This window comes from Stenella coeruleoalba (genome assembly GCF_951394435.1).
Source record: "Stenella coeruleoalba genome assembly, chromosome: 3".
Lineage (NCBI taxonomy): Eukaryota > Metazoa > Chordata > Mammalia > Artiodactyla > Delphinidae > Stenella > Stenella coeruleoalba.
In genome coordinates, this window is record NC_137148.1 from 36,555,117 (window position 1) to 36,699,295 (window position 144,179).

The following is a 144,179-nucleotide window of genomic DNA, read 5'->3' on the forward strand; positions in this document are numbered from 1 at the left end:
CTATTGACTCGGTCACTTGTTTTCTACATCTGCATCCCAAGGTTGCTGAAGACAAATGTGCACATCTCATCAAAGATTATTTTTGTGAAAGTGAGAAAAGAGGGACATTGTATACTTTTATATTTTAAGATTTATTAGCAAACTCAGAATTTAAAATAAAGCCTGTGTATAGCATGTTGTATTTTAGCCACCCAATTATATCTTAGATATAACAAAGAACAAGATCTTCAAAAAAATTCAAGGGTGTATATTAGAACTTAAAACACTTCCAAAATTTTTACCCTATCCTATGTTAAACTCATTAAGTAATATAAAAATATAGTAGTTCGTATAATATTTTAGAGCCTCCATAAAAGAAACATTGCACATATAAGGTGATTTAAATATGTACTAAGTTTTCTTGGATCAAACTGTTAGTTGTACCCCATGACTACGTGTAAGATTTGTTTTAATCTAAGTTTATTTTTACATCAAAAGTCTTGTAATCCCTGTATCTATTTCTGACTTTTGGTTATTGAAATATTTCCTCTAATCCATTAAATGATTAAATCCATTAAAATAATATTTACCCTTGTCTCATGGAGGGTTGAGTGTTTCCACTGGGCTTGAGGAGTGTTTCTATTTTTCACCTTTGGTTTCACTACTGGCCACTGTAACTTTACCTCTGTGTTAAAACTGGCTAAAGGAATTTCTGTCCTGAAGCAAATCATTTGCTTCCTGAAATTGGCAATTTGTTGTTGAGGAACCAATCCAAGGAACTCCAAGGTCTGGGTCATAAATAGTATCTAAGGTGAAGGGGAATGGTGGTCTTGTTCTTTGTCAGCTCTAATTTTGCTTCTTCATCTCTGAGCAGAAGATCTGTCTCATATGTCCCCTTATTCCTCCTTTTGCCTCTTTTCATGCCTCACAGATGATAGAGTACTTAATGGCAGGGCGTTGGGGCAGGTATGATGGCAATGAGGTTTTTAGTAGAATACTTAAGGACCTTTTCCCTTCTACTTCATATTTCAGTGAGAATTGGGTTATATTGCTGATACTATGAGTGATCCTATTTGAGACCTATTTGAATAATTTATTTAAACATGTCTTTCATAGAAATACCATACTTTGCATTTTATTCTGTATTTCTTCAGAGGCATTCAGGGTGTGCTCATCAGAATATAAACTGACAAATACCAACATGCTAAATAACAGTGTGGAGTGCCCTTTGACTTGTGAGAAGCGCTGTACCTCGTTTCTTTGACTGGCTTTTGCTGTGTGGTAATTGTCAGGGAAACATCTGGTTACTGTCACATATTTTAGTATCCGATCTCATTGCATGACATTTTGTTCTGTGACATTTAGTTCCCACTTGGGACTTGGAACTGGAAACCTAAAATTAAGTTTCATTTCCAACATAATAATAGGGAATTGTCCTGGTTAATGATGTTTGAGGTTCCCAGTAATGGAATTTCAACATAGCACATTGGAAAAAATAATAGTAAATTTTTATCCGTGATTTTCTTTACAAAAATACAAATACTTAGACAGGTCCCAGAAACTGTTTGGAGGGGCTACTCTGGAACTTTTCTTAGTCTTGAGAATATTATCCTTTGCTTTTTAGACTCATGATAAATAGAAACAAACTCTCTTAATGTGAAGTTCATATACCTATGTATCTCTCATTTACCCTTTACATGGACATTTTTTATTCCTGTAAGGAAACATTTAGGAATATTCAATTTGAAATGTTTGAGTATACTTTTCTAACTTAGGTTTTCCACAACAGAATTGTGTCTATCAGGCATTCTCTCTGCTGGTTCTTTCATAAAATGGAAAGGAAAGATGTTAGACAAATTTCCATTTTGCCTCTGCTTGATTTTGGCCATTAGCTTAGTGCCCATGTGCCTCTAGTTCATATCCTGGACTAGATAGGAAACCCATTCTTTCCTATGCTGTTGGGTCAAGATAGTCCTAACAACTGCTGCTTCTCTCATCAATTTTTTCCTAGGAAGTGTTGTGTGTCCTTAGGTTTCTCCGTTGGACTTATTAAACTCACATGTTATTTAAGTTAAAACTGATGCAACCATCATTCAGAAGAAGGGGTAGCTGGTTTGCTACAGTATTGTTGAATAGTCTCCACCTTAAAAACAAACAAGCTGCACTTATAGGATGTTTTAGATCTAGTTCCAGAGGAAACAGACTCTGTGGTGGAGATTTGCATGTAGGAAGTTTATTGCAGAGTGCTCTTGGGACATCTTTGAGGGGTGAAGGAAGCAGGGTTAGGCAGAGTAAAAAAAGTTGATCTGGGATGAAGTCTCAACAAATGTTTCAGCTGGTCCCACAGGGCTGACCCCCATTGAATTATTGGTAATTGAGCAAGAGGACAAGGGTTTTATACGTGACAGTGAGCTGTCATTGGATGTGGCTGTCATAGAGGAGGGGCATGCAACTTACTTTCAGCATCTGGGGAATGAGTGCCCAGGTCCTGAGAAGGGTATATGGGCAGTGCACCACCTGATAACTAGGCAGGATTCTAAAAGCTGAATTGTTGTCTTGGAAACAAAGATGATAGGCATATTTCCCCTCATTTCCCAATTTATTTACAAACATATTAAGAATTTAGCAGGAGGTAGGTGGCTGCACAGTGCAGAATACGCAAGATATTTTTATCTGGTTTTTTTTGTGTGTGTGTGCGCTCCCTGTTCCCTGTGTGTTTAATAGCTATCACTTTCACTTTCTATGAAAATGAGGCTTTGTTGGGGGGAAGAAAGCTGAAATATTGCTAAACCATTGCTATATTAAGACATATATAACTTTTCTAGAAACTATCATGCTTATAGTGCGTACCCTTAGTTTCAAGTGAATATTTTAAAACATCAGTCCCTCTTGGTTCTTAAACCAAACTTCCCACAGACAGTGTCATCTCCATAACTGAAGTAAGAAAGCTATGTCCGTTTGTAAGTTATCTTGGCCTCCTTTGTTCTGATGCCTCAGAAAGCCCATCTCTCCAGGGGAGAAAATTGAGGTTCAAAATCAAAGTACCTCCTCATGAGCTTGCCTAGGACCCAGTAATCCACAGTGCTGAGAGAAGCATGATTTTAACATACATTGATGGTGTAGTCAATGGTCAGAAAAATGTTTCCTGGGAAGAAAGAAATAATACACAAACTGAGCCTGAAACCTGTGTAATGAAGTAATCTCTTGAGTGAATGTGGAGATTTTCAAAGTCACTTAGACATGATTTTAACACATTAGGAAATGTTTTATAAATATTTACCATCGACCAGCAAGAGGGCAGAAAATCAACATGTACTGAGTACTTACTGCTTGCCGGTCATTATACAAGACTGTTAGCTAATATAGTAACATTCAATCCTTACTACTGTCCCAAGTGTTATGAATTATTATCCAAGCTTTTTGTTCATTCATTGTTATCTTAAAAGAGGTAACTTTTCTATGTTTACACTGCTAGAAAGTGGCAGAGCCAGGTTTAAAAAATAGTCTCTCTGATTGAAAAGTACATGCCATTCCTCCCAAAAGAGTATCTTATAAAGAGAAATGTGTCATTTAAAATAAAACACCTTCATTATCCTTAGAATTACATTTCTGAAAAGAATTGAAAAAAAATTGGGTTGTAAATGGTGTGGATCTGATTTTAAAAATTAATGTTTATTTTTTATTTTGGTAGAGTGCCCATATAATAGAGAGAAGAGTAATTTTGGAATCAGGAGATCTGCATTCATTTCCTGGCAGTGAGCTCTGGGAAAGAAAATGAACTTCAACTTTATCACTTACAAAATTAGGGTGTAAAAGTAGGATGTAAAAGTAGAATTTCAACTAATTTACTGCATTTCGTACTGGAGACAAATCTGAACAAATCAGAACTATGTTGTGTCCCAGAACCAATCTGTGATATTTTGAATGTCAGGTACTCCTGTGGTTACATGAAACATTGGTTTAGCATTGGGTTATCCCAGAGTGATTTTATCTCTGTAGCAGACATCTATTTTGTTGAAGGCCTGTTAGCTTTTTGCTTGTTTATTGTACAAAAGAAGATGGAAGTTCAGATGGTAAAGAAAGGATGATAAAACACTGAACACCGTAGAAATCCTGCATATTATTGGCTTCTCCAGGAAATGATCAGAGAAGGAGAAATAAATGAGGAAAGAAGGGTTGGCAAATGTGACTATAGTTACAAAATGTCCTTGTAGTTTTTTGGTACATAACACAAGCATTCCATTGTTTTATACAGCATTGGTTCTGGATGGATTTACTAAAATTTTTGGAGAGGGCACCCGTTTTACCCACCCATCTTGTAGTTGCACACAGTAGGATGACAGGAACCTATTCAATCATGTATTTGGATTCAAAAGTTGACTGTGCAGTTCTCCTGGGAAGATTAAGATTTAAAAAATGGAAGCTAGGGTTATAAATTAGTGTGTGTCCAGGTAACTACCTCTGGTGTAAACAGCTATATATGGGATGAAATGGAAAGTCACTTGGATCAAAACATGCTTGGAAGGAGGTAGGATCTGGGTAAGAGAACAGCTGATTTCTAAGGTAAAGAATATTATTAATAAAAATATAGTCTCCTAATGTTCTACTCTGAAGTGAGCAATATTTATTTTTATATATAAATTTTGATATATTAGCCAATTCTATTTAATAGTCATGTCTCCTTTATAGTCTAATTCCAAATATTTTTGAAATAAATATAATTATTTAGATGTTAACTCATAAAATTGTTATAAATTACCAGGAATTAATGGAGGCTACCATAAATAGGTTTATATTTGTATGTACTAGTTTGATTTTGTTTTTTGTTGTTTCTCTAGTTAACAGAGAAGGTCAACATTTAAAATTATAAGAACTCCCAATAGAATATCTATTCATCACTAAATTTTCTGGCCCACACAGAACTCATCTAAATTGCATATTGAGACTTAAGTCAGATGTATTTATTTGATTTCTGTCATATTTGGGGTCATTGAGAAAACTATAAAATAAATTTTTGTAGAAAAGTGTGACATGATTCTGGGTATATTACAAAAATCTATGGGTTTATTAAGTAAAGATTTATTAAGCAAAACTGTATATTGGATTTTTGTGGTGACATGGCTTAGGAGTTTGTTGAGATTGATTGATATGAAGGTTAGTGTCAAACAATTCTGTTGTATTGACAAGAAAGCCTTATGCTTCCAGATGTGCCAGAGCACCTCCTAAACTTGAGTTCTAAGGGTCTTAAGTTACAGACTTTGTATTAGTTTTCTCGGGCTACCGTAACAAAGTACCACCATCTGGTTGTATTAAGCAACAGAATTTCATTGTCTCACTGTGCTGAACGCTAGAAGTCTGAAATCAAGATACTGGCAGAGTTGATTCGTTCTGAGCACTATGAGGGAGAATAGCTTCTAGTGACTTGCTGGCAATCATTGGTGTTTCTTGGCTTGTGGACTCATCACCCCAATCTCTGCTTTCATGTTCATATGGTGTTCTCCCTGTGTGCATGACTGTGTTCAAGTTTCCTGTTTTTATTAGGACATTGGTTATATTGGGTTAGATGTTCACCCTAGTCTAGTTTGACCTCATCTCAACTAATCACATCTGCAAGGACCCTATTTCCTAATAAGGCCACATTCTAAGATACTGGGACGTCAAACCTTACTAGGGCCTATGTTTAAATTTTGTTTTAATTTTTTCCCAGTAGTAGGAATGAATAACTTAAATGATTTGGAACCATTAATTTTATCACTAGGGAATATTCATAAGCATGGAGAAAATATAACTTAAAAAAACCCATAGGAGTGTGCAACAATAATTTCAGGTACTCAATATTGTCTCCAACAATCTCTACTAATATTACTGTGGAGTCTATACTCATTTGATACAGCTGAAGTAGGTATTAGTTTAAATAAAGCCTATATTTTTCTTGTGACTCTAATAAGGAAATAGATTTGACATAGCTATTTAATGTCACCTGGAGTCAAAAATTAGAAAGAAAGATAAATTCTTGCAGTTGAAATATGGTGATTTGACTATTTCTTAGGAGATCTTGGAGGATGGAATGCAGAACTTTCCTAGGGTAAGATGAGGAGGAAGGATTGCAGATACTGACTTTAAAATACCAGTATTTTTTAAAAAATTTATTTAGTTTATTTATTATTTTTGGCTGCGTTGGGTCTTCGTTGCTTTCTCTGGTTGTGGCGAGCGAGGGCTACTCCTTGCTGCAGTGCACGGGCCTCTCATTGCGGTGGCCTCTCTTGCTGCAGAACACGGGCTCCAGGTGCGTGGGCTTCAGTAGTTGTGGCTCGCGGGCTCTGGAGCCCAGGCTCAGTAGCTGTGGCACACGGGCCTGGTTGCTCCGCGGCATGTGGGATCTTCCCGGACCAGGGCTCGAACCCATGTCCCCTGCACTGGCAGGCAGATTCCTAACCACTGCGCCACCACGGAAGTCCCCAAAATACTAGTATTTAAAAAAAAAAATACTACTTAGTTTCATTTGTTTCCTACATGAGGGTAAGCTTGCATTGTAAAATGAATTTTACATCCAATTTTCAATTTATCAGGAAAACAAGTAAGATGTTGTTTGTATCTTTACTTATTTGCAATACCATGTCAGTGTTTCTCTTTCATTTTTCTCAGTTGGAAAGCTCCCTAATAAACAGATATTTTCAATATCATTTTTGTAGATATTGGCTTAAATATTATTGTTTAGCATATTGATAGTGTCATGGAAAAAATGGCAATTGAAAAGTCTGGTGTTTAAATACCAGACGTTAAAATATTTTTAATGTTGAATTGATAACCCTTAACCCAAATGCCTCCTGTAACCATAAGAAGTAGTCTTTTTTTGATTTATAATACCTCACGAAACACTGATTTTAATTTACTGCTCCTTGAAAGACCTGAGAATATTTGTATTGTCAGCAGCTTAAATTGACCACAGAAATTATCACTAAATAATTTCAAAAATCATGAGATTATTTAGGCATTTAAGATGTGTATAAAGTAATTAAAACCAAACTTTAGGAGGGTTAAGGCCTTACCATAGTTGGTTATTCTGCAACTGGGGTCACTGCCTAAGTTGTACGAAGGCCTATGCTCAATTTACAGTTGTAATGAGGAACATGGGATGTCTTGATTCTTCATTTGCTGTTCTCATCTTTAGAGGATGCAATTGCCTATATTAAAACATGAACATAGGCTCTTTTGTGGAGGATAATAAAAACATGTAAGGTAATACATGCCACATGCATAGATGGTTGGCATATGGCTTTTCTCTTTGAGTATGGAATTGTTGCCCTTAGCTGCTATCATGGAACAGCCACATGGAAATGTTCATTATTAGTCACTTAGGAATGAGACCAGTTCCTTTGATCTCATTAGTTTGATCATGATTATTCCATTTAAACATGGTGTTTTGTAAAGGTGTTTTCAGTAGATTATTCACTTGCAAGGGCATTTTGTGTTTTATTATTTTCTAATCATCCGAAGAAAAGAGATATTGATGTTATAAAGCTTTTTGTCTCTCATATTGAATATATACAAGACATAGTGAGAGACATAGAGCACATTTTCACTTTTTTATTTTACGATTAAAAAAGAAACAAATGGCATTTGAGTTTCAGATTTTTCTCTTCACGTTGATATATTTGAAACGACTAGTACATACTCTTGGGATAAATGTAAAGAAATACTTATAATGTCATGTTGTGATATAGACTGATATTTAGTATGAGAACCACCTTTTGATTCAGTGCAAACTTGCATTCATCTCAATGACCAGTTTGCAGAATTATAGTGAGCGTGCCTATATTCAGGACCCTATTCTTGGCTTTAATACAAAACAAAATGAATACCATCTCTCCCTTTTAAAAAATGCCTTTAAAAATCTTGATCTCCCTGATTTGAAGAAAAAGATGACGCTTAATTAGAATTAGCAAAAAATGCAAGATTGTCGGTAGTCTCATTTATATAGATGTCGCTAAGAACTGTTGTTGTTTTTACACCTGCCCCGCACCGCCCTTTCCTTGGTACACTGTTATTCACCAGTTCCAGTGGTGTGGGCTGCCAAAATCCCCACGGTGTAGCTCTGGATCATGTAACTGAAGCTTGGCCAACCATAGTGCCCATATGCCTTGTCCTGCTGTTTCCTCTGAAAGTTGGTATCTTATCCAAACTTGGCCAATAAGAGGCATACCTTGGATATTTCCGTTTTGGAATCTTGAGAAAAGGAGGTATGGGGTTTTGGGCTTTGGAGTTGGAAGAAATGAATTGGAGGCAAGCGGTAGCCAAGCAGATAAAGCCAATCAGAGGTAAGAGTACCGGAGAGGAAGAGGATTTTAGTAGCTTCATGTCTCAGTTCTGGTGGAATTCAGAATTGCCCTTTTCCTTCCAAGATCTTTCCAAAATATGCCTCTTTTTTTCTTACAGCTTAATTTAAGTTTAAAAAGTCCTGTCTGGTGAAATAGACAAGAATCCTTAATCAGCAGGATACTTGTTTGCAGGTGAATGTGTTACTTCTAATGCTCTAGATATCTTCTCTTAAATATTTCATGGCTTCCTACAAATATCTTTATTTAAAGAAAGTTTGGAACAGCTAAAACATTCCCTGATAAGGCAAAGGTAATTTTTATTTTTGCTGAATAATCATAAAACCTGAATTAAGAAACATCCAAATTATTAGAACTGTGCATATTAATAATGATCTATTTAAATAGTGTCCACAACCTTGCTTGGACCCTGGACCCAACTTGCATTATTATGTATTTTTTTCTCTCTACTTTTCAAATCAAACTCATTGGCTTACTCTATCCCCTTGAAATCAGATTTTGCAGCCTCCTGGCTCTCCTCCAAAAGTCTTTCATTGTTTCACAAGCCATCCTTGTTTTTAATTCATCCTTCTTTATCCACTGTGCAAACTAGGTGGACCTGAATACTTAGGAAAAATTGAAAGCATTTGGTTGTTATTAGAGTAGGGATAGCTGACTCACACATGTAAAACATTAAAGAAACCTTACAAATGTTTGAGTGATTTTTTTTTCTGTTGTTGTTGTTTGGGCCTGTGGGGCATTTAACCACATCCTGCCAAGCACACAACACATGAGCTTCTCTCTTTATTACCAGGTATAGTTTTAGGTTAATAAAACAAACAAGGCCAATATTTTCATTTTCTTTTCCCAGCATTTTTATTGATTCATTTAAATGTAACATACTATACACTGTTCAGCCTTTTGGGAGGTAGGAGGAGGGAGGGAATCTATATCTTTATGAGGAATCTCCTCGAAATCAACACTCAGATGGACAAACATTTGTGGCTGACGCACCTTGACATTGTAGCCAGGGGTCACACTTCCTACAGAGACAGAACTCCCAAAATCATGATTTTCTTTTTAAACATATGACATTTAGGACTGGAGCTGCTTTTCCTTCAGTAGCACAATCCAGCTGCAAAGAGGACCAGAATTCTATCCCAATACCAAGCAAAGATGCCATTTTTGAAAGTGGAGAATCTCATTACTCCTTACCAAATGGTTTCTGTCTTTCTCTCTGTCAATGTGTGTGTTTTGGGGGTGAGTCAGGGGAGAGGTGAAGGAAATGTTTTCTATTTTTGGCTTCTGCAAGCTTTGATACATTTTGCTAGAAGCTGTTTTACTGTTGTGAGTACTATAATGATGACTGTTTACACATAGTCTCTTGGTAATCTAAATGGCTATGTGAAATACGAATCCAGTTTGTGCCCTATTTGCTGTTACCATGGTCATCTAATACTGTATTTGTCTCACCAAACATTTAATTTTGGTTGTGGGTGGTCAATGTTCATGTGTCAGGTGCAATTATTATTTTAAAATAAAACATTAAAGATAATCTAGTTCTCATAGGAATGCATTACATTATAGCTCTCAGACTCAGTTACCAATTAAATTTTAACAGATTCCAACCACAAAATTAAACATTTTTAGAATCCCATTTGTCAGAAAGCAAGTTGAAAGCCAAGTACCATAAAATGCAACTTTAGCCATAAGGCAAAACACTCTGCCTCAAATGCATTTCCTTGGAAATCCCAACTTTTTAAGGAATGAGAAAAATATGACCTTTTATGGGATTACTTTATGGGAAAGTTTCTTAATAAAGCTAATTCTTAAATAACAGATTAACTGGAAGTGCTGGTTAAGCATTGACACAATTAAGTTATTAGAGAGGATCACAAAACACCAGCCTTTCTAGAGGTTAAATTTTAGTAAAAAGACACATTTAGTGAGTCTTTCCTTTGTACCAAAATACTGTGTCCAAACAATAAAAATAAACAGACCTTTTCAAAACAAGAAATATGAAGGTAAAACTGCAGCATCAATATAATCTTATAGTTATCACTTAAAGTATTTAGAGCAAATAGTATTTTTCTACACTTTTAAAAATCACTACAGACACTGCAAATAAGGCTTATGTATTTATTTAGTGGAATACTATGTGATGATGACTGGTACGCTCTTATGTACTGTTTTCTATACCTGCTCTAACAAAATTAATTTCAATAAGGTTACGTTATGGAACCTTCCAAAGCTCTTTAAGTTTACAGAAAATAAGTTTTATTGGGTTTTGTAAAGACTAGATCATACAGCTTGAACAGCCTGAACAGGTTGCAGTATATGGTTACACATATACCAGAATATATTTGCTCAGTTTAAGCCCCTTGGCGGGTTGCACTTCATACCAAATTCTTTGATAGTTCCTTTGGGGGAGATTCACTATGTGAGACTTATAGAGTGTTCTTATATATGCAGACAGCCTCTTCATCACTTACCACTGTGATATATGGCCCAAAAATCATTAGTAAATAATGAGGCTAGGCTACTAAAATGTATGTAACAATTAATTTTCCTTCTTTTAATATCTTGGAGACACACTGATGTATTGAAAGAGAAGAATTTGGCCTTCTGGTCTATTTCTTAGGAAAGGAAGCTTTAGGAGTGATGTATGGTTTTAAATGATGGCAAACATCTCTCACTCGAGCCATGCCATAGCACTGTCATATTTATTGTTGATGGTTCTTATGGCAGAAGTGCAGATTAAGTCAACTGATAGCACATGGGGCACTCACACTCTTTCCCCGATTTTATCTCCTACTCTTGAAGTGTTTGCCAAGTTTTAAAAACACTTTGTCATGAACACGCATGTGGTGTGCTAAAGAAAAAGAACAGGTAAATCAGAGGGCAGCTGATGAGGATACTCTTTAAAACCCCAAAAGATATTTAACATCCTATTAAATAAATAACTTAGAAAGAAATAGAAAGGGGTGAAGGCAGAATGCACAAGCATACCATACTATTTGTTTTGTTAGAACAGTTTTACACTACTGTGTTTATATTTTTTAATCCTATCCAATTCTTCCATGATGCCACACCCAAAGCTCCTTTGGTTGTGCATATGATATGACCCAAGTGCTTTCCAGTAAATGCTTGCGTGTCTTACTGCTCATTGAATCATTAAGCTTGAATGAGCAATGAAAGTCTTTGATATGAGTTCGTATTCCATAAATAACTTTCCCGAAGATCATTCAACAGACTGTTCCTTGTCCTTTAAGTTCTATCTCAGAGGTTAAAAACAAAAACATAAACAAAAACTTAACCCAAAAACTCAGCCACAATATTGTTCACTTAGGAATAACTTCCATCCCATCTGATCTGCTTATATCTCAATTACAAAGCAGGACACAGAACTAATTAAGAGAACATCATATGTCAGCAGAGAGTACAAAAACCTTCAAAGGCTTCCTTTCTTTCAACCAAGCAGATACTTGCAATGTGTCTTTTCCTTTTGAGCTACTATCTTCACGAAGAACACCAACTTTTACCAACTGGTAAAAGAGCCTTTGGATCCACAAACATTGCCTTCCTCTATGAGTGTACCACCATTGGAAGAAAATGAGCTGAGGTGTTTTTCCTTCGTGTTTTCTGTCCTCTCCTGGGAGCTCCTTTTCCATTCAATGCCACATACATTTGCCTCCCATTGTGCTGCCAGTTAAAGGATGCATAGGTATTGTATCCGTTTTCCTCAATCCTCTCCTTCAGCTTACAGTCATTGTTAAATTCTTTCTGCAAGGGAAGAACAAAATCTTTTATTCCTACAGTGATGAGACTTGATTCTATTTCACACAAACCATCCAGAGAACTCCAGTTCCTGGGTTTTATTTACTGTTGCCATTTGTACATAAGTTGTGCACTTAATACAAAACATCAACAACAGAAGAGTAAAACTCATAGAGACAAAACAGATTCTACATTAGAAGGCATGTGATTTATTTTAATCTATCATCATAACCACATATTGGGCCCCTTTTAAAAAGCTGATGTGCTTTGAACATGACATGTTTAAGTGCCTAGAATGATTGTTAAGAAGCAAGCATTCCAGTAACAATATTCGTGATGAGCCAATGATAAAGAATGTTGTTATAATCCTATTTTTCAGAGTAATAACTGGGGTTCCACGGGAAAAACAGAATTACAGGAAAAAAGTGGGCTTATCAAGTTTGCAAATGTTATCTACCTATAAATCCACAATAAATACACACACAATGATAAGAAAGCAGATTTTAAAGCAAAACCATAATAGTTCTAGATAACCAAGAGGCCCTGGGAGTGAGGGATGTCCCTCTCTTCCAAATACCAGATTTCTCAATTTTGTAAATTATTTACAATTTTCCGTAACTTGGAATTTTGACCAGTTTTACTCTGAGGTTTAGGAATAGTTGAACAGTAGGACATGAGACAACCTTGCTTTGTGAATTTCCATGTCAAAGAAACTATAAATCTGGTGACTAGCACTGCTTATATTGTATAAGCCTGAAGACTTGGGTCCTGGGAAATTCCACTTTACAGACACAGTCCTTTGGCTTTGTTTCAAGTGGCCAAGTTTTTTAAGGGGATCTTTTGTGACAAAGATTGATCACTCATTCATCTTAGAAATCCAGATTCTCACTCTGGAGTTAATAACAAAGAGGAGATACCTCACTAATCTCAAAACTCTGACTTCAGAAATATCCCTTTCCCCTTATAACCAAACTAAAGCAGTTAAAAAGCTAAGGAATTGGGGCTTTTGCTCCTCTGGGTCTATCTTCTCTATGCAAATCAAGGGCATTGTAGGCATCTTTCAGCTGAAACTTCTACTAGGCAGTTCAGTTTTTCTCACCTCTGCACTTTTGGAAATTTTGACTAAATTCCCAGTTCCTGAATGTGTGTATATTTAAATATCCAGGTTTCTGCAGGCTAGATCCTAATTTTGAACATTATCACAACTGTAATGAGCAGGTATATTTTACGTTAATGTTACCAGTTTAAGCTTTGTTTTCTGGAATTTATTTATCCTCTGTGCTTCTCTTCTATAAAGAATATTTAAATGTAGTGTTCAAGTAACGACTTATTTGGTTGAAAGTAAGAAGAAAAGGTAAATTATTTAAGGTAATGATTTTAAAATAAAAATTATGCATTAGAGAAGATTTGAATCCTTAATTTGAGTTTTTTTTGTCTATTTATTCATCCTAGTCTGTCTAAAACTATGGTTTTAAAGGAGAGAGTGTTTTTTTACATGAATAATTGTATTTTTTCAATAAAGAAGGCATATTTTAGAGACTACAGAAGGATTGAGGTTATTTTAGCTGATTTTATATTTGAAATGGAGCTATGTATAAAAAAGTAGGAATGGATGCTAAATTATTTTTCCTCCCAAAAATTAATTTATAGAACAATGTCTCTGAAAGTGAATTACACCTGTATCAGACTCCTCATCTCAGGTATTTTGAATACTTAGACCATTGGTCAAATTTTTGTATCAGAATCTCTGGAGGAGACCTAGGAATCTATTGTTGACAGCATTTAGGTGAATCATAAATATTAAAGTCTAAAAAAAATCTAGGCTAGAGCAAGATCTCAAAAGTAGGGTTTTGGTAGTTTAGAAAAAGGTTTTGGATTTCCTCAGAATACCAGGGAAATTTCTTTGGTTTTTAAACCATGCCCTACAAGGGCTTGTCCTCTATACTTCAGTTTTATAATCTATTTACTTAATTCCATCTGTCAGGAGAAAACTCAGTATACAATAGTATACAATAGACACATTGCTCAGAGGGTGAATAATGAAAATCTAAGAGAGATAAGTTTCCCAAAAGGGAATCGAGGAAAATATTCAAGAGACTAGAATATATAGTGTTAGTTTAATCAACCCCTCTGGGTTTTTGCCTAATTGCTATTTTCAAGAAGGCTATGGAATCAATGGAAATTGTCTGAAAAAAAAAAAGATAGGAATTACAAGAGTATGTCACCTGATATACAGAATATATAGGATGTGTACTCATGAATTTTTTTTTTTTTGGTATACCCTTTAAATGCAAAGTTCCTAGTCCTATTCTGCCCTGAATAGGGTACTGAATTTGAGTAGATTTTTAATTTAATTTTGAACAAGCCATACTTCTTTACTCTTCCTGGTGGTAATGCAAAATTACAATAACAGTACACTATGGTTAAAGAATGAGCTTCTTTCTGAGACAGGCTGAAAGTGGAATGCATCGGCTATGATGGGCTGAGCTACTTGGAAAGGTAGTTAGGTTAATGCATTGCGCTATTCCATGCTGAAGAAATCATGTGGGACAAGGCAAACCCTGTCCTCTTGAAGTCCACAATCTACTGGGAGAAGACAGTCAACAACAGACACATTATTGAGAGAAATATCTGATAAATGCCACTGTAGATCATTAAAATGGTATGATATGATAGAAAGCAAATGAGCATCTACATAAGCAATAGAGAATGAAATAATCCATAGGCCTTAGAGCTCAAGAAGAAGCATAGGCACAGTGTGTGAGCTGTGTTGGGATAGAAGAAAAAAGTGGGGGAATGGAAGGAAAAGTATTAAATATTTTTATGACAGCTCATTTGAGAGCTATCCATTTTTCTTTGATGTCACCTTTTTAAAGAAATATACTTTATCAATTAAAAATTATTTCAATCTTTTATTGCAATTAAAACTTTTATATTTTCTCTCTCAATCTAAATTTTTATTAGGTTTTACTTTAAAGCATTGGTTTTGACTATGCATCAGTATCTCTTCAAAGAATATGTGCCCGGACCTCTTACTCAGTAATTCTTATATAAGAATTAGGGAGGGAAGGGACCTCGGCATGTTGATTGAAAAGAAAAACAAAAAATGTCTCCAGAGTGGTTATGCTGTGAACTCCCAAATGGAACCACTTTTTTAAATGGTCCATTACTCTTCTAGGCTCATTAGTAGAGCTACCTATAATGGAAAAATTTAACTAAAAATTTTCTGACCCCTTCACCCAAAAAGCATTTATCCTAGTCAAAGAGGATCACCCAAGGTAGGCCTGACTCCCCAGTTATAAGTGGATCTGATATGAATGAAATACAAGGCTATTGTATGTCCAGACCAATGACGGAATCAATTTCCAGTGACTCTCACATTGTGGGTACCATACCAGGAGCATTAGGGAAACCTGGGACCTTGTTAGAAATGCAAAGTCTTACAGATTTAACTGAATCAGAAAATCTGGGAGTGTGTTTTAACAAATCCACTGAGTGATTCTGACACTTACTTAAGTTTGAAAGCTGCTGGCCCGAGGCAGGCACTGCAATCATCCTTATACTAATCAACACAATAAGTTTATTTACACATTTTTAAAGTGATATTCCCTGATACTTGCTATGGAACACAGGGATGTATGTACTCAAAGCGCTGGCTGGGTACCAGCTCCGTAACTGAATTAATCATTATTGTTTAGGTAAATAAAATTCTGGAGTTGATTGAACAGCACAGAAAATGTTGAATTTCCTGATGTGTCTCCCCATTTCAGATTTTAACGGAATACAAAACACCCATGCCCTCGTTTTATCTTCAGCTATAACACATACACACAGAGTATGTGGTTTTCTACTCAATCCAAGATCTTTGTTTTCAATGATTCTTCTCCAAGTTGTCTGCAGTAACCATGACAATCTGACCAGATGCTTCCGTGAGAGTCTGACTGGTTAGCTCAGAGCATTCAGAATATTAGCATTCAGAGCACTGACTGATGAATGCCAGCAACAGTCTGCACGGTAGACTAATGGGTGAACAACAGAGGAGATTACAGAGTTGGAAGAGCTGCCTTGCCAGCCCTTGAAACGCTGGTGACCAGCCCTTTGTGGTTCTATTTACTGGCAATAGAATGATAACAAAACTATTTAATGTCTAGGGGAAACATTGCAAAACTGTGGTAATAATTTACTGAAGTGGATTTTTCAAATAAAAGTAGAATACTTACTGAGCCATAGAGTTTTCCCTTCTTGTTCATGGCTAAATAATAGTTGCTGTTAATGGCTTTGACGGCAACAACTCCAATTTCCACTGAAGTTATCTCCAAGATACCTAAAATATACAATTCAAAAAGGCTAAACTTAAAGAGTCACATAAATTTAGTTGAAAGAAAGAAAAATCAGAAGAAATTATGGTTTATTTTTTGATGCCTCCAAAATCAAAAATTAAAATAATTGTGGGAAAAAAACCCCAACCTTTTCCACTGTGCCTAAAAACATAGCAACAATATGGAAAAAAATAGTAAGTCTTTAAATGAATTCCCTTGCATTTTACTCTGCGCATATAGGGGAAAATATTGTTTTAATTAAAATGCTTCCTTTGCTAACTCTGCATTTTCAACTCCATAAATATTGAAACAGCTCTGCTCATCTTAGCCTAGGTTTCACAAAAACTTATCAGAGCACACATCTGTACTATGGTATTAAATTAAACCTATAGCATATGTCAATAATATGTCAGATTTACTTCAACCTGTAAAAACAGTGGTAAACTGTTTCTTCTTTGTAGGACTTTTAGATAAACTAAATCTCTTGGCTACATTTAACTGATAAATTTATTTTTGGCAAATGTGTTGACATTCTGAAATACTGAGAGACTAATCCCAATATACACATTGTCTTTAAAATAGCAGAATCACTACTCTGGGTTGGGAGAAAATCCATTAGTATTTTTTGAAGTTTTAGTTTCTTGTTTCCTAGAAAGAATGAAAAACTAAGGGAATTAGGAACTGATAGACAAGAGATCTTTTCCCCTAATAGACAAGTTTTGGTTGGTGCATCTAAAGATAATTTTCTCTGAAAAGTTGGTAGGTGAACTATCTACTTAAAATGCCCACCTAGTTTAGGTTAAGGAGACCTCAGGTCCTAAACCTACTTCTTAGTTTTAAACCCTTGGGAAAGCTTTCTCAGGGCAGAGAAGCAGCACTGTGATTAGCAAAGTTCTGAATCCAGACTGAATTTGAATCCTGGCTTTGCATTTAGTAGTGAATGAACACAGGAGAAGTCACTGAACTGCTTATGTCTCAATTTCATTTGCAAAATGAGCAGCATATTAGTATCCCCCTTCTAGTTTTGTGATGATTAAATGAGATAGTACATATAAAATAATTAGAAATTGCCTAGAGCTTACTGCCTCCTTAATTATTATGAGAGGAAAGTTTTCCTCCAACAGTTATAGAGTTTGAAGCTTCTTCTTCAACAAGCTGTGTAAATCCTGAACAGAACATACAAATTCCCACTGGCTTAGCCTATAAAATCTGAAAGCCAATATATGTTATCATTTATCCTGTACTTACTATCATAAAAAACACCATCCTAAATGTGGTCCACAAATTATGTTTATACTCTTCCTAGAGGGAAAGAGTGTCTTGTTCTTAAGAAATGGACACCTTCTTTCCTTTCTTCACAGGTTAACAAGCCATGTCATGGTCAATAGAAATGCTTTCATGCCCCCAAAGCAAAGCTGACATCACTAGAGAGACTTGTGCCAGAACTACATGCCATAGAACATTCTGTTCTTATATTCTACAGGAAGCCTGTGACCTTACACAGCATACCTCCTCATTAATAGATTGAAAGAGATTTCATTTAGCAAGCTTAAACAAGGAAAGATTGTGAAGAGTGAGGGAGACAGTAGCTGTATTTTTTTGTTTCATTGGAGTATAGTTGGTTTACAATGTTGTGTTAGTTTCAGGTATACAGCAAAGTGATTCAGTTATGTGTATGTCTGTGTGTCTGTGTCTGTGTATATGTTCTTTTTCAGATTCTTTTCAGTTATAGGTTATTACAAGATATTGAATCAGTATCTGTATTTTAAACATCCCTTTTCCTTATACTGGTAGTTGCCCTCAAGGTACAAACACATACACACATTTATTTGCTCATTTTAAAAAGTACTTTCTTGTACTTTATTTCTTTAATTCTCCTAACAGTCATCTAAGGAGGTATGATTATTCTCAATTACAGATGACAAAATGGATGATACTGAGGTTTTGTAACTCACAAGGTGATAAAGTGACATAGGTCTATAATGAGGGACCCAACACCTAAGCCTCTCACTTTCAGACTATTTTGCGCTCCATCTCTGACTATTTTGCCTCTCCATCATATCTCCCGCTTCTTTCCCATTTACACAAGGGAATTCTGCTAGAAAACCAACTGACGTAATGACTCATCGAGATAATAGTCTTTAACGAACTAATATGCTTTTCCTCCCAAGGATCTGGCAGGCCACAGAGGATGATGCCTGAGTCTCAGAGAAGGAAATCTAATATACTTTATTTATGTCACAAGCAGAAGATATAGAACAAGGTAGTGATAAAAATCTGGGGCAAAATATTTAGACTGCTATTTGCTTTGCCTGCCAAAAAGGCAAGTAAGTACTATCAGTAAATTATAAGGTGTTCCCTATGTATGCTTTTGTAACTGGAAATTGTTAGAATGAAAAAGGTTGATTTCAGCAAAGAATTAAAGATTTTTGAATGTGAACAAGAAGTAGTGGGATTAAGCTATAGTAACAGACTGACTTGGCAGAAGCAAAAATGTTCTGGTGTAATAAATACTACCAAATCTTTGATTATTTCTGAGAGTGCACTGGACATGGTAGATCATATTTATGCTCAGAAGCCCTTGGGTTTCTTTCTGCTTTGCACAAAATAGGAACACAATATTCAAAGAATTCATCAATCAATTAACCATTTTTCTTACTCTGCAATCAGTTAAAGCTAGCTTGAAAAGGTTCAGTATGCTTCAAAATAGAAAGAGGAAGACCTGGATGATTTAAGTCCTTTTGAGTCCTGAAGATGAACTTTTGGATACACCATATGTCATTAAGTCATAATTGATAATCTCGTGGGTAATGGACAATGACATGTCTTTATTGTAAATATCTGTGAATGTGTGACTTTCTAAGGAACTCAAGTCTAAAGGACTTGCCTATTTTTTCATGAAGAATCTCTCCCATATTCTCTGTTCTTTGGTGAGGATGATCAAGTTTGCCTATAAAAGCATTTTTGGAAAGTATGTTTGTTGTTGGATTAATAACTTATAGTTCTATGGGTGTATAATTTGATGCAAAATTGAATGCCAACTGAAGGAAAGCCTGCCAGGGGAAAGTGAGGAACAAGGCAGGAAGTTGTTAGAAGGCTGGGGAGTTGTCAGTCTCAAGTTATCAGCCATCTTCTACAGACTCTAAGGATTTTGGCAAATATGAAATATTTTATCTAAAAATATATAACTTTTAAAAGAACATATTAGAAAAAGCCAATTTTTAAAGCAAATTCCTTTAATAATAGCAATATATTAACTTTATTTTGAACTGTATTTGAAATCTTAAATAATAAAGTTTGATAATCAATAAAACAAAAGTGATTGTGACAAAAATCAGCTCCTGTTAATTGGCAAATTCTACCGAATGAGGCAGCATCACCATAGTAATGGGGAGGATTTTGCAAACTGATGAACTCCAAATGGAAATAATGTAGACATCACAATTTTCATGTAAATCAGTTATTCTTTTAACTTTAGGGCAAGAGTTATGTTTTGATGAACCACTGAGTTGTCAGTCTGAGGACGTAGCCATTCAAAAGCATTTTTCTCAGTTTATGCCTCTCATCCTTCTCCAGAAGAGAAGCATCTGAACTGTTTTCTCTCCAGCAATTACATTTGACCAAGACTACTCTTTTTGGGCTATGATAATAAACAAGCTATTGGCCTAGACAGTTACTTTCTCCTTAAATACCTTTTCATGGATATAACAGGAGAAAGAAAGTAAAAGTCATTTAAGAAAATGGATATATACAGGGGGGAAGTTAGATGTAAAAAATAAATGCAAAATCCCATTCTGCTCTCCTAGATAAGCAGAACATGAATATATAAATAAATCCTGGAGATTATTTGAGTAAATTAATTCTGCTAGCATGTACCTAGCACCAATGTGCAGGGCTTGTGTTAGCTCTCACGATGGAGGATGAAAAAACAAACGAGACACCATCTTTACCTTCAAGGAGTTTTAAAACTGGGTAGGATAAAGACAGGAATAATTTAAGTAATTACAGCACAGAAAAATATATTAAGTGCTCTATTAGAAATAAAATATGTTGCCATGGCTTTAAGTAGTAAAGAAGTCATCCTGAAGAAGGTGGTTGGTATTTGAGGTGAACCTTTCAGGGGGTAGGATTTTAATAGGTGGGAATTGAAAAGTCGAGGGGAACATTTTAGGTAGAGAAAAGTGAAAGAGTAATGAAAGGCATGGAGGAGGGGAAAGAGCTCAGTGTGTGCCTGAGCCACCGTTGGCTCTCCCCACCGATTGCACTTCGTGGGGGACACTCAGTAAAAGTAAGGGTTCTACTTCATTGAGTAGCAGTGATGCTCTCCCGGGTGAGGAATGTACTTTTTTTTTTTTTAATTTTTAAATTTTTTTTATTTGGCTGCATTGGGTCTTCGTTGCTGTGCACGGGCTTTCTCTAGTTGTGGTGAGCGGGGGCTACTCTTCGTTGCGGTGCGCGGGCTTCTCGTTGTGGTGGCTTCTCTTGTTGCGGAGCGTGGGGTCCAGGCATACGGGCTTCAGTAGTTGTGGCTCGTGGGCTCTAGAGCTCAGGCTCAATAGTTGTGGCGCACGGGCTTAGTTGATCCGTGGCATGTGGGATCTTCCTGGAGCAGGGCTGGAACCCGTGTCCCCTGCATTGACAGGCAGATCCTTAACCACTGTGCCACGAGGAAAGTCCTGAGGAATATACTTTTCAAAAAATTTATTGTGAAACTTGGAAGCAGCTCAATAAATGTCAGAGCCTTATGAATTCAGAATCAGTCACATCTTACTTTTGTCTAAACATTTTAACTCAAAATAGATATTAATGCTATATATAGTTTGTTAGTTTTAGTCAATGTGCTGAAACATATCATGACTAGTATAAGATGATACACAAATCCTATCCTCTCTAAGTCTCTTTCTTCCCCATGAATTGTTCAGTGGCCCGAATAGTTCTATTATATACTAATATAGAAAGACCTGTGGAGTGCCTTGGCTTGTCATATTTACACTGTATACCTCCGAGATTATGTGACCATACCCAATAGTGAGGGGCTAAATGGCTCCAAATACGGTATTCAGTTTAGAATCACTGTGGGTCTATCTCATTAATTGTGTATCTTTCTCAAAGAACTGTAGTAATCATAGTGGTCTTTTTAAGAAAATTATTAGAACAGTGCATAGTTCATAATATGTGCTCAATATGTATTTATTGAATGAACAAATGAATCATAAGTGGTCAGTCCAATGACTGGCTGAGGAAAGAAAAACTGGGTGTTCATTAAATAATTTTTTTTTCTTTTGACAGTAATCATCTTTGTAAAATCTTGAGATTAATTAGTAATTCCACATCCAAATTAAAGTTAGAGGAAATGCCAAAATGTGTGCTTCAAACGAAAGTTGATGAATTATAAAATATAAATGCTTATTATTCCTTTTAGGTAAATTATAACAAAGGCAATGATAAGGATTGTTTTACCTATTTAAATACTTTTCTCCAAAGTACTATTCTATTCTCAAAGTACTATACTATTCTAGCAAACACTTGATTTTAAGATTTCAAAAGTATTTTAGAGAAGCATACTTTTTAGTCCACACAAAGGGATTCACTTCCATATAGACTAATTTTCTAGGTAGCTAAAGTTTTTCAGCTCTCAGACTTTATTTATTAAAAAAAATAATAACTTGGCTCCTAAATCTTCAAGTTCACTCATTTCCTTGTTCATATATGGAGATTACTAGTTACAAGTTTGTTTTTCTTGATGACATTAGCACTGATGGCTTTCTCTGCTGTGAAAGTACATTGCTCTCATGAGCTTCTACATTAAACTGCCAAATTAATATGTGATCTTGTTAAAATTGAGTGAAAAATATGAGCAAGGTTTGGAGATTTTCTTTTCTGAGTACAGGACATGAGGCTTTATGCAGAAACCTTAGTATTTCTTTTTGATAGGCTCTCAGTTATATTCTGGAGAGTGGATATCTACACAAGTGTAATGTTAAAATTCTGGGGTAAGCATAAAATATATAGCTTTAAGTCTAGAACAAACTGCATTTGTTTCATTATAGACATAAAATTAGATATTTTTATGTCTATGATGAAACACATGTAATTTTTCTTATGTAGTAAAAATTATAACAGCGAATTCGCAAATAACTTAATGGGGCATAATTTTGCTTTATAAACACTAGTGCTGAAAGAATTATACAGAAATTATTTCAGCTGGTAGTTCATTTACACCCTTGAATTTGTTGACAACTTGATTCCATTCATAGTTCTTGAGCATAAAATGCTACTTTACACCTAGAAAGTGTGACAGATTCTAGGTCTGCATGATCATGTCCAGAAAAAATACACAGAGGTTTTCAATAGCTAAATAATTGTCATCATATTAAGTAGAAATATTTCAAATAATGTTTTCACCTCTCTTTAATGTGAAACAGAGCTAAATTCAGTGAGGCCTCAACACATTATGTGAACTGTTGAACTCCCGCACAGCACAAAGGACTTTCCTGAACACTGTGCTAAGAGACTCAGTCAAACTTTACCCTGACTTCCAGCCTCACTAGGCTGTGTCCCTAAAGGTGACTCTAGCCACCATGCTTAAGAAAACACAACGCTGCCAAACTGAATTGTTCCAGCCCCCCTTGCCAAACTATTTTCAGTAATTCTCCATTCCACTCCCTTCTGTAATGTTCCATTTCCACTAGCCTCTTTTTTGTCCCCCCTTTATCACTTCCCCATAATCCCTTTTTATTCCCTCTCTGTTCTCCCTTAAAAACTTCAGTCACCTTTGTCTTAGTTGGAGTTGAGCTCAATTAATACTCTAGTCTCTCTCTCTTACTGCAGTAGTCTAAATAAAATCTGTCTTGTAACCTTTAACAAGCATCTGGTGCTGGATTTTTTTGTTTGTTGGTTGGTTTGACAGTTACGTGAGATTAAAAAAAATCTCACAAGGATTATAGAGTAGAAAACTGTCACCAAAGTCAGGGGTATCATGTGCAAGCAAAATAGTTCACAACTGGTAAGTGAAGAAAAGTATGGCTTTTTGAAAACTGGGAGAGGAAAGCACCTAGCTGAAAGGTAACAACTATGTTAGTATCTCTTAGCTTAAGGGTCCACATGCTTTACACTTGTTTGGGATTGCATATTTGCTTGGAGACCCTAGCTTAACTGTATTGAAAGAATGTCAAAATGTACCTGAGTAATTGCTGTGTTTTGAGAGTAACTGGAACAACAGCAACATTTGTGATATTAATTTTAATTTTGTATCAGCTACTTATTTTCCCACCTCAGTTCTCTCCATCTACACCCCTTCTCCCTCTCCATCCTATCCTATCTCTGTTTCTGTCTCTCTTACACACACACACACACACACACACACACACACACACACACACACACAAACACGATAGGCAGCTAACAACCACACACAAAAACACACACACATTTTTTAAAGGAAATAGCAAAGTCACATTTCATGTGATGAAATTAAGAGGAGGCACTTAGGTGTAAATGACAGGGAAATTAGTGGAAGCTCTAAAAAGCAGAAGAACTTGGCTTAATAGCTCTCTTTCTTAACTAGCTGTGTGACCTTGGATAAGTCAAGACTCAGAGTCTTGGTTTCCTCATTTGCAAGTTGGGGCTAACTGCCTACAGCTCATAGGATTGCGTAGAGTCTCAGACAGTGGATATTGAATAGATATTTACTGTCTGCTGAGTCAGAATGGTGTCAAGTTAACCAGTCTTCTACACCAGTGGTTCTAAAACTTGATCATGCACCAGAATCATTTGGAAGGCTTGTTTAAACAGATTGCTTGGATTTTTGATTTGGTAGACCTGGGGTAGGGCCAGAGAATTTAAATTTCTAGCAATTTCCTAGGCAGTGCTGATTCTGCTGGTCCAAGGACCACACAGTGTTTTATACACTACATTCAGAGACAGAGCAGGCCTTTGATATAAAAAAGCATTGACAGAAACATGTGCAGAGAAGCAAAACCACAAACGGGAATAGATGCAAATAATGGTAGCAACTTAACATCAAAGTAAAATTGTTAAAGAATGTGGAAAGAAGTACTGGGTTTTTCTTTTGCTTGTTTTTGATAGGCGTGGGATTCAACATCTGCATAACTGAGATAATGTGGATTTGGAATTCGTGTACAAGTATAGTACATTGTTGTCTATAGTCAGTTTTTTGAAGACTTGCAATAAGATTATTATCAGAATCTTTATTTTCTTCTCCTCAGTAAGAGTGTGGACATGCTGGTGGAAATGTAAGTGCCTTCATCTACCCCTAAAGAAGTATTTTATAGGCATTCTCATAGGGCTAATTGTGTTGACACTCTAAGAATTAAATGACTGTATGGCTCCCTTAAAATTACGCCAATGGCCAAGAAATTGCTACAGATCTATAGGGATTCACTTGATCTCCCACCCTCTAGAATAATCTCACTACCTTTAAAGGGAAGATGCCAGAGTGGGCTAATCATTGATCTACATCTGGTCCACCTTGTACTACTATTATAGACTCTGGCTGCCTTTTCAGCATAAGGCAATAGAGCTATTTAGTTTTTCTATCAGCCACAGTTCTTTCAGATATCCTTGACATTCATTTAGAATTGTAGACAGAAACAGGACCTACATTAGCAGATAATCTTTACCATCCCTATATAAGGAGATATATCTTTGCCAATTTGCTACAGTACAGAATGACCTTTTAAATTCTCACCTGGTACTTCAAGTCATAGTATAAGCTCAGTGACTAGCCTGGTCTTATTGATGAATATGGTGGCAAATTCTAAAGCATTTCTCAATTTAAGGCTATATTTTAATTGACCAGTACTGTAATTTAACCATTGTCATTGACCTAACATTAAAAGTGTCAGAAGCAACACAATCTAGAGACTTTATTCCCTAGTTATAAATGAATTTTAAAGTGTGTTAGAGATTCATCTCATTATTGTATTTTTTTTTTTTTTTTTTTTGCGATACGCGTGCCTCTCACTGTTGTGGCCTCTCCCGTTGCGGAGCACAGTCTCCGGACGCGCAGGCTCAGCGGCCATGGCTCACGGGCCCAGCCGCTCCGCGGTATGTGGGATCTTCCCGGACCGGGGCACGAACCCGTGTCCCCTGCATCGGCAGGCGGACTCTCAACCACTGCACCACCAGGGAAGCCCTCACTATTGTATTTTTATTACAAATGAAATGTGACTGAGGTCTTCCACGATGATCATTAGTCAATAAATATTTGCAGATGGCCATCTAATGTGGCTCTTCATGACACTGTACTAGATCAATAGATTTAGTAAACGTAATATTTTCTAAGTTTTTTTCCTCACTAGCAGAGTTTTTTTGGTTCTTCATTTAACTTTATTGCACTGTGTCAGGACATAGACAATTACTAATATTGTAACAGTGCTGTGTTTTCAGACATTACTTTTGTGTTCTCGGGGTAGATTCACAATGAGACATAAATTACATGTTTCTAAGAATAAGAATTTATTTGAAATTCTTGAGAATTTTCTATAGTAAGTACTGATGTAACTTTAATTTGAAAAATGAGAAAAATTGTAAGCCTAATTTTGCATGAAATAAAGACCTAGAAAAGCTTGTGTGCCTCTGGAGATAGGAACCCTCGCCCTACTTCCAACTAACAGTAATCCTGGAAAAAGAACACTGGAAATACTTACATGTTTGAATCGTTTGCTGTGACCCAAGATAATTGACACTGGATCCCATTGTACAGTGGAATAAATGGTGAGAAACAGCATAAAACAAAAAGAGAGGCTGAAGATATACTCAGAAATCCCCAGCACAATGCATTTGAATGGTAGGTAATAAGGCCATAATAAGGCAGAAAGTAAATACGGAAAGTATTTCTTCTTGAAAGGTAAAGTTATTTTTGTGTCAGAAAATATATTTATATATAAAGTTATAAAGCTATTTTTCCCCCCATTTCCTTTAGTAAGCAAATTCTTCAAAAAATTCTAAAATGTTAGAATTCCTGATTTCTTGCCTGGGCATCCAGCCACACCCCGCTTCGGCCCTACTCTTATTATGTCTCCAGTATTTAACATTTGGGGAAAAAGCCTGAGGGAATCCTTATGTGGTTTATGTCTCCTCACTGAGCATTGGAGGGAAGGAAATTTTCTTTTTTTCTTTCTTTCTGCTATTCTGTGTAGAAAGGTTGGTCTAAATATCAACCATGTGAAAATAAGGGACAATCACTGCAATCTTATTGCTGCTGGAAAAATCTACAGACAATGCAAAATAATACTAGAGATGTGTTATGTACTAGAAAAAGCCAAACAACTCTCTAAATTAGATCTATTAAGATAAGGAGGCTTTGGTAAGCATATCAATTGTGATATTCCTGTTCCCCACCCCCCAAAATGAGTCATCATAGATTATTTTGAGAAATATTCTTGGTTCAAACAAAACTTCTCATCAGTCTAATTTAAAGCACAGATTTTAAAGCCTCAAAATCAACTAAAATTACAAAATAAGAAAACTTCGTGTCATTTATTTTAGTGAGAAAAGTTCAGGTCATTTAAGGCTTAAGAAAAAGCTAGGTCTTACAAATTGTAGAGTCAGAGAAGAGCTTGATGAAATCTAGAGATTGTCTGGTTTATCTCTTTCCCTTCTGTAATAGATGACACCAAGGGACCTAGGGATATCCAGGGACTTATCCAAGCACCTCTAAAAGATTACTTAGAGCCTGAAATAAATAGTTAGTACATGTTCTTTCTACTACAACATGAGCCTCCTATAAACATTTAAAAACTGTTGGCAGCCAGGCAAAAGTTTTCTATCTACTTAATGTTTTATAGCCTAATTTATCTTGCTCATTACACAGAAACAATTCATTCTAGTTGAGCTTGACCACTGTATATTTTATTTATAAAGGAAGAAAAAATTTAAAAGCCAACATAAAGGGTCAGAGGAATTATTTCATGACATATTTTGCTAAATGATCACCAAGTCAATATATTTACTCTAAAGTTATTCTTATAAAATGTCTATCACATTTACTAAAGTTTTAATGAATTTCTTGAATACAACTAAATGTAATATAGATTATCTTTTTTCCTCAGTTTAACAAAAAGCATAATATGGGTCAGTAGAGCACATCTTTTTTTTTTTTTGGAATTTTTGAATTTTATTTTATTTTTTATACAGCAGGTTCTTATTAGTTATCTATTTCATACATATTAGTGTATATATGTCAGTTGTCCCAATCTCCCAATTCATCCCACAGTAGAGCACATCTTGATGTTGGACTTGTAGTAAGAAAAAGTCTTACTTGATGCATTGAAGTGTTCACAATGTTAGCTAAGCATGAACAGCCCTGAGTAGTTTAAAATACTTAATGTAGAACATATATTAGAGTTCAAACTCAAGGCTCACTTTGAACATGTATTTTGTAAATTTATAAAGCTTTTAGCACAATGTGGAATGGTATATAATTAGTTTCTTTACTCTTTCAAAGATTCTTCCCATAGTTACTTGGGTAGTGGATAATTATAATACTAAGATATATAAACACGACTATTTAGTAAGTGTATTTTTATTTGATTATGCAAAAAGATAACTTATTTATATGTACTTGTCAAATTGAAACATTTATTCATTTGCCATATATAGAATTATATATTGCAATAAGGAATTCTGACTTCTGCTGAAAAGGGGAAGTTTAATCAAGATACTCAGGGAACGTCATAGCTCTCTGGACGTTGACCGAAAGGATGTCCTTTTTTGGTCAAACACCAAGGTAGAAGTGATTTTGTCTCCAAAGTTCATGAAAATGCCCTGTCATTTGCCACACAACTGGCAAAGAAAACAGATCTCTTAGGTTGGAGATAGAAGACAGCATCACACATTCATTTCTAGTCACTAGTAAATCACACGGTCAGTATTTTGCAGAGTACACTGGAGGGAATACTTTCTTAGAAATTAATATAAGGGATTTTCCTGGTACTTAAAAAGAGTATTTTGAGACAGCATAAAATTAAAATTAAAACTTAGTGTAGGGCTTCCCTGGTGGCGCAGTGGTTGAGAGTCCGCCTGCCGATGCAGGGGACGCGGGTTCGTGACCCGGTCCGGGAGGGTCCCACATGCCGCGGAGCGGCTGGGCTCGTGGGCCATGGCTGCTGAGCCTGCACGTCTGGAGACTGTGCTCTGCAACGGGAGAGGCCACAACAGTGAGAGGCCCGCGTACCGAAAAAAAAAAATCAATGCTTAAATTGATTTAAAATAGTATACTTTTGAGAAAGAACACACACCCTTTAAGAAAAAACACAATCTATTTGACCCAAGTTTGAAAGGGAAAACTGATGGGTCAGAGAATGTTATATGTAGGTGCTGGTTCCAAATAATCAACAGGACCATATAGGAGAGCTTTAAAAACTGCCGAGAGGCAAATAAGTAGAGTAATATATAATGTGTGTGTGTATAATATATATGTATTTCAGACAAGTGTTATTTCATACTCATCTTGATGCAAGTCTTAGTAAACTGTTATGAATAAAACATGCTGAACATTCAGCATTTGAGAGTAGAAAATAGATTATAACTACTATGTACTTGAGTTCTCCTGCATGTAAGACATGCTTTCTGGTATCCAGATTACAGGGGAAAAAACAGAGAGAGGAAACCAAAAACTAAAAGTTAACAGAGAAGAACCACAGAATTAAAATTATTCTACCGACTTGATTTTGTATATCTTGCATTAAAATACATATCCAAACCATGCTAATTGCAAATGGCTCACTGCATTCAATTAAATTTTATTCAAAATTGTTAAAATCTTAAAAAATTTGGAAAAAGTATTCAAAGAAAAGTTATCTTAAACTTCTTTGTAGTATACTTCAGTTCAGCTGGATAAAACTCCATATATTATATTTTGAAGAACTGTTTCCACTTACGTTTATTTGTCAAAATCTGAAAGCATTTCCCCCCAAAAGAAAAACTCTCAATATTATTTAATTCATATACTCAATTGCAAGAAAGTATTTGAATTGATTTGCTCAATTCTGACTTGCTTGTTTTGTCAAATAATTATTAAATTCAACTGAAATAAAATAACTAATTTATAAAATTTATGGTGAGTAAAATTTTAGTGCATGGATCTAAGGTAGAGAAAAACAGAAGCTGAAAAGGACAATACAAATTTGAAAATAATTTGTCAAATTGTCATCAGATTGGCAAAACACATTTAAGTAAAGTGGTTGGTTGGTTTTTTAGCAAGTCAGGTTAATAAATTACTGGAAACATCTATAAAGAAGAATGAGCAACATTCAACAGTTTCATACCATTCAATTTCTATTGTAAATGTTTCTCCTCCCACTAATTCTAGTAGGTCAGAAAAAAATTGTGATTGTAATACAATTGGATTTAGTACAAACGTTGAAATATTTCAGTGTATATCTCAGTGTATTTTTCTTGGGTAAAATTCAAAGTAAACCTTTTTTACTTGTTTTCATGTAAGAATCTTTACAAATAGATGTCAAATATAGTGTCATAATTTAAGAAGGATATATATTTGATGCCTCCATATTTTACCAAAACAGACTCAGAAATTCAAGACCCATGAGACGACATACATTTCATAGTTACTGTTATTAAATAGATAGATGAATAGAAACATGTACATCAATCTTACATAAGCAAACCGGTGAGAAAAACAATTTTTTAAATTTCAAAAAACTAAAATAAAAATAGACATGCTCTTAAAAAGCTTGAAAACTTTGATTAAGCTGTGGCAGAACATGGAAATGGAACTCAGGGTTAGAACTCTCTTAAGAAAGTTTTACTTATGGATTAGTTACAGCTGTCATGTAGCTGAACTTATTTCTTTATGCATTTTGATACAAGGACTAGGCATATTTTTATGTCAAGGAGAAGTTCAGTATGCAGATGAGAACTATAGTGAAGAAAGAGGAGAGTGCCTTTGGCTGGAGGTAGGAAGAGCCTCAAGTTGCCATTAGTTTATTGAAAGCATGACTCTTCTATTTCTCCAAATGGGCCACATCTGTGCTGTCAGCACCTAGCCCATAGCAGGTACCAAACGTATAATCATGGAACAAATTAGTCATTTATCTGAAGGAACTCATGTGCAAAGTACCAGTTTCAACTTATTTTCCTCTGGAAAGAGGAAAGGAAAGCTCTTCTCCATTGGCAGGTATTTGAGTGTGCCAACTCTACCCAGAGTACTCAGTGGGGTAAAATCAAAAGCCAGTTCATCTTCACCTTCCATGGCAGGAATATAGAGGAACATACCACCCTCTGCACCCCCCATCCTGTCCCAATTTGTCTTCTAACCTCAGCATGGACTCTATCCTGAGACTGATTCCTCGCATTATTTTATGGATGTACATTCAACTCAGAGTAAAGCACAGGTACCTTAAAGGACTGATTATCAAATGCAACCCTATGAAAATCACATTGACAAATATTTGGTGCTTTCTGTGTATGAAAGCCAGCTACTGAGCATAGAAAGAACCACTGTGACATGTGTGTAATAGGAAGAGAAAGAATAAAATGGAGTCCCAAGCCTAAATTTTTCTGCTCAGTCTTTTCCTACTAAATTCTGCTCGCTTCAACCACAGCAAAAGGCAAGAACCACTCTGTTCCCTTTCCTTTCATAGGTGTACAATCATAGCAACCTGTTTTAAAAGGTTAAAAAAAGAAGTCTCCTAGCCACAAAGTCCAGTATCTCAGTCCACAACCTGGATGGTTTTTTGCCTCAGAAACTTAGTCAGGGATGTTAAGGTAATGAGGTCTGCTGCAAATGTCCAAATATAAACAATTGCTTGCTGACTCTAAAACCCTGAGTGTTTTCATTTTGAGTGCTTAACAGCTTTCTGACGTGGTGGGAGATCCTATCTTTATTCTTCTAGCCAACAAAAAGCCTTCTCATCCCTCTTTGCCTTCTCAGTCAACACTTTAAGTCTGGAGAGTTTGACAAAGTCTTTATGTTGAAAGTTAAAAGCTACTGAGGAGAGTACAACCATTTCACGCCCTTCCTCTTTCATCATCATCGCTCCTCTTTTTATTGTTTCTCTACCATGCCAGTTGACAAAAACAGCCGCTAATAATTATGTTTGCAGTACTAGGCTATGTGATCTAATTGCACAGACTTGTGCCACATGTCTTGTCCAGTTACACAAACTTGATTTCCAGAAAGACAGCTTCAGAGACACTTTCTTAGCTGTCTTCCCACTCACAAACTTCAAGGGATGTGCACACTATACTGTTAAATGGCTGTACTTGAAAACTGTTTTCATGTTTTTCTTCTTTCACCTTCATTCAACCCCTCCAAAAATACTGACATTTCTGTAGAGTGAGCAGCGTACTACTCTTTGGAATCTGATAGTTTTCTTTTTTAATTGCCCTTGCTAGCTAACTACTTTGTAAGGTAATCACGTGAAAAGTCAGATATTTTTGACCTTTAAATTGAAGCAAAATATCAACACACTGACTTTTTTGGTAGACAAGATTTTCTGGCAAATTTATTACAGGCAGAAAAAATATATAATCAATTACTTGCTTTGCAAGATACTTTTTCAGATTCTTTACATTTCTCTTATTCCTTACTATAACCTGAAAATCTCACTATGTTAATATATAATTTTAAAAATCTAAGGAAAAAGCCATATAAGGAAAATTATTTCAAGTAGATTTTTACCCAGAATAACTTGACTTATTTGAAGAACTGATATTATTGATGAAGATTTTGCTCTTACTGTTGGCAAATAAGTGCACCAGATTGATTTCTTATGACTTGGACCAAGTCTAGTTTTCATTGTTTGTTGAAGCAGATCTTTTCCTAATTGGCTGACATATTTTGATCCTAGGCTTTTAGCTTGACATCACTGTCTTCTACTTCGACACCACTGATCTAAGCCAGCACCCATTCCACATGATAATCCAAATGAAAAATATCACAAAATGAGCATGTACCCAATATCAGAAACATTTGCTTTGACATTTATGGCTCAGACCTTCTAAGTAGTTCTGGCATGGTCTAAACTAGACCATCTAGTTTCCAACACAAAACAGCTGGTTTAGGTGGCAAAATCTTGTCAAGTTAAAGCACCCAACCCTTAATAATGAATAATTGGCAAGATGTTGTTCCAATTCATCTTTCGTCTCTACTGAATCTGGACAAATGACTGTAAATTTGCGCCAAATTCCTCTTCCTAAAATGGGCAGCCTGGCTTCCCACGGAGACATAGCGTTTCAGAGCATTAGTGTCCCCAGGGTATCTGTCAGTACAAAGCTGGTCTAGGATAAGCCACATTAATAGCAGTTTCCTCTTGTCATTCTTAAGCTGTCTTTTTATATTTATGAGCCCATCCATATGAGTTAAATGTTTCACATTTTTTTGCTACTTCAATATTTATCTGATACTTTTTCAAAAACTAAGTTTTTTCATCCTTTAGTAAATAGCATTTCAACATTTCCCAAAGTATTGGATTTTTCAAAAGAAAGTTGGCTAAAAGAGCATTATAAACAAGGTGCAAGGAGACACTGGTAGTTGATACTTCTCTTTCTCAACATATGGCTTATGTTACAACTGAGCACGTTCCCAGCTTTTATCTCTGGGAGCTGTGAAGTTGACTGCTTATAAGGTCTCATTGTCTAATTAATCCTTACTTAAAATTCACCTAAGTAAGTCTAACATGGATAGGAAGTTGGTTTCTGTTACTTGTTCCACCTTTCACCCTACCACACATCTGGGAAATATTCAGTTTAAGATCAGGTCCAAGCCTTTTGGCATTAACTACCCCCAAACATTAAGATATCACCAGCAATTTGCCTCTGCATCAGAAAATTAAAAGCATATTTGAGATATAAACATGAGTATGCCACTAATATTACTGGCAATAATTGAGAGCTGTTCTTTTATTATAATGGGAAAAAAGAATGTTCTCAGATAAAATAGGTAAATTAAGTCCAAATGGTAATATTAACCTCCTAAAATAACTGCATATACACTTTTATATGAATGCTAAAAAATAGTTTTTTAAATGCTACTGTTTTTCTTTATTGTTGTACTGTTAATGGTAGAGAAAACACATATCCTATACAAATAGTATATAATTGGTGTATCCCTTAGGAAAATCAAAATTACAATTTAAGTTGTTTAAATTATAGATTATGGATTACTAGCTCAGTTGATCAGACATCATCATTCTTTTGCTAAGATTATTTCCTTTTTAGTTTAAAATGGGAAAATCAAAACCTACTTAGACCCTTTACTTTAGACTCTGCTCCAATCTTAGCAGCTGTGTTTTGCATTTATATTCTTGATAATTAAAGCGAGCTTGTGGGTAACTCATTATAAACAATTTTGATGTAAAATTATGACAGTTGATTAGGACATCATTTATACACTGCAGCTAAAGGTAACAGGAGAGATGGGTAAATCAGGACTCTGAAAAATTTATTCAGGAGCTAGATTTAAATTTCTTTGTGAAGCTAGAAATCGAGCAAGATTAGATATTCCTTCAGGGAGATCAGCTCCATGCTTTGTGACCACCTAGAGGGGTGGGATAGGGAGGGTAGGAAGGAGATGCCAGAGGGAGGAGATATGGGGATATATGTATATGTATAGCTGATTCACTTTGTTATAAAGCAGAAATTAACACACCATTGTGAAGCAATTATACTCCAATAAAGATGTTAAAAAAAAAAAGATACTCCTTAAAAAATTTATGCTCTTATTGTTGGAGTATTTTTGTTGCTGGGGTCACTCCACCAAAACTTTGCTTCACAATTTTTATCCTGGAACTTTGCTCAAAAACTGGAGCTCTGTCTAAGAAACTGCTTGTATTATATCCATCAACATTCAAATGCTTATGCCTAACTAATTTTATGTGATTTTAGTTTTTATTAAATAATTGCATTGACAAGTTAGAGAAAGAGAAAAGGAAGAGGAAATTGAAAATGTGGCTCTTTGTGCCTTTAACTGGAGATTCAGAAATTCTTCTCATGCGATTTCCATGTTTGGCTCAATGTTTTCTAAAAATGCATTGATATTTAAAGCATTCTTTAAAAGGTCATTTTGAAGACATGTGAGCAAGCTGTACTGAGGGTGTTGTATGTGCAATTAGGGTTCCTTTTTCTGTAAAGCCTTTCCAGATTCTTAGATGAATAAGGATCCACCAGCTCAGTTTTCATTGCCTTCTGTATCTTTTGGTCTGACATAATGTTGATCCCATTTTGCATGCAAAAAACATATGGGGATTGAGAATTAAAAGCAGTTACCGGCCAAGCTATTATAACAGACATAACTAAAGACCACCAAGAGCAGAAATCATGCTAGCATCATGCTGAAAGGAATATGAAACAGTACCATGAATATTATGATTACTTAATACTTAGTGATTGGTTGATATTTACATGTGGAGACTTATGGGACTGGAGCTAGAGACATCTATGCTGTGTTTTGTTTGTTTGTTTGATGTGGGCCATTTTTAAAGTCTTTATTGAATATGTTACAATATTGCTTCTGTTTTACGTTTTGACCCTTTTGGCCCTGAGGCATGTGGGAGCCTAGCTCCCCGACCAGGGATCGAACCCACACCCCCTGCATTGGAAGGTGAAATCTTAACCACTGGACTGCCAGGGATGTCCCTATGCTGTGTTCTGACAGTAATACAACTGAGTATAAATAAGTGAAGGAAAAAAAAAGACAAACGCCTCCATTGCTATCTCCTCCCTCTAAGGAAACAGCTAACAATATTAAACCCATCATCTGTGTAAAGCACAAGTATGAACTCCATTTTACCATGAATACTACAGAGATTTGTTTAGCATCCTGTTAAAATCTTTTTACTCTTGGTAGGGAGTCTGTTGGTAGTAGTTCCAGCTTTGGCTTGGCAAACTGTGAGCTGTATGAATTTGAAAGGGGCAGTTAACCTCTCAGAGTCTCCTTCCTCGTCTGTAAAATAAGGAGGTTGCCCCAGAGGTGATTATCAAAGCCTTTTCCAGCTTTACAATTCTATGATCTATGAACAAGAGCCAACATTACAATTTAGGATTTGGCACCTGATTTTATACTATGCTAGTGCCATGGAACTGCTTATTTCATGAATCTCACATGTTGAATTTCTCTATGTAACCTGGTTTGACTTTGTTGTTTTTCCTTTAAAGGAACTAAGCGTACTATCCCTTTGGCAACTGTGGGTAGTTATAAGAATTTTTAATCATACTTGGGAAATACATGCAGTGCCTAGTGGCGCACATGTCCTACTGCCCTCTAGTGGGTGAAACCATATCTTCCCTAGATTACCTACAAGACTGGCTAAGATAGAGCTGCTCAAGCTTTATTCAAATCACCTGAGGTGGGGTCCCAGTTTCTGCAACTCCCAAGTAATTTCACTGCTGCGGGTCCTAGGACTACACTTTGAGTAGCAAGAATTTAAGTGATTAGTGTTCTTCGGCACATACTTGGTTGAAGTAAGGAAGGAAGCATATTCAGCATGGGCTAAGAAGTATGTTTCTAGCTAGTAGAAGAGGAAGGAGGAGGAGAAAAAGGAGGAGGAAAGAGAAGGACAGGAGGAGAAGAAGAAAAGAGGAGGAGGAAATCAATCCACCAGACTGAAAGGGCTCTTGTGGCAAAGCCACGTTCCTCTTGATCACTAGCCATCTCTAGGAAGTTTCTAAGTCTTAACACGACAGTATATGTGTTTGGACTTACATAGTCTCCTTCTAATATTTTATTATATTTTAGTTAATTAACAGATAGGCCTGCAAAAAAATTAGAACTAGTTGAACCTGTCAGGATTTTACAACTCTATAATTATGTAAAAACACACATTAAAGCCAGTCTAGATAGAAAATATTCACCATATTTGTGTAACTTATTACATAAGTAGGCTGTATTGATGGAACAATGAGTACATACGGCACTGAACTCTTGCATAGTGGGATTTCTTTCCAGAAAGCAGTGGTCTAAGTTTAGCAGCAAAAAACTATCTATCTATGTTCAAAGCACTATCCTAGGTACTCAGGGTATAGAGCTGAACAAGGAGGACAATAGTGGTCATGAGTTCATTTCACAGAAGGGAAGAGAGAAAATGAACATATAACTGTGATAAAAGTTAAAACTTGGGCTTCCCTGGTGGCGCAGTGGTTGAGAGTCCGCCTGCCGATGCAGTGGACACGGGTTCGTGCCCCGGTCCGGGAAGATCCCACATGCCGTAGAGCGGCTGGGCCCGTGAGCCATGGCCGCTGAGCCTGCGCGTCCGGAGCCTGTGCTCCGCAACGGGAGAGGCCACAATGGTGAGAGGCCCGCGTACCACAAAAAAAAAAAAAAAAAAAAAAAAAGTTAAAACTTATAGCTCCAGTTTATAGGTATCCCTATGTACTTGACCCTATGCTTAGAACACTGTGGTCATTAACATTGATGGCTGCATTATACGTCCCATTACATACATATGGAAGCTAAAATTGAAAGAGCTCAGCGTTAAGGTCCAAACTCTTATATGACATCAAATGTGCAGGCTCTTAAGCACTAAATGATGTTGCATTTCATTGGTTTTCAAAATGTTAACTAACAAACTCCCTCTGTGTGATTTGATTTCCATATTCTCAACAGCTGCCTCTTTAGTCTGTTAGCAATGGAAGGAGATAATGCTGAGGCTGCCAGTTTGAATAATAAAGGACGTGTGTTGGATCCCACTATCTCTGTGTTTGTATTCTATGTGTTGGGCATGTTATTGTAGGAAGAGGGAGGAGCTGGCAGGAGGAGGGAAGGCAGAGCCTGACACTCTCATCTGTATTTTAGATCTGGTCTCCCACTCCATCAGAGCTTTCCTTCTCTTACACCAAGTCTTCTGGGCCTCGCTTTTTTTTTTTTCGGAAACAAATGGTCACCTGGTGCAAAGGTGAGTCTCATCTCTCTTGCTCCTACAACTAGGAAGGGCAACACTTCCGTTCAATAATAGTAAATGTTACTTCCAATTTTTCTTACCAGTATTCCGCTTTCAGTAAACCTCAGTTGCTTGAAACTTTGTGATGCCCTAAATCATTTTTCTGAATGAGGATATAAATGCCTTATCACTTTAGTCTTTGCATCTTCTCCCATTTTACCTTATTATCCCTGCATTCTAGAGGGAGAATCTAATTGAAAAATACTACTTCCCTGGCCCTTTCCTCAACTGTGTTTGGAATATTTCTAGGCCACCTCTACAAAAGTTTCTTGAAACCCAGAAAGAACATAAGTTTTCTCCCAATTCACTAAAAAGAAATGCCTGTCACTGCCTCACCCCAACTACGAAGGGGAATATGGCCACTTCATACAAGAAGAACTGAATTCAGAAATGCTTTAGAAGCTTATCAATACACATGTTATTAGAGGTCATATTAAAGAATGTCAATAATTTGGATTAGGCAGAATGACAGAATGGTTAAATGAATTACTTGGCTTTATACAACTGGTGGTTAGCCCAGCTGAAATTCCAATGCAAGTTTTTTCAATCCCAGCCAAATGTCTTTCCACTAGCTCTAGAAAAAAGGTACTCTGCAAGGTAGTTACCATCTGAGGTGGTAATGCCTGGCAAACAGGAGTGCTGATGCCTGGTATTGCTTAGTTGGTTGGAAAATAAAGATACTGGTCATAAACAAACCCAGGGAAAGCTCAGTGGAAATTGATCATAAACGCTGGGGAGTAAATCATAAGTGACCATGAGAAAAATCCCCATAACAAGACCTTTTCTTTCTCTCTCCTAATCATTCTCACTTGCACATTCCTCCTGTTAATGCTGTAAGATTTTTAATAATATAATATTGTATTTGGTTTAATTTAATCCCTTCTACATAGTGCCAGACTCAGAATTTAACTTCAACGTAAAGAATGGTGAATAATAGCATGGGGATAAGTTAAAAATCTAAATAGCTTGTATTTTTCTAACCATAAGTTATAAGAACTTATGCCTACAGGTGGGAATATGTAGATCACAACATGACAAGGATATTCATAACAATGGTCACTCACCAGGAGACACTCATGCATCTTAATGATGAGAGGAAATGGCCTACTCCACTTTCTCTTAAGCAAGTGCTATTTGATTGGAAAAGTCTCCAGATTTCTTTTTCGTATCAAGAAATTTTGATAGTTTTGATAATTGAAAAGCTTCCATTTTGGCTGTATCTCCAATCCTGTTCATATCTAGTGTTCTACTTGGTACATATCTTAGCATATAATAAAAACTCTCTTTTTATATTAAGGACACTTCATCAAAATAAAAGAAAATTTAAACAAAAGTCTTCTTGGGAATTCTACTGGGAAGAAAAATTTAGATTTTATGATCCCAAAGCTACAGGCCACATACAACTAAATTTATTCAGTGATTTACATCTTGAACATCCTTAATGGAGATCAATGAAGTTCTATTTAGGTCACTATTTTAATTCATTTTGTTATACAAGCTAATCATAGAAAACAAGTCCTCTATACAAATTCACATAGTAGTTAAGTTATATGCTTAGACTATTCTTGTATGTTTAGCTGTAATTTACTGTTTTCTTCCCTATTGACTATACATATCAGAAGAGTACAAGTTGTGAAAATGGAAAAAAAAAATTCTGTAAACAAACTCTAGATATATTACATATGCATACCCATTTTAAGAACTCATATAACTATTCATATTCTTGAATATTAAAAGCATCAGAATATAATTAATAAATGTTAATAATGATAATGACTTCAACACCAAAGGTGACCCTCAAACATCCTTAGAACCTATATTCTTCATTACCTGATTCAAACTGAGAAAAGGGTCTACTTTCAATGAGATAAAATACCACCATTACTACCACTACTATTGTAAAACAATTTCTCCAAGCCTAAAAATGGCTCTAGGAACCAGTGGTTATACTTGTGAAAGTTATTAAATATTCTAAAACAGGTAAACCCATGCTGTATTAATAATTCCAATTTATTTTGCCAAAAAGCATACCTCTGACACTGAAATATGCTAAAGATAGTACAAAGAAAGCTACCATTGAATCCTAAATAAACTACTAATTAGTTGATTTCAATAGCACAATATAGGAAGATGCCTTTATGATCAAGTGAGATTTATCCAGCAATTCAAACATAGTTTGATATTAGGTAAACTACACCCATTGACAGAACTAGTATTTAACATTAACCAAGAAGTTCAGGTCAATGCAATACAGCAAAATTAGACAAAGATTAGAAGAATATGTATCGAAAAGAGTAAGCAACACTGTTATTACCTTTGAGTGATAGGATTAGCTAACTTAAATGGCAAAATAATCTACTGGAAACCTTAATATTTCTTTACTTTGGATCATTATAAGATATTTAAAATTAATAGCTTTTTTAAAATACGCCAACCAGTATTAGAAAAGAAAATGAAAATAATCCCCTTGTAAAATCATGAGAAAAAAAGCAATAAATAATCATAAGAGAAATATGCAGCACTTATAAGAAGAAACATAAAATTTTGAGAGATATAGAAGAAAGATGAGTATAAAGAGATAAAATATTGTAAACATTTCAGTTTTTCATTTATTATGTGCTTAATACAATTTCAATCACAATTTCAACATTTTAATTTGGCAAAGTGGTCTTATACTTCATTGGGAAAAATAAATAGTTAAAAATAGTCAAATTTTCCTTTAAAATATGTAATTTTGAGAACATTTTACTCTCAGGTAATAAAATATATTTTATAGATACAATAATTTAATCAATGTGAGAAAAGTACAGTGAGATTGATGGATGGAATAAATGGCTCAGACACTAATTATCCTATGTATAAAAATTTCCTCCAAGCAGAGGATGAGTGGACTTCCATTCAGAAACTTGACATGACCTTTTGACACTCTTCTATTTGTTCAAGAAGATGTCAGTTCTATCCTAACTCTTCAAATTGTTAATCCTTGTTCTGCCCTCAGCTGGCTGCATTCATTAGTGGCCCCCCTGAGGTTGAATATTCTTGAATTCATGCCTACTCAATATCTTTCAAAAGCTTGTATAAGAGTGTCAGTAATTATGAGGGATATGCAATACATTCTTAGGAATATTTTTAAAACTATACTTGAATTAAATTCATCAGAAAACTAAAGCCATGGGCTGGAAAGTAGCAGGTTAATACAACGGAAATTTTAGTGTTGTTCTGTTTGTTATAAAGATATAGTAAAAAATATATTTCACCATAGTACATAGTGTTCTTCTTTATGGTTTCACTGGGCAGAAAATTCGTGATTTTTAAGAGCATTAGTTTTTTATATCTGTGAATTCTGAATCCCATAACACACTAAACTTGCCTTTTCTCCCTAACTTTTTGAAAACCTAAGGGGCACTATTTATGGCCTATTCTTTGCATAGGTATAACATCTGAAGGCAGAAAATTTGTGTTAACTCATTCTTGACTCTATCTACAATTTCAATTATTATTTTTTCTTTGCTTCATTTTACTTATTTTACCTTTGTTTTATCCTTTATACATTTTCTTAAGTAATTTGGAACTAGACACAGTGTAAATAAATGATAAATAATAACAGTATGTCAAATATAGTTTACAATTAACATAGCATAAAAATTAGAAATAGAGTCATTATAGAGTGCTGGATAATTACCTATTTGGGCAAAAAGGGGAGTTATTGGATCCTTTTCTCAAATCAATAATAAACTCCTAGTTAATGAAAACATTACCTATGAAAAACAATACCATAATATGATCAGAAGTAAAAATATAGGGAAGTAGTCTAATCTCAGGGTATGAAAAACATAAAACACATTGACAAACTCTCAAAGTGAAAATTATGGATTTGAATATTTAAAAAGTTAATGATTCTGTACATCAAAATACATAATAAAAAGAAAAGATTTAAAAACAAGAGAATATTCTCTACCACAAATTTGACAAGGGAACTAACCTAAGTCTTTAAGAGCTCACAAAAATTGATAAAAAAAAGATAAACTAAAACTCAAGAGAAAATTGAGCAAATAACATAAATATATAATTCAAAAGAAGAAAAATACAGGTTTTAAGCATATAAAATATTTAGTCCTCTAGTTAGTAAAATAAATCCAGATTAAAACAAGGTAAAATATTTTGCTTATCAAATTAGCTAAGATGAAAAAAATATAATAGCCAGTGTTGGTATTGGTTTGGTGAATTGCCGATAGGCCTGTAAACTGGAACTTTTTTTTTTTTGCGGTATGTGGGCCTCTCACTGTTGTGGCCTCTCTCGTTGTGGAGCACAGGCTCCGGACGCGCAGGCTCAGCGTCCATGGCTCACGGGCCCAGCCACTCCGCGGCATGTGGGATCTTCCCGGACCGGGGCACGAACCCGTGTCCACTGCATCGGCAGGCGGACTCTCAACCACTGTGCCACCAGGGAAGCCCTGGAACATTTTTATAGCAATTAAGCACTTGCTAGAATAGCCTTCAAACTGTTATGCCCTTAACCAAATAATTTCAGTTTTAGAAATCTATGCCGAAGAAATGGTTACAATTGCCAAAACCAAATTTATGTATTAAATGTACATTGGAATTATTACAGAATACTGACAAACAGAAAACAATCTAAATGTCCAACTAAAAGTGTTAGATAAATCATTCTTCTAACTTATGATTACATATTTTATTTCCACTAGCAATCATAGAAAATGTTAGAAATAACATTATTTAATGATTTGAGGAATTGCTAATAATGTAAGCTTTAAACATGGCACTGTATGATCACAATTCCATAAAAACGACAATTCGACATATATAGTTATATATCAGAAAGGAGGAAGATAATCTAAAATAACAGTGATTATTTCTGAGTGTTGGCTTTATTGGTGATTTTTATTTTTCTTTATAATCTTCTGTATTTTCTACAACCAGTGTTTAGAACCTTTTTCCCAAGCATAGAATTGACTTTCGGAAAAGATGACTTAACAAAGTTGAGTGATACTAAAAGAAACAGAAATTATGAAGTTCCATGTAGACCTCACAGAGTCCCTGCAGTGACAGGAGCTCCTGTCTGCCATTTAGAGGAGATAAATGCTATATCTCCATAGGAAGATGGGGCACAGATAATTCAGATTGACAAAAGCATCTGTCCAGCATACTTAGCTTCCTAAGGCTTTGATGTGTTTAAAAGATCAGCAAAGCTTTCCCTTTGCCTTCCCTCACTACAGCACAAGTTCAAAGAAACATTTATTATGAAGAGGCTGAATTGTAACAGAAGCTTCTCTCTAGCTTTGAATTACAATGTAAAGTTTATCTATAACTTTATATCAGAAATGCCCCAACAGCTGAGTTAAAGTACTCTATTAATTTTCATTAGTGGTTTCTGATTTATATGTTCTGTTTCAAGTATCAAAGACAAATAATAGAGACATTTTATTGTTCTTCAGTGAGGAATGCAAGAAGATAACAGAGAATGTAGAAAAGCAAGCTATATTTAGGTTGAGATTGTCTAACCATCTACTTAATAATAAATTTAAAGCATGTTAAGAATGTCAATTAGAATTTGGATAGCTGTTCACGTAAAGCCAAATCAATGAATCTAATTTTCTGTTCTTTTAGGGCCAAGTATATTTAATTTTAAAAAGCCCCTTTCTGTTTACTATTTTCTTTTCTAAAAGTGACCAAAGAAAACAATGAATATGACTTAAATATGGTATTTTTGAAAATTCCCAAAATACCTAAAGTCTCAAAACAGATTAAAATCCAAGCACAAAGAACATTTAAAAAATCTGATTATTTTTATTTGAAGCCTGTATATCTAAGGTTCTAAATGTCATAAAGTGATGGTCAGAATAGATAAATCATTTTAGAATTCAGTAATCCAAGTAAATGTAGATTAACCCACCCCTCAAATATGTTACACATAATTTAAGTAGGGTTTAACTTTTAAATGTACAAATGATTCTGCCCTTAAAATATATTAAAGAAATGTGAGGTTGGGGAAGATAGAAAAACAAAACACAGAATAAAAATTTAGTATAAAGCCTTCTATTATGGAAATTATCTTTTTTTTATACAAATGGCTTGTGCTCTGCTCTAGCAAGAGAATTTTCCATGTCGTGTATTTGCAAATTATCTAAAATGCAGTGATAACCTCCTATCAACACTCTATATGTGAAACTGTAACCTATTCGGCCCATGCTGAGAAATTCCACTTATTTCTTCCTTTTTCACTTTTGAAATTCTTTGAAAGGTGTCCTCTTATCTGAAAGGTCTCCTCTGGCCATTTGACCCCTATCTTTAATATCTTGCTTTCTGCTCTTTGTTCTTCAGCGCCTCACTTTCTCACTTTTGACTGCATTCTTCCCCTCTTACAGACTCCTTATTATTTTGAACAAAGGACACCACTTCAGGCCATCTGCCCCCATCCTTTTTACTCTCCTATCAACACCCACATTTTGCCTCTGAAGACTCAGGTCTCCACTCTTACACACCTCTTTAAAATAAGGTACAACCTTGCTCATTTCCCTTAACTTTACAGGTCTTTCTCTACTATTTGGTTAAGAGGACAGAAAATGGTAAGAAACCAGAATTCATGGGAGACTGGGAGTGAGAGATTTTAGAATGCAGTCATATCTTTGCCCCACTCACCAACTGCTGGTCTTGCCAAAGTGACCATGAAATTTTCCACTTCACACACATCTACCACTTTGGACAGTTAAGGAGGAGTGGCAATAAAGATGAGAAGGATATATTAAAAATGACATGAGCAGTTGAGACCAAAAGAGTAGGTGCAGGGAGAAAGCAGAACTATGCACCAACACAGAACTGGAAGGTGAAATGAGAGTGGCCCAAAGAACAGGAATGACATGCCTTAGATTTGCCTCTTTTCCAATTTCCTCAAGGATTGCCTGAGAGTTATCAACTTGAGTGAGAGTCATTAACCTTTGAAATCTACCTTCTACCCATACAGTTCTCATCTTTTAGGTTTTTGGTAATCCCCTTTAACTCTTTAAAAAACACACCCCACTGACATAATATTAAAATATTATGAAACAGTAAAATATTGAAAGTTTAAGAACATGGCATATACAGGCATTAAGACAAGGAGCGTTAACCCCAGGACACAGTTAAATGTTTGTTTCTTTATCATGATGGCTATAGGTATTATCTTTTGTCAAAGAGATAGTTTTTCTTTTCGTTGTTCCAACAATAGTAATATATAGATTGCTAGCCTGTAGTGTTCACTTTATGACTGGAGAGTGTTACCAAACATGAAATTCATTTGGGCTCCAATGGAATAGCTGTCCTATTTCTAGGATTTTGGATCTACCACCTTGAATAAATTCAGAAATACAGAAAAGAAAATAGAAGTAGGATTTTATGTATTCTCCCTTACCCAAAAAGGAAAAAAAAAGACATGGAAGTCAAAGGTAGAATCAGCCCAGGAAGAAGAAAATGCACTTCTCTCTATATATCCTAGAAGTTAACATGAGAACCATCCAAATGGGTTTATACGATGATCTGAAATATATCGTCTATGTAATATGAGAAAAATTTATTCTAATCAGTTCTTCCTTTGTTCTTATCTTTCAGCATCTCTGGGGTCTGTCTGATATATAAGGTTCCAGAGTAAAAGTTTGCACATGAGTTCTAGGTGAAATAAATGGCAGTAAATGTTTGTTAATATAATAACTATTATAATATAATGTTTTATAATGGAATTTACTTTTTTCCTATTTATATTATACAGATTCATTGAACATGTGTTCTTGGAAATTTAATATATGTAATAAATACTGGGCTAGATAAAAATTGGTTGGATTTAGCTCTTAAGGAATTTTTAGAAAGAAGAATTAAAAAAATAGAACTACATCACTCAATTCTACTTCATTTTTAGAAAGAAGAATTAAAAAAAATAGAACATCACTCAATTCTACTTCATTAGGTTATGGATCTGATTTACTGAATAAGTGAAAGACCAACAACATAGTCCATTATTTTACATATCCAGGTAGGTATATTAGTTATAGATAGATAGTCTCAGCTACTCATCATTAGAAAACAATGACACAACATTTATCAGAGTTTACAAGTAAGTGAGTTATTTTAAAACTCAAGACATTGGACGAAACAATGAAAGTCCTATAATGTCCACATTATAGACCACCCCCACTCTAAGGGAGTCATCTTGGAAGGGATTTTACACCATTATTTGAAGACCTAAATCAACTAGGGAACCGTTAGTGTTGCTCAGTACAGTCAGCATCATGGTGGATCGGTTCCAGGAACTGTTGTAGATACTGGAATCTGTGGATGATCAAGTCCCATAGTTGGCCCTGACAGTTGGCTGGAACTGACTGTCCTGCTGTTATAGGACCCAAATGTAAGAACAGAAACATATGTGAATATGAGCTGTAGTGACTGGGGTGAAATCATGAGACAGTGGATTGAGCACAGAATTTAAAACCAGATAGACCTGTCTGCCTTCTATTATCATTTTGGGTGATATTAAACAACCCTACTTCATAAGGTTTATATAAGAGAATAAATTTTTTAATGCATGGAAAATGTTCAACAAATAATGGATATTCTTATTTCTATATTCTAACTGATCCAAAAGACTTTGCAAAAATACCTTTGGTGATGACGAAGGCAGAGCTGGGAAGGCAGCATTGTCTAACATAAGCTTTAAAAACTAGGCATGTTGGGCTTCCCTGATGGCGCAGTGGTTGAGAGTCCGCCTGCCGATGCAGGGGACACGGGTTCGTGCTCCGGTCCGCGAAGATCCCACATGCCGCGGAGCGGCTAGGCCCGTGAGCGATGGCCGCTGAGCCTGCGCGTCTGGAGCCTGTGCTCCGCAACGGGAGAGGCCACAACAGTGAGAGGCCCGCGCACCGAAAAAAAAAAAAAAACTAGACATGTATTCCTTAATAACCCCATTATACCTTTAATATTTGTGAATTTAATCCCATTTGGAAGTTAGTGAACTTATACTTTCAGTGGATACCACCTCTTGTTAGCTATTCCTTAGTTAACTGTCTCCTCTATAAAGTTATATTATTTTAGTCTTAAATTTGATATTCATAAGCATCACAGACAAATCAATGACCACGTGTGAAGTACCACATATATATTATTTACTACAGGATACAAGGAAGTGGAAGTCACACTCTAGCATCTAGATCTTACTTTTAATTAAGCCACTCAAATTCACTGGACCCTGTATTAGGCACATTCTATCAAGGGGCAAAAGAATGTTTGAAAAGTTAATAAATATTAGATACAGATGTCCATATGTAATATATATGATGCCAAGTAAATTGCATAAAGAAGAACTTCAACAGGAGTTCAAGAGAACAAGGATTTTGGATTAGGAAGGTTATGGAAGGTTTTATGGGAAAAACAGAATCCATTATTCAGAGTATTTACTGACTGCCAGCTTTAGGTCAAGCACTCTAGTAAAACACAGGCAGAAGGAGGGAGGCAAGGGACCCTTACGGTAAAGGAAATGAAAATATGATGAAATTCTTTATAACCTCGCCCATGTTAAAGTTCATCTACATTTTAAACAAATCAATTACATACTTTGAGATATTTCACGAATTTTAGGTTGGGGAATGTTTCTCCTTAGAGGAGTTCAGTGATGTCTGCAGACTGAATGACATCACTTTTTACTCTCCAAGAGTAAAAATGCTGCTGCGTGCAGACAGATCAAGGCAAGGCTATGACCAAGGAATCATAGAGGTGGAAAGATATAAATCCAGACATAGGACCAAGAGGACAAGCTAAGTTGGATGGTCAGAAATCTGGACAGAGAGCAAAGGGACATCTAAAGAGAACAATGAGAGAGGTGAGCATGACAACACAGAACAGGTATCACGTCTGAGGATGAGGCAAGCTGCTTTCTCAGCCTAAGTACTTCAATGCATTCCATTGCCATAGTCCAGTTTTGAGGCGTAACCAAACTTCATCCCTGCATGGTGATAAATTCAGGTAGATAATGACACCATGTCCAATTAAAGACTAACCATTAGCAGAATAGCATTTGGAAAAATTGTACTTCACACTAGGTTTGCTATAAAACCAAAGGATATATGATTTGAAAATTTTTAAAATATTAAATGAATGGTTTTTTTCCCTAAATTTAGAACACCGTAAAAATGACAGATTTAAGCTGAGTGATATCTTGGGTAAAAGTTCATTTTTTTCTTTTTAACAAAATTAGGGTTTTATAGTTTTGTTTTGTTTTTTAAGCAACTCCCTGACTGATTTCTTCCTGGGACAGATATTTTGTATTTTCAATACTTAGGATTGAGAGATTACAAATTTTCTTTTAAGATGACTTTCTTTGAAACATTTGCTAATAATAACAGTAAGTTTCAGCATTGTTCTAATTGTATGGTATGTGCTGGGTCAGTGGTTTTTAGGGGTCAGTAGAGGAAAGGAAGTGTTTGGACTTTCAAAGGATTTCATTTGAAAAGTAACTTTTTGAATTTGGATAAAAGCACTCATATATTCCCAGTAACTTTCCGGATTCAGGCTACAGTAGTAGATACAATTATTTGTTGGCTTCTTTTCATATTGTATATAGACCTCCCTCCAATCTGCGTGCCTAAAGGATCTCAGTTATTATGATCAATGGTCCCTTTGCTCATTGTCTGTAACCTGAATAAGCATCGTATCTAATGAGTATACACTATTTCTCAATAATTGTGGAAATTTTGTAGTGATACAATTGATTTTAAAGCATTTTGTAGTGATGAAATTTATTTTAAAGCACACCTACTAGCCTTCCATCATTAGGTAGTTATAAGATTTCATATGGGAGTCTAAAAATATATTAACCTTAAACAGAGTCTGCAAATGTTAAAAGGTTGTGAATTACAGTATATTATTTGATTGTAGAAAAATATTAAATGATAGAATGAGAAAATTTGATTTGAGAATACTCTGGGGAAAAATAAGCAAAGTTAAACTGAACTAAGATTATAGTGCCTGAGAATATCAGATTTCAACCAGATTTTTTTTAGTCTTCTGTTTATAAGAATATTAATACATTAAAATTTTGCATTATCAAAAATTTTGCATTATCTTTGAACATCTGTTCATCTTAGCTCAAGCAAATGACCATTACCATCATCAATGTCTGCCCCAGTACAGGGTCATTCTCTACAGTTTGTCTGGGTATTGCTAATCTTCAAACATTCCTTTGACCTCAAGCTTTTCTCCAATTTTTCTCCATTTTTTTCTCCCCTTCTCAGCAAAGCATAAGTTGTCTACATATACCCATTTTTCACTTTTCATTCTCTTCCTCAGCTCAGTGAAACTGGGCTTCATCTTGGCACCCTTTCATCAGGCACCAACAAATTCCATGCTGCTAAGTTCCGGTGGTCTCTTCTAGTCTTACCCCAACTCCCGTGGCATTTGAGATCACTGTTCTTCCACACTTCTAGAAACAATTTTCACACTTGCCTTCTGAGAATTCGCTCTTTGGATTTTTCTCCCATCTCTTTGGTACTCTTTCTAAGTCATTCTTCTATCTTCTCCCCTTACTCTACTGAATATGGAGATAATTGGGTTGACTTTGGACTCAGACCCAGCCAGGTATTCTATGCTGTCTCCACAAGTATCTCTCAGTTTCATGACTTTAAATTCCGTACATATGATGATGATGCCCAAACATACATCTCCAGCCCAGACTTCTTTCCTAAGCTCATAAACCTCTAACTACTTGCCAGCTGCTCTTAAATTTTAATAGTGATCTTAATATCTCCAAAATTAAACAACTGATTTTTCCTCCCAAAGCTGTTCGTTGCCCCCGCAGATTTCTTCATCTCAGTACAAAGCAGTATCATTCACTCTTTCTCTCATCTCTTCACCTCCCACCCCCATTTACTGTCAAACACAAAGATTTGTTTGTTCTGCCTCCAAATTGTGTCTGGACCCTACTACTTCTCTACAGTGCTGTTGTTAGTGCAATCCAAAGCACTAACATTTTTTTCTACCACCATAATGTTTTCATTTTCCCTCCAACTATCTCTTGTCCACAAATAAAGTGATTATAAAAAAGAACAAAACATAAATCCCATGATGTCATTCATATATATTAATTCATTCATTGGCTTCCTATTAAGTTAGAATAATTGTCAGACTCCCTAGTATGGGCCTCAGGAACCACAATCTACTTTTTAAACTTCACCCACCATTTTCTCCTTCACACACCATTCTCCAGCCCCTCTGGCTTTCTCTCTCTTTCTTGAAAATATTGATTTCATTCTTCAGGACTCTTGCACTTGTGTCCTCTGCCTGAGCTTTATTTCCCCTGATTTTGACATGGCTGACTCTATCCCATCATTCGGGTTTCAGTACAAGTATCATTTCCTCATAGATAAATACGTTTATATAAAGAATCTATCTTAAAGTAGCTCTATCCTGAATTTCTGCAGTGAAAGAAATGTTTGATAATCTGTGTTGTCCAATATGTAATTATTGAGCACTTAACATGGGGCTAGTGATAATCAGAAACTGAATAATTTAATTTTCATTAATTAAATTAATCTAAATTAAAATAGCTACTTGTGGTTAGCAGCCACCATATTGATTAGTACAGTTCTAACACAGCACTTCATTCTATTTTTAAAAAATATAATTTAAAATCATAGTATTATTTTAAAATTTGTTGATATACTTTTGAAAAAACATTTTTCTTCTCTACAGTATAAGCTTCATAGAACAGGAACATTTTTGTCTGTTTGTTTCTATGTGCTCAGAACCCAGAAGAGGGCCCTGCACATAGTAGGTACTCAATAAATATTTGCAGAAAAAATAGATAAATGAAAGAATGGATGAACCCATCCCCTCTGTTTCTGGCTGAAGTCAGGCCTGTGTTGTAGTATCTTTAGTTCAGACTATTGATAATAGTTTCCTCCCTGGATGACCTCATCCTACTTCTGCCTCACTCAAATCTCTCCTTCATGTCACTAAGTGATGATTTTGAGTTACTTCTGTGATCAAGTGACACACTCCTGCTTAAAACATTTTGGTGTAGGTCACTATCATGAGCATCCCTTAATGATATGGTGACTTCTGCATAGATGGCTCTCCCCACCTCTCATCTTACACTCAAGCAATACTGAGGTACTAGCAGTTTTCACACATCTTAGGCTGGTGGGAACAACCCTTCTTCTTCATGTTTGGCAAATCCTCACGTATCCTTCAAAAACCCAAAGAAATGTTTTGTATGATGATTCACCCACGGCAAATCTTCCTTCTCTTGCTGAGAATAGCCCCTATGAATAATACCTTATTCATACTTTGATGGCTACATGGATATATTGTACTTGGTTTCAGGGACTTTGGTTTACTTTTATAACCTTAGCACAGAGCAAAATTCTAGCTGTAGCACTTAGTAAGTGCTCCATTGATAGTTGTTAATTAAATGCAGCTCATGTCCTTATAGCAGGGTTCCATTGTACTGATGGATGGGACTCAGTGGGTCTGGCTCAAGGCTTTTATTTTTCCTGCAGAAAAGTAATTATTTTCTTCCATTTTTACTACATAGAACAATTGTTTTTAGTGTCTGAGTAATATGATTTTTATTTATGTTGGGGCCATATTATATTTTTATTGAATTTAGAAGGTAAATATAGGAGTCTTCCATACAACCATTCTACAATATGTCATTTTTCTTAAGACTGTCAGATTTTGGTGTAAAATGTGTATAGATCCTGTCAAAGTGAAAATATTTTACAACTATGAGGATAGTTAGAAGATCTCAAGGATTCTACTTGCCTTCTAGCTGTACCATGGATGAGGTGGTTAGTAAGGCATAGCTAGTCTTGCAACATTTCCTTAAGGAAATGTGTGAACTATTCCAAAGAGTTGTGCATTTAAAGGTGGGCCAGAAGTGACCTATTAATTTTCTTATATGAAACCACTGATGATAGTAGGATGAAATATTCTATAAGTATTAAACAAAGCTAATGCTAATAAAATGTACTAATGGAATAATCCTACCACAACAGGAGCAGAACTAGAGACAGAAAAAAGGACACTGTTTTATTCTAGCCGGGCAGCTAACAAAACACTACAGACCAGATGGCATATAAACAGCAGAAATTTGTTGCTCACAGTTCTGGAAGCTGGATATCTGAGATCAGGGTGCTAGTGTGGTCGGATGAGGGCCCTCTTTCCAGGTCACAAACTTCTCATGTCCAAACAGCGCACAAGGAGCTAGGGAGTTTCTTAGGATCTCTTCTATAAGAGCACTAATCACGTTTATGAGGGTGCCACCCTCATGACCCAATCACCTCCCAAAGACCCCACCTACTAATACCATCACCTTAGGGGCTTAGGATTTCAACATATGAATTTTGAGGAGATACATTCAGACCATAGCAAGCACTTAACATGGGATCTGTACTTCATAATAATTCTGACACCAACTATGCATATTTGTTTTTGCCCTATCCTCTAAATTGTAAAGAAAATTCAGCACAAATTTCTCTCACTCCTGTCCCAGATAAGGCGGAACCTGTCATCCTTCCTGTTATCTCTGGAGGTTATTAGGAGTAGGTTGCAGATTTAGTAAATAAAAATACAGAATGCTTAATTAAATTTGAATTTCAGATAAACAATGAATGACGTTTTTTAGTGTAAACATATCCCATGCAATATTTAAGACACATTACCTATGGCTCTAAATTCTTGTCTGCACTAAACTCTCAATCTTATGTGCCCACTAAAAGTTCAACCACACTTTCCATGAATCTTCTCTTCTTTATGCTCACACTGCCTGTGTGAGCTGTTTCACACTGTGAAACAGGGCTTCTTTTCTGTAATGTTCCTCTAACTCATTCAAGGCATTTGTGTATATAGTGGGCTTCACCTAACATTTACATTTGAAACTAGGGAGAGGATACAGGTCATAGCGGTTTAAATAATTTAAGATTAAATAAAAGATGTGTTTATTTTCTAGCATACTTTAATCACACTCCCTACCCCCTTCCTACTTTTCACTATGACCAGTTGCTCACTACCCACTTGTCTCCACAGTCCTTTGTCTCCTATTTTGTTTCGCCTCCTCTTTAATTTCTTCAACCTTCTCTCCTGTCTTGCTACTCAGCCCAGTAGCGATTTCTAAGTTCACATGCAATGCAATTTTGCCATCTTATCTTCTTCACCATCACTTTATAGATCACGTCTTCATGGCCTTACTTTTTTAACAAATAGCAGTTCTTCCCTAAGAGATATCATACACACACACACACACACACACACACACACACACACACACACACACACGCACTCACGCAACTTTGGCAAAAATCACTTTATTTCCCTTGCTGGAATGTAGTCTCTTTAGTTTGAAATCAAATTAGACTTGGCCTAGTTATATATGTCATACCAGTTTGACTCATACTAGGTTTTGAAAATAGTTTAATATTCTAATTTTACTCTGGTTAAACATCTTGAGAAAAAACTGAAAAGCTGTTTGGGAATATGTGTTGGTAACTTTAAAAATTTGAATACTCTTTGACCTAAAAAGTTGGCTTCTACGAAATCATTTGAAGACAGTGAAGCTGTGGCTAAGAGCATCGTGTTTTGAATCATACGGACAATCCTTGTTTTGTCATCTACTAGCTATGGAAAATCTAAGTCATGTTTAGAGAGATTGGGATAACAAGAATATTAAACTAATAAGATTATTTTGAATATTTTAACTATTGACATATATATTTCCTAAATATATATCTAATAAATATATATTATATGTAAATGGGTAAACTATGATATAGATATGTCAGGATCTTATAGGAGTCTTAAACTAATATTTATGAATATTTTTAATAATATGAAAAAGTGTCCAAGAAGAAACAAAGTTATAACCAGGATAAAATATAGTATGTACAGTATGATATCCACTAGGAATAGCTGCATAAAATAGAATTATATAATCATAGACACAGAGAAAGGAATGAAAGGAAATTGACCAAAATAAAACAGCAGTCACCTCTGGGTAGTGAAATTATGAGGAATTATTATTTTAATACCTCCTTATCTTATATATTTCTAACAATGGACATGCAATAATAATAGCAATAAGAAAATCATATATGTGTATATATAAACACAAGCATAACACATACATATGTAACATGAGTATATATAATATATATGCTCTTAAATTTTATATAAGAAATATATTCAGTTTAAAATCATCAATAATAATTTTTGAAAGATTATTTTTATTCTATCCATGGTTCACTACTTGAAAAAAAATCAGTATCTATGTTTAGCAAATAGCTTATTAAATAACTATAGTAATTCTTGGTTTTGATTCATGTTTTAGATGGCAGTGCAGTTATATATATTTTTTTTTTAGGAGAATGTTTTTAGTAGCTTACATGTTGAGAAAACTTGTTTATATTTGCATCATTAGGTAGCTTAGAAAATAATGCTAAATGAACACTGTTATATGAATTACATTGCCCCTAAGAATTTCAAAAGTACTCAAGTAAATATTGAAATTAATATTGAAAATTAATCTTCTCAGGTCAGATTGCTTACTCTGGTTGTTAAATTAATAAAAAATAAGCTAATTCAATTTAGCCCATGTTGAAATTTGAATTCTTTTGGATTTTAAGTACTCCTATTCTCTCTATCTTGAGAGAAGATAATCCATGATATGAGTTTCTTATTTACTGACTCCAAATACACTAATCAGCTGCACAAGGCATGCTTTAAAGACATGACAGTGTCTATGAATATCCTTACATAAAAGACTGGCTTAAATTATCATCCAATGATGATAGAGACAGAGACATGGATAACAGATAAAATGAGAGACAGAGAGATGGATAACAGATAAAATGAGTTAGGGATTTGTTCTTATATTTGTAATGCTTAGAGGCTATGCTCAATGAAAGATAGTCTCTGATTTATTCCATTTGATATGATCTAACTTGTTTTTAAAGTTAAGTGGTTTTCCAAATGTTTAAAAACAAAAATCTTTGAAGAATTGAGAACTATAATTAAAATTTGAATTAGAGAATCACAAATACTGTGTGCACTTAATTAAACAGATATACATGCTACAATGTGTGCTTCCCTTGTGAAAACCAGAAGTCTGTAATTTACAGGCCAGCTCATCACTGGAATCTCATCTTCTCGAGGAAAGACGGCTTCCAGGTTACCACTGGCTAAATTTCTATACCATTTCTATTGATATTTTGCTACTACCAATAGTTTGGCATTTTGCAGATACTAGACTGACTCGTGTAAATTTCCATTTTTATACATGAGATTTGGAGGAATGTAGTCAATAATACATGATTCAACCTAACAATCTGTGCCAAAAGATGCACGATGGGTGTATTCCTTCAAATTAAAACACACACACCATTCACACATATACATAATCTAGAGTTAAATATTTATTGATTTATGTCTTTTTTTTTCTTTAAGGTGTGAATTTTCCAACAAGTAGGATACTGTGTTTTAATATTAATTCAGTGGTAAAAATTTAGAAGCTAGTGGATATTTGTAGAATCAATCAATTATTTTATTACTGATTCCATCTCAGGCTAAGGAGGGCCAAAACTTATAGTCCATGTAAGAAGAGCACATTTGGGGTACACTGACATGTGGGACGGTAACTGTCATTCAGCCCTGGCCACAACATTGGGCTTGATGAACAAAAAGAACACCATGCTACTGACCCACTTAGCAGGTGAGGGCTTTGGCTTTTAGGAGCTTTTCTGAAGTTTCTGATGCACAAGTGCAGGATGTGTTGGAATCTACTGTCAGAACTCAAGCGTTCAGTAAAAGAACTACTTGTATACAGTGCAGAACCTGCCACAGAGGAAACTCATGCCTGACACTCCATGCCCCCATGCAGCAACAATGCAGAGGTGGCATGGCCCTTACCTGGGCCAGGGTACAAGCCAGGCTCTTCGGTTTTGGAAACAAAGTATCAACTGTAGGAACTCTACCTGACTCCTACCAAGCTCCTATCAGAACTTTGATTGAGATAACTGAGTTTTGAAATCGGTAGTCTGAAATCCAAGAGTATCTGTCAAGGTATTCTAAGACCCATCCCTGCATTAATTCAGATCACCAGGAGCATATGATTTGGACATTACCCAGGAAAGCTCTAGGTTCTGTAATTATGGGAACCTAGGCCAGTTGATCCCTCTGTGACTACTTTTCCTCATCCGTAAAATAGGGATGTTAATAGTATCTAACACAAGAATTTTTCTCAGGTTCAAATGAGTTAATGTATAGTATGTGCTCAATAAATGCTTGCATAAGTTGTTTTGTTACTATTAAAAATAAATTCTCAGACTTCTTACAAGAATGGATATGAGAAACTTTCTTAGCAAAAATGTTTTGGAGTTAAAAAAAATTTCCCTTAATATGACGTAGTGCCATGTGTAGGTAGAATGAAACCACATAACCTCAGTGTTTTCATTTTTCTCATGGAGATAATACTAACTCACCTCATAGAGATCTTGTGACGATTATAAATTAGATTATGTGGATAAAGTATCTAGAACAGTGTCTGGTCAATAGTCTTTTCTCGGTTAACATTAGTTTCCATATCTGTAATCCATCCTCCCTCTTCAGTATCCACAAAAGAATCCAATGCCAAGAAATATTTTTATTGTCCAGATAACCTCTCTGTTATTGTTGTTGTGGTAGTGGTTGTTTGTTTTTGCTCTGTTCGTTTTACTTTGGCTTTTTGTTGAGAACTATAGGCTTTGTTCTGTGTTTTCTTTTTTCTTTACATTTTAATAAGTTTAGAGCTAAATGTTATGCTCAGTAGCAAGCCCAAACATAGTTTCTATTAAAACTATTGCAACTAAAGCCCTTATTATATATTCTTATTTCCTTATTTTAATGGTTTTGTTTACATTTGTATTTTATTTTAAATTGCCTCAAATCCTTTGGTAATTAGGTAGAAATAATAAAAGAAATCCTGAGGGTACTTTTCAAATATCATAATGAGAGCTTCTCAGATACCTTCTAAATTGGAAGACTGTTCGTAAAATTGGATGTATCTGGAAAATTTTTCTTTGGCAGAAGAAGCTGTGGGGTAAGGAATTTGTGGAGCCTCTACAATCTCATCCTATTAGCTTTAGGATTAAGTGAACTGTCTTCTAAGTCATCATTGGGGGAGGAAACTCAGTAATTTATCATGAAGGAAAAGGCTCTTATTTTCCTTGCTAGAATGCAGCTGAGCTTGAAAGGGTGCTTGTAGTTTATCCAGCTAACTCATACGTTGCCATTTCTAAAATGAAATGAAATTGTAACAAATGCACTTATTCCATAAATAATTTGAGGATTTTTCCCTCTATCTTTGACTCTCATACTAGAGCAGTACAGCTAAGTAATAAAATAAAGAATAAAATAAGATGGTGAATAACAAGCTATAACTCTCTGGGATTCTTAGTTTAGGTGGATTAGAGTATGTTAGATCTACATTATTTATTAAATGTTAGAAAGTTCCCTTTTCTTAGGGGAATACAAAAAAAAAGAAAGAAAGAAACAGACTGCTTAACAAAGAACATACAAGGTTCTTAAATTGCATCTCTAGCGACATTTAAATCTTTTCAAGTAAAACTCGTAATGGGTGACATGTTAAAATGTCTGTGTTCTCAGTTCTTACATGTTTTTGTCTAGCATGCATATTACCTTAATATTGTAATGAATGGCATTTCTCAGAATGGCTGAGGAAGGTACACTTTTAATTAGAACTGCTTATTAAATATAAATTTAATATAATCTGTACTATATTATATTTAATATATCTTCCTTGACCCCAACTACCTCATGCTAAAGGGCAATTACATTGACTTTTATAAGTCAAATAATTCATTTGCTCTTAAGTCTAATTGTATCTGAAGACCTTAAGAGCCCTCAAATTTTGTTCATTGTCCTTGCAGAGCTGTAAACATCACCCAATGGGTGGATGTATCTAAACTTTTCATTCCTTTCAGAAGGTATCCAAGTAGACCCCAGTCTTCATATAATATTAAAATCTCTAACAGTGGTAGCATGTTTGGTTATAGCACCAGGTTGTGTATGGGAATCTGTTGCATTAGAAAAGTTATATGCAGCTGGTGTTTTAATACTAAATCTGTGATGGATAAAACCCAGGGCTACTGGTTTGGCTACTGCCTGCCCTGAGTCACACTATCTCCTCTCCAAAACACATGTAACACATTAACAATCTGATAATTAGTGCACATTCCTGCCTGCTCCTTAAAACCTCACTCCCAGATGCAGCTTCGGTCGGATCTTGTTTTTATTAGCTTTCATGATTCACTACTGTTGTAATACTAGTTCCCTTTTCCATTCATTAGGCTTTCTATCTGGCTAGGCAGTGTTGATGTAAACTCAGGTCTTAAAAAGGCAATGACTTCATCTTCTTTGCACGTACCCAGTCTCTAAATTATGTGTCCATATAGTGTGGAACTATGGTCTCAATGGCATGAAAAGGAAAATAGGACTTACAAGAACATTTATTTCACTTGTATTTAGAGTTGGAAAAATGGTGTAGGGAAGGACACAGTTGATTCAAGAAGAACAGCCATTGTCTCCTGGACTCTTCAGCATGTGTAAAGCCTCATCCTACCAAAACACTCTCATGTATGTGGCCCCAACCTAATATTACAAATGATCTTCTATGGGGACATTTATAGAAAAGTCAAAGTATATTCGCTTTCTACATGGGATAATAATGTATTTGTTGTAGACATAATAAAAGATTGAACAGAAAGAGAAAACAGCTTACAAGGATCTGACATGAACAGAATCAAGTAGAACAGGAAACTTGCTGAGGACTCAAAAGTGTGGGATATTCTGGTATATATTTACAATCTACATTAAAATGGTACCATTTACTAAGACAGAGAGAACTAACAAGCATCTCAGATTCCTGAACTCAAAACAAAGAATGACTTATTAGGTATTAGTGCACAAAGGTATCATAAAAACAAGGAGAGTGCAATGGCCCATATTTTTCTGCAATGCTTTAGCAACACTAAAATGATAACAGTAAGTACAACATAGCATAGAAGAGAAAACTTCTTATATATGACTCCGTGTGGCTATTTTGAGATTAGGGTGTGTTTATATTTAAGGCATCATGATTCTCTTTTCCTAATCTGAATTTTATAAGTAGGATAAATTGAGATAAATTATCTTAATGGTACTTTGGGCCAAATATGCAAAGCACATCACTGCTTTTCCCAAGAGGCTTGAACCACTAATGCTTTAACAAGGAAATGCTGATCATACAACTCTCAGTGTCAGAAAAGGGTGGGAGGTGAAGCTGTTACAATCTCCCTTAGGAAATCAATGATTGGAATCTAAGGATTTAATTTCATCTCCGTTCCCTAACTTTTACCAACTCCTTTCTGACTCAGAGTCCATAGGTCAGCCAACAGGGACAATAAAGAATATTTTTTGCCAACTTCATTTTAACAAATTTGAGAATCAAAATCAATTAGATAGATGAGCATCAGCAATTCAGTTGAGATTGGCTAATTTCTCCCACTGAAAAGGAGTGCTTCTCATGGGCAACATCTAGGTAAGAGATCTCACCGTCTATTATCAATAAAAAGTTGAGTATGTTTCAGTTTATTGAAAAATCAACTCTCTTTGTCCCCTTTGGGGGAGAGAATTAGACCCAAATTCAACTCAGATTTAAGTCTAAAGTAATTTTATTAGCTGATCTACCAAACACTTTATTACACTATGCATTCAGTGTCGTAAACATGATTTTTGGCAATCTCTTACTTTAGCTCAAGAACTGAGTTGGAAAACACTGGACAACATTTGGATAATGACAATCTCATCTTGTCTTCTTTGGAGAGTAATAATGTAAACAAAATGAGATCTTCACTGGCAGCCAAATGCAGTGGAGCTTGTGTCTGTTCCTTTTCTAATATCAATGTCTCAGGGATATTTTCGGAGCATGTTTCTGGAGACAGAAATGTTCCATGTCTTTATCCAGTAAGGGGATCTTATATGGCATTATCAACTGTTTCTCAGTCAGACTCTTCTAGTGAAAAGAATTTCTCAAGAAAATCATTAATATATCTGCTATTTTTAAAAGCAGTTCTAAAGTTCTCTGATACTTTAATGGAGGGAGTGTCCATGAAAAGGTGTCCAGGATGGTTTTAGTTGTTAGGAAGGGCAAGAGAGCCTTATCAAACTGATGCAATATTACTCAACTGCTACTCTGAAGAAGCAAGAATGAGGTGAGAGAGAAAAGAATTACACACTTCAGACTAACCGGGTGACCTTATAACCCTTTCCCTGCAATATACTTTGCTTTCAAAAATCTAATGTTTCACTTCTTCCTGCTCCAACTGCCAAAACTTTTAGAAAAAGGATTGTTACAAAGAAAAAAATGTATGTGCGTGTAGGTGAGGGATGGCATTTAGATCACTAACACTTATCTGTAATTTCCTAAGATTTTATGAAAAAACAAACATTCTGATGCAATTTGGAAACATGATGAGTTATTTTGGCTGGACAACAACAAATCTCTTGAGTTGGAGTAATTGGATGTTAGACCTGAAAGGGGCCATAGACGTAATCTACTTCAACCTCCTCATTTTACAGCTGAGGAAACCTGAACCTCAAAAGACCAAGTAATTGCATAGTCACACAGCTCGCCAGTGCTGGGATAGGGCAAAAACTTCTACATCTTGTCATCTGTGTGTGTTTCTTTTCTCACTAGTTTACAGATGTAAAAATTGATCTATATGTGAATTCTAAAAGTGAACTTGATATCAGAGAAGTGGATGAAATTAAAAATTTCCAGTTGCAATTTTGTTTAAAGCGTACCAGGTAACACAGATCAAGTCATTTAACCGTCTAACAGCCCTATGAGAGAGATACTATTAGTATCCTATTTTACTGAAAGATAACATGCACCTGAGGTTCAGTAACGTGCCTGAGGTCACGTACCTCATTAAGGTGAAGCCAGGATTCAAACTCAACATCAAATCCAGTGTCCTTGCTCTTAATCTTATGGTATTTCACCTCTCTTTATACGGTGCTTAAGTAGCTTAATGACAGAGATGCCAATTGGGGGCAAAATTCTGCTTTCTCAACGTCTTGGGGAATATAGGTTTCTGTTTATAGCTAAGTACAGTCTCTTTTTCCTCACAAGCTACCCAATTTTTTTTTTTTTTCTGCCATGGAGGTTCCTAGGAAGACCTGTAGGAATTATATATTTCCCTCTCTTGCCTTCAGAACTTATCATACCCACCAAATTATAAGATAATGAAACAGAGGCCATGTGAGGAAAAGTGGAACTGGTGTACCCCAGAGGCTGAGTGACTTCAAAAACAGGAGGCTTGATGGAAGACAGTTGTATTTCCAGGTCAAATTAGACTATTGGGTCCCCAGGTTTTTTTTTTTTGTTTTTTTGTTTTTTTACCCTTCCTTTGTTTAAGAACTGAAAGAGTGTTACAGATAAGAGGATTGTGACTCATTGAGAATTAGGAGGCTTCTACATGCAGAAATTCCGATAGATAAGGCAGAACATACTCAAGGGAGAAGATCTTTAACTTATGCTTGTTGGCTAACTTCTTTATAAAACTCCTGCAGGTAAGGAAGGCTCTTAGCACTACGCTATGTACTTTCAAGTTTTGGGTCAATACTGGAATTCTTTCCCTGTGGTGCATTGAACTGCTGTCCTGGGGCACATAATCTGAAATTAACAACTGTTCCTTGAGATAGAGAATTTATATTCAAGGTTTTGATCCTCTTGGCTCTTCATTATTTGGCTTAATAAAGCATACATTAAGCAAACAGAAAGGCTATTGGAGTCAGAAGCTCTGAAAAACAAAAGGACATTATAGAACACAGACAGCTAGCTGCTTTCTTGCTCTGCTAATAAAGGACTCCCTCCAGATTGTTTATTTAGTGAGCACAGAGTGTCAACTGATGTGAATTGTCCTGGAAACTTTCAGATGTAATTAACCTCAGTAGCCTCATAATGCAGTTTCACCTATAATCCACAGCCCAGTCTGTACCCCAGAAGAATCTCACAGCTAACTCACCCCAGGATTGCAACATTTCATGAAGAATTTGTGATTAAAGCCAGACATATAGACAGTAAGAAACCATGTGGTGCATATTATCTCCACACATCAATTTTAATGGTACATGCTCTACCCATGACAACACTAAAAGTTAGTACATTGTATCTTAAATTGATGTATCTATTTTTAAAGCCATGAAAAATGGAAATTATATAATGAATAGATTTAGCTCCCCAAAATAGAAAATTTCAGAATGATATTCTCTAAGAACAACTCTGTTTTTGCATACATTTGTTTTTCGTGTGAGGCAATACACACAACCCCAAACGTCCAAACCTCAGGGCGCACAAAGGCTCAAGCCTTTCACCAGTTGATTATATGCAGTCTTATTATACCCCGATGAGAGCCTCCTACTAAGATTTGAAATCTTGTAAAGGTCGGGGGTTGGGGGCAGGGTACCATCTTACACTGCTTTTGAACCATCCACAGTATCTTGCAGAGTGCTTATATCTAGTTTATGTGCTAGTAGTCTTGAGATTTTTCTCCCTGCTATTAGGTATGCTCTGAACCTGCACATTTTTACATAAAGGATCTTGCAAGGAAAAATTATATTGAAATGCATTGGCAAGATAGTATTAAAAATCAGATGCATATTCAATGACATATGATATTCTGGATCTCCTGGGGAAAATAATCCTTAATTATTCTACGTGGCATTGTGCAGCCTTCTAAGGAAATCACAAAACCTTCCACATTACCTGGGAGAGGGGAATTCCATAGTCGATAAGCCTCTTTTGGGGCAGTCCTGCAGACTGAATCAAAGCGAGGGTGTTGTTCATTGGACTTTTCGGTAGAGACCTATCCAACAGCACATGGAATCATTTGCATATGGCAGATACTCTTTAATGGTGGGTTACTTTGCCCCTTGGTTCCCAAGGTAGCTTGTGCTGGCTAAGTAATGGTGGTCTAATTTGACTAGACTGGAAAACCTAACTCCATCTTGAAAATTTGTGATCTATGTTTAAACCTGTGGTTGTTTAGAAAGTGCCACATTCCTGGACTGAACCCCCTTCTTGGGATACCTGTACCCTTTTAGGAACCCTAAGAGTTTCCCCTTTCAAATCATCCCAATCCTCACAGTCCAGAAAACCACAAAAAGGCTTTGCACTGACAAGTGTTCATTTGATGCTTTGGCTCATAGTGACATATAAAACTTCATGGGATGATGTTTGTCAAGACACATGTGGAGAATTTTGAAGTCCAAATGTTACAATTCATTGTTCCACTATAAAATGACATTATCTTAATCACATAAGGATCATCTTTAAAACAGATTCCACTTAATTGTTTAAAATACTCCATCAAGAAGTTTTGAAGGGTAAACATTTAGTGTGTTGATTGAACTTTCCTACTTAACCTTACATTTGAGTTTCTCTAATGGCTCTTGATATGCCCGTTTAGCTTTGCCTGCCAATCTCCCACACTCTCTTCCCTGTGGCAACCATTCATTCTCCTACAAGCGTCTGTCCTTGAACCCTGCGCATACTGGCCACATTTCTCATTTAGGCCATGGCCACCACCTTGTGTTCCTTGCCATCTCAGACACTTGCCTAGATTGCATATTTCCTTCAAAGAGCATCTCTCAAGTGTCTGCCTCTATGGCTTCTTCATGCCTGCCTCTCTATTGATTTTATATACTATCCCTTTTGTACTCAGTAATTAGGAATTTTTATAGGTACTTATTACATGACCAACTTCAATCTTATAAACTAGATTGAAGACTCAAGCTTGGGGGCTGGAATATTATGCCTGTTTATGTTATGCCTGCAATCATTACTATCACTGCCATTAAAAGTAGCAAGACACCTCTAGCAACCCTATCACCAATTGACTGATTGTCAAAGCATATTAAGGGTATGACTTTCTCTAGAAAATATACTGTCTTAATGATATTTCAAGATTTGGGTCTTCTAAGGAGGCCTGGTGCTGATGAAAACATAGGTGAATTCCTAATTTTTGTCTAGTTTAAACTTCCAACTTTTTCTGAATAAATGTCCTCCTAGTTATCTCAGTGGCCCAATATAGAACACAAACCCACGTGCCCCGAAATATCTATATTAAAAGGTATTCTGTGGGCTTACAAGCAATAATAAAAATTTTAAATGGAAAGACTTGCCTTGCAGAGGCAACTCTGTGTCAAGATTATTCTTCAGTGTTGAAATCTTGACTGGAATGATGACAATCAGAGTTTGCTAGTTCAGCTAAAAACAGCTTCTGCTGTCCCACAGAAGCTCTATGGGCCTTCTTAGCTCGTAGTTTATTGCTTTCTGAGTTCAAAATTTTTTTTTAATTTGGAGAAATAACAGCTGAGATTTTTCAGACACTCACAAGAGACTTCTATTTTAATACTGCGGCATTTGAAGGCCACTCAAGGGGTCCACCCAACCCTATCCTCCCCAGAGGCAGTGTCATAGATTTGAGAATCTGACAGTCTCCAAGAACTACTGGGTGCATGGAGATGACCCATAGTGTTAATGAGGAGAGTGAAGCCTGGTGCATCACTCTGAAAACCCAATGAAGAGTAGAGTTCCACTCCAGATGACTGTTCATCAAATAAGAATTTGGAAGGGGTCAAAGCATCTGGAATTATCTCTCCAGATAATAGCTCTGTTTAGGAGCTGAGCCAGGGAGGAGAGAGAAGTCTGTCTTGCACAGTCTGGCAAGACTTAGAAATGTTGGGCTTCTACAGATTCTTTGTGCCTTACAAACTCATTATTATGTAGCACTTAATAAATCTGCATTTGATATTTTCTGTAAGTTTACTTGAAAATTTTCACCGATTTTGGTTTGTCTGCTCAGCAGTTTTGTAATTCCCATTTCCGAAGCACCTAGATACTATTTCTCATTCCCTTTCATCTGCATTTGCAAAAAGTGTCTCAAGTATACCTCCACACAAAGCCACCTCCTAGCACTCTCTCAGTTGCTCCCTTTACCAGAAAGGTGATCTGTATTTATTTTGTCCAAACAAATCCTATGCTTTTATACCTTCTGCTTCCATTTCTTTTAGGTCCCTTGAGAACACTATAATCTCCAAAAAATCTTACTAAATCAGATAACACACACAGAAGAAGGACAGTATTCCATAGTGGTTGGGGTCATGCAGATGCGGCTTGACATCGTGGCCCTGCTCCTCACTGTCCTCATCAGCTTTCACAAGTGATCCTTTAATTCTTCTGCAAAATGGGAAAATATCAACTGTTCCATGTGTTTTTGTTTGGTTGGTTGGGTTTTTTTTGCGGTACGCGGGCCTCTCACTGTTGTGGCCTCTCCCGTTGCAGAGCACAGGCTCCAGACGTGCAGGCTCAGTGGCCATGGCTCACGGGCCCAGCCGCTCCGCGGCACGTGGGATCTTCCCGGACCGGGGCACGAACCCGTGTCCCCTGCATCGGCAGGCGGACTCTCAACCACTGCGCCACCAGGGAAGCCCTGTTCCATGTATTTTTGATAGAATTAACCTAGACATATGTAGAGTTCCTGTAACCCAGCATACAGCATAGCAGCTATTCTTATATTTCCTCATATTTGATAACACTAATATTATTCACAGTAACCGATCCTGTAAACGTTTTGTCATATCCTCTGTCCTACATAGAGATATCAGAGTATCAATGGATGCTATGTGCTAGAGGATAAATATTGATAATAAGTAAGGAATTTAAAATTTTCCTAAATATAACGAATTATTTCAATCCTATCTGCCCTTATATGTGCTATTCTCCCTCCATTTACAATGCCTCTAATATCTTGGAGATATTCTATATATGCTTTATCCTTTGCTGAAGAGATTCTCCCTGGAGAAACGTGAATTGACATTACTCATTTCTGAGTGTTCCCGCCCAAAACGCTCTGAGGCAAAGTTAACTCTTCCCTCTTTTTGTGCCTCCACTGCACTGTTCTTTCGCACGAACAGTATTATACGATTATGTGTTTATGTGTCTATTCCTGGTTCTAGACTGAGTTCCATGTGGGAGACAGCAGTGACTAATTTTGTTGTCCCCAAAATATTTCACAGGACTTGGAATTTAATAGGTAGTCAATAAACGTTTGTTGAATGATGAATGTACTCCTGAATAAGTGTGCTCTGTGACTTTTCCAGTTGTTCATGACAATATCAATTTTCCTGGACTTCATTTTGGGGAAAAACAACAGATGAATGTAATTTACCTAAAAATTACATGTTATAAAAAAACATGTAATTTTGTTTCACTTGCCTCAGATCTCTAAATGCCCATCATTTAATGCACTATTAATACAGTTTTAACTTGCAATACAAAAGATAATGGCTCTTCAAGTGAAAACTTGCATTAAAATAACTGGTGTATCTCAGTTAAACATAATTCTCATTTAATAGCTAATTGTGAATGTCATCAGGACACTTAGATAAGTAGAAGTAATGAAATGGGTATTTAAGCTTTCATAAGGATGTAAATTATTACTTACAGTGAACCAGCAAGACTTAGCCGTTAGGCATTTTTGAAATCAATAGCAAGTTAAAAAATATAGATTGGAAGCTTTTAAAGACATCTCAGATAAAGCTTGACCACTCTAAATTTTCTGTGAGAACCTTGGACCAAGCACATTTCACAGAGCTTGGACTTTCACACCAATGATCTTATACTCCCAAGGAGCACCAAAAAAAGATGTTTGTTGAAAAGTGAAAAATGAACATAAAGGGTTTGTGACTTTCCAATGAGGTTATTGACAATATCTTTCCAATGAGGTTATTGACAGTATCTTTCTTCATTGATTAATGAGACCCTCTTTACAATATAAAGGAAGTAATTTTTGGCAACCTGGTATTCGTTCTTTGTAATTAGAAAACTTATTATTAACTTAGAAGATAGAGTGTCACTGACTACATATTCACTTGAAATCACTCATAATTTATATACCCTTGTGGTCTATGGGAAATCTTAATTATTCTTTTTGCTTTCATTAGCTATTTTCTAGGTCACCCCGGATAAATTTTTCCTTCATAGTTTGTCTCTTCAGCTCTTTCATATGCCCCCACTTACACAAGTAAGATAGCCCTGGATCACATAGTAATGAGGCAACAAATTATCAACTGGTAATAAACACAACTTCTTTATATTTCAATTGAGTTGTAGAATTCACTCTACATGTCAGAAACTGATAGCTTCAGAGAGTACTGCAAAAAGGAAAGAACACTTCAGGGCTCAAATCTTGGCTACACACTGAGACCTTGGCTTTGGAGCCTAAGAGACTTCCAAACTCATCTGAGTTACACCTTCTTCTTTTGTAGTTTAAGAAAACAAAAAAAAAAACTTCTAGAAAAAAAAAAAATTTTACTGTGACTCTTTCTAAAGTACAGATGGAAAATTAGGATGGGAGGCTAAAAGCTTTAGAAGTATTAAGGGAAGATACTAGATTATATCCTCTGTGAGTGGACAGGCACTCATTATTAAAAGATGACAACGCAACAATCCTATAAATATTAATAGAAAGATACACATCTTATATTGGGGGAATTTCATGATATCTAACAGTAATTGAATACAGTTATTCTCCAAATAGGATCAGATTGTCAGTCTCCTAGCCCACGGACTATGACGATGACAATTTCTGGTTGTCACAAGTGGGAAAGGACTATCACTAGCATCCAACGGGAAGAGGTAGTGGATATATTGCTAAACATCCTACAACTCATCGGGCAGCCTTGCACAGCAAAGAATTATCCAACCCAAAATGTCAGAAGTGCTGTGGCTAGGAAACCCTATTCCAGGAGAAATATAATAGTACAGTGGAAAGATTATTAATTAGTAACCAAAGGAAGAGAATTCTAGATTAAGTGCAATAGGATTAGTTTTTTCACATATATAATGAAGATATTACCACCTACCCTGCCTAATTCAAAGAGCTATTGTGAAAACCAAATAAGATCATATATATGAAAGAGTCCTGTAAAACAAGTAAAGTATCTGAGTGAATTCAGCCACAATATAACTCCTTTTGATTCAAGGAAATCAAGATAGAAATGTGGCAAAATAATCTTTGTGGATGGTTTTCCATGGATGGTTTTTACATTGAAAATGTAAAGTTGCAGGATACAAGACCAACATACAAAAATAAGTTGCATTTCTATACACTATCAACCAACTATCTGAAAAAGAAATAAAATGATCCCATTAACAATAGTATCAAAAACAATAAAATGCTTAAGAATAAATTTAACCAAGGAGATGATAGACCTGTACACCGACAATGATAAAACATTAATGAAAGAATTGAAGATACAAATAAATGGAAAATGTAAAGATTTTAAGTAGGTCATTATAAAGATATTAAGTAGGTTACTCAGTTATTTCTCATGCTCACTGAGAAACCAAGACATAATGAGCTAAAATTAGAGAACCAGAGCTTTAAGATAAAAGTTTAATATACATCCAGATATTATATCCAAACACTAGAATTGGCTATTAATGAGTGTTGTAGATTCTCCAATTATGATGATTATTGTCAAATACCAGTATGGGCGTGATATGTCTAAAATGACATAGAGTGGGTTCTGTGGAGGGAGAGTGGAGGTGATGTAAATGGCCTCTGAAAGCTCCTTCCATACCTCCAACCTCCACTCAGACTTTATACCCCAAGATTAGCTGTCAGCAGGCTCGAGCAGATTGTCCTGTAGGATTCCAGACATTGCCACATTAAGGAGCTCTTCAATCAATTGCCTCCTTTTCGCCTCTTCATGTTCCTTTCCTGGTGGTCAATCCAGTTCTCAAATAATTGGCCAAAAGAAAAAGCTCTCTTCTCGTTATTGTCTTCCTTTCTTCATAAATCATGATTCTGTAACGTTATTTTAAAAATACATTTGGAAGGAAACTCAAAACCTTCTTTTTGCACCTCCCCCTTCTTTCTCCATGAAATTCCCACTCCTCTGAGCCATGACTAACATGTACAGCATGCTTGCAATGAAAATTGTTTTTTCCCCCTAAATGTCCTAACTCCAGATTTTTATTCTTATGACTCTAAGCCTTGATTAAGACATATGTTAAAAGTAAAACTCTGTTTCATCCTAGGAAGTTTTCATCCCATTCCTAGGTTCCTTCCTTTGTCACTAGGTACTTGATAGGAAGGTCTAAACTTACTAAACGTTGCAGATAATTTCAGCATGGAGAACCACAAACAGATAATGCTATTAAAGCGGAAAAATACACAAGGTTAGAAGGGGGAAATTAACTACAGATATAATTAGCCAAAAATGTGTGGGTTGTGTGTATCTGGGCAATAAGAGAGAACATTTGACTGTCCCTCCAAAGTACAGAAATAAATGAGAAATGTTAAAAATAATATAGCTTGGGCATAATTGCCCACAGTTGGACAATTTCTGGATGCACAGAATCAATATAAAGTCTTTCCCTCCCTCCTATTACTATTATAGCAATCATCTTTGATTTGATCCTTTTGAAAACTGCTCTTCTATCACTCCGACCATAATATTTCTAGATTTTAGCCAATCTACTGTAAAAGTTCACTCTCACACCTCTGTAACAATTGTTTCCTATTTTGTACTACTTTATTTTTTTCCTCCCTCCCCCTAATGGAAGCCAATTAGGATAATGAGGGCAAAAGGTTATATATACATCTGGCTCCCTCATTTAACATCTTGGCTTATCTTTTATGCTTTGTTGAGAACAATAGAGAGAAGTGGGCAGAAACACCTCCTTGTACATATTTTCAATGCCCCCCCCCAAGAAAAGGATTCTACATTTTGTACATATGTGACATCTGAAATAACTCAGACGTGGCAACATTAAGGAAATCATTGCTTCTTAGTTTCATGTTTAATTGTCAGAGCCAGGAAAGAAGGAGGTGAAGAAAGAAGGCAGGACTTGCATGGGCTGACACTCTTTGAGGGACCGAGCTGGAGCAGGCATGGCTTTCGTTATATTTAAGTGAATTAGTCTGTTTCCTTTAAACAGGAGAGATTAACAAGCCACCAAGGGCCTGCTGTGGGATTTTGACACTTTTAGTGGCTTGTGACATATGATTTGTGAATATCAATTCACCTTCAAAAGCAGAAAGCAAATCTACCATTAGCATGAGGTATGTCAGAAGCTGATTTTTGGTTAGTTTGGTTGAAATTCATTAGGATAAGATGAGAAAATAAATATTTTCTTTGATTCAATATTTGGATCGTTTTTAAGTTCTCCTCTGAGCTTAAAAAATGGCTACATGTAGATGTAGGAGTTTAATATGGATGACTTTCTTTGATAAGGAGAATACTTCAAGTCTTGAACTTGGAAACTATTGAGACCTTAAGTAAAAGGGAAAAGATCAGCAATTCCAAGTAAACTTGTCTTAATATTTTGCTTTCTTAGTGAAAGAGTATGTCTTTGGGCAGTTTGGCATCCAGACAACTATTTCCCTAACTGCAAGAAAACAGAATAAATATTTTCTTTTCATATGTGATTAGATTAAAAGTATCATCTTTGATATTAAATGAATGATATAAAGAATTTTAAGCTGAAAGAATTGATAGAAAAATGAACTCATACTATAAAATTTATTTTTGAAACATTTCCAGTTTGTCATTCTTTAAAAAGGCTACTACTGGAAAGGTTCATATATTTTTTGATCTGTTTCTTGTTTTAGTCATTGTGAAGACAAAAGTGATCGGGGCCAGATTTTTTCAGCTGCAGGTACAAATCTGTAGATGGCAAGAAGAGATATTCTTTGGTCTTTGTGTAGACAAAGTTGAGTCAAGAAGCATAGAATACTATATAAGGCTCCTCCAGCTATAAAACTTAATTTGCTGATGTACCACAATGCCGTTTGCCTCTGCTTGACTAAAGGATTTCAAATTGGACTAGTTACAGGTTGTGTCTTATTGAAGGGTGCAGTATTATGGTGTTTAAGTATATGTGCACTAGAGCAGCTCTACTATGGTTCAAATCCTAGTTCCACCACTTATTAAGTACAATACTTCAGTGAAGTTACTCAGTCTCTTAGTGGCTTCAGATTTTCCCATCTGTAAATTGGGATGACACTAGTATCCATACCCTAGGGTTGCTTGAAGATTAAATGAATACACGTGTGAAGTATTTAAGACTGGCTATTCAGTATCATTAGCTGTTATTATTATTTTATCTCATTCTAAAAACAGCTGAAACAATGTCTAAAACCATGGAGCTTGATATCAGTAGTTGAGAATATTCACCCAGTTTGCATCAATCATTCAATGCTGACTAATAAAATCCCTGTTACCTTAAAAACAAAACAAAACAAAAACCCCTGTATCTGTTTATTCAATGGATTCTGCTGATGTCCAAAATGATTTTTTAAAAAAAGCACAATGTCGGATGAAGAACCCATATGTTAATTAAAACTGAACTACCTCACAACATTTTCCATGATCAACATAGAAAAACAAAAAATGTTTATGTAGTCAGTCCAAGAGATTTTAGAATATTACTGAATGCTTCATTTATTTTTAATGTAAAATAAGAATAAAATTAATAATAAACTTATTCCAAGTTCTAATTTTTCTTTCTAGTATCTGGCTCTGCTCCATCAAACAATTTCACTGTTACTAGTTGAAAACATTGTTAGTTCCATTGAAGTGTTAGTCACTGAATAAGGACATGGGACAGTAAGAAGGTCTAGAACAAGGAGCTTTTATTCTATAATCATTGTCACCAGAAAAGAAAATAATATGGCAATTGATGGTGAATAAAATCAGCAGTGTTCAGTTTCAGATTCTTTAATAGTTGAAATAATTTGATGCCTTCTTTGGAGCACAAAACATTAGGGCAAAAACGCCTTGGGCCAATTGCTTCATATAGCACGACAGGATATAACAAATAATTTCAAACCCCAGGAAGCCTTTTTGGATTGTGAAAAGCCCAACCACACTAGTTTAGGTTGCTCAGTACAATAATCATCTCAGACTAATAAATTATGGCCGGTGTCAGTGGTTACACACTGCTAAGCTCAGCTGAACATATGCTGATTAATCTTATTAAATGATTTTGAAGGCTTCAGTACAAAGAAAAAATATATAAAAAGAAAAAAAAATACACAGAGGAAAAAAAAGATGCCTCCAAGGGTGTGCTAAGTGTTTTCAATTTTATTAACATTTCCAGATCCATATTCCCTGTGAGTTAGCAGTAGACATTCCATTTACATTCCATATGGACTGTAAATCTGGTCCAAGGTGTCTTTTGTAAGTATAAAGAAATGTCACTGACACCTGGAGGAAACCTATAGTTTGCATACTCTGGAACATCCAAGGTGGACATAGTCACAGCTTTTACTGTAGTGCCAGTCTCAGTCATATGAAGAGAGGGTCATACACAGGAACTGAAACAAAGGTACTTTCCACAGCTGAAAGAAAAAATTCCTCACGATAAAGAGAAATTCCTCCCAAGAACGCATAAGACATTAAGGAGCTGTGTAAGTTTGAAAGATCATTCCCGAGGAAACGATAGAATCTCACCAGTATTCCTTTTTCACTTTTTCAGCTTTGGAAGCTGTACTACAAACTCAAGTGATTACTTTGAAGGCTAGGTTTCTGCCAACACGCTTAGGATTAGAGGCGCTTATGAACAGATTCCTGTGGCTTAAGAAAAAAAACAAGTGAGAAGGATCCCTGAATCTCTAAAAGTTTTTTTACGTAATTGTCATTTGGTGTAGCACCCCCAGCTCTTCCTCATATATAGTAGTGGCAGAGTATACTGACATGGTGAGAACACAGCCAGTTTTAGACAGGTACCGTCTCTTCTTGCCCATCACCCCAGATGTAGCATACACGCAACTCATACACCTACTGTAGTGAGCTGAAAACTGACTAATCTCAGATTTATCAGAAAATCTTCCACCAACCAAGGGGTATTTAACTTTAGCATATGTCTTAACTTTAAAAATTACTTTCTCTTTACAGAATATACTGTCGCTTTCTTCTTTCGCAGAATATGTGCAAAAATGGAATATGTCCATGAAATTCATTCTGCCAAATTTTTCAGATTATCCCAAACTCAAAACACCTTTGGCCTTTCATTCCTCACCACTACACTTAACTTAGTGTCACCCTTAATTTTATTGTTTCTTAGAGGTTCATTGGCATTAAGAATTGCTTGGGGTGTTTAATAAAGTTCAGATTCCTGTGTGTCCCCTCTTATCCGTCTCCTCTTCCCTTGTGCAGTACTTCTGGAATAGGACTCCTAATGTGCTTTTTTTTTTTTTTTTGCGGTACGCGGGCCTCTCGCCACTGTGGCCTCTCCCGCTGCGGAGCACAGGCTCCGGACGCACAGGCTCACTGGCCGTGGCTCACGGGCCCAGCCGCTCCGTGGCATGTGGGATCTTCCCGAACCGGGGCATGAACCCGTGTCCCCTGCATTGGCAGGCGGACTCTCAACCACTGCGCCACCAGGGAAGCCCCTAATGTGCATTTTGAGCAAGCACCTGGTTCGTTCTCATCATGTGGTCCATAGGCCCAACTTTGAAAACTACCTAGCATTACCTATTATTATTAGCTGTTTCAAATCTGGCCTCTCCTTTTGCCTCAAATCTCTTTTCTAATGACTTATTAAAATGAATCTTATTTTAATTAAGAGAAATGGGTAGGGGACTTCCCTGGTGGTCCAGTGGTAAAGAATCTGCCTTACAATGCAGGGGCTGTGGGTTCGATCCCTGGTCAGGGAACTAAGATCCCACATGCAGCGGGGCAACTAAGCCCGTGCGCCACACCTACTGAGCCCAAGTGCCTCAACAAGAGAGCCTGCGTGCCGCGAACTACAGAGCCCATGCCCCCTGGAGCCTGCACGCCACAACTAGAGAGGGAAAACCCACATGCCATAACTAGAGAGAAGCCCGTGCGCCACAACGAAACATCCCGCGTGCCGCAATGAAAGATCCCACATGCCTCAATGAAGATCCCATGTGCCGCAACTAAGACTCGACGCAGCCAAAAAATTAAATAAATAAATAAATAGATCTTTAAAGAAAAAAAAGAGAAATGGGTAGGGGCTGGATCTCAAACCATAACTCGCAACTGTCTCTCTGTCCATTCTACTGCTAAGAAAGTTTCAGAAGCCTGCTGTAGATCTGTATGTACCTATATTATTTGCCAGGTTTCAGAGACTATAAGTACGACCAGGGGTGGTAGGATTGATCCTCCCCGTTAGCATGCTCACTGTGCTCGAGAAAGTCCTGGATCAGATCTTATACCCAGTTTTCATGTACCAGAGCCCTATTCCTAATTGCACTCACCTTTCCCATCTCACCACCATTACTTCTCTTCTCAAAATTACTATAACCCCAGTACTCAGTTAACAATGAGTGTTAAGGATAAAAAGGAGTACGCTCCATAACACTCTAAATTAGGAGGTGCCACTGTCAGCCTCAGCTTAGAAAAAGCCCCATTACCCTAAGACATGACAATAAAACATTCATCTATTGTCTACCACTTCATAGCTTCTATTACTGTGAGAGAAATTAATTTTCTGGAAGAGGAAATGCCAGTTTTAGAATCCTGCTTTTCCAGGCCTTACCTTAAAATTTCAAGATACAGAAACAGTCATGATAATAAACTTTAGGAGGGTTATACTAGTATGGAAACATTTTGAGATGTGAGAGGCTTAAACATGGGATGTTGCATGAATTCTACCCATAGTGAAAGAGGATAGGTGATGCAGGGTATTGTTTCAATGAGAGCACAAGTATAGTAACTTCAACATATTTAAACATGAAATATTTCAGAAAGTACCACTTGCTTACATTTTAATTATACTAATTATCCATTTATAAAATAGATCTTTTATCATCCTTAACTGTAAGTTGGAAAGGTTCCCATGGTTTAGCATACATCTTCAGGACAGTGACTCTTGGACAAGTGAAGAGGAAGAGAACAAATATTCTTTAACCCAGATTGAATTTACAACCCAATGGAAAAACAGACCACCTTTATAGCTAGGTTCTATGTCAAACAATCAGAGCTCTTCCTTTGGTCCTGTAGTGCCCAGCAGTCAAAGTACTAGGTGCAAATAGACTATATTTTTAGAACAATGTTTTACAGATATATAGTCATTTAAACTTGTCATCAATTTAGATTCAACTAAAATATGGGGTTCCATTATGAGCCTAGTACTTTTCTAGATATTTTTAGATAAATTATTTTAATCTTCATTGGTCAGATGAAGAATCAGAAGCTCTGAGACCTATCTCAGTCACACAAGTAGTAAGTGGTGGATAAAGTGTTAGAACTTAAGTCTATTTGATTTAAGAAATCAAGAAAGCACTAAGAAAGCTTAGTGCTTTCTATTATAAGATACTGTTTTTGTCAAATCACCATTAATTTGGGCCACATAAATCTGTCATAGGTTACTGTATTATTTTCCTAGGGCTGCTGTAACAAATTAACACAAAGTTGGTGGCTTAAAACAACAGAAAGGTATTCTCTCACAGTTCTGGGAGCCAGAAATCCATTATCAGTTTCATCGGGCTGAAATGAAGATGTTGGTGGAGTCATATTCCCTCTGAAGGCTCTCTCAGAGAGAAACTCTTCCTTGCCTCTTCAAGGAAGGCACATTTCTTGAGGCACATTTCTTGGCTCATGGCCTTTCCTCTATGTTCACAGGCAAGGGTATAGTATCTTCAGATCTCTCTCTGCTTCCATCATCAAATCACCCTCTACCTTCTGTATGTCAAATCTCCCTTTGCTTCTATCTTATGAAGACATTTGTGATGGTATTTAGGGTTCACTTGGATAATCCAGGATAATCTCAATCTCTTCATCTCAAGATTTTTAATCTAATCATATCTGCAAAACTTTACTACATAAGATAACATTCACACATTTCAGTGATTAGGACCTGATATCTTTGTTTTTGTTTGTTTTTTAAATTTTTATTTTATATTAGAGTATAGTTGATTAACAATGTGTTAGTTTCAGGTGTACAACAAAGTGATTCAGTTATACATTTTCATGTATCTATTCTTTTTCAGATTCTTTTCCCAATTAGGTAGTTACACAATACTGAGCAGAGTTCCCTGTGCTATACAGTAGATCCTTGTCGGTTATCCATTTTAAATATAGCAGTGTGTACATGTCAATCCCAAACTCCCTAACTATTCCTCCCCCTTCCCACACCCTTCCCCCTGGTAGCCATAAATTTGTTCTCTAAGTCTGTGAGTCTGTTTCTGTTTTATAAGTAAGTTCATTTGTATCATTTTTTTGTTTTTTATATTCTGCATATAAGTGATATCATACGATATTTCTCTTTCTCTGTCTGACTTACTTCACTCAGTATGACAGTCTCTAGAGGACCTGATATCTTTGAATGGTCGTTATTCAGCATACTACAGTCCACCTTCTGGACCGCCAAAATTTATATCCGTTCCATACATAAAGTATGTTCACTCCACCCCAACATCCCCCCAAATTTCCACACATCATAGTATGAATTTCAGTCCAAAATCTCATTTAAATATCATGAGCTCAAAAATCCCAAGTCTCATCACCTAACCTAAATTAAGTATGGGTGAAACTCTAGGTATGATCCATATTGGGGCAAAAGTCCTCTATATCTCTGGATCTGTAAAACTTGAAAATAAAGTATCTATTCCCAAAATACAACAGTGGGAAATGCATAGTACTAGTGTTACAGACATCCCCATTACAAAAAAGGGAAAGGGAAAAATGAAGGAAGAAAAGGGTCACCAGTCCCAACTAATTTCAAAAGCCAGCAGGACAAATTCCATTAGGTTTCAAGACCTGGGATTAGTCCTTTGTGGCTGGAGGGTCCTGCTTCTGCATCTGTGGTTCTGCCTTCTCTGCCCAAGGATCTGCCCTCACCATGACCCTTCCTTTACTTGAAAGCTAGTATGTGTTTGCAGCTGAATGGTTTTGTCAGCCTGTTTCCTGCTTGTAGAATTTGGGGAGTCTGACAGTTTTCCTTCATTTTGTCCTATCTCAGTTTCTTTCAGTCCAAGCAGGCAGTGTTTCTGCTGATATAATGTTCTCAAAAACTTTGTGGGTCTCCTGTGTATATCACAGGCATTCATATCGGTAGACAAGATGGTGCTCCCCAGATCTTTGATAATTTCTATTTCTTGCTTCTGTTGAGATGGCTGAGGGAACCCATCAGTCACACGCACTAGCATAAGCTGTTCAGTCACACCATTGGCCTTTTCTTTAGAGCATACTTTCCAAATAATGAATCTTTTAATTTAGCATCTTTTGCAGTCTGGATAAGTTGAGAAGTTCCCAGTCAAGTGTTGGTTCCATTTTACTTAACAGTTCTTTCTTCACTTTATCTCTTTCCTCTCACGTTTTACTGTAAGCAGCAAGAAGAAACCAGACTGCACCTTCAACACTTTCCTTAGAAACTTCCTCATTTATATTTCCAAGTTCACCACTTACTGCTTTCCACACAATTATAAGACACAGTTCACCTAAGTATCTGCCACTGTATAACATGAATTTCCTTTCCTCCAGTTTCTAGTAACGTGCTCCCTATTTCACCTATCTCTCACCAGCAGCATTTTTAATATTTCTATTTCTACCAACATTCTCTCTATGAAGATACAGGTATTCTCTAAGATGACGCAGGCTTTCTCTACTGTGCTCTTCACTTCCTTCCAAGCCTCACCAAAGGGCCTTTAATATCTATATTTCTCCCAAAAGTACATTTAAGACAATCTAGGCTTTTTCTATCATGTGCTTCAAAATACTTCCTGCCCATACTCATTACCTAGTTCCAAAGTCATTTCCACAGTTTTAGGTATATGCTATAGCAGCACCCCACTCTGAGGTATCAAAACCTGTGCTGGTTTCCTGTGTCTGCTGTAACAAATTATCACAAATTTGGTGTCTTAAAACAATAGAAATTTATTCCTTCACAGTTCTGGAGGCTGGAAGCCTAATATTAGTTTCACTGGGCCCAATTCAAGGTAGCAGTAGGGCCAAGCTCCCTCCATAGGCTCTAGGGAGAAAATCTGGTTTCCTCCTCTTCCAGCTTCTATAGCCACATTCCTTGGCTCTTGGCTCCTTCGTCTTCACAGCCAGAGCTTTGCATCTTTATGTCTCTCTTTGTCTGCTTCCATCATCAAAGTGCCTTCTGCTATCTAATCACCCTGTGGGTCTAATCTCCCTGTCTCTCTTTTATAATAAGAACAAGTGATAGCATTTAGGACTGACCTTGATAATGCAGGATGATTTCCTCATCTCAAGATCCTTAACTTTATTACATCTGCAAAAATTTTATCATATAAATGTCACATTCACATACTCTGGGGATTAGGACCTGATATCTTTGGGTGACTGTTTTTCAGCATACTATAGTTATTATCTCCTAAAATAGGTATGCTCCTAGAAACCAGTCCTTAACCTTGGAAACGATTGAACAAAAATATTTTAATAATTGTATTTGGTTTAATATACTCATTTCATAGATTAAGTTTCTGAGGCCAAGATAAAGTAAATGATGTGCCTGATTGCACAGCAAATGTTTTGACACAACCAAGCCATGAACCGTATCTCTTTACTCCCACTCTTTTGCAGTATGTTCTTCTCTAAATGAATCACCAAGAATTGCTCATTTCTTAATTGTCACCAAATTACCCCAGAACCCAAATACAACTCTGAAGCTATAAATAACTATCCCACAGTCAGCATCAATTTTAAAAGAGAGTAAATTCATCATGTATCTCTACTGAACAGTCAATAGTAACCTGAGGCAAATAGGAGGAATATGGGAAACAACCCATTTCAAGGATCACACAAACTTTCATTCGGAAGTTTGTATGAATGCAAGTATTTAGCATTTAGTTAAGTAATGAGGCCTGATTTATCTTCTAAGTTCTCAGAATTGTAGAACTTAGAACTCAATGGAATTTTAAAAGATAATTTACTTCAACCGCATTTTTCAGGTGGGTAATATGTTAATCACGCTTTCCAGACCAGGTGACGAGACCAAAAAAAGTCTTAAGTGTCTTGGCTCCAGGACACGGGGTTAAAAAGAGAAATTTATCTAATAAACATATAGAGAGGACGCATTATATTCCAGACAGTATATTAAGGGCTGGCAGGCAAAGGTTGGTGTGATGCATACAGTGTTCACCCTCAACAAGCTTTCTGTGTATGAGGAAACTAGGTGGGTAAATTAATCAAGTGTGAGATTGTGTTAAAATACTAGATACTGAGTGTTGGGTTCGGTGGAGTCAGTAGAGTGGTCAGGAGGGTTTCCTAGAGATGACATCTAACTGAGACCTGAAAGAAAGGGGACAAGGGGCAGGAACATCACTCCAGCCAGACCTAGGAGTGTGTGCAAAGGCTGCATGTGAAGGAACAAGGTATGTTCGGGAGCTAAAATCAACTCAGTATGTCTGTGATGGGGAGTATAGTAAGAAAGGAGGTGGGGGTGAGGGCTTTACATGACATGCAAAGAGATGAAGTTATTATTTTGAGGGTACTGGGAAGAAACTGAAGTATTTCATAGAGAACTGGCTTGTGTAGATTTGTGCCTTACACAAATCAGAATGGCTAAGACTAGGGTGATTTTGTAATGCGGTACTTTGAGAGTGAATAGGCTGCTACTGATAACATGCCAGAACAAGAGGCGCATCTGAGACTGCTCCAGGCAAACCGGGATGGAAGGTCACCCTAGCCAGGGCTGTCCTAGGTTTGAATTCTGCCTCACTTATGGTAACTATATAACTTCAGTCTGGCACCATAACTTTTAGACTCAGTCTTCTCATCTAAAGATAATATGGGGGTAACAGTGACTCTTTTACCCATTTCACAGAATTTTTCTACAATCCAACTGATGAAAACATTAGAATTCTTTATAAACTATAAAATAAAGTAAGATGGTATATGATATCACTTTTCTGTTTAATTTTTTATTATCTTATGACTTAGGGGTCTTTTCAGAAAATGGGATTATTAAAAACAACACAGTAGTCACAGCATAAAACAGTAATAAGAGCTAACATTTTTGAGCTCTTAAAATGTGACAGGCCCTATATTGAGAAATTTACATTTATAGTCTCATTTGTAAATTTACAAACTCATCCTTCTAACAGTGATCAGGTAGGTGATATTATTATCCTCACTTAACAGTTGCACAGATCAAGTCCCTGGGAGTCCTTTGTCCAAGGCCACACAACTATGCAGTTTTAGAACCCAGATTCTACATCAAGAAGTTTGTCTGCAAAGCTCACGGTCTTAATAGTGGATGCAGTTGCATATATGCTGTCAGCAGCCTGCTCCCTTAAAAGACTTAAGTATACTCTTTCACAAAAAAAAGAGCCGTAGTCGATTTTTTTTTTCCCTAATCACCTAAACGAAGTAAATCTGAGACAATTTAGAATGGCAATGACAAGAAAAAATATTGATGCCTCAGTAGTTCCCTTTGGGAATCTGCTGTGAAGTTGTAAAACCCCTTCCCAGGGATATGTGTAAGTTAAGAACTTCTGCAGGAGGAGCTATTTTAAAATTTTAAGTAGTGATCATTTAGCAAATCAGGAATGCTAAAGATGAAGCCATTTGGTATAGATCACAGGAACTACTTTTTCATGTCCCTAGTATGAAAGTAGTTCTGGGTTTTTTGTCAGATCAAGCTACAGTTTTAATATTTTTAGGTTATGTCAATTATACTGTAATTTATACCCTTTTCAAATATCTCTCTGCCTTCTCTTTTTTCCTTACTTCAAAAAGTAAAGCAAATATAAAATAGAGAAGGCCGATTTTAAATGCAAACTATATAAGTGTAATATTTTAGCAGAGAACTTAAGTCCTCAAATCTAAGTATATTTACATACTTCCCTCTCACGTGATGACACATTCTAGTGTATTTTGCTTTGTATTTCATAAGATACCCACCAATTTGTAAATTCTGCTCCACCCCAGTGGCCTGCCTGTTGTTTCCTGAAAACTTCATGTAAGGTTCTGTGCCTTCTTTTAGAATATTCTTACTCCTTTCTTCTTATCTAATTCTATCTGGAGTCCCTTATCCTCAGTGTGATACTCCCCTTGTCATTCATCCCTCCCTCAGTTACAGGTTGCTGTTTACTTAAATTCCACCCTGCTTCTTTGGAATTTAGTATAAACTGCCTTATATTACCTTCCAGCCGCCTGGGAAGATCTGTCTCTATCTCTAGATTGCAAACCCTTTGAGGGTATGGGCCAAAAAGCTCACAGTCATGGGATGAGAAACAAGTTTAACTACAGAATATCCTGAAAGCTGAGCATCTGTGATAATCCTGGTTCAAAACCATATCATAACTTGAAATATAAGATTTATTTTGAAATATTTAAAAATTGAGTCACTTTTATTTTTTCCTTTCATGCAGTAATCTGTCTTCTTCTAGTCTTCATGGTTACCTGTTTTGTCCTTATTTTGTTGTTGTTTTTCTTTCTTTTGTTCTTTTTTATTGTTCTGTCCTTGAACACATTTGTTACCTTCTATTCTTTATTTTTAGTTCTTCACTCTCTCCTCATCTTCAATTTTCAAATGTCTGCTACTAGTCTCTTAATGAAACTCTATGCTTCCCCCAAACTTCAGAACATTATGGATACTACAATTCCAAACCTTAAATTATTTCAGGTGTTCTAATATTTCTGTTTTTTAAAAAATGCCAAGTGCATTCCTCATTCCTTCTTTTTTCTAATAGTTTTAGTTTCCACTTCATCAAGTAATCTGCTGGTTGCTTTCCTGATACTTTCCCTTGAAATAAGAGAAGCATCACATTTACTTTTCCCTTATATAATACCCATCTGATGAGAGCACCGTTAAGCTACTACAAACACTAACTTCAACTTCTCCAAACTTCTCACCAAACCCCAGGCTCAGTGTGCCTTTTCTGTACTTCTTGGAGGATGTACCAAACTCTCCCCATGCTGTTCCCTTCCTCCTACCTCCCCTCTTCAGAAGGCTTCTCTAGCCTAGAATACTTCCCAACTGTTTTCTGTTAGAGTGCCCTGCTTGTTTTCCATACAGTTACCCCAATTTTTCATCACATATCTCTTTATTTGTTTGTTTTTTTTGATATTGTCTGTAGAGTGAAGCTCTGAGAGAGCAAAACCAGCATCTTTGTTCAGCATGTATTTAAGTGTCAGACAGTATCTGACACAAAGCAGGCACTTAGTATATTTCTGTTGAATGAATAAATGATCTCATTTAATCTCTACCATGTAGAAAAGAGAGATAGGTATTGTTAATATCCTTGTTTTACTGATGACAACTTGCCCAAGTGATACACTATTGTCTGGCAGTTTGGAGCCTCAAATGCACCCACTTCTGTGTCTACAAAGCTTACTTTTGATCCAGGCCCATAATTGTAATCACTTTTAATCAAAGCCCACACTTTTAACCCCTCTACCCTTCTGCCTCTTTAGCAGGAACTCAGATTTAGCCTTCCTTGCTCTGATACCGTGGCTGCGATTACTTCTGTGGGATTCCTTTTAGATCACAGGTTCTCATTTCAGTTAATTTAACATCCAGTTGAATGCCAGGGATTGGGTTATATTTCCCTCACACCTTTCTTGTCATGTCAGCCCTTTTGCAGCGCTACTCATTAGCTTGATCTCCTTCCTGAGAGTTCAAAACCCTTGTCTTCATCACTCCAGCAAAGCATCTCCTCCTCCTTTCACAGTCTATGTCTAAATGCTCTATGGCCTTTTCTGCTTTTCCTCTGGCTTCTAACATTCTAATTATATGTTCTTTACCATCTCTCTTGCTTCAGCTTTAAAGCATTTATGTAGTTTCATTCGCCAACTTTTTATACCATAATCTGATTAATATCCCTAGCACTTTTTCTCTTCATCTTTGTGGAATCACATCCTTCTATAGAGACATTCCAAAAAATGCCCTAGAAATCTGGCTTACTACATTGCTAATTACTGTTATTAATAACATTGTAAATATATCTCACTTCAGATCATAAATAGTATAAAAATTAGTGTCATGTTTCCTCATGTTGCAGAATATTAATTTTTCTTTTAATAATTCTATCAATAAATCAAAGCTATCCCTATAGATAGATGGAAATCCATCTGTCTATATCTGTATCGATCTATCTATATAATTTGAAACAAACTGTAAAAAGAAGCTTGGCTTTTAATTATTATTACAGTAACAAACCAATCTAACATACGTAAATAGTCAGATTCTGCATATAATAAAAATAAATCTAATTCAGCAATCAGTGCCAAAAGGTTCTTTCTTGAGAGAAGTATGTGAATACACATATGCTATGAATTTAAATTTTAACTCCTGTCAGTGTCTCAGTGTTTTCTAATAAAGCTATGTGCATTTCTATATTTGGTCAACCTGAAATACACATGCATGTACGTTTTACATTTTTCCCGTTTGATAACCAGTATTAAAATGAGAACATTCGTTTCATTTTAAAGAGCTACAGTTGGCAGGGGTGTACAGAGAAGCTTTATAATCTAAGTGAGGTTCTGGAAGTTGGAAATATTAAAGACCTCCAAATTAGTGTTCATCTTTTTGAAGTAAACGATGACTTCAAAAAGAAGCAAAATAATTATTTGATTTCCTAAATCATCTTCACTTTCTTTCTCTTATAGGAGTCTAGACAAATGCCAAAAGGTCAGAAAATTGACAAAGTAATTAGTAAGTGTTGCATATACTGAAACAACTTTTAGAAGAAAGGTGAAATGAATGTGTAGGGAGAGTTACTGGGAACAGAATATTTAACCTGAAGGGAAAATGCAGATTGATGGTTTAGTAACTAGACAATCAGCGTCCATTCTCAGAAGGTGCTTATTCGTGGTTTGCCCAGTTCACGAAAGGCAAAGCTTTAAGAAATTGGCCTGAGTGCTGGGATAATGGGACTTCACTGGAGATTCAAAATGAGAAGAGGCACCTGGTGGAGTATGTTGAATTTGCATTGCTGAAGACTTTTTTGCATAGAATATAAACTACATGTTTTGGTTGTTGATGTGCCCAAGTGATACATCCAAAAACAGCTAGGCTACTGGTTCTAAATGTAACATGGGATGCTAAGGAATGATAATGGATGACTTTCTCTTGCTTAAGTGGTATGTAAGGGGTTTAGACATGAGGGAAAAGGAAAAAAAAAAAAAAGAAAAGAAAAGAAAAGGAGGAGAAAATAATGAAGTGGTGAAGGGGTGATAAAATATCAGGGATTCACAATGCCTCAGATGGCTGCTATTTGAGACGTATAACTGCCTCAAGATAGAACTATTAGAAAGCAGCTGATGGGTCTTGAATTGTAGATTCTATGAATATGTCAAGTTATCCTCAAACAGGGGCAGTGCCTCAAAAAAGGTTAAGGATGAGCTAACACATATGTTTGTCAGTAAAACATGTTAACATAAGGTCCTTGAAAGAAAAGAATAATGATGATAGGAAATAATAATTATTATGGAAAAATGCCTGTTTAAAAGAATTCTTAATTTGCAATTAGGATTAATTAATTAGAAGTATTAAAGTTAATAATATTTTTAAAGTTCTTAATTTTGCTCTTTAGAATTAAGTTCCAGTTAACCCCTGCTATTCATAATTAAGTTATCACTGTAGTGAAATTATTAGGTTATATTTAGTTGACGGTTACGTGAAGTTGGGGATATAGTGACTTAATATTTTACCTCATCTGTTATGGTTAATTAAATGATTCATTAATATCTTAATGTCATTGCTCATTGTAGGAAGCATGCCAAACATTTGAAACTTCCTCATTAATGATAACACACATACTGACAGATTAGATATAGGTAAAGGTAGACAGGTTTAGGCTGAAGAATTATTAGGTGAAGTATAAAATGAGGCAATACTTTACTGCCAGCACCATGAATCTATCAAATGGTAATTGGATGCACGTGTTAGCAGCAGTAAAAAGTCACTGTCCAGTTGTCCACCTTACATGGGAATCTACTCTGAGTGTCACCTTTGATTTATTGTTCCAATTAGGACATAGCGTTCAAAGAAAGAATACAACTGACCTGATTTAAAAGCAAGGAAATCTTTAAGGTCATTATTTTGTGGGTGACCCAGCTCCCTTTTAGATATCTTGAAATTTTTTATTTGTGCAAAATCTGTACTAAATAAATACTTGGTTTTAAACTAATTCTGTAAAACATTGACACATTTTATTCATTAATTCGGTACCAGAGTGTCACTGGTGGCTTCCCAAGGTGCAGGTATATTTTCTTACACTAATTTTATAAGGCACATTTCTAGGTTATCACTTGTTATACCGACTGACCAGCACAGGTAGAGGTAATAGGCACTGAAAGAACAAGTCCCAATTATGAAAAGTAAATATTTTTAATCTGCAAAGCCAAGTAACAAACACCATTTGTCAAATGGCAAAGGTAAATGATCTTAAAACATTGCAATATATCAATACATGAAAAATTAAGATACTTCTGCATAAAAAGCTTGAGACAAAATGAGTTTCATTACTCTGCTAGATTGTAATAAAACTGTATTAAAATTATCATAAATCTTATGCCCAATTTTACTGGAAAATTAAAGGAGAACTTTAATTTCTGGGAGGGAAATGCTAATGTTTTACTTACACTAAGCAAACATCAACTATTAATGCTGACAAATGTTGGAACAGTAATACTAAAAACGTCATCTGAATTACTCTTCATTGCAAAGTTCACAGAATTAATGTTAAGATAGATTAAAATCACTTTGAACTAATACGCATGTATTATTCTTCCTTCTGAAGCATAATAAAGAAATATCATTTGTACTGCAATTTTGGATAAGTGTACAGACATTTAAGGCTTAGGAAAGATGGAGATATTCATAGGCAGCTCATAAATGTGAGGAACATTAGCTCCATTTCAAATGAGCCGTCAACTTTTTTCCAACATTTTGGCTTGTGGAAAGTCAGACGTTTGGATAATAAATGGGGTTTGCCTCTGAACATTAAGGTAATTGTGTAGGAATTTAAAGTGCTCATTCCGGTTCTACCATAAGTTCATTAAAAAATGAAGAAATGAACTGGAGTAAGGCTTTTCGCTCTAAACTGGGTAGTAAAATTGTAGAGGAAAAGTGCATGCAGTGGAGTTTCCTTCATTGTATAAGGCACAATTCTTCTTCTTTTAAGCTCTGTGCTTAAACATCATTTTGAAAACACCTGTTTTTAAAGAATGGTGCATGCCTTTCGGTAATAGATTACTAAAATACTCAAGACCTAGAGATTGGTGTCTCTGAATTCTCATACTCCAGTATTGGCATGTGATTTCTGCCAACTGTTTTCTTGAGTTTCTTGTAGTAGACGGTTATAAATCAGGTTTATAAAGAGGAAACTCTCTGTAATTGTGCATTTTTAATGGATTTATGATAAATCCATCAAAGTGGAGGGTCCATATGGTAGGAATGCAGTAAAGGTAACAGGACAGTGTCATGTAAACATTAAATAGTGCCTTCCACCTTCATAAATCCTCGATCCTCATGATTTAATGCTGCCAGTTATAAATTATGCAACCAAACTCTAGAAACAACCACAACTTAAATAAGACACCAGTGGAAGCCATAAGTTTTATATAGGTTTTTCTTCCCAGAAAACTGTTGTATATTTATTAGGAGATAATATTCAAGTCCTTATTTTCCTCAAAAATTATTTTCTTATTTAACTTCCTAAAATAAGCTCTAGTCCTGATTAAAAAGTAATAATGTAAACCTTATTTACAAGACAATAATCAGTCATTTCTATGTGGTGGAATACCTTTTTGATTTGCGGAGTCATTTTAAAGCTTCAGGTCTCTAAGATTTGCTCCTTTTAGAGTCATACATCAGAAGTTTCTTCAGCAGCCCAATTTCACACTTGTACTTACAATCAAATTGTTTTATTACATGTGGGAACAATTAAACATTTGGCCCTCAGCTGTAAACAATTACTATATACAATCATATTCATGGATTTTTCTTAGTCATGTATTCCTAACGCCTTCTGTGAGATGGATGTATGTGTACATTGTGTGTCCATGAGCAGTTATATTCTCAAATGTAATATCAAAAGAGAGATTTCACCCAGAGAATGCACTAACATTGTCTGATATTGCAGACACCTGCAATAATAACTTTAACATACTCACTCTTTTCCACTGTCATTTTACTGCTCTTCCAATTTCCTTCTGATGAACAGTTGGTGTGCATAGCAAAAAGGCAATTAAGGATCTGGATAATTTGGTTTTTAGAGTTTTGTGGTGTCTACTTCTGATATATCGACAGCAATGTTGTCAGTAGTAGTGAGGTAGAAGAAATAAGTAATGATAAAACCAAATCGACTTGGGCTTTAATCTGGCTGTCAATTTCTAGTTGAATGACCTTGGGTAATTTACTTTTTTTCAGGGTTAGTTTTCATATTTGAAAAATGTGGATAGTCCTATCTAAATCACAGAACTATTATGAGTGTTAAATGAGATATATATTTAAAGAAATAGGGCTCATACTGCATACTCAGTGCACACTGATTTCTCTAATGTCTCACATACTCCTTTCCTGAAAAGACTCATAAGCACTGTGGCTTTCCATTTTGAGAGTATCTATCCTTGACTCTCTCAAGTTTAGGGATACATTTTCTTTTCACTAGACTCCCCTTTTCTATAAGTGACAATCAGGGGAGTAGCCCACAGCTGTTTTACTCACATCCAGAAATAAGTCCACTGGTTCCAGTTGCACGGGTACCTAACAGCTGTATCCAGCCTTTCTAGTAGGCCAGAACTGGAGACGAGTGGTAATGTTTCAAGGGCAAAGCTCTAGATGTAAAGAATGATATAACAAACCTAAATGAGCCCGAGCATATCTAGTGACAGATACGCCACAGCTATTCTAAATTATTCAAGCTTTCTCAGACTTCTAGCAGGAGAAACATAATTCATCACTGCTCCCTTTATTCTACTCTCATATAATGGCAAAGGAGCAAACAAAAAATACCCCACCCCTAAAAATTTATAATAATCACTCAAAATGGAGAAGAGTTTCTCTAGCACATGTAATATTTTTAGAACCATCCAATTTCTGGGAACCAACTTTGGAGGTAGAAGTTAAAAATGATTTTTCAGTGCTCAAGGGTGATTTCCTTACTTCTCTTTTGTTAGCATTTTGCTGGCAAAAAGCCAGTAAAACAGTTGTTTAATTACCCAGGACCATCACAAACATGTAACCTCTTAGATAAGCTGTTACTGTATTTTAGCAGCAGTAATACTAGGGTCAAAAGTAACAAAGAAAATTAAGCTTCAAATAAGCAAACCTTAAAAGAACAGCTTTGTGTATTGAGAATAATTAATAACTTGTTTAGGAAAATGTCACTGAAATGTGGTTTTTGGACAAGGAACTGACACTCTTCAGAGGTTAGATACCCTAATATTTAACAGGCTACCATTTGGTGGGCTGGCTGGCTGGTTACCCTGTAGGCATAGCAAAAGTTTGTTCTCATGTAATTATGCAACATTTAGACAATATCTTAATGATACCATGTAGTTCAGCTGAATCAGTCCAGCTGGAAACTGTAGCAGCATTCTGATTACCCAGCCACATGTGAAATGAAAGCTGTTTCAACCTCTACTATTCACTTGCTATGTCTTGATACAGATGGTCTTGGAAAACCTAAATTATTTATGGTTTGACATTATTTAACATAGCAAGCTCCACCCCCTTTCATTTTCAACCATTGATTAGGATTGCATTACTATATGATATTATAATTTTAACAGGGACTATTAGTTAACATCACATGGAAGACGTATTAGTATATTTTAAACAGGATGAAAATTTTCCACACTTGTTTTTACACGATAAAAATCATATACTTTTCTCTTTGCAGATAATTCTTACTGTAAAAAGATATTTTAATGTGTACACTGGAAACCATTTGCTAAATGGTTAATCACACAGTGATCATTATTTTAGAAAACGGTAATTTAAGTTGCATAAATAAACTACTATAGATTGCTCCTTACATCACATCATAAAGACACTTAAAATACAGCAATAGCAAAGTCAAGTTAGTGTAAAAAAAAATTTGCTCAAGGTTAACACTCTGAAATTTTATTATATTTCTTTGAGTTATTTCCATGAACTAAAAATACAAAGAATTTCAGTCCCTGTGAATTTTTTTTTTTTTTTATCTCCCAGCTCACTCTTCAGTAAGTGTTTGGGCCACTTCTTCCCCATCGTCCTACCTGGATGATATCACAACTCTTGTGTTTTAGAAGTGAATAAAAGTATTAAAATTTTAAATTAATAACCATAACATCTATACATCATATCTAATAAATTCAGGTAACAAGTTACTTTGGAGCAAAAAAAAAAAAAAATGACATTACTTCAGCCACTTCTTATGAATAAGAATGGAAAAAATATAGGTAATGGACTATAGGTACATCTCTGGTAGTAAACATCAAATGGAATACTTTAAAACACTTACACAAATCTTTTTTATTACTTGTAAACATATTGTTAATTTTAGTAAATGGAAATAGCATCTGAGGAGGAACAGAAGTTAATGTTGAAGGTATGTGAGTCCCCAAGTAAGAAATATGTCTTATTTCTTGTAAATCTTTATTTTAAAAAGATAATGCTAAGTTCTTCTTAACTGTCTTTCCCATTAATACCAGATACTTTCTGGGCTAAGGAATCATGAAGTATATGACTCATGTATTTAAGTTAGCTAGCAAATATATGCTTGGAATTCCCAAACAACTGACACAAAAAAATCCTTTGAAAAGGTGACTTGGAACCACCTTTGAGATAATGCTAAATGGTCATTAAAGATGTTTAAATGTTATTGTCTTCAGTGTGCCATTACATAGCCTCAGGGATCCTTTCAAATTGCAATCAATAGAGGATGAATAAGTCTCACCACTTGAAAGTAAGCAGGAAAGGAAGCCAACAGAGTAATCTGGCTTTGCTGGACTGATTCAGGAAGAGACACAATGTTCACTCCTCCTCTTCTGGTTCTCCCTCCCCCTACCCAACCCACATCCCTGCAAGAAAGAAAGAAGAGAAAGAGCTAAAGAAGGAAAGAGGGAGGGAGAAAGGAAAAAGGCAAGAAATCCAAGGATGGAGCATAATTTGTACTGAGGTGAAAACCTCATCCTATGGGATAAACCAACACCATGGAAACAGACTTATGACTTTTACTTTGAAAATAAAAGAATGACAATGAAATTTGTGTGAGGTCTGTGTGACTCCAGTCCCAGATGTTTACAGTGCTGTAGTACTATGGCTCTGCAATATGAGAGGTTTGAGAAGAAACGAGTACAACAGGACACCACAAAGCAGCGCATATGCTATTGACAATGCAGACATGAGCATCATGTTACCAAGAGAGAAGGCAGGCAGAAGACAAATAGCAGCGGTGGTGCCTGAAAAGCTAACTTCATGGACTGCAATCACTCAAACCAACATGAGGGACCAAAAAAAAAATCAAAACCAGAAAAATGCTTTTGCTCCTATCTAGAGGGGTGGTAGGGTAAAGGGATGGGGGTGGGGGAGAGTGAAATTGACTTTTCTTTCTTAAATAAAGTTCCCATAAAGTCCCTATAATTGACAGCGGATAATTATTTTCAGCTTGAGGAAACTGTCCTGAAACTCTTAATAAGATTGCCAGCCAAAAGAACAAAATGTGTTTACTTGAGCCATTTCCAGAAGGGAGGGAAAGGAGACCTTGGGGTGAGGTGGGGAAAGGCGATGGAGACAGAGAGGGGCATCTATGCACTGCAACAACTCTTGGGCGCCCTGCGTGGTCCCGCGAGTGACAAGCCAGAGAGACGGGGCGGGCAGGGTGGCAAAGAGCCTGGGTGGGGGGTGGGAGGGAGCGCGCTACGGGGAGGGGGTTAGGCGGCGCAATGTATACACCCGGGGGGGGGGTGATTTAGTGTGAAAGTATTCCACTTAATCATTTTACAGGAGTTGGGGACGTAAATATTTAGCTGGCCACATCTGGAACAGATTCCCCCCCCCCCCTCCGTGGGGTGGGGTGGATAATTGGAAGGAGGGGAGCGCGCATTTGTTACTTACTATACGGGCAGTTCTCCTTCTTGGTACCGCTGACCTTCCCGTTCTCAATCTTGAGAAAGTACTTGGTGAAAGAGAAGAGCTTTCTCCAGCGGACATCTCCTTGGAGGTGATTGTAGCTCCGCACATGCCTCCCCGCACTGGAAGGAGAGGAGAAGGACGAGGAAGAAGAGGAGTTGGTGGCCTCTGGTGACACCATGCCCTGACCAAGGGCTTGGCAGGTGACAGGGACGGAAGACACTAAGAACAGCAACAAGAAGCAGCAGCAGCAGCCGGGCAGGTGGGGAAAGGCTGAGGCACAATGTGTCAGTATCCATTTCCACATTGTACTGAAACTCTCGGCACTGGAAATTGTCTCATCAGAAGGAACATACTGGAACGGTAAGACCTGGTGCGAGGCAAGGAGACAGCTGGAGGTGGCGGCCGCTGGTTAGCTCCCTCTGGGCTCGGATCTGGCCAGAAGTGAAAGCACCAACATCCATAACTCCTCGGAAGGGCCGGCTGCCTCTTCTCGCTCCTTTCTCGGATCCGCTGCCGCGCGCCCCTCGGTCTCCCGGTGAATGTGGACGTGGGTGGCCGCAGTAGCAGGAGCTGGTGGTGGCCGTCGTGGTGTGGGTAACCCTCGATCTTCGCTCCCCCGGGAGTTACTTTGTTCTCTTCTTCACTCCTTTCTTCACCATGTTAGATGCAGAAAAAGGTCTGAAAAACAGATGACAGCACGGTGAACAAAACCCAAAGGGGCTGGGGTGGGAGGCTGGGGGAGGTATCTGCGCCCTTCTGCGGTTGGCACCTTCTGGTCCCTCTCCGCACAGCCCCAGCTTGCTGGCCAGTTCTAAAAGTGAGTCCCTTTGAGTTGTCAGAACTGGAGTCAGCTGCCCGGTCGCCGTTGTTCTCTTCCCCCTCTTGCTTTCTCTTTTTGGTGGTGCCTGTTGATTTGAAGCCTCCAGAAAGTCACTTCTTGTTTGGAGGGGATGGCGGTTGGTGTTTTGTTTGGCCCTATTTCCCTCCCCTCGCCGCCCCCCTTCCTTTGGAAAGCCCGCTTGTAAACAGGTTGAAGCCTGGAGTCTAAATGTCAGTGATTCTAAGCCAGAGGTGGGCTCTGCCTCTGCTGGCCAAACCTCATTTGCAGGGGTGGAGAAGCGGGGGGCGGGCGGGGGGAAAGGGGGTCAAACGGCGGTGGGACATCTGAAACCCTCGGCTGCTGGGAACGCCGAGGAGAGGGAGGGGAGGGGGCAGGGAGTGGGGAGAGCAGGGGAGCCAGGAGAAGGGAGCGCGATGCCTCTGCCTGGAGCTCGGGGGCTGCGGGTCCTTTCCTCGCCACCCGGGCCGCCGCAGCCTGCAGCCTCCGCCAGCGCCTCCAGCTTGGGCTAATTGCTGCGAAAGCGTCCTTGTGTTCGCAGCGCTGGTCACCGGAGCGAGCAGTATCCTCACGCTTTCCGAGTTTTGCTGTCTTCCAGTCTGAACCAATCCCCTCTGGGGAGCCCCTTTCTCACTTGTTTTCCAGTATAGGATTTTTTATTTATTTTTTCCTTTTGGCAGTGAAGTACTTGAGAGCCACCTGGAGCCTGGGGTTTGGCTGACTTTTTTTTCCCCCCTCGCTCGCACAAGCAGGGGAGGGCTGAGGGAGAAAACAGAAGATGCTGAGGATAAACCCTCCAAGGCAGTAGATTATAAACTGGTGGGAATGAGCAAAGAAAAGGAAGACATAATTAGCTTCCTTTCCTCCTCTTCTGCCAGCTTCCAAGGAGGTCTCTGCTTTAATGAATCACTGATTTCTCGCTTCCTTTGCTGAAGTAAAAAGTTCACACTTTGGCCCTCTCTGACTTTTAAGCTCAGGGAGATTTATCACCACCCCTAAAAGTCGCCTCTCTCGGCGCAAATGAAATCTGGGACCGAAATGACCGATTTCTGATAGCTAACAAGGGTCGTTTACAGAATAACGCGTGCACTTCAAAGCGAACTCACTTTATTGAGATTGTGAAGATTTAACCATACGATTTTGCCGAATATTCTGCTGGTTCCTAGGCAATTTCCTTTGCACTTTGCCATCAAGAGGTATTTTCTTTCTTCTGTCTTCAAATTTTAATGTTTAAAGGGCTCTATTTTATAAAATAACTGTACCACCAGTCTCCCTCTCTTTTTCACATTCACCACCCTGAAACTCCTTCATTGCTAATAAACTTGCTCATGTCTCAGGTACAGACAGAATCAAGTCCCTGGCTAGGCAGCCTTTGCCAAGGATTAAGAGGCACAAAGAAGGAGATACTGTGATAATCCGTTCCAATCTTAGTAAGAATTCCTAGAGAGTCTCTTTAAGAATTACTCTAAACTAGGGACAGCCTGACTGGAAGAAGTGACTGAAGATGTATTGGTATAAAGTATTTATGTTCTGTAAGGCAGTTGGACCTTTGTGTTATGTTGAAGCATGTGAAATTGCCAGTATTTTATGGTTTTTGACCTTCAAAAGTGGCAGTTTCATATGGTTCAACCTAATTTTTAGGCAGCTATCCTAAGAGGGTGAATCACTTCAAGGTGAACTTGGGAGTTTGACCTCTGCAACTGTAATTCGGAGGGAACTAATCAGGCGAGCTTGTGTATATGCTACAAACCAGAGTCCCTGCAATGTGCATTTGGTCTCAGTCTTCATTGAACAGGAGAAAAGACAAAGAAATTAAAAAATCTACCTTTGGAAATGGGCTTTAGGAATATTGCCTAATTATGTTGTTTGGTGACTTGAAAAATGACTTTACACCGTGCTCTTATAGTTTCCTGTGCATTCAGAGCCTTTGAAACAGAACATTTTAATACTAGAATCAGGATTTTAACTGCATTATTTATAAACCATTGCAATGCTTATTCAGAAGACTTTGACAATGTGGTACACACAGTAGATTTTTATATTCAATGTAATTAGCTCTGATTTCTGTAGCTATTAATTGGAGAGTTAAGCAAATAAAGAGCATATGTCAAACAAGTCTGGTTCTTTCATTAAAGCATGGATATTTAAAAATAAACTCACAGTGCTAATTTCAATTTTCTAGTTCACTGTTTTATACCTGAGCTGAAAAATGCCTAAAAAAGAGTGTAGTGTTTCTAAGGAAATAGCTTCAGCCCCGTTGTTCAGCTGAATCCAAATGTTTGAATTGACAAGTAATTAAACCTACATATTTTTTTGAAAATAAAAATATGTTTGATGAAACCGTACAATAAAAATCCTGCCATGAAAAGTTACAAAACACATGAAGTTATTATTTTGAGGTTTCTCTGCACTGGGCACCAACAGTATTGGTGCCAGCTTGAGATCCTTTCAATTCTTTTAACTCACGATAGACAACCCCCCACCCCAAACCTCGAAAGTAGTCTCTCTGTCTCTCTCTGTCTCTGTCTCTCTCTCTCACACATACACACTCTCTCGTCTCTCTTTCACACACACACACATCTACCAACTTTCTTCTCCAGTAGAAGAAGCTGTTCAGACATTTAAGTGAGAGGTTTTGTGTTTTTATTCTGTCCTAAATGGGAAAAATACATCTTTAAAACTTCCATATTAAAATCTGCTTGCGGCAGGTGCAGTGTTTAAAAGTTCTAGAGCCCTTTCGCCTCTCTTCTGTACAGCGTGATGACAGGAAGGGCATTTACAAAACAGCCCAAAGGAAAAGCTGACATAGCTTTTTAGATTATATCTCATTCTTCTTTCTCTTTTCTGTACAGCCTTTCTTTTATAGCACAGTTGAATCCCTAAATACTCCACTGCTTTGCATTGTTAGGTCACCTCTTAGGTTAGCCCGAGAAAGCCTGAGAAAAGTTCCACAGGAAAGATGCACTATTTAACGGAATTCAATCTCTCCCAATAGATTTGAATCACTAACATAAATGTATGAATGTAGATTATATCTCTGTAATGAGGCCTGAATCATTCTCAGTTACTTCAAAGGACTGAAATTCTACCTTCCTTTTTTAGCAGCAATAATCAGGTCTTAATGGATTCCTTTATTAATTGTTTCTCTGCAACGATTGAAAAGGACAGTACAAGCTTCAGATTAGAATGGTACCTACTAATTCTAAAAGGCAGTTTTTCTCTTCTTTCCAACCTCTGGAAGGCGTGCTTTATTTCTATGCCCTAAACATATCCAGTAATGTTAGGCTAAATCTTTACTGGGGGAAATAGATGTGGCTTTTTGTTAAACACGATGTCTTGAGAAATTATTGAGGCTTTTAAAAGCAAGACTGTGGCAGCAGCCATCGAAGAATCCTAAAACGTGGTTATTTGACCTCAGAGAAGCAGTTTGTGTATTTGCTTCCAGATCTTTCAGTAGCTATTCTGTTGAAGCAGTTGGATTCTTTATGTTGCCTGGCACTATCTGTGGTTCACTTACAAGATGTGTGTTCTATTATGTGCGATGTTATTGGCAGTGTCAGTAAGCTGCTTTAAATAATACTAAGTCAGGTCAAAAGTCAGCCAGGCTGTTCTACAAAGTAGACATGTGCAGGCCTCATTTTTGAAGTGTGCAGTGCAGCCTTTATGAGTACGTACTCCAGCTCGTTTTTTCTTTGGGATACGGAAGATGCCAGTTTTAAAGCTTTGTTGGGGCTTGTGGTCTTACTAGGATGCCGCTAGAGGTGATGCTAATAGTCATAATATCTGGGGGAAAATAAAATAGTGATATCTTATTGGTTTTTAACTAGGGGTTTCAAATGAAAGGACAAGAGGTCTTACCTCATGGAGAGTAGTGTAATACTGCAGAGCCAATGGGACTCTTAGCAATAATTGAATCTAACTCATTCGTTTCATAGGTGAATGAACAACTGATGCCCAAGTCACTCAGTGGTAGAACAGAGTTTGGAACTCAGGTACTAGGTTATGGGCTATTGTCCTAATTTTTTGGTAACACCTGTCTTGTCTATTTTCTCTTTTCCCCTCTCTGCTCCTCTTCTCCTTATCATTGACCACTCATCACTCTAATGTCGGAGATGCCAGCGGGGAAATGATAAAAAGGGTTAGGAGGCTTTACTTATGGAAAACCAATATTTCTTTGTTACAGTAGATTAGCCAGAGAAAAGTAATAAAATAGTTTAGTGTTGAATTATTAAGTACCAGTTGACTAGCCAAATAAATATTGAGATTTATTTGGCAAAGGGGGCTATTTTATCAAAGCCTGTGAAATGAACACAATTGGAAAGCAATGTATATACATATTTCCAGAATATTCAAGGATTTTTTAAAATATATAATCTGAATTTATAAGTTATCCTCCAGAAAATTTATGGCAACTTCTAGAAAAGTAGATTTATAATTTGATTCTTCTTTCTGTATTCTACTATTAAGTTCCCGTAAAGCAGTATGATATTTCAGAGCCTAAGTATTGGCTTAAACAATGTTTTTCAAAGTTTGAAACTAATGTAAATTTCCTATTCCCTAGCTTTCAGACAGACTTAATGATCTCTTATTGAGAAGGAAAAATGGTCAAGATGGTGAAAAGGACCTTTTGAAGGAAAATATATTCTATATAAGGATGTTTAAATCATATAATAAATCACCAAAAATTCCTGGAAACTGAACTCTGCATCTTGGCACCAAACACAACAAACATATTTCCACAAAGCTGCTGTTTGTCTCCTTCCAGCTGATGGTAAACAGAACCTTCCCTTGACAAAGCTGTGAAGTCTCTGAAGAGTTCTGTTTGTTTTCTGTGTTCTCAGCTGTCCCTTTGTCGAAATGTGCCTCCTTTCACTTCAAGCTCTCTAGGTTTCTTAGTCATATATCCTAGATCAAAATTTTAAGCATTTTGATCTCAGTCATTTATGTTTGTGAATTAATTGGCAGGTCATAGCGTTTTCTTTAAAGTTGCAATGCTTTATAACAACAGACATTTGTAGTATCTTCATTTCTCCATCCATTCACTGATTGGTTTTTATTCAACTAATGTTTATTGATACCTATTGTGTGCTAGCTGGGCATTGTACATTTTTCAGGATTTTACCAATAAATGAGAGCAATTTACCTTGCAAAGAGCATGAATGAATGAATGAATGAACAAATGAATGATTTTAGGCACTTTATTATTGATGGAAAAAACAGGGTTATCTTAGGACTCAGACAGCAAATGGAGAGATTGAGAAGAGAAAGAAGAGCCCCTGAAATTTCTTTCTGGTTGTTCTACTCCTTACAGGAAGAGCTGAAGGAAACCCTGAACTCTGTTCTCAGCTTCATGAAGGAGCAAGACTCGATCTTTGGCGGCTTTATGGCCCTGGCACAAGCCCTACAGTTTCTCCTGCACTCTGGGGATTTTGGCTATGTCCTTCCTGCTAACTGAACCTGACTCGGTTTCTTTTCCTTCTGTTCTCAGATTCCTGGATGCACATTTTGTGTTTTCTAGCTCTAGAAATATGTTAATTATTTCCCGCTAAGCGTTCCCTAATCTATCTGCTGCTGTGTGCTTCCCATTAAAACATACATATCATCAAATATAATTTGACCTAACATCCGTTCTCCCTATTTGACAAATTTTTCTCTGATAAATAGACTTTGACAAAGATTTATTATCAATGAATTCGTATTCATAGAATATTACAAATTAGTATTAACAGGAATATTATTGTTTTGGAGGAATGCAATATGCACGGTGCTGGTTTTTCTTGGGTTGGTCCCCAGACCGATTTTCTGCCCTTTTCTGCTCAGCTCTGTTCTGACATCTGTGCATCACCAGTGTCCCTTGGACGGATGGATGACTTGCAGTTGGTTTTGGCAGTGGGAGAATGGGATCTTCAGAAGATTAGAGAACTTCTGGGTATTTCTTCCTCTCCTCCTCTTTGTTTCAGTGTCACTTTTCTAGGAGTGGCTGTGTCCCTCCAGATCCTCTTCTCCAGGGCTCCAGCTACCACTGGAGTTCCTACAATATTTCCTCCCCTCAGCCCAGAAGTGCAAGGAGTGGTAACAGTTCCTCTCTATTGCTAATCTGCATCATCCTTTGCTCTTTCCTTTCACATACATACACCTCTATAACTAGTAATTTTGTTCAAGTCTCTTCACATGAAGCAATGAGGGTAAATTTTGTGTCCTAGTCAGGACACCAACTACGGTATATATATTCTGATAACCAGCGTATAATAATATACATTTTGTATATATGCAAAACTCCACAGGGGAGTGTAATTTAATACAAAGTACCTTGGGGAGCATCTAGTGCTTGCTTGACGTGCTATATTCCTTGAGCTGTACGAAAGATAACGACACATGTCATTTGCCCTCAAGAAGTGTAGAATCTAGTATTAAGTTTTGATTGATTATCGTGGAAGTTTTTTGATTTGGTGAATGATTTTGAAGTACAAAATTAAAGAGTAGAACATTTTGGTTACCAAATGTGCAATAGAACACTTTTACATAAATAAATTTAGAAAAGGAATTCAGTAAAGTAGAAATTGTGTTCATAAAAAGGATATGTATTTGTGGAAAGCTATAAAAAGCTCTATATTAAAATTAGCTTTCTTCTTTTTAGTTTGGTATGAAAATTTAACTGTTTCCTAATTTAAATCTTTACTAATCTTTAAAAATCATTAATTTTTTGTGAGTAAATTTGTTGTACTAACTGACCTTTGCTTATAGTTTAGTGAAGAAAGGAAGGAGGGGAATTAACAGTATTATTTTCTGGACTACTTTGTTTTTATATAAAAACAAATCTTTAAGAACAGAGATGTAGGCAGGCTTGAAATATACAGTTGGGCATAAAAGCTGGTTATGGTACCAAAACTCCCCAAATTAAATACATATACAGATAATTTTGTGAGCTGACCACCTTTCAGACAATTCCACAAATTTGAAAGAAGTATAATTTGTTATAGAAATCAATATAGCCTAGAATATATGGAGCGCAGATCAAGGATTTCACTTTTATCCTCTCACTTTATCACCCTGAACAATGATAAAGCTTTATAGCTGGAAAAGACTTTTAACTTCCTTAGTTCTTTATAGGTGAAAAAAGAAGAAGAGAAAAGGCCTGGGAAGATGAAGCAAGCTGTTCAGGATGACAGTGATGAGCCAGTACGTATGCACTAAAATAGCAAATTGCAAGAATTTCAGCTTTCACATACTTAATGGATGTAATCTCCTTGCAAGAACAACAGTGGCCCCTGCTGAGGCTGTGGGACAGGGAGGGAGAAAAGGAACATTTCAGAATCTCCACGGCATTTAGCATGCTGTTTGGAGAATTCTCAGGGTTTATTCCAATGCGTGCCTTTAGAAGAGCGAGTCCCTGTGGTTAACATATGAAGTTACCCCCGAATTAGGAGAGCATCTACATAAATCCTAGCTAAGGGGTAAAGAGATTGCTCTTGGAATAATAGTTCAAAATATGTCATTTTAAAATTAATCAAGAATCTATAAGGGCTTCTTCTTGTCCCTGCCATTCTGGCTTTTATGTTCCTATTTCAGTTATCAGTGGAGGTTTGGATAATTTGGTTTGATATATTTAAATTTTATGGGCAGAGAGAAAAAGGACTTAGAAATATTTCTTTGGCTAACTTGTGAGAAAGAAATATTATTTTGTCTTTAACCAAAATTATACTCATTTGTGCATGGATTAGGGTATGCTCTTCCTACTTTATAGCATTACATTTTCTGGATTTATGTATTTATCTCGTATTGGTTTTACCTATATTTGCCATGGTTAAAAAATAGGAAAATATATATGAGAAATATTTTAATCTCATATTTTCTGCAATTAGAAACTTAATTGTGGGAAATCGCCTTACCCATTCCCTCATTCCTATCATTACACACACACACACACACACACACACACACACACACACACACACACCTTTAAGCACTTCTTGTTAGCTATCTAGTTTTGTTTTGAATTATTGAAAAATAAAGCCTGTCAGATCATTTAGAATTGATTGAAAAATAATTTTTTTAACTCCAAAGCTTGAATTAGGAAGATGGCCAAAAATTACAGTGGCTCATTTTCATTATTTTCTCTTTTATTCCAGTTTTATTGAGAAATAATTGACACGCATCTCTGTATAAATTTAAGATATACAGCATGATGATTTGATCTACATATATTGTGAAATGATTACCACAACAGGTTTAGTTAACATCCATCATATCATATAGATAAAACAAAAAGAAAAGAAAAAGAAAAAAAATTTCTCCTTGGGATAAGAACTCTTAGGATCTACTCTCTTATCAACTTCCCTGTATATTATACAGTGTTAGCTATAGTCATCATGTTGTGCATTACATCCCTACTACTTATTTATTTTGTAAACCTTTTGACCACCTTCCTCCAAATACATAAACAACTTTTGCACTAGTTCAATATTTACCTATAACAAATTTTTGTTATTTATACAAATTAGTACTGGATGCTCTCTGTTTTAGAGGTCAACTTCTAGATTGACAGAAATAAAACTAGCAAAAGAATTACTTAGTGGAACAGAGAAAGTAGTCTATTGTAATTGGAAGGCAACTATGAACATTTGGTTTATCAAAGAAAGTTAAATGTTACAGTAATAGAAACTGTAGACAAACTGTGAGTTCTTTGTCATCAATGAATAAGATAGCGGAGGAAGTAGAAAGGAGTATTGACCTTAGAAGTACACGCTGAAGTCCAGGGAGGTGGAGTAACCTGCCCAAATGGCAGGATTCCCACACAATCCTGTGAATAGAAAAACACTGGGTACACAGATTGAGTACTTTGAACCTCAGAAATGCCAGTTAGCAAAGTTTGGGGGTATCTGTTGGGAAGATCCAGTGGGTAACAGCAGTGGTACTTTGTAATGATGTCTTTTTGTAGTTTTCTTTTTTAGATACCTCATTTTATTATTTCTTCCAGAAAGTTCAGGGTTCTGAATGTAGGCTCAAATGAAAGCATGTCCTCTGCTTCTTTATTCCTTTTCTAAATGCAGACATTTGTTCTGCACAACTGCTTCTTCTGCTTCATTATTGATATTGCAGCAGTAACGGTAAAGAGAGCCTTTTCCCATAACTTGGGGGATGTGCTTTATGTGTTAAGTTGCCCTTCTCCTTTTATCCCTTGGGGGCAGAGACCTGACTTCTGAGCTAATTTTGTGCCAAGATAAAAAATAATTTGGTTATCTTGCTTAGGAATTGAAGGCTGATGGCTGCACATAGATTCTACATAATTAGTGGAGAAAAAAAATTTCAAACTATTTGAGGACATTCCCAGTGAGCAACTGGAACTTCCTTTGGTGAGGATTCTTAACACAAGACCCCAATCTGACCATTAAAACCTGAGGCATGATGCCAAATCATTTTTTCAGAGAACAAAGGGGGCCATGGGGGTAAAAAATCCCTATTTACTCACTGCTTAAGAATTAGAATTTAGGTAACAAACTGCTGTCATTTTCAACTTTGCTTTTGTATTTTGAGTTTGTCAGATGAATTTTTGTTAATGTACTTTTAAATTAAGTAAAACTTTAAATTAGAACAAACATGGAACACCTAAGGACAGGATCTCCCATTATCAAAATGCAAAATAAAATTGACTGTGATGTTAAAAAAATTTATAACTAAGCAAAGCCAGTGAGAAAAAGTGACTAGTTTATGTTTTGGTAAATAAGCAAGGGAAATGAAATACAGACAGCAAGGAAGCCACATATTTGGTAAAGACAGAAACCTCAGATTTTTTTTAATAAAGCAATTTTCAGATTTAGCAACATAAAGTATAATTAGTTTTGGTACGTAAGAACATTTTATTGATAAACACTACCCTTTTAGGCCTACTGAAAATACACAAGGCTATATCCACATGACAGCAGATAGATGTTTTAGGAAGAAATTAACTGCTGTATAAAGTTTTGGGAGCCAGTTTCGTTTACATCATTTTTTGTCTTGAAGATATTTGCTTCTGTCACTTGGAAGGAATCCATTTTTTCCTGTTTGAATTGTCTTTATCACCAAGTAGATTTTCCAAAGCGATTCTGCTGAGTGACTATTAGGGAAAATTGGAAATCTGTGCCTGACATTATGTTGGTAGGTGGAGAAAGAAAAAGCTCTGTACCCTCTAACTTCCATCAGGAAAGAGCAGGATCTGGAAGTAAATTACTATTAAGAAGGGATGAAGGGAAGGTGAAATATTTTGTCACACAGGCTGTTCCCTCCTAGGGCCCAGTGGTGGGGGATGGAGAGAGCCCAGCCACTCTGCTCGCATGCAAATGGAGGGGGTTCTGATCCAGATCCCTGCCTTTCATCAAAGCAGCTGTAAGACCAAGAGCCTGAGACTTGGCACTTCCCTCTTTTGGTGGAGAGAAGTAGACGAGGCACTGTTCTCAATTCTAAGGGTGTGTAAGGTTCAGTGGAGGAGGCTGGAAGCTTAGGTAGGAGCATGACAGGAGGGAGTGGTTGCTCCTTTGGTGCACATTTTTTAAAAGCAAAACCACTTTAAGAACCCTAACATAAGTCATCACTCTTGTAATGTTTTAGTTTCAGCACTGTTGTATGGATATTATCAAAGTTAGTAATAGTGACATGCTTTTGTTTAAATGGGAGAGAATCTTTTATAGAATGAGAAAGTAATGTGTTTGAAACTGGGCAATACATGGAAACTCAAATCAGTCTTTGCCTCAGCAGATGTTGTGTATGCTACGTGCTGTTGAATATTATTTTGGGTTTATTTTCTGACAGAGGTGTATTTCTTGGAACTGTCTCTTATAGGAAAATATGCAGTTTCTCAGCCTTCACTTTCTATACTTTCACATTGCTGGAGACTGCCCAAGTCTGTCCAGAGGCAAGTTAGATGTAGAATGGCAAATGCTTGTTAATCTGTGTTTTAATTATCTCTTCTAATAGTATCTTCTACAGTTGTTCATGTGGGGGGAAAGAATAACTCAGAATATTTGTCAGGCTTTTGTATGTTATTATGTTTATAAGTGTAATCATTGTAATTATTACATTTGCAGGTGAATAGGAAAAGAGGGAAGGGCACTAGCCCTGGAAGTTAGGAAATCTAGATTATATTTCTAGTTCTAACACTAGTAATTTTGAGGCCTAGCATTAATATTTAGGTAAAAGAGTAGATACCCTTTGGTTCTAAAATTCTCTAACATGTGAGACCCAGAATAATGAAGGATGTATTTTACCAGTACTGCATATGGCACTAGTAGGAACAAATAGCATTTAACATTGAGAGTCTGATCTTGTCACTTGAATTATTTGTGGAATAATGGAATGATAGAACTGAATGCCCATTTACTATCATACTCTATTTTCATTTTTCTCCCTACAGTTGCACAGGAGGCAACTACGGTCCAGAAAGGAAAAATTACTTGCCCAAGATTATCCAGCTAATTAGTGACAGAACCTGTAGAAGCTGTGTGCCCCAACTTTCCAATATTCTTTTCTCTATACCCATCTTTTGAAGCAAATGGAATGTAAAATTTTTGTTTTTAGCAAGATAATAAGTAATAGAGTGAGAAATGTAGTGAGTAAATGCAAATATAGATAAGGGGGAACTCTGACTAAATGGATTTTTTCAAAAAATCTTATGTAAGTTACTATAAAAAAGACTTTGGCATAAATCTGGCTACGTAGGATGGAAAGGGGTTGGAAGTCAAGTCCATGGTACTTGATGAAAGATAAGAAATCAAGAGTAACCATAGGTGACCCTGATGGGACAAGACAATTATGATTACTTATTTATAATTATATTTTACAGTCCTCAATGATACTGAAATAGTCTGCAGTTGAACGTTCTCAGCCAATAGGAATTAATTGAAAAGAAATTATCAAAAAACTACATGAATGAGCAGAAAAATGATGAATTATTTTTTAATTTTTTTTTTATTTTTTAACATCTTTATTGGAGTATAATTGCTTTACAATGGTTTGTTAGTTTCTGCTTCATAACAAAGTGAATCAGTTATACATAAACATAGGTTCCCATATCTCTTCCCTCTTGCGTCTCCCTCCTTCCCACCCCTCCCTATCCCACCCCTCCAGGTGGTCACAAAGCACCGAGCTGATCTCCCTGTGCTATGCGGCTGCTTCCCACTAGCTATCTATTTTACATTTGGTAGTGTATATATGTCCATGCCACTCCCACACTTTGTCCCAGCTTACGCTTCTCCCTCCCCATGTTTTCAAGTCCATTGTCTAGCAGGTCTGTGTCTTTATTCCCGTCTTACCCCTAGGCTCTTCATGACCTTTTTTTTTTTTTCTTAGATTCCGTATATACGTGTTAGCATACGATATTTGTTTTTCTCTTTCTGACTTACTTCACTCTGTATGACAGACTCTAGGTCCATCCACCTCACTACAAATAACTCAATTTCGTTTCCTTTTATGACTGAGTAATATTCCATTGTATATATGTGCCACATCTCCTTTATCCATTCATCTGGTGATGGACACTTAGGTTGCTTCCATCTCCTGGCTATTGTAAATAGAGCTGCAATGAACATTGTGGTACATGACTCTTTTTGAATTATGGTTTTCTCAGGGTATATGCTCAGTAGTGGGATTGCTGGGTCATATGGTAGTTTTATTTGTAGTTTTTTAAGGAACATCCATACTGTTCTCCATAGTGGCTGTATCAATTTACATTCCCACCAGCAGTGCAAGAGTGTTCCCTTTTCTCCATATTCTCTCCAGCATTTGTTGTTTCTAGATTTTTTGATGATGGCCATTCTGACCGGTGTGAGATGATATCTCATTGTAGTTTTGATTTGCATTTCTTTAATGATTAATGATGTTGACAATTCTTTCATGTGTTTGTTGCCAATCTGTATATCTCCTTTGGAGAAATGTCTATTTAGGTATTCTGCCCATTTTTGGATTGGGTTGTTTGTTATTTTGTTATTGAGCTGCATGAGCTGCTTGTAAATTTTGCAGATTAATCCTTGGTCAGTTGCTTCATTTGCAAATATTTTCTCCCATTCTAAGGCTTGTCTTTTCATCTTGTTTATGGTTTCCTTTGCTGTGCAAAAGCTTTGAAGTTTCTTTAGGTCCCATTTGTTTATTTTTGTTTTTATTTCCATTTCTCTAGGAGGTGGTTCAAAAAGGATCTTGCTGTGATTTATGCCACAGCGTGTTCTGCCTATGTTTTCCTCTAAGAATTTGATAGTTTCTGGCCCTACATTTAGGTCTTTATTCCATTTTGAGCTTATTTTTGTGTATGGTGTTAAGGAGTGTTCTAATCTTGTACTTTTATATGTACCTGTCCAATTTTCCCAGCACCACTTATTGAAGAGGTTGTCCTTTCTCCACTGTATATTCCTGCCTCCTTTATCAAAGATAAGGTGACCATATGTGTGTGGGTTTATCTCTGGACTTTCTATCCTGTTCCATTGATCTATCATTCTGTTTTTGTGCCACTACCATACTGTCTTGATTACTGTAGTTTTGTAGTATAGTCTGAAGTCAGGGAGCCTGATTCCTACAGCTCCGTTTTTCTTTCTCAGGATTGCTTTGGCTATTCGGGGTCTTTTGTGTTTCTATACAAATTGTGAAATTTTTTGTTCTAGTTCTGTGAAAAATGCCACTGGTACTTTCATAGGGATTGCATTGAATCTGTAGATTGCTTTGGGTAGTAGAGTCATTTTCACAATGTTGATTCTTCCAATCCAAGAACATGGTATATCTCTCCATCTATTTGTATCATCTTTAATTTCTTTCAGCAGTGTCTTATAATTTTCTGCATACAGGTCTTTTGTCTCCTTAGGTAGGTTTATTCCTAGATATTTTATTCTTTTTGTTGCAATGGTAAATGGGAGTGTTTTCTTAATTTCACTTTCAGACTTTTTGTCATCAGTGTATAGGAATGCAAGTGATTTCTGTGCATTAATTTTGTATCCTGCTACTTTACCAAATTCATTGATTAGCTCTAGTAGTTTTCTGGTAGCATATTTGGGATTCTCTATGTATAGTATCATGTCATCTGCAAACAGTGACAGCTTTACTTCTACTTTTCTGATTTGTATTCCTTTTATTTCTTTTTCTTCTCTGTTAGCTGTGGCTAAAACTTCCAAAACTATGTTGAATAAGAGTGGTGAGAGTGGGCAACCTTGTCTTGTTCCTGATCTTAGTGGAAATGCTTTCAGTTTTTCACCAGTGAGGTCGATGTTGGCTGTGGGTTTGTCATATATGGCCTTTATTATGTTGAGGAAAGTTCCATCTATGCCTACTTTCTGCAGGGTTTTTTATCATAAATGGTGTTGAATTTTGTCAAAAGCTTTCTCTGCATCTATTGAGATGACCATATCGTTTTTCTCCTTCAATTTGTTAATATGGTGTATCACATTGTTTGATTTGCATATATTGAAGAATCCTTGCATTCCTGGAATAAACCCCAATTGATCATGGTGTATGATCCTTTTAATGTGCTGTTGGATTCTATTTGCTAGTATTTTGTTGAGGATTTTTGCATCTATGTTCATCAGTGATATTGGCCTGTGGTTTTCTTTCTTTGTGACATCTTTGTCTGGTTTTGGTATCAGGGTGATGGTGGCCTCATAGAATGAGTTTGAGAGTGTTCCTTCCTCTGCTATATTTTGGAAGAGTTTGAGAAGGATAGGTGTTAGCTCTTCTCTAAATGTTTGATAGAATTCGCCTGTGAAGCCATCTGGTCCTGGGCTTTTGTTTGTTGGAAGATTTTTAATCACAGTTTCAATTTCAGTGCTTGTGATTGGTCTGTTCATATTTTCTATTTCTTCCTGGTTCAGTCTTGGCAGGTTGTGCATTTCTAAGAATTTGTCCACTTCTTCCAGGTTGTCCATTTTATTGGCATAGAGTTGCTTGTAGTAATCTCTCATGATCTTTTGTATTTCTGCAGTGCCAGTTGTTACTTCTTCTTTTTCATTTCTAATTTATTAATTTGAGTCATCTCCCTTTTTTTCTTGATGAATCTGGCTAATGGTTTATCAATTTTGTTTATCTTCTCAAAGAACCAGCTTCTAGTTTTTTTGATCTTTTCTATCGTTTCCTTCATTTGTTTTTCATTTATTTCTGATCTGATCTTTATGATTTCTTTCCTTCTGCTAACTTTGGGGTTTTTTTGTTCTACTTTCTCTAATTGCTTTAGGTGCAAGGTTAGGTTGTTTATTTGAGATATTTCCTGTTCTCTTAAGATAGGATTGTATTGCTATAAACTTCCCTCTTAGAACTGCTTTTGCTGCGTCCCACAGGTTTTTATGAACTCTTTCATCAGGTGATTTCTAGGAATTTACCCCAAGAAAGTAGTCCTTGGGCTTCCCTGTCATCTGTGGAAAGGTGACTTACGTTTTAGTACCTATCTCACTTTTACACTAACTGGACTTCAACCTTGCATATTTTGGTCCTGGCTCCTCTAGGATACTTCTTTAAACACAGAAGTTTGCTTTTATCATCACTTTGTGGGTTTTGTTTTTAATATGCTTTTGTTTTGCTTTATTTATTTTGAGAAAACTTAGACTTTTTATAAAATCTTCGTCTAATGATTTCTCTTTATCCATATATTTTCTCAGTATGATTCTATACTACTCTGTGTATTTTCCCCTTAGAATGCTCTCCTTATTTCTTATATATCCACGCTTAGGGGGTTCATACATTGAATTCTTAATCAACACTAATCTCACTTCCATTTAAGTGGTTCTTCCATTAGCTGGAAATAAAACTGATTTTCACTTTATGAATTTCCCAATCCCATTTTCATAAAATTATCTAGTAATTAATTTTAACAGCACCACAGTGCACAATTCTGGGGTCCATCATTCCTGTGTTAGTCTATGTGAAAAATGTCTCCTGGTATTTTGCAATGCATTCACAATGCTGAGATTTATGTAGCAGACACTACCGGCTGCCAAGCCAAGAACTATTGCCAGCCTTTCTCTTTGTGACATAGTTGCTAATTTATTTGGTAAATCCACCCTCGTCTTCAGGACCATATAACTCTCTATATACTATTGTTTTTGTTGGTGATTGGTTTTAGGATGGGCATGTAACATAGTTCTGGAATAAGGGAAGACTTCTGGCAACCTTACTGATAAATAAAGAGATGCCTTTTTTCATATGCCAGCCATTGTCTTATGTAGATGAGGTCTCTGGAACAATGGCAGTTTGTGTCTATGAAGGGAGGTGTAGACTACAGTAAGCAGCCATCTGCAGTGACTGAAACTCTGATGAAACCACAGGCTTTCTAGTCTGAAACACCAAAATACAGAGTGATGACCTTAACCATTGGAAAGTGAAGGCAGTTCTGGAAAGTGAAGAGTCAGAGAATTGTAGTCCCAAGTTTTCTTTACAAGCTCTGCATAATTACCTGGCTAACCACTGAAACATGCATGTGTGGAACAAACCCTAGCTGAAGATAAAATAACTGAGCTGAGATCTGAGCTACTGAAGAATTTGTACTTTGAATCCAATCAAATTAATTAACCAGAGAAATATAATAGATCCACAGCATATCATTTCCAATGTCTAATATATAACCCCAAATCACTCAACATATGAAAAATCAGGAAAATATGACCCTTTCTCAAGAGAAAGGACAATTAGCAGATACCAATACCAAGATAACCCAAATGTTGAAATTAGCGTAGAAGGACTTTAAGGAGTTACTCAATGAGGCAAATTAAGGTAAAGAAAAATATGCTCACAATGACTAAAAAGGTAAGAAATCAAATCATAGAGGTAAAAACATTCAAAAGGAAAAACAAATAGAAATTCTGGAGCTGAAAAATACAGCATCCTCAATAAAAATGTCACTTAATAATATAATGGATATTTCAAGGAAAATAATCAGTGAGACTCAACTGGGTGAAAGCAATTATCTAAAGAATATAGAGAAAAAGATTTTAAAAACATAAAAGAGACTCTGGGGCTTATAGAATAATGTTAGTTCTAATATATGTGTAATTGGTACCCCTAAGGAGAGAAAAGAGAAAATATGGCAGGAAGAAGGAGGAGGCAGAAAAGGAGGAGGGAGAAATAGTGGCTGAAATTGTGAAAGACAAAAATTTATAGATTCACAGCAGCTCAGTGACTTATATGAAAAATATCCCTAGATCTCTTAAGTAGATTGAATTATTATAGAAAATTTTATCATGCAATAAACTGCAGGCCCAGAGGGTTTCACTGATAAATTCTAAGAAACATTAATGAAGAAATAACCCAATATTATGCTAAACATTTCATGAAAAAGGGGAAAAATTTCTCCCAAATTATGATGAGACTAGTAGAAAGTCTGACTAAGGCACTGCAAGGGAAAAAAAAGAAGAAAGAAACTAATGAACAATATCCCTTTTGAATATAGATGAAGTATATATGCTAATAATGAAGTATTAGCATAACAAACATTAACATAAAAAGCACATTAAATCTTGACTAAGCAGTTTATCTTAGGAATGTCCATTTTAACATTTAAAATCTATTTTATTAACTATATTAACAAATTACTATATTAACAAAATAAAAATTATTTCAATAAATGCAGAGAAAGCATTAGAGAAAATTCATCACCAATTTATGATAAACATTCCCAGCAAACTAAGAATAAAAGGGGATTTCCTTAATCTGATAGAGGACATATGTAAAAATATACAGCTAATATCATACACATTGGCAAAATATTGAACATTTTCTCCCAAATATTGGAAACAAGGTAAAAATACTCACAGTCACCCTTTGTATTCAACATTGATTAGAAGTCCTAGTCATTGGAATAAGACAAGAAATAAAAATGTTAAGATGTAAAGATCAGATAGGAAGAAATAAAATTGCCTTTAATTCACAGATGATATGATTATTTGTATAGAATATCCTAAGGAATCTACAAAAAATACCAGATATAATAGTTAAATTTGAGAGTGATGCAGGATACAAGCCTGATAGGGAAAAAACCACAAACAACAGAAAAAAACAACCTATTGTACTTTTACATACTAGCAGTAAATAGTTGGAAAATAAAATATTAAAAAACTGCATTTGCAATCATGTCACAATACACATAATACTTAAGGATGAATTAAACAGTAAATGTATGAGATCTCTGCACTGAAAACAACAAAACATTCTTGAGAGAAATTAAGAAGAGCTATATAAAGAGATACCCCATGTTCATGAATTGGAAGATTTAGTTTTTGTTTGTTTTTTTTTTTGCAGTACACGGGCCTCTCACTGCTGTGGCCTCTCCCATTGTGGAGCACAGGCTCCAGACGTGCAGGCTCAGTGGCCATGGCTCACGGGCCTAGCTGCTCCGTGGTATGTGAGATCTTCCCGGACCAGGGCACGAACCCGTGTCCGCTGCATCGGCAGGTGGACTCTCAACCACTGTGCCACCAGGGAAGCCCAGGACTCAGTATTTTTAAGATGTTAATTCTCCCAAAATTGATGTATAGATTCAGTGCAATCCCAACCATAATCTTAGCAGATTTATTTGTAAAATCTACAAATGATTCTGAAATGTATATAGCAATGCAAAACAATTTAAAATACTTAAGGCACTCTTCAAGAAGAACAAAATTGGATGATTTAAAGTCTTACTATAATTCTGCATATCAGGACAGCATGGGACAGAGAAAAAGACTGATAATGGAACAGAAAAGAAATCTCAGAAATAGACCCATATTTGTATGGTGATTTGATTTTCAGCAAAGTGACTTAAGCAATCCAGTGGTAAAGGAAAATATTTTCAACAAAGCATGTAATAGCTGGGTATCCAGATTAAAAATAAAAAGAAACTTAGTTGAGATTGAGGGTTTGGAAACCAGCATGTAAGCTGTTTAGAAGTTACCACTCCATCCTAACAACAAGTAGAAAGCTGAACAAACTGAAAAATCAACAATTCTTCTTAGATCTGTTAGAGATTCCGAGGTCACAGTCCAAACCACTACCCCAAATATTGAAGAGACAGACAGGTAGATTGAGAGTCACAATTTATGGAAGCAGAAATCCATCAGCAGAAATCTCCACAGGAAGAAGTGCCAGGGTAGAAAAATGTAAACAGTAATTGGCAAGTTGCTGGATGATCAGTGTGTATGACTTTGAGAGTTAAAAACTCCATGAGGACCCAGTCATAGGAGTGTTCCCACACTTCTGGAAGGAGTTTTACTTCCAGAAGCTCTACCATATCCTCAGAGTAAATTTTGAAGAAAAATCTTATGCTTCTGCAAGGGGAGGAAAAAGGAACCATTTTGAAATATGCCAGAGCATTCTGGTCTTCTTAATGAGGACTTCTCAGGAAAAACTATTTTATCAGAGCCTAACCTTCTGGGTTTTATCAGAACCTAATCTACCCAGGGGAAAGGAAATATCCAACTCTGGCCAGCTCTAGCCTTCCAGGTAGGAGAAGGGAAATACCCAAATCAATTTTCCTATAGCCATTCTGTCCCACCTAAGGTCAGGGGGATGTAGAATTTAGAAGTAATGATGAAACTCACCGTACAGCAGATAGATTCACCAAAAAGCTGAGACATAATCATAGAATGCTTCTTCTCCCCTCCACACACAGAGGGAACTTCCAAATTTTGATAAAGAACAATTACCAAAAACCTATAGCTAACATCGTTCTTAATGATCAGAAACTTGAAGTTTTCTCATTAAGATCAGGAACAAGGGAAGAATGTCCCCTGTTACCTGCTGCTTTTCAACATTGTACTATCAGTCCTAGCTAGTATAATAAGACAAATAAAATAAAATAAAATACATACAGATTAGGAAGGAAGAAATAAAACTGTCTTTGTTTGCAGATGACAATTGTCTATGTAGAAAATCTGAAGAAAAAAAATCAATGACAACAAAAAACACCTCATGGAGATTATAAACATTTATAGCAAGGTTGCAGGATAAAAGATTAATATACAAAAGTCAATTGCTTTCCCATATACCAGTAATGAACAAGTGAAATTTGAAATTAAAAGCACATTTATATAAGCATCCCCCAAATAAAATACTTAGCTATAAGTCTAACAAAATATGTACAACATCTATGTGAGGAAATCTACAAAATGATGGTGAATGAAATCAAAGAAAAACAATAAATGGAGAAATATTCCATGTTCATGGATAGAAAGACTCAACATTGTCAAGATGGCAGTTTCCCCCACTTGATCTACAGATTCCATGCAAGTTCAATCAAAATCTGAGCAAGGCTATTTTTTGGTTACTAACAAGTAGTTGTAAACTTTATATTTATATAAAGAGGCAAAAGACCCAGAAGAGCCAACACAATATTGAAGGATAAAACAAAGTTGGAGGACTGACACTACCTGACTTCAAGAATTTTTATAAAGCTACCAGTAATCAAGACAGTGTAGTATTGGTGAGTGAATAGATAATATATCAGTGGAACAACCCAGAAATAGACCCACATAAAATAAATATAGTCAACTAATCTTTGACAAATAAGCAAAGACAGTAAAATGGAGCAAAGATAGTCTTTTTAACAAATGGTGCTGGAATAGCTGGACAGCCACATGCAAAAAAGTTAATCTAGATATAGACCTCACACCTTCCCCCAAATTAACTCAAAATGAATCATAGACCTAAATGTAAAACACAAAACTATAAAACTCCTAGAAGATAACATAGGAGGAAACAGATGACCTTGGGTATCACAATGACTTTTTAGAAACAACACCAAAGGCATGATCCATGAAAATAAACTATAGATAAGCTGGACTTCATGAAAATTATAAACTTCTGCTCTGCAAAAGACAATGTCAAGAGAATGAGTAGGTAAGTACAGACTTTGCAAAAATATTTGCAAAAGACATATGATTAAGTACTGTTATACAAAATATACAAAGAACTCTTAAAACTCAACAATAAGAACATAAAAAATCTGTTTTAAAAATGGGCAAAAGACTTTAACAGACACTTCACCAAAGAAGATATAACAGAGAGCAAGTAAAATATAAAGAGTTGTTCAATATCATATGTTACTACTACATTGCAAATTAAAATCCAGAATGCTAACAATACCAAATGCTGATGAGGATGTGAAGCAATAGGAACTCTCATTCGTTGCTGATAGGCACGCAAAATGATACAGCCACTTTGGGAGACAGTTTGGCAGTGTCTAACAAAACTGACCATATTCTTAACATATAATCCAGCAGTCATGTTCCTTAGTATTTACTCAAATCAGTTGAAAACTCATGTCCACACAAAAACCTGCTCATGGTTGTTTATGGCAGCTTTGTTCATAACTACCAAAACTTTGGAGCAACCAAGATATACTGCAGTAGTAAGTGGATAAATATACTGTGGTACATCTAGACAGTGGAATATTATTCATCACTAAAAAGAAATGATCTAAATGAAGCCATGAAAAAACATGGAAGAACCTTAAATGCATATTACTAAGTGAAAGAAGCCAATCCAAAATGGCTACATACTGTATGATTTCAACTATATGACACCTTGGAAAAGGCAAAACTATGGAGACAGTAAAAAAATTAGTGGTAACCAGGCTTTAGGGGGAGGGAGAGATGAATAGGCAGAGCACAGAGGGTATTTATGGTAGTACTGTACAATACTGTAATGGTGGGCATATGTCATACATTTGTCAGATGCCATAGAATGTACAACACCAAGAGGGAGCCCTAATGTTAGCTGTGAAGTGTGGGTGATAATAATGTGTCAATGTAGATTCATGGATTGTAATAAAAGTACTCTGGTGCAAGATATTGATAGTAGGAGGAGGTTATGTGTATGTGGGGTTGTAAAATGGAATTATTGAGAAATACAGACTCATGCATTCAGTCTTTTGATCCCTCACTCAGTCACCAAAAATGGGCCTTGGTCCTGGAATTCTTCCTTACCAACCGGTAAAGGGCCCACACAGCCCGTGCAGGGCTTATAGCTTTGTGTGGAACTATCTTTCCCTTTCAGGAGCAATGAGCGTTCCTTTATTCTGCTTAAGCATAGGAGTCAGTTGCCCTCAGGTATTCCCCCAACTTTCAGTATTTCATATTCCACAGGAAGGGGTCAGGGTTTCTTCCACCAAGGCTAGAGAAGGATGTGAGCAAGCAAATTGTTCTACCAGGAGAGACCTGTTGGCTATGGGATACCCACACCAAATATTGAAACTGATCTTGCTCTGTCTCTTCTCTATTTAAATAAAGTATCATTCTATCCAGTGCTTGGCTGTATTGTGTTTCCCTTGGTGACTGATACAAAGATGCAATGGGCAGAAGTGTTTGCAGTCTTGCCCTGTGATTGGTAATTGGTGGTACGGAGTACTTTGACCAACAGGAACTGTCTGTACTTTCTGCTCAATTTTGCTGTGAACCTAAAACTGCTCTAAAAAATAAAATGTATCACTTTAAAAAAGCAGCTTAATCTCCACCTTACACACAATAATTAATTGAAGATGGATTATTGACCTAAATGCAAAAGCTTAAATCATCAAACTTTTAGAAACAATATATAAGAATTTTCTCATTATGTGTGTATAAGCAAAAGGCAAAAAAGTTTCTAAGGTTAAGAAACAAGTTTCTAAGGTTAAAGCAGTAACTATAAAATTGACACATTATACTTTATCAAAAGTTAAAAATTATGCTTATTGAAATACAATTAAGGAAATGAATAGTCAAACCACAGATGGGAAGAAAATATACACAAACGTATGTCTGACAAAGAAGTGGTGTCTAGGATATACAAAGAAAATCTGTAACTCAATAAGCAGAAAAGGAAACAGCACAATTAAAAATCAGCAAAATATTCTAATAGACATTTTACCAAACAAGATATACGAAAGGACAGTAAGCACATGAAAAGGTGTTCAACATCGTCAGGCATCAGTAAGATAAAAATTAAACCTGATTTCTGAAATTTACTGTGAAATGTATCAAAAATAGGATAGCTGATTGGCTGGATGGAATGAGGAAAGAGATGGAGACATGTGATAAAGCAAGTAAAGTAAAATATTAATGGTCAAATGTAGGTGATGAGTACTGAATGTTTACTGCAAAATTCTTGCCACTTTGTTGTATGTTAAAATTTTTCATAATGAAACCTTGGAAAATGTAAGGACCAAAAAATGCAATGATAAGAATTGAACATAAAAAATCATTTTCATTCAATTATAAGATATCCAAAGTGATCTGGAATACGTAAATTATACATTTTATTTAAATGTGATAAATGCTATAAAAGAATAAAGTAGGAAAGAATATAGGGATTGGGATGTGAAAGGTGATTAACAATTTTAAATAGGGTTGTTATAGAATTCATTCTATATTCACTTTATCTGTCTTAAGTTAAAAAGAATTACTCTTGCTATGTGTTGAGAATAGATTGTAAGGTAACAAAGGTAAAATAGACCATTTTGGCAGATAGGGCCATGATCTGGAAAAATAAATAATAGCTTGGACCAAAAGTTGTAATATTAAAGGTAGTGAGTGAGAAGTGGTTATATCCTGTATACATATTAAACTATAATCAACCTGATTTGCTGATTTATTGTATGTGTAGCATGAAAGAAAGAGAATAGTCAAGGATGGGGCTAAGTTTTTTGTCTTGAGCAAATGCAAAAGTTGAGGAGAGGGAGAAAGAGCGGAGCATTGCTAGAGTAACAATGTCCTTGAGTAGGACATGAGATTCAGTGCATGAACAGAGAGATCAGATTTAGAGAGGAGAATGAATACATCATTTATAATGGGAGGGAGGACATGGTATATGATACAGATCCTGGCCAGTTGTAAATCTTAAATCTCTTTGAAGCAGTTTGTGAAGGTTCACCTCTGATTGCTTCCATTTTCTCAGTAAAATGGGAGGAAAGGTCATCAACTGAATTTCTTTTTAACTTTTAATATTAGAAATCAGCATATGGGCTTCGCTGGTGGCACAGTGGTTAAGAATCTGCCTGCCAATGAAGGGGACACAGGTTTGAGCCCTGGTCCGGGAAGATCCCACATGCTGCGGAGCAACTAAGCCCGTGCACCACAAGTACTGAGCCTCTGCTGTAGAGCCCATGAGCCACAACTACTGAAGCCTGCGTGCCTAGAGCCCATGCTCCGCAACGAGAAGCCACTGCAATGAGAAGACCGCACATTGCAACGAAGAGTAGCCCCAGCTCACCGCAACTAGAGAAAGCCTGTGCGCAGCAATGAAGACCCAAAGCAGCCAAAAATAAATAAAATAAATAAATTTATAATTAAAAAAACCCACCAGTGACACTAAAAGAACTCAAAACCTCCACACTGTTTAAAAAAAAAAAAAAAGAAATCAACATACTCTTTGACCCAGAAATCCCACTTTTAGGTATCTATTTACAGAAATAAAACACTGGCCTATAACGACAACACATGTACAAAATATTTTAGTGTAGTATTATTTATAGAAACATCTTTAATGTTAATCATTCATAGAAAAATAATTTAATACATTCTGGGTTATCCACGTTACTGAATATTTTCTCTTGGTCTGGTGCGATGCAAGGGTATGAAAGGCAGCTTTCTCGCCCTGGAACAGGATAACTCAGGTATAGCCTATAGGGGCAGGGTCTTTGCTGAAACTGCATTCCTTTTGCTCTGGACACGCAGGCTCAGCGGCCATGGCTCACCGGCCCAGCCGCTCCGCGGCACGTAGGATCTTCCCGGACCAGGGCACGAACCCATGTCTTCTGCATCGGCAGGCAGACTCTCAACCACTGCGCCACCAGGGAAGCCCTGAAACTGCATTCTTGCTTGGCTTTTCTCCTCCGTGTCCTGCTTCTCCCACTCCCTTACTGGTTTTCCTGGGAGTACTTTCTTCATAAATCACTTGAACATGTATTCTTGTAGTTGTGTCTATTTCAAGGAAATTTGATCTAAGAAAGATATACTCAAAAAATATGCTTTTAAATTCTCACCCTGTCATAATCAAATCTTCACTCTTTAGTCTTCTGTCTTGATAGCCAACAACTAATTAAACTGTTCCAAAATGGGCTTGATGACTTCGGGTTCTTTGAAGTTTCTCAGATTTTATATAAATTTGCTTTTAATAATTGATTGTTGTCCAGCAGTGACTTCAGTGTTTAAAATTCAAAGCTCTATTTGAAAATGGAGGCAATAAAGCATATGTTTAGGAAGAGCCAAGTCTATCAGCTTTTTTTTAAATGAAGTTACATTTGTTACCACTTATTTCACATTCCTAGAAATCTTCTCTGGTAGAATTAATTTCTATACTAGATAATTTTTAAAGCCAATTTGCTTGCTGTCTGCTATGTCTTAGGTCCTTTAAATATACTGATTTGTCCACCTTATACCCCACCTAGAACAAGGATAGCCAAAGGCATTAATCCTGGTCATTACCTCCCAGCTCCTAGTTCTGTCCTGTTGTCTCCTGGTGTAGCCTTGCCTGGATTCTTGGCTGTCTTAGCTTTGACTATCAGGCTTTTTTGGTTTGACAGCACATTTGGACACATTTCTGCAAATTGACCCTTGGCATCTCTTCTTGGAACACAAGTGGTATTTGGACTCTGGTGCCGTGCACCACAGATGCAAGCAAAGGCACTTCTACCTTCTGAGGCGGCCCCTCAAACTCCAGCCAGCTGGGCCAGGCCTGTCTACGCTGTCCTTCAAGAGGAGGATTGGAGAGTTGCTGCTTGTTGACTTTCCCAAATGTCATTGCTTAACCAGTGTTCTGAAGACTGAGTTTCATGAACCTTGGACTGTTGCCTATGGTTATAATTCTAAAATATATTATCCTTATTTTCAGCCTTATTTTTAGTTGTTTGTTTCCTGAATCTTGAAAACACCTATAATCTATTTACATTTGTTCTAATCTTCTGATCTTGATTTTAAGAGAAAATCTAATATCTAAGATCTATAAAGCCCCCAAGTGTTACTTTTGAGTTCTAAGATGTACTTTTAAATTTTTAGTGAAAAAGGCTTTGTAATCAATTCTCTGAAGATTACCGAGAAGACAATAGTTAGCACCTACCGTAAGGTAGTTTGCAGTCTATATAAAGAATATTATATCTGGTTTATAAAGTGACAAGTCATTTTCTTTTTCTGAGCCTCAGAGCTATACATATTTGATGAATAAATGATTTCTTCTCAGTCTTTTTTCAAATTTTTACCTCTCACCTGGAATTCTTTCTTCAGCCCCTATGCCTACATAAGTTCCAGTTAATATTCAGGTTCATCTCAAATTTCTAGCAAAGATTCCAGAAAAGTTGGAGTTGAGGTATAAGGTAGAACTGGCAGGTATTTTTTAGCAACACGATTATCAGAACACATGTATTTGCTCCAAGTGATTTTTTTTTTTGGAGGGTTGAGAAGTTTCCTTGGGGAGTGGAAAACTGTACTTCATCCAAAATATTAAACATACAGGTATAATTAATGGTTCATTAGAAAGCTCCAAAAGCCAAGGTACACGGAGAACCTTGAACCCTTGCAAACATTTTTAGATTCAGCAGCAGGCACTGAAGAGCAGAATGGAATGGCGGTTCTCAGTTTGGTGTGGTGCTCAGTCCTAAAACCAGTCCCAATCTAACTACCCTAGAAGCATGTGTACAGCCTGAGGACATGAAGGGCTGCTTTTGCGGATTGGAAGAGCTATTCCACCACCTTCTGAAACATTATGAGCTGTGGCAGGCATAGTCAATTATCCTTCAAAATTTCACGAGTTGTTACTGGAAAGTGACGTCTAGCATAACGTTTCCCAGCTCTCCATGTCTTTAGGTATTAGCATGTGACTGAGTTCTATCCCACTGCATATGATAGGAAGTGATAGTGCTACCTCCAGGCCTGGCTCATAAAACTTCCTGTGGTGCTCCTCTGTGTTCTGTTCTCTTTCCTGCCACCTATAATGGGCTTCCCAGGAAACTCTGCAAGCCACGTGCTGAAGGTGGCAGAGCCTTCATCAGTCCGGATCCCTGAAAGACTGTATGGGAGCTGGATGTCCTGCCAAGCTGTTGTCCCACCTAGTACTGTCACATGATCAGAAAACACGCTTCTATTGTTTTGAGCCTTTTACAATGTTGAATCTACTTGGTATAATTGTGAGTTTACTCTTACTTGTACAAATGCCCAACCCATCCTGCTGTGGAACCCCATCTCTTCCAATTGACCTTAATATAGTGGGATGGAACTGCAAAGGCTGTTGACATATTGCAGTACTGTTAGGGTTGAGAGCGTTAATGTTGGAAATGAAAAGGTAAGGATATGCACCTTTCTGAGATTAGAGGTTTATGTGAGATAATCAGCAGTGATGGTGAATGTAGAGCTTGGGGTAGCAGTGAACAGTGGGGAGTTACAGTTCAAACTGATGCTGGAGCGTATAGAAGACCCTTCTTATTGCCATAGCAGTGGAGAGGGTCAAAGCATTCAAGTTCCTGAATGAGCAGATGGGATGTTGGAAATAGCAATATCCAAGCACTAATATTAATGCGACCTAAGATCTGTCGTAGCTTGGTATCATGCTGTCCTAAAAGCAGGCATTCAACAAGTGCTTGAATCAAAAGATGAATGAGTGCTGTGTTGATGACAACTGAAGACATATACTGAGAGTTTTCTAGTTACATAGACCTGCACTCTGCAATAGAATCTATGCTCTTAGCAAAACCTAGGCATTCAGATCATTCTATTATTTATAGATGTAGTAACATGTCAGAACCTAACTACTCATTCATTCACTTAGGTGTTTAAAAATATTCAATGAACATTTGTTCTGTGTACGACATGGTGCTAGGCACTGGTGATACAAGGAGGATTGGCATAGTCAAGATCTCTGTCTCTGCCTGGGGGGAGCTTATTTGCTAGTAGGGAAAATAGCATAAAAATTATTAAGTGAGATAATAAATGTTGACATTGGTATTATGAGGGAAATAAAAATGACTCTTTAATAGAGAATATCAGGAAATGTGAAAATGAGAAGGTATCAGACATGAGAAGAATGTTCTAGACAACAGCAAGCACAAAACCACTGTGACCAGAAAAAGTTTGGAATGTCCAAGGAACTTGGAAAAGGCTGGTGTGGGTGGAACATGGTATATAAATGCTGGTCAATATAAAATCGCAAATGTTGCTGGGACCAGATCAGTAAAGACCGTAAGTCATGGTGAGGATATTGAGTTTTATTCTAAAGAAAATGAAAGTTTTAAGCAGAGCAGTGAAATGATCTGAGAGTAAAGTAAGCAGTTAGGGGTCTATTGCCAAAAATAAAACAAGAAATGATGGTGACCTGAAATGGTAGTAGTAGAGATGCTGAGAAGTGGATGAACTTGAGGAATGTGTTAGAGGTAGACTCAGTAGGATTTATCGTGCTGGTTAAAGGAAAGGGGGAAGTCTAGGATTCCTCTGAATTTCCTGCATTGTAGCTGGGTGGACAGATGACTGGGGATGGATCAGGTGTAGGACAGAAAATCAAGTTGTCTTTGACATGTATTTTCCGAATTGTCTCCCAGCAGAACACAATGATGTTATCATCACACCTGTGCTGTCTTTACAGAGAAGGTTTAGTCTTATGATAGCCTGTATCTATTAACTCCATTTAAGTTTGTTCACGCATTTAACTCAAGAGGAAAGATAGATGCAATACACAAACACACACACACACACACACACACACACACACACACTATTGATTCTGTTCCCCTTGAGAAACTTTACTACCATACATAGCTACAGATGAGGTGGCTGTCTGTATCTCCAACCTCAGCTAACTATCTAACAAATTAATGTGCAACTGCAGATGGTGTAGGGAAAACTCCCGCTGGCATTTGAAAAACAGCTCAGTGAATTGGCTGTATCGTAAATACGTAAATTACCAGCCCATTCCTGTAAGAATTAACATCTCAGCAGAAAAACATAAATATTCTCCATGTGATACAATAAAATTTATTTATTAGATCTCAAATCTATCACTGAGACCAGAGTGTTCTCAACTTTGGCAGACATTAGCATCATCTAGGGAACTTTTAGAAGACACCATTCTCTGATCCCTACCCTGGACGAATTGATCCAGATTTCTGGAGGAGGGGCCTAGGAACATGTAGTTCTGTTTTGCTTTCACTCATGCAGTGACTCTAATGTGCAGCCAGTCTTTAGAACCATGGATTTAGACTAAAAGTTGTGACATGGTAGTCATTAGGCTTAACCAAGCCTGTTAACCTGTCTTGCTGAGCTAGCTCTGCGTTTTGTTTTTTTTTAATTTATTTATTTATGGCTGTGTTGGGTCTTGGTTTCTGTGCGAGGGCTTTCTTTAGTTGCGGCGAGCGGGGGCCACTCTTCATCGCGGTGCGTGGGCCTCTCACTATCACGGCCTCTCTTGTTGCGGAGCACAGGCTCCAGACGCGCAAGCTCAGTAGTTGTGGCTCACGGGCCTAGTTGCTCCGCGGCATGTGGGATCTTCCCGAACCAGGGCTCGAACCCGTGTCCCCTGCATTGGCAGGCAGACTCTCAGCCACTGCACCACCAGGGAAGCCCTAGCTCTGCGTTTTTAAAAAATAATAATTTGAATGCTTTGCAGTATGTATCTATTTTGCAGTTCACCATAGGTCCTGCTCCTCTCTGTACCTCGCACCTGCCGGTTTACAAATTTACCTTCCATGTCTCTGATGGCTTTTGAGTTCACGATCCTCGAAATCAAGACCAAAAATTATATCATTCACAAATAAATGTCTCAGTTGAAATTTACTAAAATATAAAGGATTGCAAGATAATTTAAAGTAATTGTTTAGCATGCTTACATTAATACCCTAAAGATCTTGGTTTTCCGATGATGATACAGGAGGAGGGGATGAATCCTGTTCTAAAACAGGATTGTGTTGGCTATTAGTTTACTCCCTGTTTATTATATAAGTTAAATCTGATGGAGTTGTAATAAAGAATGTATCAATTCTATTGTCTAATAAAAAATACATTTTTGTTAGGAATGTGTGGTTAAAAATCTTTCTTAGTGTTTAAAGAGACTCAGAGGTGACATTGATAAGACGGCTTAACAAAAAAGATGTAAAATCTGGGGTAGTTACAAATCTCACAGCTTTGCCATTTGACCATTCTTTGCCATTTTGGCAATAAAATCTATCCAAAAACCTGAGAAAATTCAAAACTGAGTTAATGACAGCTTTTATCTGGACTTCCCAGGCAGTCCAGCGGTTAAGACTCTGCCTTCCAGTGCAGGGGGTGTTGGGTTGATCACTGGTCCGGGAACTAAGATCCCACATGCTGTGCGGTGCAGACAAAAAAAAAAAAAAAGATAGCTTTTAGCTGAACATTGTTCACAGAAGTTTTAGTTATATAGCGTTTCCCTAAATCAGGTTGGAACCTGTCATTAACAACATTTACCCATAGTACTGCTTTATATCTATAAAGCAACAAATTATATTATAATGATAGTTAGTAGGGGCTGTAGTTAGTGGTTTGGTCATTATTTGTGATGATATGAAAAGAGTTTCTCAAATTTTAAAAACCTATTTTGACACCAAGTTCAAAATTATCTATTGTATAATGAGTTAAATCCTATTACTTATACTGCATTTTAATTAATGGGGAAGGGCCACATAAAATGCTCTTTGTTTAGAAAAACTTAAGACTTTGGTGGGCTCAGTGTAGCTGACCCCAGTCAATGGCCAGAGCTTTGGTTTAATTTTCTAATGGTATCAAATAAAAGTCAAGGCTATAGTTCTTGATATCAGTTCTTTTCCTAGATCTAATGTTGGCAAAATAATCTGTTGCATTTCATTTCAAACTAAAAGCATGTGGGGGATTCCTGGACAATTCATTTTATGCAGTTGCTCGTTTATCCATATAGAATGAATCTTTGAAATTCTGAATCATTTTGTTTAGTCTCTTCATTCAATTAATAGCTATTTGCTTTGGTAATCAGTGCCTCCCTTCCATGCTTAAATATCTCGTGAGCATTATCATCAAGTTTTGGAGCTTTAATATTGTCTTGGCCCTGACAGCTATAATAATCTTTTCAAAACAAAGGAAATAAATAATTCATAAACTGGAAAATAGGCCCCTGGATAATTGAGTTCATAACATATTTGAATAGATATTAGGAATCAACAGACCACATTCTGTTTTAAAGTCTCATTGTGGTACATAGATACTAATGTACACTGTATGACTCAGAGACCAAGACACAGTTATTTAAACTTAGAAGTATAACCTTTCCAAGAAAGGATATTTTCCCCCTACTGAGATTCTTCTGAGTTTGGCTCTAAAACTAATTGGGAATTTATCTGTTTAATCATGATGCATATTAATTAACAAATTCTCTGAATTTTTATTAGGATTCAAATGGATAATTGAAGCATCATGATATGGTATCTTCTGTCTAGCATTATTTAAAATGTATGCAATATGTTTGGGATTAAGAAAAAGATTCTAAAGTACAGTTATATATTCTATTTTCCTTTAAATTGCAAATTATTTTAAAAGTATATAAATAAAAACTGATCATTAAAATTCAAATGAATACATCTTTTCATCACGTTGCAAATTATTACTAATTAGCTCAAAAAACTTTATTTACATAATGTGACTGTATATTGGTTGTCCTTTTTCATCAAGCAGAATACTTATTCCAAAAAAAAAAAAAGGCATTTGAAGAGCAAAGAACTCTAATATCATTCATGTAGAGGATATTTAATAAGTATGACAAGCAATTTTCCAATGTCACCATCCTTTGCCAGAAACCAAGAGTTTCCAAGAACGAGGTGTTCCCAATTATAAGATGATATGCTAAGATATAAAGGAATAAAGCTGGTAATGACTCTTTCTCATTTCTAGATTTTGGCTTTACTTTTTATTATATTATTATCTTTATTATTTCCATGTGTAAATTATAATAATAATACTAATTTGTTTAATTATTTCTCAATTAGGATGAAATGGGAAGAATCTCAAGGCTGATCAGAATGTCTTATAAAATTTATATAAAAAATATATTGTCTGTATTCAACTCATAAGAATTTTCATTCACTTTTCTGGGAATCCGACAGAACATCTGTATTTTTTTTTTTAATTTTTTTAATTTTTTGCAGTACGCAGACCTCTCACTGCTGTGGCCTCTCCCGTTGTGGAGCACAGGCTCCGGACGCACAGACTCAGCGGCCATGGCTCACGGGCCCAGCCGCTCCGCGGCATGTGGGATCTTCCCACACCGGGGCACGAACCTGTGTCCCTTGCATTGGCAGGCGGACTCTCAACCACTGCGCCACCAGGGAAGTCCCATCTGTATTTTTTAAATCTTTCACAGCCAAGATTGAGAGCCATTGGATTAGATTATCTAGAGTATGGACAATGAAAAAGAGGGAAGATACAGTTACATAAAAAATGAAAATTTTATTAGCTGAAAAATACTTTTAAAAGTTGATTACATATGTTTACATATTCAAGAGATAATACTATGAGAAACAAATTAAAGGGTAAGTGAAGTAAGCCAAGGTGGCCAGTTGAGTGTCGCTCACTACCCCTGGATTCCAGGAAGCAGCAAGGAGGAAATTGAACATTGGTTTCTGGCAGATTTGGAATATGATCTCATTAGAAATGTGAAATGTGTATTTCTATGGCAAGAAAGCCCAACAAAAATAGTCTTATATCTTTAACCGTTATGCAAGACTATTCAGGAGGGTGATTTTGGCAGTATGTTGGGAGAGAGATTTTAGAACTGTATACAACAACATCAGATTAATGCTGCTAAGCAGAGTTTTATGCTAATTACATTTATTAACATAACTCTGTTCTAAGAGAACCTGAGAAATATTGCATATATAGAAAGAATATTAACTAGCTTAGTATACTAGATATTTTAAGCCATAACATACACTAAACATTTAATCTGGGTCTGTTACTCTGGATCTATTCAAGCAGTTGATGACAGGGAGTTCTAAAATAACTGTTAAACAGCCAATGTTGTATAAAACATGCTATTCTGTGTTAAACAGATCTGGACTGTTTAACAGATCCAGAATGAATGGATCATTCTCCATTTTCAATTGATATAGTCTGATTAAAAGCAGCTGAGACAGTGATATCACAATAGTCTTTTAGAATAAAAGGGAAAAATTGGGGGGATGACGCAGCACAGTTAAACAGAGTTAAACTATTATAATCAACATTCTGGAGAGGATTTTGAAGAAGCAGGTTGGGTGAGGGAATAAACAATCAAACATAGAGAGGAGATATTGCTTTTCAAGGAAACTTCTTAGGCTAGGCTCTTCCAGAAGGGATGATGTTTCTTTAAAAACCAGAGTAGTCTATCCAGCACAAGACCAGGCTTCTAACAAGAGTGACCAGAAGGACAAAAAGCTCACTGGAAAAAGACCCAGCTATAAAAAATGCTGCTGCTAATGATGATGATGATGATAATGATGATGGAGGATAACATTTACTTTGTGCTAGGCATTATTCCAAGCTCTTTACCTATATTAACTCATTGAACCTTCATAACAGCACTATGGCATTAGGCACATTATTATCCCCGTTTTACAGAAAAAAAACCTGAGACATTATTTCATTATTTTATTCATTAAATGAATATTAAGAATGTATAAGCGAGGGCTTCCCTGGTGGTGCAGTGGTTGAGAGTCCGCCTGCCGATGCAGGGGACATGGGTTCGTGCCCTGGTCCGGGAAGATCCCACATGCCGTGGAGTGGCTGGGCCCGTGAGCCATGGCTGCTGGGCCTGCGCGTCCGGAGCCTGTGCTCCACAACGGGAGAGGCCACAACAGTGAGAGGCCCGCGTATCGCAAAAAAAAAACAAAACAAAAACAACAATGTATGAGGGAACAGAAAAACATTCTGATGAGAAGTTAACTAAAAAAGATAGAAAAGATGGTGACACTCCTATTTACATTTCATTTTGTCCTAAAATTTGATTCATTCAATGAATAATTGAGTAGCTAATGTATACCAGAATCCAATCACGCAAGAGGTACACGATTCAGATATGGTTCCTAAAATTCCTGGGATTTATGATATTTTTAGGAAGACATGTAATTTCACAAATAATTAATATTTGTTCACTTTTTTCATTGCTAAATTGAGTCTCAAAAGATCAGGAAGAGTCACCAGCCTAGGAGATCAGCGGTTTGCTTAATATTTAGAAAATTGTCAGGTGTATGGTTCTTAGTGTCAGTGAATTAAAGAATTCTGTTTGATGTTTTGACACTGTGAATTGTTTTTTAAAATTATTTTTTTAATTTTTATTTATTATTTATATTTGGTTGCATTGGGCCTTTGTTGCTGAGCGTGGGCTTTCTCTAGTTGCGGCGAACGGGGGCACTCCTTGTTGCGGTGCACGGGCCTCTCACTGCGATGGCTTCTCACGTTGTGCAGAATGGGCTCCGGGCGCGTGGGCTTCAGCAATGGTGGCATGTGGGCTCAGCAGTTGTAGCTCGCGGACTCTAGAGCGCAGGCTCAGTAGTTGTGGTGCACAGGCCCTGTTGCTCCGCAGCATGTGGGATCCTCTTGGACCAGGGCTCAAACCCGTGTCCACTGCATTGGCAGGTGGATTCCCAACCACTGCGCCACCAGGGAAGCCCAATATTTACTTTTAATGTAATAATTTGTTAAGACTCCATATGAAACCCAAGTGTAATGCCATGCTTGCAGCCAATAGCAACAACTCATCCCTAATGGCCTCGAAGTAGAGAAGGACAAAGTATAGAAAACACTTAAAAGCTGTTTTAGGGTTTATCCCGAAACACACACACATATGCACATGATAGGATCGGTCATAACATCTTTGAGTCTAGCAAGATTTTAAAAAAACAAACTTTTATTTGTGCTTTTTTTTTTAAATTTCTTAACATCTTTAGAGTATAACTGCTTTACAATGGTGTGTCATTTTCTGCTTTATAACAAAGTGAATCAGTTATACATATACATATGTCCCCATATCTCTTCCCTCTTGCATCTCCCTCCCTCCCACCCTCCCTATCCCTCCCCTCTAGGTGATCACAAACCACCGAGCTGATCTCCCTGTGCTATGCGGCTGCTTCCCACTAGCTATCTGTTTTACGTTTGGTAGTGTATATATGTCCATGCCACTCTCTCACTTTGTCGCAGCTTACACTTACCCTCCCCGTATCCACAAATCCATTCTCTAGTAGGTCTGCATCTTTATTCCCATCTTGCCTCTAGGTTCTTCTGACCATTTTTTTTTTTTAGATTCCATATATATGTGTTAGCATACAGTATTTGTTTTTCTCTTTCTGACTTCCTTCACTCTGTAGGACAGTCTCTAGATCGATCCACCTCACTTTGAAAAACTCAGTTTCATTCCTTTTTATGGCTGATTAATATTCTATTGTATATATGTGCCACATCTTCTTTATCCATTCATCTGGTGATGGACACAGGTTGCTTCCATCTCCTGGCTATTGTAAATAGGGCTGCAATGAACATTTTGGTACATGTCTCTATTTGAATTATGGTTTTCTCAGGGTATATGCTCAGTAGTGGGATTGCTGGGTCATATGGTAGTTCTATTTTTAGTTTTTTAAGGAACCTGCATACTGTTCTCCATAGTGGCTGTACCAATTTACATTGCCACCAAAAGTGCAAGAGGGTTCCCTTTTCTACACACCCTCTCCAGCATTTATTGTTTGTAGATTTCTTGACGATGGCTATTCTGACGAGTGTGAGATGATATCGCATTGTAATTTTGATTTGCATTTCTCTAATGATTAATGATGTTGAGCATTCTTTCATGTGTTTGTTGGCAATCTGTATATCTTCTTTGGAGAAATGTCTATTTAGGTCTTCGGCCCATTTTTAGATTGGGTTGTTTGTTTTTTTGATATTGAGCTGCATAAGTTGTTTGTACGTTTTGGAAATTAAACATTGGTCAGTTGCTTCATTTACAAATATTTTCTCCCATTCTAAGGCTTGTCTTTTCATCTTGTTTATGGTTTCCTTTGCTGTACAAAAGCTTTTAAGTTTCATTAGGTCCCATTTGTTTATTTTTGTTTTTATTTCCATTTCTCTAGGAGGTGGTTCAAAAAGGATCTTGCTGTGATTTATGTCATAGAGTGTTCTGCCTGTGTTTTCGTCTAAGAGGTTGATGGTGTCTGGCCTTACATTTATGTCTTTAATCTATTTTGAGTTTATTTTTGTGTATGGTGCTAGGGAGTGTTCTAATTTCATTCTTTTAAATGTAGCTGCCCAGTATTCCCAGCACCACTTATTGAAGAGTCTGTCTTTTCTCCATTTGTATATTCTTGCCTCCTTTATCAAAAATAAGATGACCATATGTGCGTGGGTTTATCTCTGGGCTTTCTATCCTGTTCTATTGATCTATATTTCTGTTTTTGTGCCAGTAACATACTCTCTTGATTACTGCATCTTTGTAGTATAGCCTGAAGTCTGGGTGCCTGACTCCTCCAGCTCCGTTTTTCTTTCTCAAGATTGCTTTGGCTATTCGGGGTCTTTTGTGTTTCCATACAAATTGTGAAATTTTTTTGTTATAGTTCTGTGACAAATGCCAGTGGTACTTTGATAGGGATTGCACTGAATCTGTAGATTGCTTTGGGTAGTAGAGTCATTTTCACAATGTTTATTCTTCCAATCCAAGAACATGGTATATCTCTCCATCTGTTTGTATTATCTTTAATTTCTTTCATCAGTGTCTTATAATTTTCTGCATACAGGTCTTTTGTCTCCTTAGGTAGGTTTATTCCTAGATATTTTATTCTTTTTGTTGCAGTGGTAAATGGGAGTGTTTTCTTGAATTCACTTTCAGATTTTTCATCATTAGTGTATAGGAATGCCAGAGATTTCTGTGCATTAATTTTGTATCCTGCTACTTTACCAAATTCATTGATTAGCTCTAGTAGTTTTCTGGTAGCATCTTTACAATTCTCTATGTATAGTATCATGTCATCTGAAAACAGTGACAGCTTTACTTCTTCTTTTCCGACTTGGATTCCTTTTATTTCTTTTTCTTCTCTGATAGCTGTGGCTAACACTTCCAAAACTATGTTGAATAATGGTGGTGAGAGTGGGCAACCTGGTCTTGTTCCTGATCTTAGTGGAAATGGTTTCAGTTTTTCACCATTGAGGACGATGTTGGCTGTGGCTTTGTCATATATGTCCTTTATTATATTGAGGAAAGTTCCCTCTATGCCTACTTTCTGCAGGGTTTTTATCATAAATGGGTGTGGAATTTTGTTGAAAGCTTTCTCTGCATCGATTGAGACGATCATATGGTTTTTCTCCTTCAATTTGTTAATATGGTTTATCACATTGATTGATTTGCATATATTGAAGAATCCTTGCATTCCTGGAATAAACCCCAATTGATCATGCTCTATGATCCTTTAATGTGCTGTTGGATTCTGTTTGCTAGTGTTTTGTTAAGGATTTTTGCATCTATGTTCATCAGTGATATTGACCTGTAATTTTCTTCCTTTGTGACATCTTTGTCTGGTTTTGGTATCACGGTGATGGTGGCCTTGTAGAATGAGTTTGGGAGTGTTCCTCCCTCTGCTATATTTTGGAAGAGTTTGAGGATAGGTGTTAGCTCTTCTCTAAATGTTTGACAGAATTCGCCTGTGAAGCCATCTGGTCCTGGGCTTTTGTTTGTTGGAAGATTTTTAATCACAGTTTCAATTTCAGTGCTTGTGATTGGTCTGTTCATATTTTCCATTTCTTCCTGGTTTAGTCTCGGAAGGTTGTGCATTTCTAAGAATTTGTCCACTTCCTCCAGGTTGTCTATTTTATTGGCATAGAGTTGCTTGTAGCAATCTCTCCTGATCTTTTGTATTTCTGCAGTGTCAGTTGTTACTTCTCTGTTTTCATTTCTAACTCTATTGAGTCTTCTCCCTTTTTTTCATGATAAGTCTGGCTAATGGTTTATCAATTTTGTTTATCTTCTCAAAGAACCAAATTTTAGTTTTATTGATTTTTGCTATTGTTTCCTTCATTTCTTTTTCATTTATTTCTGATCTGATCTTTATGATTTCTTTCCTTCTGCTAAAATTGGGGGGTTTTTGTTCTTCTTTCTCTCATTGCTTTAGGTTTAAGGTTAGGTTGTTTATTTGAGATGTTTCTTGTTTCTTACGGTAGGCTTGTATAGCTATAAACTTCCCTCTTAGAACTGCTTTTGCTGCATCTGTAGGTTTTGGGTCATCGTGTTTTCATTGTCATTTTTTTCTAGGTATTTTTTGATATCCTCTTTGATTTCTTCAGTGATCTCTTGGTTATTAAGTAGTGTGTTGTTTTGCCTCCATGTGTTTGTATTTCTTACAGATATTTTCCTGTAATTGATATCTAGTCTCAAGCATTGTGGTTGGAAAAGATACTTGATACGATTTCAATTTTCTTAAATTTACCAAGGCTTGATTTGTGACCCAAGGTATGATCTATCCTGGAGAATGTTCCATGAGCACTTGAGAAAAATGTTTATTCTGTTGCTTTTGGATGGAATGTCCTATAAATATCAATTAAGTCCATCTTGTTTAATGTATCATTTAAAGCTTGTGTTTATTTATTTATTTTCATTTTGGATGAGCTGTCCATTTGTGAAAGTGGGGTGTTGAAGTCCCCTACAATGATTATGTTGCTATCCATTGCCCGTTTTATGGCTGTTAGTATTTGCCTTATGTATTGAGGTGCTCCTATGTTGGGTGCATAAATATTTACAATTGTTATATATTCTTCTTGGGTCAATCCCTTGATCATTATGTAGTGTCCTTCTTTTCTCTTGTAATAGTCTGTTTTAAAGTCTATTTTGTCTGATATGAGACTTGCTACTCCAGCTTTCTTTTGGTTTCCATTTGCATGGAATATCTTTTTCCATTCCCTCACTTTCAGTCTGTATGTGTCCCTAGGTCTGAAGTGGGTCTCTTGTAGACAGCAAATATATAGGTCTTGTTTTTGTATCCATTCACCCAGTCTGTTCTTTTTGGTGGGAGCATTTAATCCATTTTCATTTAAGGTAATTATCGATATGTATGTTCCTATTACCATTTTCTTAATTGTTATGGGTTTGTTATTGTAGGTCTTTTCCTTCTCTTGTCTTTCCTGCCTAGAGAATTTCCTTTCGCATTTGTTGTAAAGCTGGTTTGGTGGTGCTGAATTCTCTTAGCTTTTGCTTGTCTGTACAGCTTTTAATTTCTCCATCAAATCTGAATGAGATCCTTGCTGGATAGAGTAATCTTGGTTGTAGGTTTTTCTCTTCCTGCACTTTTTATATGTCCTGCCACTCCCTTTTGGCTTGCAGAGTTTGTGCTGAAAGATTGGCTGTTAACCTTATGAGGATTCCCTTATGTGTTACTTATTGTTTTTCCTTTGCTGCTTTTAATATTTGTTCTTTGTATTTAATTTTTGATAGTTTGATTAATATGTGTCTTGGTGTATTTCTCCTTGGATTTAGCCTGTATGGGACTCTCTGTGCTTCCTGGACTTGATTAACTATTTCCTTTCCCATACTAGGGAAGTTCTCAACTATAATCTCTTCAAATATTTTCTCAGTCCCTTTCTTTTTCTCTTCTTCTTCTGGAACCCCTATAATTCGAATGTTGGTGTTTTTAACATTGTCCCAGAGGTCTCTGAGACTGTCCTCAATTCTTTTCATTCTTTTTTCTTTATTCTGCTCTGCAGTTGTTATTTCCACTATTTTATCTTCCAGGTCACTTATCCGTTCTTCTGCCTCAGTTATTCTGCTGTTGATCCCTTCTAGAGAATTTTTTATTTCATTTATTGTGTTGTTCATCTCTGTTTGTTTGCTCTTTAGTTCTTCTAGGTTCTTGTGAAACGTTTCTTGTATTTTCTCCATTCTGTTTCCAAGATTTTGGATCATCTTTACTATAATTATTCTGAATTCTTTTTCAGGTAGACTGCCTATTTCCTCTTCATTTGTTAGGTCTGGTGGGGTTTTGCCTTGCTCTTTCATCTGCTGTGTGTTTTTCTGTCTTCTCATTTTGCTTAACTTACTGTGTTTGGGGTCTCCTTTTCCCAGGCTGCAAGTTCGTAGTTTCTGTTGTTTTTGGTGTCTGTCCCCAGTGGCTAAGGTTGGTTCAATGGGTTGTGTAGGCTTACTGGTGGAGGGGACTGGTGCCTGTGTTCTGGTGGATGAGGCTGGATCTTTTCTTTCTGGTGGGCAGGTCCATGTCTGGTGGTGTGTTTTGGGACTTCTGTGGCCTTATTATGATTTTAGGCAGCCTCTATGCTAATGGGTGGGGTTGTGTTCCTGTCTTGCTATTTGTTTGGCATAGGGTTTCCTGCACTGTGGTTTGCTGGTCGTTGAGTGGAGGTAAGTCTTGGCGTTGAGATGGAGATCTCTGGGAGATTTTCACCACTTGATATTATGTGGAGCTGGGAGGTCTCTTGTGGGTCAGTGTCGTGAACTTGGCTCTCCCACCTCAGCGGCATAGCCCTGACACCTGGCTGGAGCACCAACAGCCTGTCCTCCACATGGCTCAGAATAAAAGGGAGAAAAAAAAGAAAGAATGAAAGAAGAAGATAAAGTAAAATAAAGTAAAGTAAAATAAAATAAAGTTATTAAAAATATTTATTAGGAAAAAAATTTTTTTTAAACAACAACAAAAAAAAAACGGACAGATAGAACCCTAGGCCAAATGGTAAATGCAAAGCTATACAGACAAAATCACACACAGAAGCATACACATACACACTCACAAAAAGAGAAAAAGGGGAAGAAATATATATATTGTTGGTCCCAAAGTCCATGTCCTCAATTTGGGATGATTCGTTGTCTATTCAGGTATTCCGCAGGTGCAGGGTTCGTCAAGTTGACTGTGGAGATTTAATCCGCTGTTCCTGAGGCTGCTGGGATAGATTTCCCTTTCTCTACTTTGTTCGCACAGCTCCCGGGTTTCAGCTTTGGATTTGGCCCTGCCTCTGTGTGTAGGTCGCCTGAGGACGTCTGTTCTTTGCTCTGACAGGACGGGGTTAAAGGAGCAGCTGATTCCGGGGCTCTGGCTCACTCAGGCCGGGGGGAGGGAGGGGTATGGATGTGGGGCGAGCCTGCGGCAGCAGAGGCCAGCATGACGTTGCACCAGCCTGAGGCACGCCGTGCTTTCTCCCAGGGAAGCTGTCCCTGGATCACGGGACCATGGCAGTGGCGGGCTGCACAGGTTCCGGGAGGGTCGGTGTGGAGAGTGACCTGTGCTGGCACACAGGCTTCTTGGTGGCAGCAGCAGTAGCCTTAGCGCCTCATGCCTGTCTCGGGTCCGCGCTGATAGACGCGGCTCGCGCCCGTCTCTGGAGCTCCTTTAAACAGCGCTCTTAATCCCCTCTCCTCATGCACCAGATAACAAAGAGGCGAGAAAAAGTCTCTTGTCTCTTTGGCAGCTCTAGACATTTCACGGACTCCCACCCGGCTAGCCGTGGCGCACTAACCCCCTGCAGGCTGTGTTCACGCTGCCAACCCCAGTCCTCTCCCTGCGATCCGACCGAAGGCCGTGCCTCAGCTCCCAGCCCCGCCCAGTGCCGGTCGGCACCGATCCTCTGTGCAGGAATCTCACCGCTTTGCCCTCCGCACCCTGTTGCTGTGCTCTCCTCGGCGGCTCCGAAGCTTCCCCCCTCCGCCACCCGCAGTCTCTGCCCGCAAAGGGGCTTCTAGTGTGTGGAAACCTTTCCTCCTTCACAGCTCCCTCCCACTGGTGCATTGCCCGTCCCTATTCTTTTTTTTTTTTTTCGTCCCTATTCTTTTGTCTCTGTTTATTCTTTTTTCTTTTGCCCTACCCAGGTACGTGGGGAGTTTCTTGCCTTTGGGGAGGTCTGAGGTCTTCTGCCATCGTTCAGTAGGTGTTCTGTCGGAGTTGTTCCTCGTGTAGATGTATTTCTGATGTATTTGGCGGGAGGAAGGCAATCTCCGTGTCTTACTCTTCCGCCATCTTGAAGCTCATCCCAAACTGTGCTTTTAAAGAGATTTTGCATTTATCCCTTTTTGATTAAAGTTTTATTTTATTTTTTAAACATATATATTGTGGTTTCTTTATATGTAGTAATATAGTCTTGGAAAAAGTTTATTTCGGCCTTTATCATAGGTAAATATTGATGATTTCACATACTCTTGCCATTAGTTTTTTTTTCTAAATGTAGAGTTGCCAGATATAACACAAGTTGGTTGGTTACATTTGAATTTCAGATAAATTATGATTTATTTTTATTATTATAAGATTTTTAATTTGTTAAATCTGGCAAACTTAAATTGGCTTTCATAAGCTATCTTTCCACTATCACTTGTCAATTCATTCTTTTTTATTCATGTATTTAACTAATATTTATTGAATATCAATTACATATCAAGTACTCTAAGCACATGGGGATATATCAGTGAAAACAATAGAGATTTCGCTCTCATGAGGCATATATTCTTATGAAAGGAAAGACAAAAGAGAGGATTCATAATACTGAACCTTTTGAGAAATTAGAGGATAAGGATAATTTCTAAAACATTCTTATCTTTCCCACAGTGAGCAAAATATCTTCTAATTACAAAACTTACTTGGAATATACAGTTTATTGCTCACTTAAGATTTGTTAATTATTTTATCCCTAATAAACTTGGAATATCTAATGTTTTATCAATCAACCCATTAATCAATATTTTATTTTATTCTTCATATAATCGATACCTGAAAAAGTAGAATAAACTCTTCTATAAACCAATTAGGTTTTATGTGAAGGAAATTTCTCTTCTTCGCTCAGTGTTGTTATTACTGCTCAATATGGTTTAAGTGGGGTGACAGCTCTTGAGATATTCAAGCACAGGCTTTTTGATGCCCTGGTGGAAGAGTCATAGAAGCGATCAGATGGGCAAGTGTCCTGAATGGCCCATGAATCTCTTTTGTAGGAAAAAAACGTATTTGCACAGCATTCCCCTGAACCCAATGCCAAAAAACCTCATCAGGGTGGTATAAAATTTATGTGTTCATTCTAGGTTAAGTCCACATATTCTAGTTGCTTGTTCTAATCTTTCAATTAATTCCCACATGAAAATTGAACATAAAAAAAAACCTGAATAAAACAAAACTGAAAATTAAATAGTACTCCAGCATGAATCATTTTAAGTGATGCTCACATTTTTGTGCCATAGGTATTACTGTTATCTCCATTTTACAGAGGTGAAAGCTGAGATTTTAGAAGTTAAGTAGTTTTCCTAAATTCAGAAACTGAATGTAGGAGGTCTGAACCCACAGTTGCTGGCTATCAATCACCAGGACCTATCATCTCTCCTAGTGAGGGTCTTTGTACCACAAGCTTGTATTTTTCCAAATGATTTTCCCAAAAAGCTTAAATATCACATGTATGTAGGCAAATAGATAGAGAGATAAATCGATTTACTGATATAGGACCATTGAACTGAAGCCTAGCATACATTTATTTCAGATGAAAATTTGGGACATATGGTGCAAAATTGGCAAGTACATTCTCAGATTTATATAGTCTATACTCATTAAACTTTACATTTTAGAGTGCTCTGTGCAGACACACATATGCAAATAAACTCATGTCTGGGAATAGCATAAAAAAAGTCACCAAGAAGCCCCAGACATTATATATTCAAGATGATGTGACTTTACTCCACATGGTTTTCGCTACTTCTTCTTTCTCAAGTACTCCACTTTATACTCCTACTTGTGAGCACACCCCTACTCGTTCTGTAAAATACTTTCTTTTTGTAAGTGAGAGAACTTCTTTAAAAAAACAGCTCTAGAGGAGGAATTTGGCAAGCTGGGTTCTAGCTCAGGATCGGCAGTTAATTAATTCTGTGTCTACCTAGGGTCAAATTTCTTCATTTTTCTGGGCCTCAGTTCCTCGGCTGTAAAATGAAGGGGATAGAATTCAAGCACCATATGAAACAGCTAGCCTAGCCTTCCCGGCCATTCAGTGACTCAATCTCATGTTTATCATCCCTACCAGTATGTTCTCTAAATCCTGCTTAAATACCTCTAGAGACATCATCCCATTCTACTTACTCAGTATGAGAAAGAGTTTTTCTTGTTCTTGTTTTTTAATTTGAACCTAAATCTTTCTCTTTGTCGTTTCCAATTTTGGTTCCATTTTTGTTCTCTTGAGTGTCCTAGATCAAGGGTATTCATTTTCTTATTTTTGAAGACAGCTATACTGCCTCATGTACCCATCACCCTTCTCAAATATCAGTTCCAGCCTAACAGCTTGAGATATTTTAATTTTCCTTAAGAAATGATTTTGAATCTTTTGCTCTCTTGATCATTTGTCTCTGGACTGGGCTACTTATCAATGGCGCTCTTAAAATGCAGCACCCAAAATGAATCATAGTAATAATAATAGTAGTAAACAATAGCTAATACCTAGTACTTATGTGCTAGCCACTGTTTTTAAATATACGTATATATATTACCTCATTTAATTATGCAGCAGTACTATCATTGTTCACATGGAATCTGAGAACGAGAGAGGTTAAACAACTTGCCCAAGTATATGATGTAGCTGGTAATGTCATGAATCCAACTAATCTGGGCAGCAGAGTCCATGCTCTTAATTACTGGGATAAACTATGTTTTCTAAAACTTACACTTGATATATAGTTTGTGCAACACTCGGTTGACTAGGACTTAACATCTCTCTTATTCTAGACATTATATTTCGATGAGTACAATTTACGATTGAATCAAATGTGTATGTTCTATGTGTTCAGACTCCAATTTTGAAACCTCTATTAAATATCTACTATATATCATGTACTATGCAGAACATAAGGATTTTAAGGATAAAAATAAGCCATTCTCTGTCAGGTTGGAAAATAGATATGCGAATAAGAAACTAAAATATAATGTTAAATACAGCTAAGTTGTTAAGTGAAGTAAGAAGTTTATTCTAAGGTTAATGAGAATACAAAGAATATAACCAACTCTAAGAAAATGGGAAATTACTTCTAGGAAGTCACATTTGGATAAGTTATTTAAGGATGAATAGGAGTCCATTGAGTAAAGAAGAAAAATATTGGAAAAAATACTTTGTCTTTATTAATTATCTTTTTAAAAATGTCTTAAATCCAGCCAAGGATTAGCATTATGTCTTTTAGACAATGCTTCATGGAAACTGCTATTAAAACAAGTAGCACAAGTTTTAGTGATTTAGGGTCTTCTAGAACTTTTATGTTCATCATGGTTTCACAAAGATTCTGTTCAGCAATTTCTAATTAATATGAAATATAATCTGTTGAAACAGAAACTCTTGACCTCATTTAGTGAAATTGTGTGCTATAATGCAGTAGTCCCACCACTAACTAGCTTCTTGTCCATTGTACCAATTTTAATTCTTTACTTTCTAGAGTGTAGATCATGGTTAGAAGCAAGCTGAAAACTGAGGAGTTTGGTATTCTTTCTATAGTGTGTTGACAAGTTAATCTTTTTATAGAGAGCCTATTTCATTGTGTTCTTCTTATTGTAAAAATATCTCTAAAAATTAATTTTATAGGAATGATATACCGTGTCTAAAATACGAGTTGTGAACAGACACATAGTATGACTAGGCTACTCTTTTCCTCTTACAATGGATATCTTCAAAATCTTCATTCCATTGGTTATTTAGATTGGGGGTATATTAAAGTGTACTTAGAGATTATTAAAAATCTCAGGTTTGCCAGGGTTAAGGAAGGGTATAGGGTATAGAGGAATGTGTGTGACTATAAAAGAACAATATGAAGATCTTTATGGTGATTAGTGTCGTTATAAAATATTTTCAAATAAGGTCATATTCTGATATTCTAGGGGGATATGAATTTTGGGGGGACATTATTCAGCCCTTTATTCCTAGTCTGCTTCTTTTCTTGCCATGATTCTTCCTGTGGTTGCTCTCCAGTCCTTAAAATAATTGCTTTTATACGGTTTACATATTTTTATTATTGTTTCTGGATGAGTGGTTAAGTCTAATACAAGCTACCTTTCTATGAACAGAACTGGACTTTACACTCCAATTTTTCTTTTTGCAAAGAAAAAAGAAAAGGGGCACCTGATAGTTGCTGCTCTCTATCAGCTACATTCCCCAGAGCATGTCGCACAATGCAATATATATGATAAAGTCTCAAATAGAGTAGGTGCCTCTATGCATGTATCCATTACTAAATTAAAATATTGTATTGCAAAAAAAATTAATTTTAGGTGGCTTTAGAAACCTCAGTAAATTCTAGGATTCATCAGCTTACCAATATTATTTTTTCAGGCCTAGACCTCTCTTCTTATTCCTTAGTTATTTTTCTTTCTTTGATTTTCTGTGTATGTTATTTTTTGAAATTGAGGCTTGTGGCTATATAGAAATCCCCTTCAGGATTATTGAGATTATAGAGTCAGAATTTCATTCTTAGAAACTACATTTTGTACCATTGATTTTGAATTTGTGCTGTCTTCATTTCGATCCAGGAAATCTTACCAATATTTCTGCTGCCTCTGACATTGGCTTTCCTGAAATCCATGTTACATGTCTGACATCCTGCCATGTTTCCTTTACTCATTTGAAGTTATTCTATGGGCTTTCTATTCAAAGTGAGGTACATGGACCAGCATCATTAGCATCATGGTGGGGATTGTTAGAAATGCAGACTCTCAGGCCTCCATGCTAGGCCAGCTGAATCACAATGGACATGTTAAAAAGACCTTCAGGTGCCTCCTAAGTACATGGAATTAGAACAGCACTGCTTTCAGATGACAGGACAAGATAACTTTTTCCAAAGGTCTTCGCATTTCCACTCCTCTAACCAAGTCTTCCTTAAGAATGATGGACTTCTGGTAGAAAAAAATTTACTTCAAGGCAAATAAAGAATTTTTCACATCATTTCCTTTTAGCTGAATATTAATCATAAGAGTAGACTAATATTCATAGAGGGATTACTATATGCATGGTAGAAATCTTTAAAGATTTATTTAACCTTCCTGTTATCACAGTGGTGTATTTACCATTATTATAATTCCCGTTTTACAGATGAGAAATTTGTGGCCAATGTAGAGATTAATTTCTTACCCAACATCACAGAGCCCTGCAGAGCCAGGTTCCAAATCAAGCCTATTTGATTCTAAAATTTATACTTCACATGATGATGTCAAAATGCCTTTTCTCATAATGGAATGAGACTTTTAACAGATTGCAGGGAAGCTGAAAATTCCCCACACAATTTTATTTGTCTTCTTTTTCAGGCCCATGCTCTCTGAGTCTTTTAAGCTGCTGCCTCTGCCACCAGTTAATATTCCTGCCCACACCCACCTCTCATGCACCAAACATCCCCTGTGATGGTAATACAAACACTCTCTTGCTCTCTGTTGCTTTAATTGTGAATTGCTTATCACAAACTTTTCCATAATATACTAGCTCACCCTTAATCCTTCCAGCTTCTGACTGCTCCTCTTTTCTGTCTTGTCTTGATCTTTAAATCTGCCATTCAATACTCTTTTCCTTCAACTAAGATCCAGTTTTTCTTCCAGTTACAAGGCCTTTAACTTCTTAGGTAAACACTGTTCCCGATATGACTAGCCCTGGACCCCTACCTTGGGGCCATCCCTGGGCACAATTCCAGGGTCCAAGCTCACTCTAGTTCTGAGAGCAGGACCAAAACCTTCTTTCAATAAAGGCTGTAGAACACTCTCTCTAACATTTTACCTTGTTCTCTCTCTTCTTTACCTTCACTGAGATGTTTGCTTTCATGTTTTCAAAGGCAGAATTAAAGAGTTCCACACAAGTTTACATCCTCATATGTGAAGTTCATCTACATCTTCTTCTTCCAAGGCTTTACTAGAACAAAGTACAACTTTGTTATGATCATGTTTTAAATCTTAGTGGTTTACTATCTTTTTTTTTTTTTTCCCCTCAAATCTTTTTTTTTTTTTTTAACATCTTTATTGGGGTATAATTGCTTTACAATGTGTGTTAGTTTCTGCTTTATAACAAAGTGAATCAGTCATACATAAACATATGTTCCCATATGTCTTCCCTGTTGCGTCTCCCTCCCTCCCACCCTCCCTATCCCACCCCTCCAGGCTGTCACAAAGCACCGAGCCAATATCCCTGTGGTTTACTATCTTGAATTATACTCCAAATATTGTTGATGCTCTGGGCTTTGAATAGCCAGTAGAATTCCTGACCCTCTTTTTAGTCATTTTAATTATGAATTCTTTTTTCTGTACCAATGGCATAGCTTGTTCTTTTGTCATGGCTGATGTCCGTCATTATATCTAGTTTTATAGTTTTATTTGACAACATTCTCCAATCCCTTAGACTTTGATTTTAAAGTTAGTGTAAACATGGCAGATGATTCAGTGCAATATATTCCATAGCCAGGTGTTCATCAATCTGGAAGAATAATCCCTGGTGCAGCAACCAGATCCTGTCTGTACCTCTATTTATTTAGCTAACCATTATTTTTCCAATCTTCTTTCTAGCTACAAAATCCCCAACTCTTCTAAAATGGGAACATAGATGACACCTTCCTATCAACAAATCCTTTAGTTTTCTGCTTAGAGCTCTAATTCCTAGAACTATTTCATAAATTTCTTCTGTTAATTTCATTTATCCCTATTCAACATTGTAAGTAAGTGATGGTGAGTCAGAGGATTTATTCATTTATTTATTCTACTTCAAACTACAGTTATTGAGTGATCATTGTTCCAGGTACAGTGCTAGGCCAGTAAATTGGTATGTCCCAGTGGACTCTGCATGGAGATGATGGTATTCATTTCAGGAAACAAGAACAACTACTGATTATCTATGTAAGTTATACAAATTGCTATCTCCATTCTCCTGTTTCTTCCTTGTAGATCCAGTAACTAAGTTCTTCGAACTCTAGAAGACCCTTTTGTCATTTCAAAGAAGTAAGGCATATTGCTTTCTTTCCAGAAATTATACATCTCTTCCCAAAGGATCCCTCCAGTGGATCAAATTTCCTTCTCCTTCTCTTCTTCCTTTGTGTAAAATTCTTCCATTGTATTTGATCTAGTTTAATTCCCCTCTGCCTTCTCAAAACCTCTTCCCTTTCCATTTCATGCTTAGGCTGCTTCTTTATGTTATCCAGGAAGTCATTTTTCTTTCAATATAGCAAAGGATAAAAATTCATTAATTTTTAAATTTCATTAATTTAATTACCTTACAGCTACCAATATAATTTTTTATTTCTTCTAGAAAGAAACCTAGTAGAGTCTTTATATCAATTTCTCCTCTCCCCCACCCCTAGGAAAGCTATATGAGCAAACAAATAGGATGTGGAGTTCTTTTAGTTGGTCTTTTTATGTGCCTTCACATTTTCTGAACTTCCTGTGTGATTTTGATCAGTACCTACCACTAGTATGACAGCTTTTAAACTGTCAAATGTTAAATACAGTCAACAAATAGAGGCAGTTAATTAACTTTTTAAAAAAATACTAATTTTTCCTCCTGTTTTATTTCTCCTAGTTTGCTGGTACCTGTTGCATGAGCTCCTTTGACTCTTAAAATTCCTTCCACTCTTAAGTGTTAATTTTTCAGGTATGGTGGCTGTTTACGAACCACTTAAGCCACTATGTGCTTGAAAATTACATATTCTCAGTTGAGGACTGATACTTTAAAGAGAATTTTACATAGTATTGAAGGTACCATGGGGGCATGTTAAAATGAACAAATGTGTAATTACTGGGAGACCAGTTTTACTGTAATATTTTGTTTCAAAAGAGGAAAATAATTCCCTATAAAACCTGAAATAAGATTGCCAATGCATTAAATAAACTGAAAATTTTTATATGCATTTCTAGTGGGAAGTTGATTCTTCTTTCTTTATATGGCCTTTGTAACATGTAAGCTGTGCATTCCTTTAAATTATATACTATGCCCACAACCTGATGATAGAGGCCCAAGGTGTCTGCATCAGATTAGATGTACCTTGTGCTGGTCATAAATGGTAAGCATGATGCACAAACCAACTTTGGCAGGATACATTTAATTCAGGAAGCTTTATGTCCATAATCCCCATCACACAGCTCTTTTTTGCATATGAAAGGAAGTGGAAATTACAAAATACCTACATTTAAATAAAATTAAGAATGTAACACAACTTAAGTTGGCAAAAGAATTTTTTATTTTTTTCATCAGTTGTAGTTTCAAAAAACTGGACTGAATTTCGAGGTCTCTGAATCTTTTGTGACTTAATTTAAAATCTTTTATTTATTTTAAATGAAGTAGATTTCTTATGATGTGAAAGGAGTAGTTGAGGATGGAAAATTCTGAAGTACATAAGCATTATGGTTTTCATAGAATTAGAAGTGCTTTAAAATCGACCTAACAGGGACTTAACATGTTTGATTGGTACAGTTGGAAGCGTGTTTCATTTAGTCAGAAACTGCCATTCTAAAAAGTGCAATAGTTCAGAAAATGTGTTTACTGCTTTGCAAAAGAATTCTACCCTTAGTTACTAGCATGCAAACAAGTCCAGGATCAAAGTGTCTTATCTCCTGTTCAAAGTGTGTCCCCAGCTCTCTTATTGGTTTTGACATGACTTAGAGTGCTGTACAGTTAACAGTACTCTTTCCCACTTGAGAAAACTAAGTCCTGAATAGGTTAATTTTCTAGCTCACAGATATGTAAAAAGGATATTGAAGGATGTGTACGTGTATGTCTGGTTTTTAGCTAAATTCCCAAAGTTATGAATAATAGGCATTAAGAATCTCCATATTCTAAGGACTTTCAAGGAGATGCCAGACACCACCTCCAGAGCTAAAGAAGAGGTGACCAACTAGGTCCTTCAACTCTTATCCTCAAGATGACTCTCAGGCTATATGAACAGAAGACTGGAGCTTATTGAAGAATAGGTTTATGTATTTCATGTGTTTTCTGCCTAGTGTGAGTCTGGAAGCATTTCACCTTCTCTTTAAGGAAAGGACAGGGGCTGCTCTCCTGCTCACAAAACAAAGGATTCAAAAAAATGCCAAATAGTAAACCAAGAGTTTCCTAAACAAGGGAACACTGGCATTTCATTGGATGTTTGCTGAGCATCAGAAACTTTTAGACCTATTTCTTGGTACACCGAGTAGATCATGATAAGAAAGCGCTTTGGAGAAACTGACATCTTGAGTTCAGGGGCAGAATGAGCATATATTCTAGTTCCTGCTTATTCCTGATTAATTTTAACTGTGTGAGTCAGGTTAAAGCAGCTACCAATAATAAGATGAGAAGAGATCGTAGCAGAAAGAAACCATGCCTTCCTATTATTTGGCATGAAAATAATGTATGAATCCAGGGCCAAGTAGATGTTGTGAACAGATATCAGGTATTAAGTAGATGTAGTGAAAGGTAGTCATTTTGGAGCCAACTTGAAAATACTTCATGCAAGAGCATGACATGACAAAGTGAAGTTGCTGCAATCAATAGTTGAAGGCTATGGAGTGTGTTTTCTGGAACTAACAATGAAAGAGGTCACGGTGTAAGGGGTCATGGTGGAAGGTTGTTTTATTTGTGCTCCTACCTCGGAAAAGGGTCATATTTCTTGCCCTATAGACTCCATGCTTCTACACTGACTCGCTTTGCTAAAGGAGTGTCAGCAGAAGTGGCGTGTAATACTTCTCACTTAAAACCTTAAGGGTCATCTTGTGTTTCTTCTGTAATGGCAGCAGCAGGTCGCAGATAAGGGCTGCTTCTTCTTTCCAAATCCCCGAGTCCCAGAATAAAGAAGCTGGGAGAAAAGATGATGCTAGCAAACAGAGGACATGTAATGTAAATTAGTTATAAGCTTTTGTTATTGTAAGCCACTAAGGTATGAGCCTGTTTGTTGCCACTGCACAAACTAGCAAAATATGACAAATATAGTCACCCAGAAAGGGCATCAGTGGGAGAATAGTATGAATGTTTTCTATACAGACTTCTAAAGAAACCATATGGGTATCCCACAAAAGAGCATGAATTTGGGTGCCAGCCTATTGGAGTCATCTGTGGCTACCTGTCAAGAAGGTATATACATAAGACTTTTGTTCTTTTTCCTCCAATATTCTTTTTCTTCCCCAGGATACCAGTGAAAAATGGGATATCTAGAGGCAGGCGAGTGAGTCAGAAAAATATAACAAAAGATCTAGAAAGAGTAAAAGAGCAAAAGATCATCTTCTCTCCTCTGTAGTATGGTTCAAGCCTGAACTTGCAAGGCAGATAGAGACTTTTATTTGGAGACTAGATGAGAATTGACATTTAAAGTGGACTAGACTAGGTTTTATAATAGAAAAATGAGTCTTAGTGACCAAGATGAGACTCTTCATATCACATAAAAACCTAGGAAGCCAAGAGGTCTCAACCAAAATCTCATTAATCAATGCAGAATGAAGATCTAGGCAGAGGTTGGAAAAAATTGTACTGAGTGTACCCGACAGGGTGTATATTGTTCAATATGCTTGTTATAGCTTATGTAATTTGTTGGTGACAGAGTTGGGACCAGAATCCAGAAATCCTAACTCCAAACAAAATACTATTTTGAAAATTTATTTCTTAAAGGATATCGTCTATGGGAATTACATTAATCAAATAACAAAAGGCAAACTCAGCTTTGAGCGATGAATCATTTGGCAGGACATAGTGTGAAGCACCATAGTGAGCAAAATTTTAACACATCTTTCTGCCAGTGATTGCACACTTTGGCTCCCTAGAGTAATAATGCATACGTATTATATTATGATTATATTAAATTTCTTTCTAAGGAAAAAATATTATTACCTATGTCCAGAATTGTGTCTATTAGCTGTTTTACTTCTATTTGCTAAAGCAAATATTTGCTAAACAAGTATTAAGTGCAATGCTGTATTGGATAATCTGTCTCTCTTTCTCCTTCCATTTGACGATATTGCTGCTACAGCAATGCACTTCTAGCCAAGAACATTGTGTGATTATTGAATTTCATTTTAAACTTCAAGTATTG

At 36.5% G+C, this 144,179-nt stretch overlaps 1 protein-coding gene across 1 annotated transcript; it reads right to left on the reverse strand.

Moving 5' to 3' along the window:
* Positions 1–10,414: 10,414 nt before the first annotated feature.
* Positions 10,415–91,328, reverse strand: FGF10 (fibroblast growth factor 10). Its single transcript, XM_079917568.1, has 4 exons — positions 91,227–91,328; positions 90,440–91,135; positions 16,292–16,395; positions 10,415–12,077 (listed from the first exon to the last, which is right to left on the reverse strand). The coding sequence occupies exons 2-4, from the start codon at positions 90,759–90,761 to the stop codon at positions 11,880–11,882; spliced, it is 624 nt and encodes a 207-aa protein (XP_079773694.1). The 5' UTR covers positions 90,762–91,135; positions 91,227–91,328; the 3' UTR covers positions 10,415–11,879.
* Between the last annotated feature and the right edge of the window lie 52,851 nt (positions 91,329–144,179).

What these genes read in the sequence shown, in the direction of transcription:
- FGF10 (XM_079917568.1), bottom strand. Translation starts at nt 90,761, where the DNA reads ATGTGGAAATGGATACTGACACATTGTGCCTCAGCCTTTCCCCACCTG. An exon ending in GAAGGAGAACTGCCCGTATA is followed by an intron (nt 16,396 to 90,439) that starts GTAAGTAACAAA and finishes TGTATATTTTAG; the next exon opens with GTATCTTGGAGATAACTTCA. An exon ending in AGGGAAAACTCTATGGCTCA is followed by an intron (nt 12,078 to 16,291) that starts GTAAGTATTCTA and finishes CTTCCCTTGCAG; the next exon opens with AAAGAATTTAACAATGACTG.